A 121,896-nucleotide genomic window follows, 5' to 3' on the forward strand; every position below is an offset into this window, starting at 1 on the left:
TCTGCTGCCACCAGTTTGTTTTGTCGGACACCTGTTTAGTCATTACACACTCAATAACCTTTTACGATACTGAGTAGACTTATAAATGAACTGCTTGAACAAGCGTTTAACACAAACAAATCCAAACAAACTTATGAATAATTCATAAAAAAAGCGGGAAAAATACGCTTTCAAACAAAATGCAAGGGCGGATCCAGGGGGAGGGTCGGGGGGGGGGGGGGGTCGCGACCCCCCTGTCATTCTTGAGGTCAAATGGGCTCCCTGTGGTAAAAATGCGACTGGGATTCCTTTGCCCACAAAATTTACCCCTGATACCCCCTTCAAAAAAACCCTGGATCCGCCCTTGAAATGTATACTTAGCATCAATTTTATTACCATGATATAATGAAAATAATAGATTGTACGAAATAGAAAGAAGTAAGTTTTATCTGGTTTTGAAAAATATCGTTTATTTACAACTACCAGAGTAACCACAACAACAAAAATAATAACAAGATTTATGATCTTTGGGTATCCACGTGCCGGGGTATTTCCAGTAAAGCCTTGCTACAAAAGAATAAATTTAAAAAAAAATTTTTTTTTTCAATATGCTGTTTTCCATGACCGGTTCTAAATTTTAGCTTTCATATTATTATTTCTCATTTTCCCTTCTCTAGGCTAGGAATATTCTTTGATAAGAAATCGCGCGTGTTGCCTCCAGTAATATGGTGCGCAACGGTTTGGTTCAGTGTGTCAGTCTACGCTTCAAATGATTTAAATCAATTTGTGAATCCGAGAACAATGTCAGAACGTTTTAGTGACCGTAACACAATCCAACACCATTCATACCTCGTGACGGCTAGCGCCGAAAAGGTGAATTAACGAAAGCATGCCATCTTGACGCAAAGCATCAAAAATAACCACTTCTCAAACTCATCGCGCTGAGTGGTTGGGTGTCATCGGGTGTCTGGTATTTGGCGCGTGTTCGTCATTGCATATCTTCAATACCTTTATCACCTCCGGGGAAAATGATCTGTAGACCATTAATTTCACCGATCTAGACTCAGTTACTCAATGGTTTAGAGCGTTGATTAAGAAAACAGTCAGAGGGGCTATAACGAAACGATGGTGTTGGTTGTTTGTAAGATAGCGTTCTAAAAGGAAGCTAATGTTTACTGATAGTAAGTATCACTGGGCAATCAGCGGTGCTTGGACATCGCATTAAACGACCGAGACACACGTCTCGAGCTAAAACGTCTCATTTGTCACTCATGCTTCGCCAAGTTGAAGATCGGCAACCTCATATCACTTCACTAGTGAGGGCATTATAAAAAACAAAAATGGAACTAAGTCACTGGGGGCGGGGTGAATTTAAAGTGGCAGAGTCGTAAACGAGAAAAATGGCCGCTAAAAAAAGGCGCCAAAAAAAAAAAAAAAAAAAGAAGTAAATCTATTACAAATCAAGAAAGTATTTTCTGTATGAAAGCTATGGTTATCTGCATAAAGACATAATTGTCTGTTATTTTCGCACTTCAGACTCGCTGGCTCCGCTATTGATATTTGTTATTTCGTTTTCAAAAGGGAATTATCGATAGTTGACTAGAGCACTTGAAAGAGCGACTAACGGAACCTCGTCATGAAACGCCCACTCGAACATCCCATCATTTTCATTATCTTTTCTGTCTTCTGATGCTTTGATAGATTGCCAGACGTTTATTACACACTTCTCTTACGTTTCAGTTGTCAATATCGACATCTGATAGTTATATCGACTGGCGACGGCCAGCCCAACCACACGAGGCCTAGGACATTGAGCTCACTGGAACGAAACCGTTTTCGAAACGCGTTTTCCTTTCGAAATCAGAGCTTTTCATAAAACTCATTTTGAAGAGCCAAAGAGTTTCGACACGTTGTTCCGTAACGACAGGTAGTCGCACACGCTAATTAGTTAAATCCTGGGTTTTTGTTTGTTAAGTGCAAAGCTAATTCCCCTAAAGTAGTGCGGGTCATCTAGCTTATTCAGTTCTCCAAGCTAGCGCTATTCAAGTAGCGTTAATTAAAACTCAACCACGACAATTTAAAGTTTCTCCTGCATGTGGTCGAACCTTTCCCAGCTGGCCGTGAACGTTTTAAGACTTCGCAATCAAAGAGTTGGTATAAAGAGTGCACTATATCACTTCCGTTGTTGACCATAAGAGTTCCCGCTTGTTTGTAGGAAAACTTTATGTCTGCGGCTTAAGCCATCTAAAAATACTCCTGTCATTAGCATTTAAAAGGCATTTCAGGAAAGATGGATAACGATTGATACTAAATTAGTTCTATTATTCTGCAGAATTGATTAACGAGTATAATTGGGAACCAAGCAGGATAATATGCGCCAGAGTGGTTGAGTGATAGAGTGATGCTATTTATTTTGACGCCATTTGTCATCTATAGCTTCAATTCATTGAAGGGCGCCTCTTTTTCCGTGGAAACACGGCGATATCAAATACCTCAACAAGGCGTTTTGCAAAACCTTTTGGTCCATGAAAATTCTCTTTTACAAACAGTTTGAGTTTAAGTTTGAGTGTCTAAAGCATAAGATTTACTGGCCCGCCCTTAGCTCTTGAAAACGACCATTATGTCACAGCTTTTATTATGATTCATGAAGAATCCTCAATACCGATAACTTTTAAGTAATTACGATTGTTTTTAGTGGATTTTTCTTATGATTACTGTCTGCATTATGATTCTGATAATTACATAATTTTTATGGGAAAATATCTCAACTGAAGGATGTTTTTCATAAGGTTTTAAAGTCATAATGCATGTGAAAATGATACTACACTTTGGTTTCACCATGTTAGATGTTCGACGCCTGTAAGAAGACATGTCTTGACAAGATGGTCGAACAAGTAGTTTTTTAAAGAAATGACTAATACAGAATAAAGACAGTTACTGAAATTTTTTAATTGAAAATCAATAGTTTTTTTTAATACAGATGTAGGTGTCGTCAGTATGACTGAGCGACGGGAAAACATTCCGGGTGAAAACTAGTTAGAACACATTGAAAATCGAAACGATCATCGTGTGCCATCAACTACAAACGTGCCGCTTACACGCTACAAGACGTACAGCCATAAAGAAAAACTTTATACAAGGACATAACGACCGGTTATTATGGCTCGCGAATCAAGCAATAACCGGTAAACTAATGACATTTATTTTTTCTAGGTGTCAATATTATCTTAGTCGGAGTTTCAGTGTCGGGACTGTTTAACTATATTATACTGGAACACTGCTGAATATGTTTTTTCCATGTTTTCCTAGCGCTTTTCAAGGGATTCAGATTAAAAAAATCTAATAACTTAGAAAAAAAAAACTTTAACATGGTTATGTATATATATACAGAATTTTTCGGCCCTTGTTTTTTGGTTAAAGCTAAAGATAGCCTAAAAATCATTTATGGAAACTCAGTCCAGTAGAAGAAAAAAAAAAAAAAGAGCTTCTACGCATAACTAAGTTTAATCATTTTAACCGCAAAGATTTTCACCACATGAGTCTCACACGATTTATCCGCGCGAAAAGAAAAAAAAAAAAAAGAAAAAAAGAAAAAAAAAAAAGAAAAAAAAGAAAGAAAGAAAGGAGTGCAGTTTTATAAACTAAGAATCGAGTCTTGATAGCTTATGGCAGAACAAGAGAATAAGAAATGAGACTTGCAGGCGCTGTGGTTGATGACTCACTAATCTCAATTCCTCATCGCCTCTTTACGTAATTATATCAAAATGATAGCAAGTCTGCGCGAATACCGGTAAACAGAGGTATCCTTAAAGAACAATAAAACGCTAAAGTCGTCGAAACTCTCTCTTTTATTCTAAAGTAATAAAAACTTCCGATTGTTGCGCAGATAGATCGAAACGAGTTTCTTCGTTTTAACGGGTTACTCAATGGCCAATTGTACTCTTCATTGCCAGTTTTTTTTAAATCAAGAAATAAATAGGAATTTGAGCTAAGGTTGCTTAATAATGAAAAAATTCACATAAAGTCTGTACTTGTCTCTTTTTCATATTGTTATGATTTTTGGAATGAAAGAAATGAATGAGAGGTTGCGCACCACAGCGATCCCATCGATAGAAGACAAAAATATTTAGATCAATGCATTCCTAGCGATACAACATGCGTGTCAATTAAAATTTCCAGATTTTGTATAGGTTACTGATTGACGAACAGAAGAAGAAAACTTTCATTCCAAATGCCATACAGTTAAAAAAATAGGTCATTGATTTGCCCTATAAGCCTCACAATCATGCATTTTTGATTAAGCTTACAGAGTTACTGATGGAAAGATATTGCTATGTTCAGGCAGACATTGTATGATATGTGAAATACAAATAGTGTTGAATGGAAAGATGGATAGATTCGGTGGATGGAGAGAAGCATTGAAAATCCTTCAAGTAGGAGTAAAGATTAATGGTTTCTATCACTAATGGCTTCCCACTTCCATCCACATACAGATATACTGTATACACTCAATACTCCATTTTACAGTTCTGTTCAGTGACCAGGAATGATAGTTCCAAGCTGAGGCTGGAGTTGCTGTGCATGATAAACTGTAAACCTTCACAAGTCTCTATCATTGCAAGCTCACCATTTGTATTGCTTTGATGCAAAGACACAGCTAGCTTTGAAGATTGCGCAGGGAACTGTGAAGGGGATGATTAAGCATAAACAAGCAGGTATATGAACATATGCAATGTACATAACAAGAACATAAACTAGATATTGAATACTGTATTTGATAGTGTTTAGCGAGTATAAGTCACTCATATAAAGACTTTGTACATTAAAAGTGTAAAATACACAATTATAATTATTCTCTAGCCCAAATTCTGTACCATTTTTGCTACGGCGCCAGAAATATATAATATTCTTCACATACATATAAACTCATGTACCCTCGACATGCTTATATAATTTGTCCTACAGATGACTCAAGCAGCAGTGGACACTTAAACCATGAAGAAGAGAGTCACCTTTTTCTTAATTTGGTATCATTAATTTTGTTTTGGATGTGTATGTGACAGCGATTGGAGAATTTTTCCCTCAAAAGTTTTCCTTAATAAATGGTTATCTATAATTTTCAAATATCACAGAAGAGAATGCCAGTATTAATGATTTGAGTGTCCACACTGTTGGGTAAATATTTTAGGACCAAATTTTCAAGATGCATTCAAACTTATCAAATGATTCCATTTTGAGCTACCATTTTGGACTAAAAAGGAATTGTTTTGTTAGCTACACTTGATTTAAATTGTGAAATACAAAGAAATATTTCCATGTCAATCTACCAACACCCTAATCTGCACAGTCATGGATAAATATGGCATAGTATTTTTTAGAGCAGTTGCCACATGAGTGGGGGGGGGTGACTTAGAGGACATACACTGAAATGGCTTCCCATTGCTTTTAGTAAATCGTCCAATCGTGAGACACTTAATGCTATCTTAAGCAATGTATCTCAACAACTACAGCATGATTACAAATTCCCACTCACAGTAAAACTACTGTAGCTAGATGTTAATTTAAAGAAGCACTGGAATGCCATTTCAATGCCATGGTACATGGTTTTGTGTATCTGTTGTAAGCCAGTACCACAGGTTTCCCATTCATACGAAAACTCCTCTACTTTATCTACCAATATAGCATGACAAACATGAATAAATTGCATCAAAATGAGGCTAAGTGGGCAATCAATAAAATATGTAGAAATCAATGGAAGTTGTAGTGCCAGTGACTAAAAGGGTATTTAAATATCAAAATACATTCTTCTTCTCAAAAATGTACTCTGCAGCATGAATCATTCATTTTATAACCAATTAAGGCGGCAATGTTAAGAAATCAGACATGTTTGCCATGCTTTTTAAGATGAGACTTTTAACCTCGACTTAATCCATGAAAATCACATTATTGTATCGGAATTGGCATATAAGAAAATAATAACAAAAATGACAACAAAATAGCTCTTGGAATGTGAATGTCTAAGAAACAAAATTCTAATAAAATCAATGCTAGAGGCAGATCCATAGTTGATGGGGTACACCTTTGTTCAGAGACATACCAATCATCAAGAAAATGCAAAAATACCAAACAAAATTTTCTCTACTTTAATCTTCGTAGAATGGGTTCCTATTGTTACTCACTGGCATAAAATTTGAGGTGCAATTTGAATGGGTACATTCTTAAGATTTTCAATTCACGTGACAATTTCATGTGCAGTCAGAGATGACCAACTACTGTTTTTTTATGTAGCATGCCCCTCAAAGTTGAGAATAAGAAACCATTTATGATGCTTCTCAATAATATAATGGCATGCGCAGAATAGTACGACTTGCCGTCAAAATGAAATAAGGTTTTGGTGGATGTCAATCAAAGGGTTACCATGACAATGTCAGAAATCACGAAGTTTTCAAGGACCAATGCCTATGGTATGACATGGAAACACCTTGATGTCTACCAAAACTTAATTAGTTGTGACAATGATTTTACACATGCTATTGAAAAGAAGCACTGTTATAGACATAAAACCCCATTTAAAATCCCTTGATCTGCCTCTGCACTAGCTTTGATAATTAATTCATGATGATTTAAAATTCAATAAGCTGATTTTAGACGGAATTTAAATTTTTCTTAGTTAGACAAATAAACTGTTGAAATATCTGTAAAAAATTTAGCCACTGTGCAGTATTCTCGCAGCTATATACTTGTCTTCTTATCATTAAGAATCGATATTAACTAATAAATAATAATATATCTCAGAGTATCAATTCTTGAGGATTCCTAAAATTTGTGTCTTTTCAATAAAGCTGAAATTACCATCAAAAATACTGTGCTTATCTATCGATTCCAGCTTTTGTAAATACTGCTATAGGATTTTGACATCTTGTTCAAAGAGCACAAGTCTAAGCAGATGTGTCGGAAGAGGTAGTTTCAAAGCATTTTTTGTCTTGTCTGGTTGCAGTAAAGTTCTAACTTTTGCAGAACATTGAAGCTGTAATGATCGCGGTTGCTTTTGGACATTTTCAAGCCATTCTCGCAACCGTAAGTCTCTGGTGATAAATCTCTCTGGTGTTAAACCAAGACAATTCTTTGTCCATAAATTGGCATTTGCCTGGACTAGTCTCTTAATACAATAAAAATGGTGATGCCATGCCGCTAGGTGCAGAGGTGTGTCATCATATGAAGTTCCTTGTGTTAAGCATATTGTTTTAGCATTTACGTTAGCACCATATCTGAAAAATAAGGATGTCACAAGATTGGAAATAATGAACAGAAAATAAGGAATGGTTGAATGAATTAATAGATGGAAAGAATTACGTTGATGGATGGATAGGATAAACGGAGGACTGGAAATCGCATGAGAGGATGGTAGAAGAATGTTTGGATGGATGAATAAAAAATAATTACTGTAATCAGCTTTGCTTATTTGTTGCCTTAGTTTGAATGAACTCACAGGTTGAATTGTAATTTAGCTAGTTAGGTTTTGCAGAGTTAGGAAAACCAGAGAAATCCCCACCAATCAAGGGAAAGACCTAAAAAACTCTGCTTACATGTGATGCCAAGTCAAGGAAAGAAACCTGAGACCCCAGAGGTTAGAGAGGAGTATACTACCACTACATTTATTAAATACCAACTCAGTGTTAATGACCAAAAGACGTTATCCCGAAGAGGGTTTGATGAAATGGAATGAAAATAAAGATGTTTTGCTTACCGTATTAAAGCTTCTACGCAAGATGTATGTCCATATACAGCTGCAGAGTGTAAGGCTGTCCACCCTTCAGAAGTAGCAGAGTTTACATCTGCACCTTGTCTCAACAGAGCCTCTAGACAAGCCAAGTGACCATACTCTGCCGCATGATGTAATGGTACTTGAAGGACCTAAAATAACAACAACATGTGAGGGCTACATTAGGATAATGATGAATTGCGTAGCACTTTATGTAGAGTATATATATGAAAAACATAATTCATATATATGTGGTTTAAGTGCCTAAAAATATGTTTAGGAAATCAAACGATCTCGAGTACAAATCCGAATTCATAGGTACGAGTGATGTTTTGAAAGTTTTCAATATTGGACAAGGCATTAGACAAGTCCAATTTGAGAACTTTCAAAACATCACAAGTATCTATAAATTCAGAATTGTACGAGAAGATCATGTGATATTTTGTTCATAATATGCTCAACAAAATTGAGCAACTTAATTGGGACTCTACAGAGTACAATTTGGGATTTAATTGTATTCCTCTTGTCCAATCAGAATCGAGTAATTTTGTTGAAGGCCCACCTACAACAACAGGATTTGCTGAATTAGGTTTGCATATAAATACTATCTAATTTACTTGTGCATTATATTTTAGCTTACCTATGAAATTATGAACTTTCAGCACTGTATGTCTACTGTCAGTTTATAGATCAATAATTGCAATTATTATGCAATTAATGCATTACTCAGGTATAAATACAGTTTTTTTCTGTTTGATAAAGTCCATCTACCCTTGGGGTGCAACCGCACGACTCAAAACCCCTTGAGATATAAATAACAACGAAACAGCCGCTATATTGGTTGATCTAACAAGGGAAGCTAATGAGGAATGTTTCGGTATTGTCAACCAACATGGTGGCTATGAGGTGACATGCACCCCAAGAATATTGATTTCTACTGTATATTGATGCTGATACATGAGTAGTTGTGAAATAATGCTTTCCCAATGTTTGTAAATAGACTCAACACTACAACAGATGTTTTTATATTAATATTACCAAAGACAATAAGAGCAGACAGTGAGACAAGATTGGTGTGAACTATGGCTAGATTTAATAATTCATATCCATCATTAATAAGACATGAATTTCTTTCTCTAAAACAAGTTTTGGGGTACTAGTCTCATGTCCAAAGGATAATGACCAAGCTTTTGTTCTTATAACTTGCGGTGCATGCATGGAATATTTAATGCAGATATTTATATTTTTAATTTATTTATAAGTAATATCTTTATAAACATCTTTATTTATTTATGATAATTAAATTTTATGAAGCTTAACATCACTAGCAAACAAAAAATGAACAATGTTTGAATCTGTTTGCTCTAATGTCTAATGGTAGATGGTGATAGTCTTCATCAGTATTCTAAGATAGATTCCTAGTGTGCTGTAGGTAAGCAGATTTAATATCTAAGATAAAGTCCTAGTGTGCTGTGGGTAAGCAGATTTAGCATCTTTAGAAAACTTCCGACAAAAAGCATCCTAGACTACTAGCTAAGTAAAAACAGTTGTGGCATCATGAAACCGGCATCACTTTTTTCACATATAAAATAATTAACAGAACATGAAATATCTTTGAAAGCTATAAACAAATAGCATCCCAGACTACTAGCCGAATAAAACAGTTACGGCTTCACTATTTTCACAGGTAAAATAATTAACAGAGCATGATAACCAAAATAAATGAAAAAGAAATAAGTAATGTTTATAGATAAGACAATACACTGAACACGAACTAAGAAAAATCAGCCAATGGCAGCATTCATAAATCTTAGACATAATACATTATATATCTTTTCCATTATCATATAGAAAAAATCAAATCTTTTGTGGCTTTTATTGATGCCTTATGGCTCTTTATGCAACCAAAAAATACATTAAAAACCATCGTCTTTCTTTCTTATTTTGATCAAATTAATTGTTGTTGAGATATCTTGCCTGAAGCATATTAACTATAATATTCATCGACAAAGCCTTGTATTATTCATTGATTTTCTTTAGACACAACATCATATTTATATCATTCAGACATGTGCAAAATGGACAGCATTTGTTCAATATAGTTTTTGACTGATAAAAAATTCAAGAAATCCTCTTGCCTGCACGCCTTGCATTCACAAGAAACCCTAATTCTTTCATATTTGAATTTGAAAAAAATGAATTTTTAAGACAACATTACACTCTTTTTTTAAGAGTTTATGAATTCAATTTTCATATGTCAAAACATTCATCACTTTAATTTGTAAGCAAGCAAAAAAATATTTCTTAGAGACATGAAATTTAGTTTTTTTTGGTACAAAGAATGTTAAATACGTGTGCAGTTTTAATATGTTTTGAAAGATGTTTATATGAGTCAAAACTTAAGTCAATAATTGAGGATTGAACAGAGCTGAAACTCAACAGTCTATAGATGTCCTTATTAAACAATGTGGACCATGAATAAATTGGCATGGGTAATGCCTTTATAGTAAGACCATGAATCTAAGAACCAACGAGGAAACAAATGATTAAGATTTCCTTGGAAATAAACTATCTATACCTATTTTTTAGGTTGTGAGCAACGAAGGAAGAAATTCAATATATGAACCAAGCTATGTTTAGGAGGGGTACGGTTCTAGAAAGTTGTTCTCACATTGCATGCAGTCTGAACAAGAAGCACTTAAAGACTAATGCCCTATGATTATATCAAGCCAGACTGGAAACAAAACGCGATCACGCAACCAAACCATAATTAACAAAAGATGAAAAAAATATTGTTGCTTTTCAGTTCAGTTTTAACGTCTTAAATGAAAAAATAAATCTTTATATTATTTAAAGTTCTTATTTTTGCCTTGGTGTTGTGTCTATTTATGAAGGAAAAAATGAGAAACTAAGTTGAATAATAATTATTGTGTCCTTTTTGAAAATTAGAATAAGTCTAAGCCGATTACTATAAAAAAGTGTTTAGAAATCTACTAAACCACATGCAAACATTTAAAAATTCTTAAAGAAACCGAGTTCAAAGACACATTTAATGTTCCATTAATACACCATCCATCAATTATACACCAGGGTGTCTGTTTGTTCTACATGTTAAATGGCAAGAATACACATAGTCGATTTGGAAAAGAATAATGCTGTCTCCATGATATATTATTAAATAGAATACATGGCATTAATATCTTCTTTCATCCATTCTTTAATAATACATTAATAAGAAGTCTTTTAGGTTCATTGTATAAAAACAATCTGAAGAGTAGTCTAGTGGTTCCTGAAATTGTAAGATGTTCAACAATATTTTTGAAATTTCAAAAATGAAAATTAATTTCTTTGAAAATATGATTGTATTTCTTGGTGTCATTTTGTTTTTCAACAAAATCGGTGAAAAACCTCAGAAAATAGAAATTGTCTCATTTAATCTAAGTTCTTGCTATCAAATTTACCAAAAGATTATCTAGTTATATCATGTACTTTTTTTTTAACTGTAAGTCTTCATTTAATGACTATTAAACAATAATAAGACAAAAACTTTGATCAGCGTAAGTTAAAAAAGCAAGCAAATTATGTAACTTAGGTTGAGGAGAAGGTTGTTTAAACAAAATGGTAAATAACATAGTAATATAATTTCTGTTTCATATTGCTTTACTATAGGTATTTTTGTAAACATTATTTGGCATACAAAAGAGATTGAATTGTATGGTCTTGTTTCAATTAAAACAGTACCCTCTATAACAAGATATAACTAGCTAAAAACTAGTGTGAGCTGCGTTGGTGTTTCTAATGAAACAGTAATGATGAAAAGGTAAATTATACACCGTGAAAAGATGAAAAAACTTAAGTTTTTTCATCTTTTCACGGTGTATAATTTACCTTTTCATCATTACCCTCTATAACACATTCTTTGTTCTGGATATTAAGGTTTTGATTAAAAAAGATGTGTTTTCAATAAGTATTTTTAAGACAGGAAGGAATGAGTAGAATATTTTGACAACAGAATTAAAAACAAGTTATACTGTTCACTGTTCCTGGATGGAAATGATTAAACATTGGAAAAAAAAATAGACAAAAACATAATTTTTGTATATAAAAATATATGTAATAAATATAATATTTGTGAATTCAGAATCACTACATTGACAAGTCATCATAACTATAGTGAAAAAAATAAAAAGCAATCTCAGAGTTTAATGCAAATTTGGACAGATAAATGATCAACTTTGGATATTAGCTCTTCGGGTTTGACAGTATTGGTGTAGTAGTACAACTGGTTTTTTTTAGTTCAAATCTTTACAAAGTCAGCATTGAAGTTTGATTTTTAGTATTCTACGACCTTATCTGCAATCAAATAATCATTTACTATAATAACAACCTTATAAGCATGTCTTTACTACTGCTGAGAATGTCAAGGATCTAACGGTCCTAGCTGAGAGGTTGAACAACTAACCTCAGCATGAAATCAACCTACAGAATATGTTCTATAGAATGACTGTGCAGGTAATTGTAACATACGGGATGCGATTAAACATACTGATGGTTTGTTGGCAAGTCATAATTATTAACTATCAAAGTAGTGGACTATAAGAATGATTTAAGATGAGGTTAGTATTGACATCACAGTGTGAAAGTCTTGCTCAACAGCTATTCTATTTTAAATGTACAAAGGCTTTACCAGCAGGAGGCTTAGTTAGCTGGTTACTAAGAATATTTTGAGACTTGAAGAGTACCAAAAAGAATGATAATAATAACTAATAGAATTCTACAGTTTTAGTTATTGAATAATAAACATTTATATAGAAATGTGTCTTAGGTTTGATGATTAAGAGTAAGGGAAATAGACAAACTGTATATCATTCAAGAGTTTTATCTATTAAATAGTATACATTTGTATAGAAAAGGGTCTTAGGTTTGATGATTAACGATAGGGGAAATAGACAAACTGTATATCATTCAAGAGTTTTATCTATTAAATATTATACATTTGTATAGAAAAGGGTCTTAGGTCTGATGATTAACAGTAGGGGAAATAGTCAAACTGTATAGGAATTAACAGTTCTATCCACTTAATTATCTTAGTTTTTATTTTATAAGGCCTAAGGAATAAAGTGATAGCACATTTAAAAGCTCTCTCTGTTTTGAAAACAAAGTATATGCATATCGATCTAGACAAAATAGTAAAACTCATAGCATTTCTGCCAGATGGTTACCAAATCAGACCACCTTGTCTCAAAATGTAAATTATAAACACATGTTTTTGAAACAGGAAAGGATAAAAAGAGGATGTTAGGGTTAAAAAACAATTGCAATTAATTCCTAAAATGTATAGATATTATGGGACATAGAGGAAAGAGTGTTAGCCAGCAAGGTTATGCATAGCTCATATAAGAGCAGAAGAAATACTCAAGTTCATGAGCATAATTTATATCCCGAGGGCAGCATATAGAGTTACCCAAGCATAACCCATAGCTTTTGGACTCGTATAATATGGATCCTGCTCTATTCTGAGTCATGTCAACCATGCTTGAAGTGACACGGAATGAAGGCACACAGAACAAGCAGTTTATTAAAAAATCCCTCCTTTTTTTGTTCAGTATATTGGTATGATTTGCAGTAAGGGGCAAAAGCATGCCAAGTTATTAAATAGCTGGGATAGCGTGAGGGCTCTCCTTGGTAGATAAGCTTCGACTCATTTGATATGGAGGTCCCAATGACTTTACAATAGTTAGACAAGATAATAATCTAACGCTGCTTTAGTGATACCACCCAAATTCTTTTTGCTTTACTAACAAGAGAGCATTAGGCCCTAAACCTCTCGCCACGAGTAAGCCATGGTTAAATTCCCTAATTCGATTTGGTCTTTGAGGTGTTGACAAAATTTCGCGCAAAAAAGCTTAGGAATTGTTTGGAATAATAATAGATCGACTTGAAGAATTGATGACAGAAACGAACCAAAGTAATTTCGATTTGGTTTCTCATTTGTGAATTCTGATGATACGATATTGAAAAACGACTTAGCTTAATCGAGTTCACATATAAAAACACTAAATCAGAAAGCACTGTCTAAAAGCTCAGCTCTCTGGATTCTTTTCGAGTCATTAATTATTTCATGACAGCTGAGATGAAGAGAACCAGGAGAATGGGCCTCCTCGAACCTACGAAAACCTCCAAAGAGAATAAAAAGTTACTTGGCAAACACTAAATATTGAGCTCTGGTTTTGTTTTGATAGTGTTATCGCCATGTCTAAAGTCTCTACAGACATGGCACGAAATGAAATGTGCTGGAGCCGAAAACATTACTTGTCTCGATAATTCAGCTCTAAGCTTTTCCTCGGCCATGGAATAAAGTTATGAAATTGTTAACTTGTTAGGCTGGCCGGGTTGATAGCTCGAATAGATTATATGAGAATCTTGTCATATGATCGAGCAAATATCCGTCGGATTTTCGATAGCTCTTGATTTCAGATTTCGAGTTCTGAATTAGAGCGCGAGATCGGACCAATTTAGACAGGAAAAAAAAAATTAGGAAGATTTTTAAATTGAAAGACGACGAGGGGTATAGTATCCCTATAATGAAACGCATGTATAAGATCAAGCATTAATCATAAGACTCGGTAGGGAAACTAAGTTGTAAAATTTATTTATAATCTTGCTTCGATCTTTATATACTTAGCCGCGTGTGCTTTCTTGCCACGACTTGCTATAATAATCGATCAGACCAAGATCTCCGACATTCCAGTTGGGAAACAACCTTTTAAAACATAAACACCACTTGGGAAAAACTAAAATTAATATTACGGGATTACTAGATTAACAGAGGAAGATACAGTTCCCATGCTTTGAATCATGTTTCGTGATGATCTTGGCCGAAGGAGTTCGTCTTTCGCCAAAACAAACTAAGTCTGGTGTATGACTGACTTGTGACATATGCGAGAGACAAAGATTTGTTTTCGTTGGGTTTTAGTGAATCGTGTATTTTCACGGCAAGTAGCGATGTAGTCTTTTAGATTTCGGCTCTTACAGTTCCCACCAACTGTGCTACTACCACATACAAAAGTCAGCATGCCAATACTAAACAAATATACACACAGAATCGGCCAAAACACAGCACTCGATTGCGTTCTACATGCTTCGCTCCTCGCACGCTTTCAAAGAGAGAAAAATTATAGGTTTTCTAACGACTGGTAGAGAAAATATAGCCATCAACTTACCCGCCATGCAGGGACTGGAGGTGGATCAACTTCAGCGTTGTATTGTAAGAGTAGTTTTACGCAGTCAGTATGTCCATGACGAACTGCAACATGAAGAGGCCTCCAACCGCCATTTGCAGTAGCATTAACGTTGGCTCCGTGTTTTGAGAGTAATTCTAAACATTGTATATGGCCATTACGAGCGGCATAGTGTAAAGCAGTCCAGTTGCTTCGTGTGGCCGCGTTGACGTGTGCTCCTTGTTCGAGCAAAGCAGCTAAACAATCAACGTATCCTTGTTCAGAAGCTTCGTGAATCGGAGTCAAGCCATCATAGGTGGCAATATTAACATTAGCATTGTGCTTTAACAGTATTTCCACACATCTGTACTGTCCGTGTCGAACTGCTTCGTGCAAAGCAGTCTTGCCGTATTTATGACAACCATCTATCGGAGCGCCCGCTTTCAACAACTCACGTAAGTCTTTCTTCGAACCTTTGTAAGCAGCTCGTTTTAGTCGACACAGAAGCATTTCTGGGCTAACTTCTACTTGCTCTCGCTTCGTTCCCGGATAATTTCCCATGCTTAAGCAGCAGAGTTCTGGCCGAAATGTAGAGATTTCATCCTCACTCAAACGCCATCGCAGGGCGCTCTGTCTAGACTGACGGGCCACAGAGCCGATCGTGTTGGCGTTCCTCCTGTTTTCCAATCTCCCCAGGGGGGTAGGGTTACGAGACGTGCATTACCTTGACAATAAAAACCACAAAAAAAATCCATCAATAGGGTCTCAACACTAAATAAAGGCTGAAATCTTTCAAGAGCTGGAAAAGTATGCCATTAAATTTTATTTTATTGAGAATACTTGAAATGAATAAAAGATATCGGTGTTTAAAAGATAGGGTGAAAATCTCCTAAGGGTCCTCTCCCTCGGCTGTTTTTCAGCTTCTTTGTTCGCTTCGACCCAGCTTCCCGTTGATTCGCTCATTGAAAATGTTGTTAAAACATGGCACCCGAGGTTATACGATAGGCAAGCAAACAAAAGGTCCTACCAGGATTTATCTATAACTTGTTGACTTGACGGTCTACCTAAAATATGAACAAAATGAAAGATGCAATTTGCGATAAGCTGAAGTTGTTTGATCGAGTGCCACGGAGCATAACGTATAAATGTTCTGTAATTGGTGGTAATTTTTTGCTTCCTAGCCCCTGCTTCTGGCTCACGAAATGATCGCTCGAAGCATTCAACACTTTAAGTCTTTTGTATACGTCACTTCTTAGTTTACCTTTCCAAAGTAAACTCACTTAGAGAGGTAAATAATTCAGCGGAGAGAAAGGATCTCTCATAGGAAGCCGAACGTCGGACTTATGTGTGTTCCTCTTTTAGATAGAGGTCAATTATCTATTCTTTGACTGGCGCCAGTCTTTCTGAGCTCTTCAAATACTCTAGTTGTCGTTTCACCGAATTCATCGAGTTTTTATTTCCTTTAGCGTCTTGTTTCCTCATGCTTTGAACAGGATGTTCGTCGGTAAGTTTAATATAGGACATGCTGCCCTTTGCGGCTTGCTGGGGAACGAAACTCCAAAGTCAAATGCTAACCTCTTACACATATACATTAAAAATGTTAATAAAGTGTTATCAGTTCTTTAATGGTATATAAAATAGACCTTTACAAGCAATATGAGATTGCTAGCGTGGTGTTTTGAGACTTGCTGTGTTTATAACCGGATTAGTATATACTCTGTTTTTGCCGGTTGCTTATATATGTTCTTTTTTTTAATTTAGTTTTTTGTTGTTGTTGCTTCAAAAATATCTAAAACATATCCTTTTTCTATTCAGCGATGAAATGATTGGCATTAAGTTTGTTTACAAGTGAGATTATTAGCCAAAGCTGACTATCTATCTATAAGACTCGCTACAACGTCACCTAAAAAGAGTGGAAAATTTCTTGCAAGCATAGCCACAAGTCTGCCAGTGTGGTAAGCATCGAAATTGTTTCCTCACGAGATCAAATTTTGTTGTTAGTTTTGATAGCCCTCGATACCTTTGTGTGGTATTGATATATCATTAAGTATCAGATGTGAAATTTTCGAGTTTTCTAGATAGGCTAATATTTTAGCGATTAAACAGAAATAAGATAAGATATACAATTCGGAGATTTCTTCCTATCGCTTTTGTGCGAATCAACGTCAGTATTTGTCAAGATCTTTTTTTTATTATTTTGGACTTTAAGAAATGGCTCCGTTCTTCCGTTGTGAACAGTTTTTGTGATGCATAATTTTTCAAGATAAGATACTGGGCTACAGCCGGCAAGTTTCACCCGAGTACAGTTCATTGGTTGTTCTAATTCGAGGAGGTCTCTTGGAGCCTGTTTTCCTGGCTCTCAGGCACTGGGATACCACTGTTCCTTTTTACTTCGGCACCAAAAACAGTGTGATAGCCTGAGTACCACGCTGGGACACCTTATTTTTGAAGCTGAAACACTCAGTTTAAAAGTCTCTACAAGTTGCTTCATATTCATAAAGATAAACTTATCGAAAAGTATTTTCTCGATGAGCAAAGTAACGTAGTTTCCAGCTGTCTGGGTAAAGCTTTTGATGACTGACTCAATGTCTTATTCATAGCACGAGACTTCGGATTTTGTCCGCCACTTCTTCACTCCGGGAGTTTGTTCACACCGGCTTTTTAATCGCTTGACATCTTTAGATATAAACTTATATTTTTCATAGTGATTTACGAACTAATACCGAACATTAAGGGAATTAACATCAAACGGGTGCCCTTTAAGTTCGGGCTTTTGACCGAATGGATTATCTCAGCGTGCTTGATAAACACACCTGTCTAGATTTCTCAACAGCGACATTTTGTTCTACCACTGCTGACGAGAACTTATCCTAAACAAAAAAACATTAAAAAAATAATAATCCTTACGAACTTAAAAGACGGAAACTTCAGTTCACTAGTTGAAATTACTCTAAGTAGCCAAAAAAATTCGTCACTCATTCTGCAGTCTTTGAAAAGACTTTGAACTGAATCAGTTGTATTGTTTTCAAAACACTTTTCTATTATTTGTATAATACCACAGTGATAAAATAAGTTATTATACGACCTGAACAAGTATAGCTGATATCGATACAAGTGCAGTGAAACTGCAGCTAAGTGGTGTTTTGCGAAGCGTTTTTTTTTAAAAACAGAGTTTAACTCATGTCCTCCCTAGCCAACCGTGGATAGAAAAAACCCTAGGATATTAAAGCTTCAAAGTCCTTTAAAACTTTTGGTTTTAGGCATCCTTATGAGTCACAGTCGTCAGACATCTTGGAACTGAAAGGGAATTCGCCCAAAATGGCGCCCATAGCTTGACTGATTAGTTTCGAAATGAAAACGAAATGGAACCATCCAGCATTTTCTCGTTATTATGAATGACAAGTTTCGGAAAGTTTCAAGTAGACTATATTTCTTTTTTTTTTTTTTTTTCAATGAGTTTGGCGTAAAGTGGCCTATCTCTGCATGATGGAGGTTTAGTAGTTTGCTAGTGAGTTCAGACAACTGTCTCTTCTTTTGCTTCACACCTCACTCCCGGAAGTAGAATATAAAAGAAATATTTGTTTCTTTTTGTGTTTTCTTTTATTATTCGAGAAAGCAAAACAAAGGAAAAGAAATTTGCATGTTTGGTCAAATTGTTTTTCTTACGAAACCACGACTTTCTGATTTACTTTTCATTAAGATTTACTCAGTAAATTTACCAGAATATCTTTGAGGAATGAAATGCAGGTTTTTGAAGGACTAGGAAACCTTTCAAATGTAAGAAACCTTTTCAGTGTTACGTACCTTGGTAACTGTTAATCAATATTTCACTCAATCAATTTTTCACAAAATAAATAAGACAACTTAGTAGCTTTAGTTCTTAAAACAATCACAAAATCAAGTTCCATTTTCAATTATCTTTTCGTTTATCTTGACAAGTTTAATAGTGAAACGAAAATAAGTAACAAAAATTATGAACACTTTGCTAACAAGTTAAAGCCACTTTTTGTGATAAATATCCCAAAGATAATAATTTTCCCGCATAGATATATTGATCATATGAAGTAAGATAGTAGGGGTTTGAAGAGGTGGGGATTAGAAACTGTGACACCAATGAAGTTTTCTTTGATAACAATGACAGCCCTTTTTCATTTCAGACAAAAATGTTTTTAAATATAGTGCACAACTGAATGAAACTACTGGACCATTGACAATATATTGAGAGTTTTTTAAAAGTATTCTTTGTTTAACTATATTGTCAGCTAATATCAGTAGAGACACAGTTCTGAAAGTGAATGAATACAGCATCATCCACTCTGCGATAAAGATCGATGCTTAGGTAATTAGTAAAAAAAAACTTCAAATGGGGAAACGAAGGCGACACGATTGGCGTCAACTGAGAGGTTGAGCGTATTGAGTTTCTGAAGAGCTTAATTCCGTCCTCGTTTTAGATGTTCGACAACACAGGTTTCTAGAGCAGTTTAAACTATGAAATAACAGCGAAGATAAATGACATGGCAAAAGTACTCACGGGTTTTTATCTCTTGTCAAGCAGGTAAAAAGTTTTTTTTTGACAGGATATTGAGGTTGTCCTTTCCCGTACTTAGTTTCCACGTACACGTTCCCATTCAGTAGTCAAGACAAGTTGTATTTATAACGGCCCAAAGGAAGCCTCATTAATTATAATAGTTTTGTCATATGACATTTACCAGTCAGCTTATGTTCAGATAAAATAACGATTAATGGCCGCGATACGAAGATTGAATGCCTTTTTCCAGTTTTCAATTAGTAATTTATCTTATTGAGAAGCCATCGTGAAATAAAATTACAGAAGAAAGAGCAAAACTAAGAGGCTGATGGAAAGAATTCTTGCTTCTTGAGTAATCTGGTTTGCGATTTTAAAAAGCTAATGTAAAACTGATAAATGCATTAATATAGAGTATTGGAAAAAGATTACTAAAATAGAAACGAAAGAGAATTGGAAATAGAAACGGAATTGAAAGGAATTGAAAGGGAAATAATAGAGAAGAGAAGAGAACTGAAGAAAGGAGGAGAAAACGAAAGACGGATAAACAAAAAACACCCCCTCCCCCCAAAATAAAATATAAATAAATAAACAAATAAAAAAGGATAGCAAAAATGATAAAAAATTAAAAGCGAGAAAAAGGCTTTAATAATTTCTTCTACTGGGTACCCTGTGTTAAAGATGTTCAACGAGTCCTGGTCCTAATCTTGTTGTTCTTTGATCAATGGCGGCTGGTCGACAAAAGTCTTGTTGTTGTTGTTTGTGTTGCTTCGATCTCGCTTGTTTCTTCTCCGATGTTGGGTCTCGAAGCTGATAACCATGTCCAGGCACGTATAACTTGACGCTAGCACTACTGGCAGGTCAATCAAAGCTTTATGTCACTTTGAACGTCTCTAAAAAAATTGGTCGTTCTGATATATAAATTGTCAGAACACATCTTGTCTTATCAACTTATATCTATGTAGACAACAAAAGGCTTGATTCCTAGCTAGAATCTGCTTCTAATGGCATATTCAAAATCGTCCGCGACTAGTCAAAAGTGTAGTAAAAATTTATAAATGAAAATTGTTGACATTATTAAACCCGGGTTAAACACACGAGTTTACTAGTTCCATTCTGAGAGTCAAAACTAGAGTTCAAAGGACAAGGGTCACTAACGAGTTAACTGGAGCAAGTTCTCTAGATCATCATTCGAGTGCTCTAGATAATCATTCAAATTGAGAATAGTTTTTGTACTATCTAAGAAAAATATAATGGCTAAGCGGCTTTAGTGATATTTGCATTTTTGCTTGAAAATATTACGAGTTGATAAAAGAATGACTAGGAATCATATATTTTTAGAAGTGAGGTTTATATGAGTGCATTAATTATAGTTGGTCATTCCTTTGAATCAATGAAAACGTAGAGAAATTCAGGCCCACAAAGCCATAACCTTTGTATGTTAATACAATACGACACAGTATACATATGTATATACAGTATATGTACAGGCAATATATATAATATATGTACCCTTCATTTATTATCGTAACCAGTAAACCTACAATATGATGAACCATAACGTACGTATAGTAGTTGTGAGATAAGTTGAAATCAATGATTTATTAGTAGAAATCATACTTTGTTTCCAATTGATAGGATGTTATTAATCTAGCCTGTAAAAAAGCATTGAAAAGGAAAAGGCCAAGTAGTGGAAAATGGTTAGTATATGATTTACATTATACAATTTCCCATGCAATTTAGCAATAGTTTTTTTGAATTCTTTGTAGATAATGATTTATGTATTTGATTTTGTACTGGTATCCCTTTCATTTGATAATGGTATTTCTTTAAGTCTGGATCATTATTGTTATACAATACTTTCGTCCCTTCAAGGTAGCCAGGATTCTGACACCAAATTTAAATGCATTATAATTGTGTTTAAGGCAATCACTTGAAGATAGACTTCTTGACTGCTACATTGAGTCTTGCGAGGGAGCACCTAAGGACAAGGTAGGTAAAATCCTTGCTTAATCTGAAGTACTTCAGAAGACAGTCCACAGGACCTAGCCACATTTCTCAATAGGATTATTCACTTTCATTTGTCTTGGTTTTTGCTGATAATTCATTGGGTTAAATGCTTGAAGATGAGGATTTAGAGGCCAAGTGTCTCAGACTATTCATCTACCTGTGATTGTATTTCAGAGGTTTTGTCATGGTGTCAATTTGCTGGAGAAAGTTGTCCATCAAGACAATCTCTCGACTCTTGTAGTCAATTTGTATCCAAACCACGAGGGCTATTCTTTGATGCTGAAAGGGAAAAATGGAACGGGTATGAACATTTCATTTTTTCTTTCATTATTTCAAATTTTCTTAATTTTCAACTTTATACAAAATGGTTTTTGATTGCACTTTAAATGGTACAAAATAAATAATATTTTATGTCTCTTATTAAAAGCCACCAACAATTTCAATACTATACCCCTTTTACAACTGCAATATTGTATAAACTTTATGTATATTTAGATATTGAATGGAGGAATGAATTCAAACTCTTATAAATATATAATTATGCATTTTTATTCACAGAATCTGAAACTGTAAAACTCCCATACGAGGTACAGTACAAAATTTGTCAACTTTATATGACACATCTAAAATATTTACAAGAAAAGTATAACTGAATATATATCAATATTTACACTTGGATATTAAGATCAAGAAGAAACACAAATGAAGAGCAAAGTACCTGTTGAGTACATCTTTTTTTTTAATTTAAACATATTGACTCTCTGTGTTCTCTCCAAGAGCTAGGCTCATTGTGAGAGATTACACAGTTAACAGTAATCACAAGGCTTCTGGAGTTTAAGGAAAAAGAAAAAAAAAGTTTGATATATTAACAAAAAAAAACCACATGTATGTAGAAAAGTACATCGATTTTGCTTACTCTAGTTTTTGAAATAAGACCAAATAAAAGAGGTAATATTGACATCAATGAAAAATTAAGTTTTTGACAAAATAAACCCTTGAAATTTTTGAAAACAAGAGCCAATGATCCTTTATTGTGCATAATCTAAAGCTAATCATCTAGGAAGTTACTGTGCCAGGAGGCCTCTTCACTCGGTAGTCTTATCTTATCATTATTTTCCTCATGTTCATTTAATAAACTATCAAATTATTGCTTATATTTCCTAGGAGTCAGAATTTCTAGATTATCTGGATGCTCAGGAGGTAATCCCACTATTACTGCCCTAATATCATTTATTAATTGATTGATTAAGTACTATTTTGCAGGTTTATTATGACTATAGGTAGTATATAAATGATTGTCTCATAATAGCAGGAGGAGTCCTTGAATGGTTATATTGAATATTGAATATTTTATCTTTTCAGCTTCCTCCTATTCTTATAGACTTGTTGGAAAAATCTCAAGTAAGGGTGTATTTTATCCTCAAGGACATGGGAGAAAACGAGAACCATTACATATGTCAGTAATTTTTTGGGGAATGAGAAACTTTGACTTCCTTTCTTTGGGTGTTGCTATCATTCGTTTTGATTATATACACATTAAATTGGTATTTAGAAACTAGACAGGAAATACATCTAACTCCATTTCCATGAAAGTAGGAGTTCTTATTGCTATGGAAAAAGTTTTTTCACTTCTATATTTTTAGGGCAAAACAAAAGCAATTATTAAACAGATTGGTTATTATAAGCACTGATGTTACCCAATATTTTAGTTTAAAAAAAACCATTTCCTCTAGCAGCCAATGTTTGGAAATAAATTTGAAATATAAAATCATAGTACACGTGTAGTTAACTGATAATAAATGGTTGAGGAAATTGTATATTAGTGAATTCTAAATTTGGTTTCAATTTCCTGGGTTCGGTCTAAAAATATGGTTTCAATTTCCTGAGTTAATTGTAGAATTTGTCTCCAAGACAAAGAATACAATAACAAATGTACAGATAGTCAGGGTTTGATTTGAAAGGTCAAAGATATCTTCTTTTGTGTTGTAGGTAAATGTCTTTTATAGTGGCTGTGTAATAGTTGAGGTCAGAGACTACAGACAAACCCTGTCAGAGTCGAACTATGAAAGCAGTTATGTGTTACTAAAGCCAACATTTCAGGTAAAGTATATTATTAAGTAGATGTACAGTAACCCTAATGTTGGGGCTGGGGAGATGCAAGCTCTGTCAGAATTGATGATCCTATGAAAACAGTTATGTGATACTGAAAACCACATTTCAGGTAAATTGTATGTAGGGGTTCTGATGTTCATGCCGATCATAAATACCCTGATTTATGGGCGAGGTAGGGGGTGGAATGGAGGGAGGATATGTACTAGGTATATTTCATATATAATGTGAAATTATTTGGGGGTAGGGAAGGGCTACGACATGTATGTCTTAGGGGGAGGACTGATATGAGGTATGTTATGCTAGGGGAGGATAGGGTAGAGGAAAACTATTTGCTAAGAGGTATGATATCATAGGAGACAGAAGAGCTACAAAGTATTTGTCATAGTTACTATAAAATTGCAGGGGGAGGGGAGGGGAGGGGGAAATTAGTGAAGAGACACTAAGAATATAGAGAAAAGGGAGAGTCATAAGGGATATGGCACAGACTTTTGAATGTGGGAGGGGAGAGTAAAACTATGAATTGTCACAGTAGCCTGCTCTGTGCGAGGTGGCCAAGGGATCCTGGGGAGGAGAGGAAGGGAGGTGTCCTCCCCAGTCCTGCTTGTCCACCTACACAGAGGGACACCACACAACCTACTCTCAATGTAAATTAATCTAATTTTTATCAAACTGGTACCAACAGACACTGGTTTGTGATGTGAATGCATTAGCTGATTCCCACTGGACACAAGAAGATAAGCTGGCTCTTGAGGCACATCTACTCTTGGCAACAGAAGGCCCACTATGCCTTGATCCTTCACCTGACGTCGGCTTGGTTACCAACCAGCTGCAATTCAACCAGAAAAAATTTAACTGTCATGCTCTTAAAAGGTTTCTACTTCACTTAAATTTAAAAATCCTCAATAGCTATTGATAATGTGATCCTAATATCTCCAACATATTTAGGGAGAAATCCAAAAAAGTCCAAAAGGGAGGCCCAGGCAGTCTTGACAAAATAACTTTATAGATCTAACTACTTAGGGTAGAGCAAAGGCATTTTTCTTTGGAAAGGGATCTTTCATGAAATTATGATAGCATGTTTTTTGGCCTTCAACTAATTGTTGTTAGAGTGTTGATCATCACAGTGAATAAGCGATTTAAGTGAACGCTGTAAAGAAAGACCTGAAAAAATTATTTCAGGCTTCAACGGGAATCGAACATATGACCTCCACAATGCCAGTGCGATGCTCTATCAAATGAGCTATAAAGCCAATCCTGTTGGTGAGCGGTCATTTTTGTTAGTCTTCAGCTAATTCTATCCCAGGACATAAAGAATATGATTACCATTTATTCCTAATTTGTTTTTCATTGTAGTAGTCTAAGGAACTATGGCCAAGCCTTCCTCAAGAGAGCATCTGTAGCCTCTACAAACCCATCTCCTTCAAATCTCAAGTTGATAGACTTCCTTGGTCACTACAAGAAACCACAGCCACCAGTGAACCTTCGACTTGCCAAGACACCACAAATTACAGATACATGGAGACAGAAACCTATGCATCTTGCAGTGCCTTCAAGACTTGATGTTAGTCTCTGTAATTCAAAGATATCAGAAACATGCAGGGTTTCCATCAACAAAACACGGAACCCAGGGAGGGGGGTTCAGATACATGGAGACAGAAACCTATTCATCTTGCAGTGCCTTCAAGATTTGATGTTAGTCTCTGTAATTCAAAGATATCAGAAACATGCAGGGTTTCCATCCACAAAACACAGAACTCTGAGGGGGAGGGGGGTTCAGATACATGGAGACAAAAATCTATGCATCTTGCAGTGGCTCTGTAATCCAAAGATATTAGAAACATGCATTTTGCCAGGGTTTTCAGCCATAAAACCCAGAGCCCTAGGGAGGGGGGATATAGGACTGGTGGCCCCCACTAACCTCCCCTCCCCCATTGCTTTCAGTTCCATCCCATTGAGGTGCACCATTTCTTGCGGTGGTGAATTATTGATAAAAAGTATTTCAAGGCAATTGCAATATGATTCCCTGCCACTAATCAGTGCATTTAAACACTGCTTCCTCCTATCTAAAAATGTCCTCCATCATCTTTGAAAGGAGCTAATGAAAGAATGATGACAAGGCTGAACCCAGAGCTTGATGTTACAAGAATGGAGGATAAAGCAAAGGGGAGAGAAAGGTTGGGAAGAAGAGAGAAGGGAATGGAAGAAGAAGGGGAACTCAGTGCTTGTGAGCTTTGTAGAAATAGGAACCAGGACTGGACATGAAGGATAACAGGAAAGAAAGGAAAGGAAAGGGATACCACAGAGGAGCATGGCCTCTAGACCTAAAGTTTTTATTCTAAAACTCAAGAAACTGAGATGATAGAAAAATATTATCCTAATTTGATGTTCAAAATCGTATTTCAGGTTGATTTATACGCCAAAATGATAGAGAGACCCAAACTAAGCAGTGATAACAGCCCAGACACAGTCCAAGAGATAACTCTAGAAGGAGAAAAGACCAACAATAGGAACTATTACTGTAAGGTGACGATACAACGAAGACCAACTGACCTGCAGTACCTAGGGGAGTTGTATCTTGAAGAAGATACCTCTGGTAATGGAGCAAGTATGCAAGGTGGAAGTGGCAATAGGGGCAAAGGAACTGGAAAAGCTTGTCAGTTTTTCTTAGGAAGCAAATTAAGCGCACAAAAGTAAGATTTATAGATATTTTAGAAGTGGTTAAGTTGTGTATTACTTGTCATTTGATTTACTAACTAACAATGTATTTGAACCTTTTTTCATTCTCAGGTATCTTCAACAATTCAAAGATCTGTACACTGAAGAAGGTCGCAAGTCAGTCAAGATATGCAACTTTATACCTGGCCAACACACCAATCAGTCTACCAGTCATCACAATGTTATAGCCAATCAGGGTCCACCACAGGCAACCCAGAATGCTCTTCAAATTGAAACCAGCACATCAGAAAGTAGTGAACATGATACTAGCGGCACCACTACAAACCCTACACTTCCTATTACTACTTCTATTAATCTCCCTTCTCAAGCTTCTGTGTTGCCAAGTTCAAACCTGTCGAGCTTACAGACTTATGGACAGAAGTTGGCAGCCTTCCAGCAACAGCAGCAACAACAATCACATAGTTCTGTAGTATCATTGTCTCAGACCGTGACAGGGTCTTCTGTGGCTGTTGGTACTAAATCTACACAGTCAGGAGGCAAGAAAGGTATCGTAATACAAGATAATTATTGGTAATTATTTACTTAAATATATACAATTTACCTACTGTCAGGTGATAAATCGGCAGTCATTGATGATCGGCCAGGAGTTGGCTGATTGTTGATTGATGCATCTTGTTTGCTTATAAAGAGATGATCCTCAAAAGTTTTAGCCATGAGTTTCCTTGATCTTTTGATAAATACAGCTTACATATAGGTTTCCATAGTTACAGGATCAATCGCCAAGTCATCTATAAACAACCCTATTTCAACCAAGACACAGCACACTACCCTGCCCAGGCGTCACTCACAGCAAACAGATATTAACAGCCAACAGTCGCCTACTACAGTAACAGGAGGATATACTGGAGTCATGGGTACATATATACAGGTATGTACCAGGAAACATACTCTCACTGGTATTTAACTGACTGAAAAGGGCCTTTACCGAGATAGTGATTAAATGGATATTTTTAGTCTAGCTTTGCTTCAAGCATCTTTATAAAATAACTATAATTAATCTTGATTTTTTATTGCTTGAAGGGGCATACATTAAGAGAGCACACAGTATCCATAAACACATGTTCTATTTTATCATTCTTTTCAAAAATAACAACTACTTTACCACTCTTTTCAATGCTACACACTGATCGAGACAACAGTCGCGGCAGGGAAATAGGGCAATACGCTTCTGTCAATCAAATAAATTGGTCGGCACCTTTATATTCTCTGATTGGCGGCAGCGTATTGCCCTATTTCCCTGTTGCGACTGTTGTCTCGATCAGCATGTAGCAGTGAAAAGAGTGGTAATTCATATCTTATAAAATATTGAAATAAGAACTTGCTTGCTGTGCTTTGTAAGAATTATAAAGCACTTTTATTTTAATTTTTTTTAAGCAGGAATGTTTCAATCTTGATTGTAATGTTTTATCTGTTCAACAGCCTGTAGGGAGTGGAGGAGTAAATGTGACACTACCATCAGGCGTGACTGTAGCAGTAGCAAGTGGTACTCCCATTGTCTCTGTTAATAACAGTGTTGCTTCTATCACACCTGGTAATATACAAGGCCAGTTTATTGCAACAGGAATCAAGTCTACAGGACAGCCTATCCAGCCTGCACCACCTACACCAATGACTTTATTGCAGGTATGTAGCCATTGTGGATGTAAAGTCCCATTTGATAAAGCATGGTAATAAATGCTGATTAAGATGGCTATTGAGAGCAATTGGCACTGTATGTAAGTATTAGTTATGTGGAGAACAAGTTGTTGGTAAGTCCTTGGTGTGTATTCCTAAAGTTGTCTCAGTACACGAGGGCATAAAGTGTGGTGATGTAATCTTAAGAAGTGATGGTTGAGGGTATGAGGTAAGTTATTGACATAAAAGTAAGTGGTTGATTAACCATGTTGCTTTATGGTATTGATTGTTTTTGGATGCCAATATCAACATTTACTGGTATTCAACTGTACAATACTTATTACTTAAGCCCACTGTCCCCATGCAAGCATACCCCATCCATCACTCACAGTATATTGGTGTGCGAAAGAGTGGCTAATGCTTATTTTAGTCAATTTTTTGTCTGTTTTGATTAGACTTTTATTTGAGTTGTTGTATATCTCACCAGGGAACAACCACATTACAACCTCAACAAGGACAGCTAACTCAAGCAAGACAAGTAACCACCACATTCACGGTAAGACAAAGGTTGAGCAAAATGCAGATCCTTCATTTGAATATTTTTTGGGGAAAGGAAGAAAAGTGTGGAACTATAAAAATCCAAAGTTTTATGAGGATACTGGATTGTGCCAAAGGCTGGTTAAACATGAGGAGAATCCTGGTAATTTGTTGGTGTGCTAGCATCCAAACCATCCAGGGGGGGGGGGGGGGGGGAGTATTGTTAGTGATACTCCTGGTTGCTTCATGTTGCTGCTATAGGAAATAATAATGAATAGAACATGCCTTACATTTTAACCTGTACATACATGTACCCTACATTATAGCTGATACTATTGTATTTATTCCAGTTACCTGGTAATCTAGTACCAATATCCCAGATAGCACCTGTAGGTGGTGTGGCTAGTATGAATGCTCAACTCCAGGCAAAAACATCATCACAGACCACAGCCACAGGACAGCCAACGCCTATCTTACCCAACAAACCCATGTCACCCCCATCAGGTCTGGCTAATGTTGCTATCAATGCTAGGCCGATATTGCCACAACATCCACAGGGGCAGCAACAGAGAAAGATATCTGTGGGGAGAACACTAGGTGAGAGAAATATAGATATGATTTCGATGGTGACAACAGTGATGACGATAAGAATGGTGTAGGTTAGGTGCACTCTAATGAAGTGTCTGTCTAGTCATGATGATAATGATGATTGTGGTGCTGATGATGGAGGTGATGATGGTGATGATGATGATGGTAAAGATGGCAATAGACCCCTTCACGGTTCCCTACGCCATCTTGAAAGGTAGCCGGGCCTTTGCATCAAAGGGAGACAAACGGTGAGCTTGCAATGATAGGGACCTGTGAATAATTGTCCAATGTGTTAAAAAAAGGTCTCTTTCATTGCAAGCTCACCATTCGTCTCGCTTTGATGCAAAGGCCCGGCTACCTTTCAAGATGGCGCAGGGAACCGTGAAGGGGACTATTGTAATGATGATGCTGATGATGGTGATGATGATGATGATGGTCTTTTTTGATGCTAATGATGATGGTTTAATGAACTCTACAAAGTAATTCAAAACCACAGATAATTTTATCATAATTTCTCAATGCATTCCTTTTCCCTCCATAGTGAATCGCTCCACCCAAAACATCCAACCACTCGTTCCAATAGGGAGTCAGCTTCCCCCTGGCTCCCAGATTTCCCAGCAACAGTTTCAGGTGCGCTTCCCTGTTCAGTTCTCACAACAAGCCACTCAGTTGCAACAAGCAGGTAAATAAAAGTTAGTAGTACCTGTCAGATCAAAGCCTTGGCATTTTATACATATCTTCATGTAATAGTCAGTTGTTTGTCGTTAAGAGGAAAGACTTACAATTAATGGGGAAAATGAGAAGTGTTGATTTTTGCAGAGGGAGGACCCAAAACTGGATCGATAACCCAGGAAAACACCTTTAAAGTACAAGAGATAAGGAACAAACGATTCTACCTACATATGATTATGAGTGCAGGCATCATCGCCTTCAATCATTCCCATGCAAACTATGCTTTGTCAACAAAGTGTATAACTTTCTTGCTTTTCACAGGTCAAACCCAAAAAAAGGGTTCCCAACAGACCATTGTACAATCACAGTTAGCCGGTCAAACCATCCAGGTTCAGTCACAGCCTGTCGCTACGCAGGCACAACTAATACAACAAGTAAAGCAAGGATCCACAAATGTACAAGGAACACAGTCAGTCGGCAAGACACCCAGTAAGTCTCCTGCACAGCGACGACGGTCACAAAATAAGTGATTTTTAGAACAGAATTTTATTTCATCTTATAGAGTACGATAACCTTGAAGGAAATAGATACTATGTATATACTTTTTTTCCTACTGCCGTGCTGCCCAGGGGAATATGAGAATAGAGTGGATAGCTTATTTAAAAGGAATATATACTTACCTAATCCTCAATAAATATATTAAGAATTTTTTTCCCATGGGAGGGGAAGGTGAGTAGAGATTTGTCAGGAAAAAATACTTTAGTTTTTAATCAAAAGATGATATTCTACAATTAGCATTATTAATATATGGTAATGTAGATAAACTAAGAATAATATAGGAACATCTCGACATAACTTATTGAGCTAGTTAGAATATTTTAGAAAAGGAATGTATATTCTGTAATTTGTTTTTATAAGGAAAAGGTGTACAAAGGAATTTAATTGAGGAAATATTAATTATTAAAGTATTTCCCTGTGCCATATGTAGTATCCTGACTATTTTATACTACCTGTCTACCTCTGTACATGCCGATGTTATCAGCTTGTCGACCTCTCTTGATCTTAGAATAGCATGCTGAAAACTTTCTTGGACTTTTTCTTCTGTTATTGAGGAACCACCTGAAAAAGAATGAAAGCATGAGAAATGAAGGAATGGAAAAGAGAAAAAATTGTAAGCATGAGAACTGAAGAAATATGGAAGAGACAAATAAAAGGATGAAAATTGAAGAAATGGACAAAAATAAAGCTTGACTATTAAAGAAATGGGAGAGAAAAATGAAAGCACGAGAACTGGAGGGATGGGAGAGAGAAAAGAATGAAACATAAATGGAGGAGAACTTCTTGACCCCCTCATCCTAGTTGAAAACTTTAAAAAAATACAAGATAAAAAAATAATTTTTAAAAAAATACCAAAAGTATGTAAACAGTAAAGTACCCTTTCTTTCTAGATGACTGGTCTCCCTGTGGATTATTTTCCACAGGTAACCCACCACTCTAACTCTTTAATTTTTTTGTTTTTGTTTTCAAAAACATCCTTTTTTATAAACATGTATATTTATTCCTATTCTTCTCACCTGGTTTATGTACAGATACCAGTTTTTCATCCATTGTTATCACAACAGTCAATGAACCAGTAGAGAGAGAGTCTTCTTCATCGGTTGGGTCAATATACAATTGTGCACTAGTTGAAAATGAAAATATCAGTACTAGCATTTTTTGGAAACACTACAATTTAATACATAATTCAATGCAGCAAGTGTTGTGTGCAAAAGAAAAATAAGTTTACAAAATGTGGGCTTCCTGTTTCCTCCTTAACACAGGAAGCCCAACAGGCAGCTACCAGCCCCAAACATGGACTGACAAACCAGTGAGGGATAACATGAGTTAAAGGGAGGGTCTTGTTTCTCACTTCTGAGATATCAGGTGAAATTTCTGGACTCAACATTATATAAAAGTAGGGTTTCTTAGGTCTCTTCCTCGATTTGTAGGTTTTTCTCTGGGTTTTGGAAACTGGATACTCCAGTTTTCTTCTCTGTGTGAAACCTAACAAGCTAAGTTCCAATTATTCAATCTATGAGTTAGCCATGCACTGACTTAGATTAGCCCAGAGGTTGTTTCAGGGTTCAGTTTGTGAGTTAGCCATGCTCTGACTTCAATTAGCCCAGAGGTTGCTTCAGGGTTTGATCTGTGAGTTAGCTATGCTCTGACTTTGATCAGCCCAGAGACAGTTCAGGTTCAAAATACAATTTAAAGTTTGAAATTTTACTCACTCATCAAATATTCCAAAGGTAACAGCTACTGGAGTACAGGTTAAGTTAAGGTGAATATCTCTTGTTTTTGATGGTTCAGGGGTTTGTGTTTCTTCATTGATAGTTATTTTGTGTAGTCTTGCTGTAAATGGACAAGTGAGGTTTGTCAAACACATTGGATATCTTGTCTAAATTGAAGTGAATTTAAATCTTGTTTTTTTTTGTGTGTGTAAAAGTGCAGCATATAAAAAACTGAAAATTACAGAACAAAAACTGCAAATTTAGCATCCAAGATCAACTTAATCTAAGCCCAGTCCAATCCAATCATACAATTTTCAGGATTTTCCAAAATAATAATAATAATTTTTTAAATACAGAATTAAAAGCACAAATCAAAGTTTAGAGGTTGGGCATGCTTTTGTTACACGTTAAGATTTTTCATACCCTTTCAAAACCTTAAAATTCAACGAAAATTTGTTTTTTTCGATCCAAAATCCGACGTCCAGTCCAGTCCAGTCTACACAATTCCTGGTTTTCCAAAAATAAAAATCTCTCAAAATGTAGAATTTAAAAGCAAAAATCAAGTTTAGAGCTTTAGTATGCTTTTACTTCAGGTGAAAACTGATTATACTCCCCTAAAACGAAATATTCATCAACCTATTAAAATACTCCATTTACCTTGGTTACACATGACATTCTCAAAAGTACTTATTTGTTTGACTGTTGTCAGATGGCCAGACAAGAAGCAAGGCAATATTGTAATATTTGGACTAATTTCTAACTTACTATTTAAGTGATAATGAATATAATGATGACCATGATAATGGTTGGTGATGGTGGTTCTGACGATATTACTGTTGCTGCTGCTAATATTGGTGATGATTATGACTATGATAATAATGATGATGGTCCAGATGATAATGCTGGTAATGATGATGATGATGACGGTGGTGATGATGATGATGGTCCTCATAATGTGTAGCTTCTGATGATGGTTATAATGATGATGGTGATGACTATAATGATGATGATGATGATGGTGATAATGATGATAGTTGGGATAATGATGACAGTGGTGATGTTTAAAGACACCCAAGGAAGGGAAGTGACCCATCTGAAATGGGAAGGAATGACACCCAAACAACAAACAACGACAACAACAAATATTTTACGAGAAGGCCTCTGTCATCTATGTAAGTGATTTTAGGAGGGTCCTCTATAATATAAAGAGTAAAACACTTACTATTTTTGAGTGCAGCCACCATGGCAATCATACATGTGTCAGTGATATTACCATCATAGTCTAGGCACATCATGTCAACATACAACACCCAAACCAGCTGGGGAAAAAAACAAACAGTTGAAACTGTTACAGATATTATGTTGCTGCTGTACTCAGGGTATTCGCTCCTCTGCTTCAAGGTTTTTTATTGGGTTCTCTCTGCTTACATCCTTTTGCAAAAATCAACACTTCTAATAACCAATTTCATCATGGAATAAAAGCCATTGGTTTGTTAGCTACAGTGCTATTATCAAAGTGTTGCCCATATAAAAATAGATACTAATAATACACAAGTAGTGCATGACATACCTTGCCTTCTGCGATGCAAAGTTCTGTTAGATCAAGCAACTTGGAACTATTGTATCAAAATAAAAATAATCAGTCATTCTGTATCCAAGAAAATTAAGAGAATTGACTCCCATTCTATTTCTAGGTCTCTCCCATTATTTCAGTATTTTTTTAACCAATTTCTAAAGTTTTTCTCCCTTTTAAAATATAACACTCTAATTTATATAGTTGTTTTAAATGAAGGAGTATGATTACTGGCAGCATACTTTTTGATAACATCAGCAAAAAACTGACTGAGAGCTTGTGCTTGTTCACTGGGTGGTCCTGGACGAAAACGAGGTGAACACAGAGGTGGCAGGTCCACATTAGGAACTGAAAAGAAAAAGGGAATAAATAATAATCTGCAACTTATTTGCTACTGCATTGTAATCCCACAGTTTTATTGCGACAAGCTCTTTATTTTTATGCTAAAAGAAACTCCGAAGAAACTCAAATATAAAGTAAAAAAAAAAATTCTTTTAGTGAAATTTGTAAGCCAATATTTAAATGCAATTCCTATCTCATTCCCATTTCATTCCAATTGTTTCCTATTTCACAAATCACTAGCATATTTTTCAAATCTCTATAATCCTACACTTAGTAGCAGTATAACGGGGAATAGTTTACAAATACAAACTGCTTGGCCAGAGTGTGTCAAAAAAGTTTCAAAACCTTTACCTATATATCCATGTCTGGGGAATTCAGGTTTTGGTTCTGCTAGTTCCTACAAGAGCAAATTGATTCCTGTTATATTCTCATATAAATCACTAAAATACTAAAACATAAGAGAGTGAAAAACACAACATAATGCACATCCAAACAAATTTGTGAGTAACAGGGTCCTGAAGTGGTAAAATGGGAGGTGGGATTCGCATTTTTTTGGCTGGGAAAATGGGATTTTATGCACTAGGAGTGGATATCACAAACAAAAACAATCAAAAAAGGAATGGGATTGAGATTTGAGCAAAACATAGGCCGGGACTATGGTATATGGTTGAAATGGGGGCTGGAAATGAGATTAGTACTCCCTGCAGGACTCTCAAGTAAGGATGTAGATATGTGAGAACTTACAGCTTTAACTCCACATACAACAGTTGTATTTCCAAGCTTAACAAGAGCAGATCCTTCTGCAGTAGATATGGAACCTTAGACATAATTGAAAAATCTATTTATAATCTATATCCTCTATACCTGTGGAGGTAGGGGGGGGGGGGTAAAATTTTCTAGGGGTGGGGAAGGTATTAATATTTCCCCAGAAATTATCCAATGTCTCACCTCCACTCCTGAACTGAAAAAAGGTACGATCAATCATCCACCCCTGTGATAGTTGTTTCATACAAATTCTAATAGTTAAGCTTAATATTATACAAGTTTATCATAAGTAATTTAACCCCATGTACATCATTATAAGGGTTTACAGCTACCTTACCAGCATTTAGCGTGGTTTCCCTGAACTCCAGGAGTCCTCTACCATCAGGTCTGATATTTTCTTTCTATTAAATAACGTTAGTAGTATATGAAAGATAAATAGCTCACACTAACAGACACACGAGGGAGCTTCAGACAGTAACGAACGCACACATTGATAATCTATATATAATTGTCTTACCAGGAATTTTCTGTAATATTCTAAGGGCTCAGCTGTCCTAAAATGGGCAATGTACTTAGTATGTAGTTGATGTTTAAACGCTTCAAAACTTTGCAAAGAAAAGATACTCACTTGAAGTCAGCCATATTGAATTTTAGCGGGTTGAGCAAAGCAACCACGCGACATGTTCAACAATAAAATTTCTAATGCTTTATATATCAAAACAAGAAAAGCTTAAGCTAACGCTTCCTCGGTAGTATAGTGGTGAGTATCCCCGCCTGTCACGCGGGAGACCGGGGTTCGATTCCCCGCCGGGGAGAGGAAGTATTTTTTTTTACTTTTCACAAGTAAAGGATAATTCAAAAATCTTTTACAAACTACAAAACAGTAAATTTATTGAAATTTTACTACCCTTTAGAAACAAATACTTTTAATTTCAAATTCATTTTTTACTTGACCCCTCTTATTCATAACCCTACTACCCACCCCTGTGGCTGTTTAAGGTGGCTGCCTACTTTTGAACGTTCGAATTGAGCCCACGATGAGCGCGCGCTCAAAAACCGCTGAAAAATCTACAAGATTTTATTGAAGAACCATACGCGTTTTGAGCTTCAACAGGGCAAAACCCTCACATTTTGCACGGGACTCTATATTTTTTGATAGCTCATTCGAAGAAACTCCTAAAAATCTAGGTTATATCAACATTTTAGGAAAAGTTTAAATCAGGAACACGTGAAAAAATAGATTTTTGTAGGGATTTTTGTTCGACTTTATGAGATTTTCTAAGAGCACCGAAACTACAAAATATGACAAATCAATGTATCTCTCTGTCTTTTTGTCGAAAATATCCATGTATTATTGTAGAATGATTGACTAGCCTTCATTTATGCAATCATATAGTCTGCAAATAACTATTATCTTATTCATCTTAATTTTTTTCTAATCACTTCTAGTGGCGCAATTTTTACTCCAAAAGCTCGTGCGTAGGCTTCCATTAAATGCTGATTATCTCGAAAACGAGCTCGGGACACCCTATTTTTCTTTCCAGATTTGGAATCAGCATTAAATTTCAATTCGGAAAATCGAAGTTTTAAAAAAAGCTTAAATCAATTTCCAAAAGTAGGCAGTCACCTTAAAGCTGATTTGATTAAAAGATCCTATCTGGTGACCAAGGGCGGATCCAGAATTTTTTGAAGGGGGGGTCTCAGGGGTAAATTTTGTGGGCAAAGGAATCCCAGTCACATTTTTACCACAGGAAGCCCATTTTATCCAGGAATCCAAGGTAGAATGCTTTAAAAATGTTTTTTTGAAATATACACAAATGAAATATCATACATAATTTAAAATTTATTAGTAATGGTTAATGTATCAAGGTACAGAACAATGTATTGATATATTCATGGGTTGCATTCTACTAAAATATAATTGCTTTTGTTCTGTGTAGCTGCACTCTAGATATGTACAAAGGAAACATTTATAGACTTGGCTATTATCATCATTGAAGTGCGTCAGAAAATCACAAGATGAAATGTCATACCCTACCACAGCATGATATTGATCTATACAATAAGAGTGTGTTTTTCCTTATTAGTCAGGAATGGAGCTAGAGCAAATATCATGACATTGAAAGTTGAATCATCACATTATATATGGAATGGACAACATCCTATGGCCTATGGCTAATCAAAAGCCCATACACGGCACCTTCAAACTCACATACCAAATTCACTCTGATTACATGCATAATGTGATGGCACTGCATGTGTTTTTATTTTTCTTGTTTATAACACTTCATCCCATTTCACATTCATGTCTTCTCTATCTCTATGGCAACTGGCATCAAGTGTGCAACGTCATATTCATTCTTTTTAATTTCATTTAAAAACGACATTTCAAAAGAATAAATTTGACATAAAATCCAGAAAGTAAGGCATTTTGGGAATTATTAAAAGGGTCTATTGGCCATTTACATAAAGACATAGGGTGGGTCTAATCTGCCCTGTGGCCCTCTGGTGTTGGGGTAGGGCTAGTGGCCCTTCCACTTGTGTTCCACAAAGTAGAAAGAATTCCAACAGTAGGATCACCCTACCTTCATGCAAAAAAACTATGTAAGCCTCAATTTCACAATTAAATCTTGATGGCAATCAATCAGTCAAACTAAGCGAAGCTAGTCAATGCTTTTGTATTTGCAATTTCAACATAAGAATTTTTTTGCCATTATTTGTTAGGCACACAACGATGGTAATTACTACTGCTAGAAGTAAACCTTGTCAAATGGAAGTAACATGTTATCAAATTTGTAAATAACTTAATTGTGAAGCTGATACAACATTAACACCTTGTTTTTGCCAATCAGTATTCACTCCAGGTAGAGTGAGCCCAAGTATGGCTTTAAAACGAAATTTACCTTGCCCAAAATAAACCCAAAATATTATTTTTTTAAATCACTTAAATTTAAAGCACTCTTCCATATTTATCAAGACTACTTCAAACAGTTAAATAAAGCATTATATTAAGAACTCAACAGGAACAAAACTCAACAACGCATGTCCACCTTAAAATTATCATGTAATGATCAATAGGCTGTTAGCATTTTACCACCAAGTTTTGGCCACCTCATTTGACCGTTGGTACTGCTAATCATTCATACATGACAAAGTGTATATGAAAGGGATTACTGTATTGGTAGTATATGGCAATACAATGGGCCTATTCCAAGCTCTTTCCTTTCTCAAGGGTTGTGCAGGTTATTTACAATTTTGGGCCTAATTTTTAATGCTTTCTTTTTTTGGGGGGGGGGGGGGGGGGAAGGGGATGGCATGTTTGACTGGTTTGAGTTAATGAGATTACCTTCTTAAAGTTTGCCTTATTGGCCATTGCATGAAAATCTACAAAACTAGTTCTTCTTACATACAGGTACAATTATTGCTAACTATGTACTAACAAAATGTTTGTAAATAAAAATACCTTATAAGGTTTTGTTATCTATATGCACTATGCAGAAGTGACATCACACCAACGTTGATCTCTCAATATAACATCTTTTCAAGGTATAACAGGATTAACATTTACAGTATGGCAGTACATATCTTATAAAAATTAGACCGGCAAAATACTATGCAATATTTATGATGAGATGGAAACCAATTAATGCAATTCATGGTGAGAATTTTTCACCAATTCTTCGCTTAACCTAACAAGTATGGTTCAGATATCATACTCAGTTCCATAAAAGAAAATATTGAACACAAATAACGAGAAAAATGAGTAACGACTAACTACAATAAAAGTGGTATATATTTGAAATGTCTTTTTAAGAGACAGATGAGATAGGGATTTCGTGGTGAGCCCATTTGGCTTAGAACCTTATCAAGCCACTGCAGAGGGCCATGCAAGTGAACTTCAATCCAACATGGAGTACTTGTAACATCTTGTCGATGGTATTCTGCACCCCAGCCCTTGACAAAGCTCATTCTAATTGAGCACATTTTTGTAAGCTCATACACGGCTTCAAACCCGTAATTGACAGACTGTGACAGAAGTTGTGCGAATTCTTGGTTGTTGAATATTTTCAGTGTGCACCCACTGGGTATTTTACAAACTGTAGTTGGGTGGAATCCATGACTGTGGTTACAATTTCTACTTTGAACAAAAATTGCCGAGTCACTCAGGCATTCTGCGTACACCTCTCCTCCAACGTAGTATAGATGCACACCTTTTCCAATGTGTCTTCTTGTGTTCTCTATTGTGGAATTTCTGTTTACATTTGATAATAACCCTAAGCAGAATCTTTCAGAGTTAGAGGTGTTTGGGTCTGTGAAGCCGTCTACTATTAAGCTTGTGCTTTTAGCATGAAAAAGTTCACCAACTCTGTTATTCAGCTCATAATAGGCAATAGAGCACCAGGAGAGAGGTTCTTGGTAATTGACGGCTGTAACATGGGACATAACATCTGCTGAAAAATTCAAGAAAGAGAATCCAGTTTTTTTTGGAATAAAACAGTAGCAAATGATGATGAGCTGAAGCTAAAAATGTTTTGGTTTTCATGTTTTTCCTAAAGCTCTTATTAGCCTTGTATTTACCAGTAACCAGGAAAAATATACATCATTAAACATTCCCCTGCACCTCCCTCCCCCCGTAAAAAAATTCAGCCTTATCAATATTGACTGCTACTAAGCTATTAGCCATCAAATCTCTGAAGGGGAATAATCCTTTGTTCTAGTAATAATTCAGTTGAATTGGCCATAAAACAGATGGGCTGGTTAATTCCCCCACATCCCATGCAAAGAAGAGGGAGCTTTTAGCTTTTTAGAAGTTATAATCTTAATACTTATGTATTACAATTTTTTATTTTACTTCCCAAAGCCAATACAGCCAAAATAATAAGTGGCTCAGCAAAGTAATTTGAAAGCAATACTTATTTTTAGTGCTGGTCTGACAGCAATTTATATTAAATAAAATAATGAATAATAAATTTGTAGACAACTGAGCTACATTTACATGTCTCAAAAATTTTATATAATTCCTTGATATGAACTTTATCCTTAATGAGAATGTTGATTGATAAGAAATAGCAAGATTGCCGTTGACCAGCTGTGAATTTACTTAACAAGTGCAGCTATTAGTTCTTCAGGGTTTTTTTTTTTTTTTGAGCTTTAAAATAATGATTTATGGAGACCTTATTTCAAAAAGTGTGATTCAATAATTTGTTGGCTGTCTAGACTGGGACATAATTTATTGAGACATTCGTAATTTAATCCATGGGTAGTACTAGTTTGGGTAAATTGACTTGTTTTCCAGTTGCTGTGTTTAAACAGCAGATTTCTAAAACTTCAGTGTTTTTTTCAATGAAACAAAGTATGAAAGATTCAAATTAGAAAAAAAGTATTAAAAGATAATGAACAAACTGGTTTACTGTATGTGTAACAGATGATAACCAATACTGTGAAACATATGTTGTTTTACAAGATAAAAAGTGCATTAAATTGTACACAGGCCACAGGGTAAATGATCTATAGATATTACTTAAGTGTCCAATATGAAATACATTTGGTATAATTAACACGTAGAAATGTATTAGTGGAACAGACATCCTTTGAGGAGAAATTAGTCTAGCGTATATTTTAATCCTCTGGTTATCAGCATAGACACCACAATAAAATTACTAAAATAAAATAAAAAAATTCTAAAGCCACACTGAAATTGAAAATTATTAAAAGTTAGACTAGTAATATAAGAGCAATTCACGAGTGAAAACCCTGGGAAATTATGATTTTAATGACTTTTTGGCATGATTCTTATCTCAATCATCATTTCTATTTGTGTTTCCTGTAAGGTAGTCTCTTTGTCTTCAAGGAAAACCACAGTAATAATTATCCATTACTTTCTGTCTTGTTAGTTGTATATCAATGAGTAGATTAAATAACACTAAGCCTTATCTGTCATGAAGATTAATCCTAATAACAACCTGACAAACCTTCATTTAGTCTTCAAACTTTTGAGATAAGTCATATTCAAAAAGGAATCTTTGACATAGGAGCTAGTTCATTCTTTTGCTTTAAACTTTTAAGTTAAAACAACATAAAAAGGAATCTTCGATGTAGGAATTACAATTTCTTTGGCAATCATATATATATTTTTTCAAAAAATATCTATGTTCTGAGGGGAAGGAAAGTTTCTATCAAATCCTAAGATTTTCTCTTTCTCTTTGACTCAATCTTGTGTTGTCTTTGAATAGATTGGGGGCTGGATATAATTCATTTTTTTCTGTTTTACACAGTGCTAATTAAAAATATTATCGAAAAAAATTTTTCTTAATAATTGTACTATGTAATAATACTATGTTTGAGAAGTATGAAATACTCTGGAGCTAGTAATTATTAAAATCTAATGGTTCGACAATTTAGAGTTTTGATGTTAATTACTGTGAGCTAAAAGTGTGTTAGATAGCTCCTCGAAAGATTTTAGCTTAGAATCTAGATTCAAAGCTGTAAATATTTCCTTTAAAATAAAATAAAACATTAAAATGGAAAATATTTCTACAGCAATACTTGAGAGCTTGAAGTTTTTGGCCCTTCGAAAAAAATATTGAAGGAAAATGAATAAGAATTGGTCTTATTTCATTGTAAGATATATGTTGTAGATTATAATGATTAGGCTAGAGATAGTGTATTTGAGATAAAAAGCAGTTGGTTATATGGAGTATATTTTTGAACCTTTATGCCATTATACAAAAAATATTCCCTTGTAATTTTAACTCATGGATCAGTTTTTGCTCTTACTGAAACTGAGACAACGACCAAGCTCACTTTCTGTCCTGTTAATTAACACTACTCCTTTTTAGGAAGTGAATTTAGGGATGGAAACCCCATGGAGTAAAAAAAAAACTAAAATTAATTTGAGTTGAATTAGAAGTGAAGATAAATATGATGGAAAAATGAAGTAGAAATCCATTGAAAAAGTATTCTTAATTTTCAAAGAAATGATGACCTTTTTAAATGCTTGAAAAGTTTTTTATTTTCATTTGAATGATAATAATTTTGTCATCTTCTGATGGTGAATCAAGGCATGAGCTAACATGAATGAGTCTAGATTATTTTATTACCTGCTGAGGGATTCATTGGAAGAGTAGGAGAATCCACGTCCATGGTGTCTGGTCTAGGCGAGCCTCCATCTTCTGACATATATCCTGTACCCGACTCTGTAAACCAAACACAACTTTATTTAATGATTCACCTCTGATATGTTAGAAACATTCATATAGCAATAAAAAATACATTGAAACAAAATATGGGAAGTTGGATAAATATTCTGAAAGAGCGCAAAAATAAGAGGAAATTAATTAGTAATTCTTGTTTGTTCTTTTGATCTTCCAAAATTGTAAAATTAGGTAAAACGTGTTAAAAGAAAATATAATTATGGTTCTTCATAAAAATGTTTTATGATGCTACAACAGTAGACTTTAAAATAGAAGACACAGAAACTCCTTTCTTTTCTTTGTATCACTTGTAGAGGTCTTTCATTGGAATCAACACATATATCAATTCAATTAGCCCTCTAAGACAAAACTTTGGACTGACTCGAAGGCACTCTCGAAAGACAAAGGTTTTAAGTGTTTGCCTGTCACCTGTTATGCCTTTAGGCAATGTCTTAGGTGTTTTATTTTGACAACAAGTTGGTTGAAAAAGGATAGAGAAGACATGAATAGCTATGGAAAATGATAGACACCACTGGTGAACTCTGTGAAGGATTTACATTTTGAATACGAAAAGAATCTTCAAGCAAAGATGTAGTAAAATATACATCTTGTAGTTCCTATATCCTATACTAAGTATAGTAAAATATGTAAAATGTTCTTATACCACAACCTTGACATCAAAATAGTTTGCTTACAAATTCCAAAAAAAAAAGCATTTTTTCTATAGCTGCAATTCCAAAATCCTTTGTAACTATAAAGATGAGATTTCTAATAAGTTATCATTTTTTGTACTAGGATTTCAAATGCCAACTTGTTTGTTTCTACAATAATGATGATACTATTTCCAACTGCTGACTACATGTACCACAAGTCAACATCAATGCAGACACAGGATTCAAAATAATGGCCTGTCAATGACCAAATTGCTGGCTAAAATTCACATTTGGCAGGCAAAAATAATGATGAACTTTCAAATGGCAGGCAAACATTGTTTTGCCTGTCAAAAAAATGGCAGCCTACATTTTTTTCTATTTTGAACCCCCAAGACAAGATCTTGATCTCTTTAAAAAGTTCTCCAGGAAACAAAGAGTTAATGCTATACACAGAATAGTACACTTTTGATATATTTAGACAATCATTGGTATGAATGAACACCATTTTGGAAACAACGAAACATTATTGTATTAGCCCAAAATAAATGGACTGAACTGATAAGAAAAAGTGTTAAGTGATCAAAGATTGGGTGAAAACCTGATTTTTCCTTAAGAGGTGTATTGAAACTGTGTTTTTATTCGTCAGCATGAATATATTGGTATTTCGTCCTGATTTCCTGGATTGGAGAATATAATCTATGCACCCCAAGGACACACCCAACCAAACAACAAAGCATAAAAGTATTTGAAAAGTGACTAAAACATTAGCTCACATCCCATCAACATGCATGTACATGTCAATGACAGTAAACCAATGTCAAGCCATTTATAGCTGTAGGTAACTCTTAAGCCATATCGAATGCAAAACTACTCAGTATTATATTTGGTCCTACGAGTTAAATTAACATTATGAGGACTACTTTTGATCTCCTTGAAATTGAAATTATGTTTTCCTCAAGTTATAAAGAAAAATCTCATCTCACAAGGACTACTGGAAAGTCTTGAATAGTTAGAAAGGACAGAAAAAATTTGAAATATTCCAGAGGGAAAGTTTGTTTTCATCAAGTCAGATTTACTATTATTCAACTGGTTTCCGGTCTAAGTAGACATTCATCTTATTGCAAAGGAATTCAATCCTGTAAGGAACGTCTTAGAATAAATATCGATTCTAAAGACGCGTGAAAATTATGCTCGGAAGTCACAAAGTTCTCAAAGACTGAAATCATGGACTTGCAAGGAGACTATAAAAAACTGAAATAAAAAACTTTAACTTTAATTTTTTTTTTTTGATTCCCAAATTCATGACCTCAAAAGAAAGATTTTTAAGTAAGAAATTTGTTGGAGATTTGGTGGTTCTGCAGTTGTTTGTTTTAATATCGGTGTTTTTTTTACCTGATATTTCAAAAGAATTTTGAGGAGATTGCTCAGCAGTGCTTGGTCTTGGTCGATTCACGAAAGGAAAGGAAGCATTGTATGGCATCGGAGGGTCTTCTGCCGCACGGAATGGAGGTGGAAGAGGAGGAGGAGGTCTTGGATATTCGCTTTGTCGAGGCACCAAAACTGGTGGAAGAACTAGAGAAAATACAAGTTTAGAATGATGGGTCTCAATTTACACTTATAATGTACTAAGCAATCAGAGGTATTTATTGATACCAAAAGCGTGAGTGAGCGATAGTAGGTGAGAGTGAGCGTATAATAATGCCAAGCCAAACATACCTGGACTTTCGACGCGCCGGTAGTGGTATGGATTTATGCATACTTCTTTCTGTTTTAATCCAAAAGCGTATTCACAGCACTCTAGAGGTTTAAGTTCGTGATGGCTCTGTAAATCAGGCCACCGCCAAACACGGCAGTAGATGACGTGCGGAAGGCCTTTGCGATGCGATACCTGAAGTCGACCGTCCAAGCTACGTGCTATCGTCACACATTTAGAAGGCTGATTAGGGTTTGAAAGTGCCTTTTCCAGATCTTCCAAGGCACCCTTCTTCTTTTTTAGCTTCTTAACTAAAGATTCGATAGCTTTTTCAGCCCACTTTTCCTCTTCGTCTCCTTGTTTCCAACCTAAAAGACGCTTGACCGCGGGTGGCGTGAAAGAAAATAGCGAAGCCATAGTAGCCATAATGGATTCACTTTCTCTGCTTCTAGTTCGTCTCAAACCACAGTTATTCTATAACTGCTTTAATAAATGAAAGAGAATAGATTCTTGTTCTTGTAACGTCAGAAATTCAAGCTGTTCAATGCGAATATGGGTCGAACAATCTAAGCAAAAGAGTCCTCTGGCGCCAAACTGGCTGTGAGCACGTTTAAATAAACAAAATACCACAAGATGTCTCTCAGGCAAGCCGAAACGCTTCTTCGACACTGCAGCTATTCCAGCAATCAAAACCAGCTGAATATCTGGCGAAAATAAGGTCGAATTTACGAAGCCTTCAGCTCTGTTAGGGAAGCAAGCCTTTCAGCTTTCTGTGATGGCTGAGTTTTGAAGCGTGTGACGTCACATGGCCGGCGACGAAGAGTCTGAGGGGCTGACAGCTCGTCCAATGGCTGGCGGCCAAAGTTCAAACCGCTCAGTGGGCCCCTCCGAGAAGGGAGGGATTACGGGCTATCGATTGGAACTAAAGACATAGTCGAGTCCGCTACTACTTCGAAGAAAATTGCGAACCACGGCTGTTTATTTCATTTCTAGCGGCAACGGATCACGCCATTTCTCTAGTGGCAAAATAAAAAACTTTTGAATTCGTCTGTTTTGTCTAGAAATACTGAAACGAAAAAATCAGAATATTCAATTTATGCGTATAATAATAGAAATTTATCGAAATTTAACTTTGTTTACTTTGTAATAGATTGAATGTCGATAGCGTTGATGTGCAATATTTTGGTCAGGTTGCAATAACGCCAGAAGGATCGAACATTTTCAACGAGCTTGATGATAGGCACACTTTCCAAGTTTTCCTCTTTCTTGACTTTCTCGATTTCGTTTCCCCTTTAGGGTTATATCTGTCAAAAACCATTTCCTTTTGATAGGAAACGTGACTACACAAGAACAATTAGCATTTCTGTGTGATTAACTTCAGCATAACGGCAAGAGATTCAGACTGTATGAGGAATGAAAGCTGGAACGAAACTTCAGCGTTGGCCATTCCGTGGCTTCGAGTTTTGTCGTCGAAAGACATTTGACCAATTCTTTACATTATGGGATATAAAGTTCTTTTAATTAAGAGAAATTCAAAAGATACTTTTGAGTTAGCTGTGTCGTTTCACTTTGGTGTGTGGGCTGGACAAATCGGCCTAAACTATCAGTATGTTCTTTTAGAAGTCTGAAAAGCATTTAAAAAGATAGCTAGATTACACTATACACGCTTCTCTCTTCTCGTTGAATCAGTAAAAAAAATAGCTATTCACGAGAGTTAATCCTAATTATCAAAGTGTTTGTATTTGTAATTTGTAAAAAAAGAACGCCTGAAAAACCAAAGCGAATTATGGCAAAAAGAGGAGAGAAATATAAAAGGAAAATCATTTCCGGTAGTTGTATTTCCTCGCACAATAACCCATTTTCGGACTCCCTGGGTGTTTGCGAGACGTTCGTACTAAACAAAATTGAAATAGCCATTTCTCTCTAGCTAATACTTCCCGCTGTAAACAATGCGTTCTTTTCTTGTCTGTAACCTGTACTTCATTAATATCCCAGACAAAGACATTTATGCAAAAGTAGAAAAGTGGATTATTTTTCTAGGATTTCAGTCCAGCCCTAAGTGAATATTAGTTATAATAAACCCATGCCAAAAGATGTGACAAGAACATAGATTTGGAAATGATTATTATCGAACTTAAATTGAATTAGTTTTTTTTATTAGTGGTGAAATACTGTCTAAATAATGGAATCAGTAAAAAATAAAAAATAAACGCTTTTCCCATAACATACATAGTATATTCAAACAGATTAGGACTGGTTCTTCCTTAATAATAGCAAAATTTTCATTTTTAGAAATCTGGAATTTCTACTTTGTACGTTCTACTTTTGTACTGAACAGCCATTTAAAGTTCAGGGCCAGCTCACAAGGCAAACTAATTTTTTAAATAAGGCTTTCAACTATTCCTTCTCCTTCTTGTTCCTTTTGGTGGACTGCCTTAAAGAGTCGTGCACAATTTTTTCAAAATGCTGCAATTTTTTAATGTGTTTTCAGTTTCGCTGGTAAAATAACCCCACGAATTTAAACCTTTTACTATCATGGTAATTTAGGTCATTGCAATAATTTAGAAACTCAGAAAGTCTCTGGAATGAAACGATTTGAAAGTCGAAAAGTCATATAGGCTAAGCCATGTCTTATCGTTGTTTATGTGGTGCTGGGCGTGGCGCTCCTTTTCTTTTAAATCTAACTCTAGATCGTTAGTATAATCGTAGCTTTTTCGACGAGTTCTTGGGCCTAAAACTGTAGTCAACTAATATTTCAGTTGACTGACATATTTTAAAATGGTCGAAGACGCCGGAATAGGGAAAAGAAAAGAGTGAAATACGAAGATTTTTTCATTGTTTTTCGTTACACTAAATATCAGGAAAATTGGATGCATTCTTAAATGAAATCGACCTTTTTCCGACCATTTGCATCTCTTTTTTTCATTCAGTGATGTTTGGTCTTCTGAGCCGATAAGAAAAGGTCGATCTTAGCGCTTGTGTATGATTTCCAAGGAGACTAGTGTCTTTGCTAGATAAATGCAATGTGTTGTTATCAATGAAATCAGTAAATGTGGCGCCCTCCGTCCCTTCACTTCTACACTACATTGACCACAACTTACATCTACAAATTGGTTAGTTGTAAAGTCCGTTGGAAACTGCAAGTAAATTCACCTTGCAGCTTCCAATACCATTTTCATGAAAACTGTGTAAAATAATTTGTTTGTTCACTGATATAACTAAAATGGTCGCTATTGCGGATGGGAGTGAAAGACCGCCATTTGCTTTCCACAACAAAAAGTGCGTATGAATGCAACGAACGTATAATGAGCTACACGCTTTATATTTCTGTATATAAAAGTACGTTTTTGTGGTCGAATGATGCGATAATTTATAGCAAACACAGATAAAACCCATTTCAACAGAAGAGATAAACAAACTGGCGCCAACCACGTGAAAAAGAGGGGTTCAGGTCGGTGATAAGATCTTTTTTGACAGTCTTATGCATGCTTCTGTACGTTGTATCAGTGAGACTAGCGTGATGGTATTAAGGACCACTCTTATTCGTTTCGTCCTAACTAATGACAAAGTGTGCCTAGATGGATGCTTACTGACAGAATGTAGTAAGTACACTAGAACTGCTTTCTACGGTTCATAGTTGATCTGGCTCATTTTTTACGCGACTTGAAGTTGTGAAAGGCCCATTGGTCCTCTTCTTCAGTCGTTTCGTACAAGGCTCGTAATTTACCTATTACACATCTTCTTATAGAACTGTATTGTCCAAGAACATGATGACAAAATTAAATATGAGGTATGAGGTAGGCTAAAACAGCGTGAAACTTTTTAATGCTGCTAAATTTTTTATCAGTTGCATCAGCAGGCATCGGACTATTATAAAGTCACAATGAAAATATCTTGGAATTTCGTAATGAACAAGAAATAGGAATTCCTGTGTTTAAGATGTACGTCTGACTGCGTCAACCTAGGTTTTATTCATATGATGTAGTCCACTCATTTTCCCGTAAAAAAAACTGAAAATCTGCTACTGTTCTTCGGATCACGAGATTTCACTGTCCTATTTCTGCTTCCTAAGTTCGCCCACTTTCCCCAAAGCTGATTAATCCTGTCGGTTCATCAATAATATTGTCATTTGCATGCTATTTACTTCTGTGTACTAAGTCATGTACTTCCAATACAGATAGCCATTATAAAAACTAGACACTCTATTGTATCTCATGTCATGCCCAGTGGATCTATAAGTTGAAAGCAATTTTACTAAAAAAATACCCCAAGACCGCCTTTCCTATATCGAGTCCCCGTCTACAAACAATTATGCGTGTGCAAAGCAAAGCAAACACCACAAGCTTTGTGAAAATTGAATTACGTTCACACTTCAATTCTCTTCTTCATGTCATCGTTTCTCGTTTAATCTATAAAACTGAACCTGAAAACGTGTAGCATCAGCACCAATTTCAAAATTATTTTTACTGTCATGCCGAAATGAGTGTTATTTTCAAGCCCTGGTGTGTTTGCTGTTTTTGAATGAGAGATAGGGCTGAACAAGTGAATTTTTCATCCACACAAGCATCTTTTATATCACCAGGATTTGCGACTACACGAAATAGCGTTTTGTACTTCAAAATCTTCCATTCTCGTTTTTCACCAAAAATACGAATTTAAAGTGTCAATGCTCGCATCCCTGTTACCTGTCTAATAAAACTAGTACAACCTCCGTGATTTTAAAGCCGTCTTTTTTCACTAAATCGAAGCAATGAAGTCTATCGTTCACACAAGCGTCTAGATACACAGAAGGGACCGAAGCATTCTCCATTCCATTTCTCCGTCCGCAGAAGAAGAAGAAAATGATCATGCCTTTTTAAAGTGAAGTTTTAAAAAACTTCAGTAAAAATGCTTACCAAACACACTGAATACAAACTCGTATAATGCTTCTTAAAAAAAGAACAATTTTTCACTGATTTTTGATGTGTATGTCAAAAAATCATGGACTGCAAAAAAAGAAAAGAATCATCCATGGATAAACGCAGGTATCTTAGAGAGGCGTAAAATGAATGAAAAACAAAAATACGTCTATAAAAAGTACAGTTTTATGAAACGAAAATGCAACAACACTAAAAACAATAATCGAAACAAAAATTATAAGGCAAAAATTTGTCCACAAAAAATAAATAAACAAACAAAAAAATATACCATTGAAGTGCGATTTTTACTTTTTTTGTTGTTGTCAAATTCGTGTTTATTTATCGAATTCATCGCGTTGAAATATCATTCTTTTTTACAATTATAGCCTCCATCGGAGATTATGCTGAATAACAGCGTTAAAAACATGCAAATAAACTATTAAACAAATAGAATAGTTATAGAGATAATACTAATAATTTTTGTCAGTGACAATTCCATCCATAGTTCACTAGAAAACTGACTTTGAATTCCTTTCCTTTCTCTCGTTTTTGACTTCACTCAAATTGGTCGAGAAGTGATGCTCATGGAGTTACGATGGTTGCTCTTCACTGGGTTTTCAGTTTAACTGGGTCGATTTTCCAAGCGTTTAAGACGTAGCGAAGACGAATTAGCAGCAAATCCTTGCCCATTTGAAGCCAACTCCAGAAAGGAATCATTTTGGAACCTTTAGAAAAATAGAAGAAATTACATTTAGAAGTCCCTTAGGTAAACGTTGAATATGGTGCTCATAATTGTACCGAGAAGAGAGTGGCTATTGTCCATATAGTACGTTTTTAAGAAAGTGAGTTTGTTTCGGGTGTTTGTCATTAAGTGATAAAGGGAAAACGACTTCGAAACGAAATGACATTGAATTCCTCAAAATTGTACTGAGAAGAGAGTCAAGGGATGGCTTTTATCTATATATATATAGTACGTTTTTAAGAAATTGAGTTTGTTTCGGGTTTTTTTCATAAAGGGAAAACGACACCGAAACGAGGAGTTTAAACTAAAAGGTATTTCTATACGAGAAGAACAAAAAAACACAAGGATTCAAAAAAATTTTTTACACTGAGTTCTTTTTTGACATCTTACGCCGATGAAGTCGTATGAGAGTAGAGCTATTTGTTAGTACTCTACTGTGCTTTGCTGAGTTTTTCTCCGGCTTCTCCGGTTTTCCTCTCTCCGTAAAAACCAATTTATTTAAATTTCATTTGGATTCAGTGGAAAAAGAAACAGTAAGTGAAACTGATACTAAATTGACATTTTTACTGTTTTAGAGACGAAATTTTATCGACAATTTTGTTACATTTCGGTATGAATACTTCATTCGGTACGTTCTACAAAAATAAAAATAAAGCTCCTAGTTTTTACGAGGTTGGCACTTAATAGTCAGTAGCTAGCAAACTTGTGGCCCTCATTCAATGATTTCAATTGGAATTTAGAAATTGATTTTTGCGAAGGGAGATAGGGAAACCAGAGAACCCGGAGAAAAACCCTCGAAACGAAGGAGAACCGACAAGTAGCTTTACTCAAATACGACACCGAGTGACAGAAATTGAAAATATGAGCTCAATACTGCCAGTGCTTTGGTGTTCTTGAGTCCAGCATTAGTTTTTAGCCCAACAACAAGCAATTTCCACATATATTTTAGTTACAAGTCCTGTGTTGTGAGGGTCTATATTTCTCACAAACCTCTAAAATTATCTAGTAATTTTTTGCAATAGCGATCGCTTCTCTAATTGTATCCAGAATTTCCCCCCTTTTCCCCATTTTGCTTAATTTTAAGCCTTGATTTTTTAGCGTTTGTCTAACAGGGAAACAGTTGATGAAGTATAGGGTGTGGCAGCGGTAGGGCAAGACAATCACATTTGCTTTTTATGCTTAATTAGGTCATAAAAGGCCTATTTCTATACTCAGTACAACGTATACAACGCAAAAAAAACCCTGCTAAATTCCAATTGGAATTCAGTGGAAGAAAAGCCTACTCTGTGGAAATGCCACTGTTAACCATTTTTATTTAACAAAAACACTGATTAATTTTAAAAAACTGTGGTTTTTCCGAGGTGCGGGTTCGAGTTGAGATCATTCTATAAGCCACTCTTAGTTCTTGAAACACAATAGGGAATGATAATAAGGAAATATAAACAAACAAAAAAAACAACACCAATTCAATTTATACTCCTTCTTAGATGGTTGGGACGGGTCAAGAGAAGATCTTTCTCAATTGAAAGTAGCATATCCAGTAGGACTCACTAGAACTGGGACTTCTACTCTGGTATCTGTAGTATCATTGTTGGATCCCTCCAACCTACATTAGCCCTTGCCAATGCCTTGCTAATATCCTTCAAATGTTGTAGTCTCAGCCCTCCAACTTATGCTTTATGCATTCTAGTCTACTATTTTTTCAAATCCAAGCCCCCTCGAAGACACTTATAGGGGTGGTCCATGGTTCTTATACCTAATGTTCCATAAAGAATAGAAATTACATTGAGCACTCCCCAAACCCTTCCCCTACTCACACACACACTCCTCATCTCCTGTCCATTACCCTTAAACACTCCATCTACCCTCGGCACTACCCTTTGTATGCTCCTCTGGCCCTCAACACTAGCCTCACACACTCTGAAAGCCCCATACCTCCCTATCACAATCGTTAGACCCTCCATACTACTCTTGCACACTGCTCAGGCCCCCCTCAGTTCCAATCTTCCTCCCCCCTTCCTAGGAGGAAGGATTGAAGTATCATCACATACACATGATTCCTACCATCTATTTCTGTCCAATTCACAGCTACTTCATCTATATGGATGCCAAGTTGCTGAGCAATGTAAAGAAGTTCTACATCAAATGCCCTGTGAACATCACAACAAAAGCATAAAATTACTGGAATGAACTTGATCCAATCATTCATAGATGTTTTTTTTCCTCAAAGCCATGCACTCAAAAAAAGAGTGGAGGACTATGAAAACAGAACAGGAGATGACGATCATCAAAGAAAATTTATTTCATTTTTACCAAAAACTTATAAGAATAATAAAGCAATTGTTTTGAAAATTCACAAGTTGAAACTTCCTTCAACCAGCCAGGGGGGGTAGGTTGGGTGGCTAGCCACCCCCCTTTGGAGAAGAATAAAGAAGAAGGTATTGTAAAACCTAAGAGGAATGTAGCATAGGAGCCCTCCTTAAGATCATTCTGGATACACCACCGTTATAGCTACAAAGGCTTTATATTGTAGGGAAGTTTCACGCTGTTCCTAGACTGATATACTGCATCGTCTTTTATCCATGTGAATATTGGTGCTATCGGCAAAACAATGGGATACCGGAATATACTTTCTCACCATGGAAATGATAAAATGTGTAAGTCAAAAAGAAGTCAATATGTCATGAATAAAGTCAGCATTGAAAGATGCCTTTTTATTGTGAAGTAGGAAATTTTGGGTCATATTCCAAAACTTGTGTTCTCCTTCTGCTACCTGATAATTGTGTACACGTAGATGAATATTGGTGCTGTCGGCAACAAAGTTGAAAAGTGCAATTAACGAAAACAAGTCGTGGTCCTAATGGTGTGGTAAACTAACCATGGAAATATCTAGATCCTATTTCACCAAACACCCAGTCTAGACTCGCTCTTGTGTGATAATATCTAATGGTGTAGATAGAGACACGAGCAGCTATAAAAGCTCTATAAATTAGTCTTAAGATATAACAAATGGATCTCTACGCCCCTCAGTATCAAGACAAAGGTCAAGGGTAGGAAATTATTTCATGGATAACTCTTCATTGAGGCATGAATAGAACAGGAAAAGATCTTGAAAGCAATATACTATTCCAGTCTGTCTGCCCAAATGGAAAATGCCTTCAAGCAGCAGGGCAATATTGATATCCACTCTATTCAAAATTAAGACCCCGTGGGAATTGTAGTTTATAATATTTCTTTTGTTTCTTCAATGGAAAAATGTGTATCTAAAAAATATAATTTTACCCTATTATTTCAATTTCCCATGATAGAATCTACTTCAAAGTTGTTCACATATTTCTAACTGTGGGAAAGAAGGGTGTATCAAATGGTTTGGGAGCTAGCCCCATTTTGAAAATCCCACATGGATAGTACCGGTGAGAAAACAACAACCAGTCAAAAATGTATTTCAGCTTATTGATTACAAAAAAATGTCCCTTACCATCTTTCCACATGTAGAGCTGTAAATGTTAGAAATGCCGCTGGTCTTGAGAACAGTTTAAACCCACACTGCATATACAGGATAATGAAGTTAGGCAATTAGCAATAAAAGGATTTATCCCTAATGAAAATTGTATCAACATTTATAAAGTAGACCAACGTGAAGTCCTGGAAATCAACTACCCCATATGGTTGATTTTCTTTTAAGTATTAGATTTCAAATTACGAAGAAAGTAAGAAAAGACCAGTGGGATGCTGTATTCATAGCTAGTCTGTTTGACAGATACTCAAGGTTAAATTACCAAAAGATTCACATGGAGTAAAAATTAACCAGAATATGATTTTTTATTTTGCGTCTGGGAAGGTCAATATCAGGAAAATTATTCAAAGGCTTTTGGACAATAAAGTTGAACAGATGGACTGATGCGAAACAAGATTCCATTTATAGCGGGTTTTGATATATCATATAACAGTATAGGATTTGATTAGCAAATGGATTTTAAGTGTTATATTCTCCCCGTTTTTGATGATTAAACAGTTACTATGGAGAGGAAGTAGCTAATTAAGGAGGGCTATAGCCTCACACTTTTTTTCAAAATTACGACCACTAACTTTTCATTTTTCAATCGCCAACTTTTCGTTCTGTACGTTCTATTCTGCTATATTTTCAAATTGAAGCCCATTTTTATTGGTCATGAATTCATTACTAAGTAAAAGGAGAATGACAATTTAAAACAGTTTACAGCAAATCCAACCCTCCCCCCCCCCCCCCCCAATAAAATATATATCTTGCCTTGAGGGAACTAGGGCTGCAGATATTTAATAAATAAATTACCTGAGTATCTTTGACTCCTTTCACACACAGAAACCAAACCAGGAAATGGAATGCATACATTAAAAAGTTCCTAAGCAATGATCGCTACAATAGAAAAAAAATGTTAATTTAAGCAAACCATATGCAAAAACATAATGAATCATTAATAATAATAATAATAATAATAATAATAATGGTTTAATCAATAGAATCCACGAGGTGGCTCTTCTCCTATTGATGAAACTATCTAATTTACAATAACATACACACAAGATAAATTTACGAAGTAAACTTACATGAGCTACAGCCTCTTCTTGTAAATGAGCTCTTGATCCAACTATTATGGCTGATTTAACTCCCTAATGTAAAATAATGACAACAAATGTGTATATGTTAGTGAACTGTATTGGAGTCAATGTCTTTGGAATACCTGTGGACACTGTACCACAGGAAGCCCACCATTATTAACACAACAAAGTTAAATAAATTTGATTTTTGTATCTATGACATTTGTCAATGTGATGTACCAGTTGCTGCATACAACAAGTACAGTAGGGAGAATGAAAGAAATGAACTGGTATTGCCTTTGGATACTCTTTTGGGGAAGTGGGGTGCTCCTTTTTGAGGGGGAGTGGGTTGAGGGGTGACTTTGAAAGAGGTAAAAACATATTTATAAAAGTTAAGACTATTATTATGGTGGGCATAGAGTCTATGAATAAATTGCTTCACAAACACACCTTTGTCTTGACCACTTCATTCAGTTTATCATCTAATCTGGTTAAATCAGAAAATTTTGTTGCACCATCAGCATCAACCATCAAGATCTTTCGACCTCTGCTACTAAGAACACCCTAAAATATTTCAGAAATTCAATTTCAGCATAAATTTCAAATTTCAATTTCCAAACTGAATGTAGAGAAATTCCAGGTCTTGTTTCAAGGTTCAATAACTTCACTAACAGTGGTATCATGTACAACCTGATAATGACTAGCGGTAATATTAGCTTGGGACTGTGTAGGTATGTAAAATACAACAAGTGAAGATGGTAAGTACAGTATGTGCCACTTACCAGTCTAACAGCTCCACCTTTTCCTTTATTCTTAGCTAACGTCAAAACTCTAATATTGCTAATGCCATATTTTTTCACATACTGAAGACCAATCTGATGATAGAAATTGAATAAGTTTTAAAATGACGAGCCACAGAGAAAGCTCATTGCAACATTCCACAATGTTTGTTCTTTTCATGAGACAAGACATAAAAACAGTTTGCTCGTGTTGTGCACATCATCCTAGTAAATAATTTCACTTATAGCATCTTAGTTATTACCTCAGTTGTTTTGTCTTTACTCCCATCATCAACAATAATGATCTCATATGTAAATGAAGGATTGGATTTCTGGAATAATAAATGCATTTTACATGAAAATTTTCATAATTTTTGTTTTCCCATGACCTTGACATTAGTTTTTTTTAAACACTACTAAACTAAATAATCTACCTTTTTTGATTTGAGATAACCCAGAGCTTCATCCAGCATAGTCGGCACTATTAATGAATAAATTAGAGTATTCATTTTACTATTTTTACTTCCAATACACAATTTCTATTATTGAAATAAGCTATGGATATAAGGAGATTAATAAAAAATTGTTGGTAGAGGATTTTGATGTAAGACTCAAAGGTGCATCCAGGGGGGGCAAAGGGGGGACTGAAGCCCCCCCTTCAGCACGAAAAAACAATGCTTTTTTATATTGTTTTCTGTTGTGTTGACTGGAAGAAACTCAATTAGCCCCCGTAAACTCAATTAGCCCCCCCTAAAATTTTGGCTGGATCCACCCTTGAGACTATTCAACAAAAAATTAGGGCTATAGTGATGGTACATTAGCCTCATTGAACTCAGGCTACTGAATAGAAACAGGCCCGTAGGCTACGGGGCGTGCAGACGCACCCCACTAAACAGACAGTTTTTGCATTTTTTTAAGTTTAAAAACATGCAATAAAAGCTATCATCATTTCAGCTGCTGTTCTGAAATGTTTGTTTTTGATGTATATTTAATTTTGAACAACGTCAATAAACTTTTCTATTATTCGTTCAAAATTAATTTAAAAAAAAAAAGATAGTTTTAAATATGAATAAAACAATTACATAACATATGAACAAATCGCACAGGAGGTATTTTGGCACTAAACATTTTCGAACATTGAAGAAGAGGTTTTTCAGAATTTTTTTTTAAAAGTACTATGATGTCTTTTCTCATGTGTATCCATTTGTGTCTAAAATAAAAGATTCATTTAATGGATGTGTACTCCACCAATCTCAAGATTGATCTAACATTATGGTAATGTAACCAAGAATACAAAAGCCCTACTTGACTATAATCACATCCCTTGAAAACACATTAGTCAAGAGCCATAACTAATGGAGATATCCCGATAAAAGGGGGAGAAGCTATATACTTAGATATCTTATAAAATTATGCTTTTTAGCAAATATACTTACAGGTAGTCAATAAACAATTCTTAAATAAAAAAATGAATGAATTTTGCTAAAAATTGAATTCATTCTTAAAATTTGGATGTAAGGAGGTGTAAATATTAAAATCAAAGTAGTTATTTTTTTGATGGTTAGATCGATCATGTGATGAGCTTACTTCTCTCCTCTTCGTTGTATGCTGGAACCACTATAGACAAGTCAACAGAACCTTCTTCCTCCATGAACGGAAAGGAATACGTGGCATTATTCTTGTTGGGGTCCTTGTACGTCTTTTCACTCTCAAACCGCCGTATTTCTGGTACTTTATTTGTTGTAGTTAAACGAATCATTAGAAGTCCCTGGAATATGGAATGATTTATGAGATATTTTCATAGTCAAAGCAAGGTCCAAGAAGTCGTATTTAGACGGCTAGTTTTATTATTATTATGAAGAAAGCTGAAGTTTATTATGCACTACAATTTTAGTTAATACTTACCAAGAATATTAGGCCTATAAGTAAAAGAATTGCAGAAGAAATTAGGGTCGATAGTGAGACACCAAATAAACTCACCACGAGCGCCATTATTCGATCTACAGTTACTGCTTGGTCGCCAAGCGATTGTTGTGTGACTGTCTTGTTACCTTTCTCTGATTTGATTGCGTGACAAAATAAAAGAAAGAAAAAGAAAGAAAAAATAAAAAAATAAAAAAAAGGCGAAAGAAAAAATAAAAGAAGTCTTTAAACTCTGTTTAAGTTTAATCTCTTTTACTTACAAATAAAAGTCTAAAATTGTTCCTCGTTGAAATTTCATTTATTTTCATTTTATGGTCTTCCTGTGGTTTGACTCTAAAAGTTAAAGTGGCGAAGTGGCTCCTAAACAATTTTTTTCCCAGGCTCACTTTTGATTAGGAAATATAGGAAATATATTTGCCCTATCTTAGCTGGCTTTATTTCGAAACATGGGTGTAATGTGTTGCTAATATGGCATCTCTTAACAATGCAACCCAGGTGTGAGTCCTAACCTGTCTTGGTTTTGTATGTGAGTCAGTGACATAACCAGGGATCTTGCAGGGGGGGTGCAAAGCCAATGATATGCAGAATCAAAAAAAAAAAAAGGTAAACAAAAAATAAGCAGAACCAAAATAAAATAATGGATGAGTAATTCTTAAAAATGCTACAACGTGCAGATGGAAAGTGGTCTTCATTTAATCAAAAAACATTTACATTCAATTTTAAAGCAAAAGGAGATAGATGAGCAGACCTTAAGCTTTTATGGGGGGTGCACTTGCACCCTGTGCTCCCCCTGGTTTACGGCCCTGTGAGTAGAGTTGTTTAACAACTAACAAATATTCATAAAATGTGTTTTAGCTCAATTAGCATAACCATAGCAACCATAATCAAATGCCCTTGAATTCCATTATCTTTTTGTGATTATACATGCACCCTACCCACTCGGCTAGCCCAAAGTTGCACATTGATCTGAAAACTCTGTGATAAAAAGCACATATATAAAAAGCACATACTAGGACACTATTAAAAAGATTTTTTTATTTACTTGATAATACTTTATAATGTATTTATAAAACTAATTTATACAAATGGGGTCAATGGGCCTTATCACACCGCGGCCATGTTTATTCTCATGAGAATAAAAACCTTTGTTTAACCTACATTAATTTATTTTCACACCCTTGTATGTGAGGCTAGCGTGGTAGAATCTATTGTTCCAACCAATATGGCTGTCACGTGAAAAAGGCCCATAAGATATAAGCTTAATATTTTTCCATATCAGACCATGTTCCTCCCTTGAGTAATGGATAGTCAGATATGAAAAATACGTTTTCTAAACTAAAAGCTTTAAGAAATATTTCATCCCATATTCAAACAGCTCAAAGTTGATTAAAAATAGCTGGTTACACTCTTTTTTTCAGCCCACTTCTTGTAGTACAGAAGTAATCTTCTTCACACTTGAATTATTCCATAAAACTTCCAAGGAGTCACCATGACAAATACTTAAAACTAGAAGACATGGTAATCTAGGCTTTTTAAAGTTCAGTAATAATTATATCAAGTACAATAAATCTCCCTAGTTCTGCATAAAACTGTACAACAGTTTTCATGGTTTTATATTACAATGTCTGCTAGTATTTATACATGTTTGTTAAAAACATGTAATTGAAATTCATCAGCAAAGCATCAATAGTAATATATCCTTGTAAAATGAATATGTTAATATCGTTTTCGCTTCAATATTTCAGGCTTCCAGTTGATAGGATGTGTTTCTTCACTCTGTACAAAAGCAAAAATGGTTGACATTAATTTAAATTTCTGCATTTTAGAATTTTCCATGATACAAAGTGTACATATAAAAACCTATTTATACTCTAACCAGCTTTACAGTAAATAACGTTGGTGTTAGGTTATAACATAGCGGGTCTGCAGTGAACTAAATAGTACGATACAGACACAACACCAGCACACGATACCAATGCTTTCCATTATATATACACGATATCCAACTACTTACAGCACTGTCATCTTCCTTGTAAATCTTAATAGTCTTGTCGACTTCACAAGTAATGAGTCTGCTACCACTCTGGTCGAATATCATATCATAGATGCCTGCCTCGCTGTCTAGAGATCCAGGTTGTGCAGTTCCCTGCACTCTCTGGAAATTATATCCAGTTTTCCAGTCCCAGAAGTGCATTGTGCCATTATCACCTTTAGATCAAAAGATAAAAACTCTATAGTCGTTGTTGTTGTTAGTGGGGGTGGCAATGTTGACTGTGCGTGTGTGGGGGTGTGTGTGTGTGTGGGGGTGTGTGTGTGTGTGTGGGGGGGTGGGGGTGTGTGTGTGTGTTTGTGGGGGGGGGTGTGTGTGTGTGTGTGTGAGAGGTTGGTATGAGAGATGAGAGGGGTTGTCAACATTTCCTACAACCTACTTCCATTCTAACAGACTTATGGACATTCCAACCTAAACATGCTGAAGCTGTGATTGATGATCAGTGTTGTGATTCTATAGTAAGTTTTTATGACAAAATTGGTACATGTGGGTTTAACTGATTCTAGTGCAGAATTCACAACATCCACTGATTTAATAAAAGATTACTACTGCTTCCCCTGGATGTGATGCTAACCCATCCAAGTGAGAACTACAGTACCATAGTCAACCCACTGCACACTGGCCTAGTGACTGGAGCTAGCCTAGTTATTAAATTAACAGTGACGTACCTCCTGAGACCAAAACATTGTCAGAGTTGACTGCCAAACAGTTGATAATAGCATTGTGTCCTTGAAGATTCTGTAAGAAATTACCATCTGGAAATTGCCATATTTTTATATTGTCAGGTGACGCACTTGCAAATGTGAACCTAGTGAATAAAAGGATTATTCAATTATCTTCCTCTTATTTCCTAATAATACAAGCAATGTAGAAAAAATAAGGAAAAAACAAGACTTACGAGTTTGGATTGAGAACAACAGCCCTAACACTCTTTTTATGATTTGTTAATGTTACTTTTGTCTTTCCTGCTGCTAAATCCCACAGCTTGATAGTGCAGTCATGACTTCCAGTGATAATCTAGAACACATCACGAAATATTACATGATAGGTCTTTTCTGAGTTGCATAAACAGGATGCATTCTGGTCTAGCTTGGGTAAAAACAACACCATAAAAGGTATGATGAAGATAAGATGTTTGTACCATAGGTATACCACTAGCAACATGTTTGCTATCTCAGAAAAAGTCTATGAAAACAGTGTTTTTTATATTTAATAGATTTATGACATAAACACCATCTTGATATCCTATAGAAACCAAGAAGCTTAATAATTTTGTGGGATGAACTGTTTCAGAGCTACAATCATTAACAAGCCATTTTATCAGCAAGCCAAAAACCCCTTATCTCTGACAGACTGATGTAGCACAATATATACGAGAGAATTCAGATGTGTACTAAACACCCTCCTGCCTACTGTGCAAGTAAGAATTATTGAGGGCTTCCTTAATATTGATTGGCCGTCACGACACAACATGGCTGTCTTCGTGTAATAGTGCAGAACCTTTATTAGCAACAACAGTATTTTTTCATATACTGTATTAACACAAAAAAACCCCTAGGAATCAAATTTAACAAGTCATGTGGTTCTCAGGACCTGAATAGTAAAATCCAACAACGATGGACTTATCTCACTTTTTTCTCATTCCTTGGCATGTGCCATTCCCTAGAGTATCATTTCATTGTTTGATAGTTACACAACAGAGTACACATGAATATGGATACAACTCAAACAAAGAATTTTCCCATCAAAAAAAGTAACACATGATCTGAATTGGAAAGAATTATGCTTACTACTCAGATTAGGTCCATCTTTACATTTAACTGAAACCAGATCTACATTTGTTGAAAGGGTTCAAAAGACTGTTTCTATGAAAAGTTGTACTAACCTGTGGTTCAACACTCTGTGTCTTAACCGTGGCTACAGTATTGGTATGTCCTGATAATGTATGGATACATGCTTTGGTTCTAATGTCCCAAACCTGATCAAAAATAAGAATAACAATGAGAAACTTTTAAAAAAATATTTTTGCACCAATAAATTAAGATCTTAAAAACTTTCCGATACAAACCCTTGCTGTTGCATCTCTTCCACAAGAAACAAGAACATCTATTGTAGGGTGCAAATCAAGAGCATGGACTGCACTCAAGTGGCCATGGTAATGACGAATAACCTAATTAAAAAATGACAGAAAAATTATACATTATACATTCAGCTTATGGTGATTTCTTAAATATTCCAAATTGTGATACCAAAAACAACATACGACAGCCATACAGACAATAGAATAATAAGATTAACAAATTTGATTTAAAATGTTTAAGAGTCAACAACTGGTAAGCCAACTTTAACAGCAAACCAATAACCTAACTCTCATGAATCACTGTAACACAATATATACGAGAGAATATAGATAAGTTCTAAACTCCCTCCTGCCTACTGTGCACCTATGCCAACAAAATAATGGGAAAATCCATGGACAATGAAAACATTTATAAAAATTAAAACACAATTAACAGATGCATCAAATACCTTATTATATTCTAAATCCCAGCATTTTACTTGCTTGTCTTCACCACAAGAGAATAAATAGGGGTGTCTAGGACTGACAACTAAACCACGCACTGTACTTATGTGTCCTGTTAGTGATAGCTTTAACTTTCCACTACCAAGTTCCCAAATCTACATGATCAGACAAAAATTGGTTAGCCTTGAAAATAACAGTGTACAGAAGTATTTATGGTATTATCGTATTCAAGGAGGAGCTGTATCAGAGCTACAATCATTGACAGGCCATTTTATCAGCAAGCCAAAAACCTTATCTCTGACAGACTGATGTAGCACAATATATACGAGAGAATTCAGATGTGTACTAAACACCCTCCTGCCTACTGTGCAGTTTACTACTTGGGGATACTTAACTGATATAAGACCAATGGCCTCTTTTCAGTCTAGTCATTTTAGACCATTTCTCATCTCTTGGGAATAAACTTGGGTACTTGCATCAGGGTTTAAAATAACAGCCAGTCATCTGACATCTAGCATTGAAACTTCTCCAGTCAAATCTTTGATTTTGCCTGGTCGTCATGACCAGCGACTAGCTGGTGATTATTTTAAGCCCTGGGTATAATTATTAATTACTGCATGCCACTCACTTTTATAGTTCTATCTGCAGATCCTGTAGCAAACCATTGATTACCAGGCTCAACAGAGACAGACCTCACCCATCCTGTATGACCACTAATGACCTAGCAATAAGTCACGTAAAAATTAAAAATCATTATTATTGGTGGTCATGATCAGCTGCTGGCAGCCATGTTAACTTTGGGGTGCAACCACATGACTCAAAATCCCTTACGATATGAATAACAATGAAACAGCTACCATCTTGATTGTGAGTGATATAACATGCACCCCAAGAATATGGCAGGACAAAAGAATCCCTATACTCTGGTGAAATAAATTCTTTCTTATCTGCTGTCCAACATTGCTGCCATCATGTGACTGTGCAAAGCTTCTATTGCCATGGCAATAACAGGTTTCTTATACACCATGTATTGTTACCCGAGTTTACCAGACACTCACCCTCATCAGCTTCCATGGTGGGTGCCACTGTGGTTTTGGTAACGATGAAGCCTTGCGTTGCTGCATTATTGCTGTTGATGGCTGCTGTTTAGTCCCGCCACCCACAGACACTAAAGCCCTGGATATTTTTTCATCTCCCTGACTTGATGGGGGGATTTTGTGTAATGCAGTTACCAAATCAGTTGATTTCTTTTCTGGATGTGGTTTTAGATGTTCTGTTGTGTCTTTGGCTTGAACCATGTTTTTTACAGCTTCATATTCGTCACGAACTTTGCAGGCAATCTTTGCTTTCTCACTAAGAAAGATTACCAACACGTTCAGCATGCAAAAAATCCTTAAAATCCTCAAGTCTCAAGTCCAATTTTTGGCTTTTCAAAAATTGTTTTAAACTAAGAATACAGACCTTAGGCTTTCGAAATGATTGTGGTATTTTATAGAATTAGATCGAACAAATAAAACAGAGAAATTCTCAATTTTAGATTGATTTAAGCTAAACTTACCATTCTTCATGCTTGTCGACTGGCAACGCGTGGTCATTAAGAAAGAAGTCATGGGTTCGCTTTAACGAGCGAAAAACAAGCGTATGAACGGAATGCTTTACAATATCCTGTAGAAAGATCAAGAAAATATCCAGTTTAACCCTTAATTTAAGAGAAAAGACAGTAATTCAGACGTTTAAAGTTGTTTTTTGGACATCAACTCGTACGTACCTCGTTTGCTCCAGTCGCCATATTGGAATCTTGAAGCTTGTTGCGCAGGCGTCAACCACAGGGAGCCCAATTTGGATAAAAGTTCTTTAAACAATGAAACGCAAATATTCCGAAATGAAGACCCTTTATTGAACTTTTTGTTCTTGAGTGAGGACAAGAAAGTGCGCTAATATTTCTTTTTATGCGATTTATTTTTAAATACAGTCTTTCTACATAGGAATGACATAGAACAATATGGGGGAGTCATAACGGAAAACAAAAGCGCGCGAAAAAATATTACTGTTATTTTGCTTGATTCTTTCATTCACTATCAAGCTATCTTCAAATCAAATGCAAAAAGTTCAATAAAAGTTATTTCCCCCGGATTTTATTAGAGTTGAACATTTTAATCTAAATTGGGTTCCCTGTGTGTCAACTAGCCGCAAGATTTCCTGGGAAGAGAATCTCACTTTCCCGCCATAACAAAACACCAAACAATTTGGATTTTACAGTATTTTGTTTTATATTTGGATAATAATCAATCGCTAATCCATATTCCCTTTAAAATTTATCCTGCCGATAAAAGAATCTGGTGAGATTTTTAGTGAAAATTTTTCTAAACTACTTGTGGTATTAATAAGGTATATGCGTTCGATCGTCTCGATCCTCGTGTGTCAAACCTGAATAATATAAAAGGATGGATGAAAAGGAGGTGGAACGGTTTTTGTACCAGATATTTTCACAAAGCGACGATGCAGGGTAAGAAATCCAATGATACCGTGTTAGAATACACATAAAAACACGCGAATTCCTTGTTCTATGCCTATTAAGTAAAGAGTTATGCACAAGTTATTTGAATCTACTTCTCCTCATATCTGAGTCCAGCAAAGTGCAGCTTTCTCAGCCAGATACAAGGGAGCTTACCCCTAACATTCTGTCCGATACTGCAAGGCAATCAGTATCACTAACCTGGGTTTCAAATGACTGATGCATAAAAACATGAGAATATTTGAACATGCTTGGATAAATCGTTAAAAATCAATGGTGCCAGTGTGGTAGTACACTCGCATCTCACTTCTGGGGTCTTTGGTTTTATTCGTAGTCTCATAACATGTACTTAGAGTTTTTTGTGTCTCTCCCTTCATTGGAGAGGGTTTTTCTCCAGGTTCTCTCAACAGGAGCATTCCAGCCCCCTTCTATATATAGGAGATCCCCCCTCCCCCCGAGCAAGACCAACACACTAAATTCCAATCAATTAGCTTTGCCCTGACATTGATCAATCATGAGTTTGTTTAAGGTTAACAGAAATTTTTAATTATAATTACTTATCAACGCAGGACTCATACTGTGAAATCTCTTCGCAAGAAGTATTTAGAGCACATTGACCAGGACAGCTTGGAACCAGAAGACAACAAGAGGTTTAAAGCTGTTGTGCAGAAGGTTTTCTTAGTATATACCAATAATCTTGAACATGAGGCTAGCTGTAGTCAGAGTCAAGGTATACATATCCAAGACAATAGACACAGGGCTGTAACCAGAACTTTTACAGGGAGGGTGCACATCAAATGAAATCGGACCATTGATCGTTTTTTATTACCAACTCAGTGGCTGTAACCATAACCAGGGATCTTGCAGGGAGGTGCACAGGCAATGATTGGCAGACCCAAAAAAAAGAAGAAAAAAAGGAGATAAATGAGTGGACCTTAAGCTTTTATGGGGGGTGCATGTGCACCCTAGTGCTCCCCCTGGGTTACGACCCTAAGACAATAGTTTATTTAAACACATATCATAGTGGAAGCTATCAGCTCATTAAAACATGAACATGTAAAGAATAAGAAAAGCAACAGAAGAATAAGTAAAAACAACAGTATAGGGGGTCAATCTAATGTGGGAGGAGGGGGGAGGGGGAGGTGGTCAAGAGTGACATGTGTTGGCTCTCACATCTGGAGTCTTTAGTTTGATTCCTGGACTGAGCAGCATATATTTTCTACTTATAATTATTTGGTTTTCAGACTCAGGACAGTATGACGGGTACGACCAGTGAATCTCCTAGAAAATCACCAAGAAAGATTAAGACCAGAGACAGAGAAAAAGTAAATGATAATGACCACAGGGTTGAAGACACTTCTACTTCTTCACCGTCAAAGGACAGACAGGGAAAGAAAATGAAGGATGAAGGTAGCCCAAAGAGAAGAGATGAAGTAGAGTCTGAAAGTGAGGAAGAAAAACAACATTCACAAGGGAAGAAAAAAGCTAAAAATCCTGAGAAGGATGAGAAGGATGAGAAAGAGATTCAAGATAGTCATGATGAAGAAAAAGAAAAAAGAAAATTGATAAGTAAAAGAAAAGCAAAAAAGGGCAAATTTGGAAAAGATGATGATGAATCTCCAGTATCATCCGGTGATGAAACAACGACAATTTCAAAGAAAAAAAGGAAGTCAGTCTTAAAGAAAAAATCGAAGGACAAAAAGCATGATATTTCAATATCATCTTCCAGTGAGGATGAATCCATGCCAAAGAGGAAATCATCAGCCAAGAAGGCAGCAAAAAAATACAGAGACTCTGATGATGATGATGATGATGATGACAATGATGATGATGATGATGGTGTTGAAAAGAAAAAAGGAGCAGAATCTGTCAATATTTCCTCCTCAGATGATGAAAGAAATAATCAAAAAAGTAATCAAGCAGTTGAAATCAAGTCAGATTCCGACAATGATGATGATTTGCAAGTGACGAAAGTTGAGAAAAGCCAAGCAGCTGATTCAGATATTTCATCAGATGAAGATGACAGCCCTGATAACAAAGGCAAGGAGTCAAGGAAGAAAATTGAAAAGAAACAAATACAAGAACTAGAAGAATCATCAATAGATAGTGAGAGCTCTGATGAGGAAGATAATAAGCATGAACATGAAGGAAAAGGAGGGTTTGCAGAAGAAAATAAAGAAGCAAACACGAGACTCAAATGAATCATCAACAGAAAACTCTGACAAGGAAGAAGAAACAGAAAGCAAGAAACATGAAAAGAAAAAGAAAAGAAATAAGAAAGATGAAAACAGAAAGAAGAGAGTGAGTATAATGTAAAGTACTCCAATATGGGTGGCGTACATGCTTTTCATGTACCCTCTTGTCAGTCTTCAGTTTCCCCCACCCATAAGATCTTCCCTTTTTATAAATATATTTTTATAAATTCTCTTAGTATCTCTTTATTAGCCGGTACTCTCTTTCTCTCCTGGATCTCTTCCTTTCTGTCCTTTTTACAAAGATATTTTCAAATGTCTTTCTCCATACTCACTATTGCCACATTTATTTTACTTACAGGAGAAAGAAAACCAAAGTGGTCCTTCTGAAGAAGACAGCCATAAGTTAAAGAGTCTAAAGAGATACGTCAGAGCCTGTAAAATTTTTAAGAATTACAAAAAGCTGTTTGCTGATTGTAATTCGATGAAGGCTAAGGAAAGGATTCTTGAACAGTCTTTACGTGATGATACCGGGATAGAAGGTAAATCCACACCAACAAAGTCAATATTGAATTTCTCTCTAAGGAAGAAATATGCAAGTACATTTTGTATTTACAAAAAGTAAAAGAGTGCAAACAATATATCCGTGACAAAGTTCACTAACAAAATTGTACGAATTAGTGAGAAGTTTTGTAGGGCTAAGGTCTACTGAGGTCTACTGAACTTACTAACTTGTGCAAATTTGTGAAATTTCTTACAACGTTTTAAGCGGATATATGGTATACACGCTATCATTATCACTCTCTTTTGGCTCAAATCGGAGCTCAAAATTGCCACCCAAAGATCTTCCACACAGCGAATGTGGATGCCAACTTGAATTGGCTTTTTCTCTGAAAGGGCAAATCACGACCTTATGCACTCTATGTGCTTTCTTTAAAAGGAAGGATGAACTATTGATATTTTTTCTTACGTTGAAATACTTCGATTCTGATTTTAAAAAAATTACGATAGGGAGAATAACGTTGGAAAAATGCAAAAAGTTTTCACAAGCGAAGGAAGAAGCCGATGAAATAGCAGCTCTGGACACCTCCAACATCCTTACACATGGTAAGTAAGGTTTCTTATTATTATCCTACTTTTGACAAACAAGGCCTTAACGGTTTGGTCACAAGAACTTAAAAAATCCGAGTTCTAAAATTCACGAACAGCATACCTTCAAATTTTATCAAACTTAAAAACAACCTCTTGCTTGATTAAAGTAAACTCACAAATGGAATTAGAATTTAGCGTGTTAGGTTTTGCTGAGGAAGAAAAACAGGAGAACCCGGATAAAATCATTAGAATCAAGGAAGAGGTTTTTAACTCTTCTCACATGTTATGCACAGCCTTGGCCACTAAACCATGTATACGTAATTGCAAAATATGAATTTTTGTCTCTGCTGTTTTCAATAGAAGGCGGAGGCCGAACAAGACGAAGTACCAGACAACCAGTCACCAAAGCCGCACCAGTGACAATACCATCCCCGCGTACTTACAGGAAAAAACTGTTTGGAAATCTGAAGGGGGTCGTAGACAGTGAAGAAAGCGAAGAAGAAACAAAAAGACAAACTATATCCGATGACGACGACGATGATAATTCTGTGAAGGTAATTTCCGATGAAGAAGTGACCAAAACAAAGAAAAGAAAAACTGCCGATGACTCAGACTCTGAAAGAGAAGTAAATACAGCCAAAAACAGACTGAGGCTTGTGGTCGATGAAGACGATAGCGAAAATTCAAGTTAGTCAATATTGAACGAGAACAATTGACCAGATAAGTAAACCCAAGACATTAAAGATATAAATCTTAATTTAGTGGCATTATATTATCGGACAAATTTTAAGAAAACAAAGGGAGTTTATTGCTAAAATATTTTTAAAAAAGCCATTCCCATGCGTTTTCAATCAATTTATGATTTTTTCAGTTTTTAAAGATTTAGGAAATTGAGTGTGATATTATTTGGAAATCAATACTTTTTCAAACCGTTGTAAATAATAAAACCGACCTTTAAGTAAAGGGTCTTTTCTTTTGATTTTTTTTGCTGAGTGGGAAATTGGTCTTGGAACATTAGAGAGTTTTAGATTTACGTTCACGGCAAACGTGAAACGTCAGTTGACCAGTAAGAAATTCTTTTAAATTACTGAAAAAGAATCGCAAAAAAGTTCAAGTAGTAGAAAAACAAAAGAGTATTTGCGCTTGGTAAGAAGGTTTGCAAATGTAAAGTAAAATACAGGAAAACTATGAAAACGTGGTCACGTTTGCCGTTTGCGGGGATGACTAAAAAAGTCAATCTAAAACAATCTATTATTGAACCGGTAACATCTATTCTTGCATGAAACAATCTCCGGTTCAGTTTGCTCTGCCAAAAGAGTGCTCTTTGTTTTATTCAGTCCGGCACAGGCGGTTTTTTAAAACAAAATGGACAGAAAAAGTAGCTTTGAATACTCTATCCTAATGATGCTCCAATTTATTTTTTCCGTTTGTTACGACCATTCTTTTTTCAAGCTGCAATATTCAATAGCCAGTTTTAAGCTCATTCAGTGTAAACCTAGAGAACAGTTTTATAAATTTTTGAACGAAAATTCTTAAATGTTGACTAGCACTCGAATGGTTTTCTAACTTGGTATAAAGCCAAGCAAATTCGATGAAGCTGAACGTCAGAATTAGGGTTTTACAGAAATACGAATGCGCCAAGGAACAACTAAACTTCTTTGTTTAACTGAGCCATGTATATCGAATTTGAAACACGACTTCATTTTTCATCCCATTTTGATCATTCTTTACTGCGTATTCCATAAAATCTTAGTAAATAATCGTAATAAAAAAAATAGAGAACAAAGAATTAAAATGAAAAGTTTAGAAATTGAATCACCAAAAATCAAAAGGCCTTGTTTTTTTCTGCAACCAACTTCCTGAATTTGATCAGCCAAGAAATTGTTTGAGGCGCGGTTCGATGTATGAGTTAGGTGTGTCCTGACTTTGATTTGCCCAGGAGTTGTTTCAGGGTTCGATCTGTGAGTTAAATTTGCCCTGACTTTGATCAGCTCAAAAGGTTTCAGGTTCATATAAAATTTTAAGGTTGAATCGAGTTGCGAGATCAATCCAAAATTTGCTCTTTCTCACTATTCAACACATATCCAAAACTAAAAGAACAAAATACATGTTAAGCTTTGCTTCAAGCATCTTTTATTTTCTTTCAGAAGATTTACAATCATTGTACTGCCATTTTTTCATTCGTATCATAACTGCTCCTCTTTCATAAGAGAGAAAGGAAGCAGAAGCAACCCCATTAGTAAATGATTTAAGTTTTCCTTCATTTTTTTTATAGAAATAAGAATCATCATCAATCAATCTTGTTTCTTCGGTTCTTGATTCCGCAATTGCCAAAGCGTTTTTCCACAGATCGATTGTTCTAATAAAAATATCTTTGATTCAAGACCGTACGTTTTTCAGAAATGTTTTACTCTTACTTTCAATGGCTAGAAATCGTTTATCTGTGGAATAAAAGAAAAACAATAGCATTAGCAATCAGCTATACACTATCGGAGTAATCTTCTTAATCACCAGGTCCATTTTACCAACTGTTTTAGTTCCGCAAATTAATGTATGGCCATTTTGTTTGGGTTTAATTATTTCTGGGTACGCTGAAAGAATTGCATTGGCCGGCCGGAAAGGACTCTAAGTCGGTTTTCGATTGTGAGGTACAGAACAGAAGACCGGTGAACGTAATGGCTTATCCTCAGTAATTACTCATATAATCTTTTTTTCACGAGGGGGAGGGGGAAGACATTTGCCACACTGTAGAGTTATGTAACCTTTACCTAAACATTGAAACGCGGCGAAGTCCTTTGCGAAACCTTCAAATTTTATCAATACCTTAAAATGAACTGATCTAGGTCAGGGCACGGATAATTCCGCGGTTTTACGGAAGGATCAAAATCGGAGAACCCGGAGAAAAATTCTCAAATCGAAAGTGAGAGATATCTAAAAAACCTTACTCCGGTTCAGGAATCAACCCCAAGACCAGAGAAGTGAGGGGCGAGTTCACTATTCCCTTCCTCCGTCTTCTATTTCAGTCTAGTTTTGCTCATCCATAGAAGAACGTATTTTGCATGCACGAACATTTCATTCGCAAGTACTATTTACAGGAAAAAAAACTGTTCTTGACTTACCTAAATATTGTAAATCTCGTAAGGTCCTTCCATATGTCGCCATCTTATTCGTTGGGATATCGGGTTGGTCGGTCGAATATACTTTGCGGGTCGTCGACCGCGAAACGAACGTCCCAGTCGCCTTCCTTCCCGCCTTTTTTGGCTTCTGCACTTTGGGTCTGTTCACTGTGAGAGTGGAAATTACTCCATCAACGTCTTGGACTATAGTTGATACCACTATGATACTAAGGACTAAAAGAAATGCGATTTTTCCACTATTCATCCTGAACTAAGCTAATAAGAGTCTTTTCGCTGCTTGAAAGAGTTGTTCGTGCTTGAATAGCTATCGGGTGGTCTGTTCGTAGGTCTCCGTAACAGCCTTATTTATGGAGTTTAGAACACAGTACCTTCCCACACAAGCTTAGCAGTCCGGAAGAAAATACGTTTCCAATCAGCGGATTGTCGGATTAATTGTGTCCTGAACACTACAATTATAGACTGACAAATAAACACAATGAACAAAACTACAAAAGCTTGGACACGACTCTAGCAAAATCTAAGGTATGGTTGGTAGAGTTGATTGTTTTACTGGAATCTGCTTAAACTTGGGATGCGCGAGTCGGATTGCTTATATACGAAGTTAAAGAAATGACTATATGTTTTTCCTATATGATATTAACAGCCATATAAGACATTTTTATTATTTTGAATTATACTATCATGTAGAAATCTCTAGTACTTGTTTTTAATTTGTTGCACTTGTAAACTACAAAAACAACGTTATTGTTTCTCGGTTTATCGTCACGAACAAAGGCGAGATGCAAAGAAAAAATAGTTGGCGTCCAGGGTCTGTTGATTCTAATTAAAATCGTTGCTTTAATTAACCAGTGAGATCAATGAGGAAATGAGTGTTGGAGCGGTGAAAAACTTAACGCTTTTGGGGTTGTATTGTGACTTTTAGTAGGTCGGTGAGTTCCCTCAAGGCAATCTATAGGACCTCCCACGGCAAAGTTGACGGGATACTAACTTTCATTGTTAATATATGAAAATTTAAAAATGAAAAACTATGTGCGGTGGCTGGTTGATGGACTCAAGATTGAAAATAAACTATCCATGACTATGATAGTGGGAGAACTGTTCTCAGTTCAAACTTCATTATGTTAAACACGAACATCTGCACGTAACGAATGACCGCCTTTCTTGACGTAAGGCACCAAGAGTTGACTGAGACTCTAAGAACAATTTCTTGTTACAGAAGAACGCAGCTCTAAAAAGTGCGATGACAAAGGATGTTAGTCGAGGTATCGTGGAAGCATGCCTCATTTTGGCTACGCAGTTTTTGGTCACTGAAAGGATGAGATAAGAGATAAGAAGAAAGGAAAGGGGAAACAAGAGAAAAGGGGAGAAGGGAAGGAATAGAAGATAGGATATAGGAAATGAGAGATAGGAAATGAAAGGATGAGAAGAATGGAAAAGAAAGAGTGGAGAATTGAAGGGAACGAGAAAAACAGAGACAAACGATAAAACTAGAAGGAATGAAATCGAAAAGAAAAGAGAGGAAAGACGAAAAAGGAGAGCAAGGATTACACTGAGATATAGTTATGAAACGAAAGACTTCGCAAGAAAATTAACGACCGACAGAAACAACTGAGTAGGGGTAATCAGTGATCGATATTTAACGTACAAAAAATATATGACGCAGAACTCGAGAGAAAATCTTCCATCTTCGGCAGGTTCTTAGGATGTAGTATCCGGTACGTCGAGTTACGGAATTGCCATGTCTCCTTACATTTAAGTAACACATGAGAGCTTGTTTATAAAACTACAAACGCTACCGAAATTTTCAACAAGTTCCATAACGGAATGATTGAAATGGCGGGTTTCAAAACTTGACATGTTTGTCAAAAAGTCGCATTAGAGAGAAAACCTAATATTAAAATGTTAATGCAAGTTAAAAATGTGATAATTGACACTAAATCCTGAGTTATATTTCTTAAAATATAACTAAGCATTAAAAATAGCATTTCCGATTTGTCGTTTAGTTTTAGGTCTAATCAGGCACACCTGACTGCGCCGCGAAGCGGACAGTGCTGTTCTTTAAACGACTTTTTTCTTGATCAATGGCAATCGAAAGCTATTAGGGTTTATGTGCGAGATAACATTCCTCGTAGTATTACGTAACTTAAAAATCTCACGGCTCGTGACAATGCTTATTTTAAAACGTATTGAATTTTAACGGAAAAGCCTAAAACGCACCGATGGACGTTCCCATAGATCTATTTTATGGCTTTATTTGATCATTCAAAGTCGTGTCGCTGAACGAAAATTCTTAAAAAAAACAAATTATCTTATTTTTTTTCCTTTTGTCGAAGATAAAATATACGGATAAATGGATTAGCGACTGAAACGCAAGATAAACTTTTTTTTTTTGACAACGCTTACTTCGGATTATGGTGTTACCAGTAGATCTTTGCTGGGACCCCCAACAAATTCTATTGTTATATGTAATAGCATTTCTATTGTCAGAAAATAATAGTGTAACAAGAGCGGGGGAAATTAAGTAAATATCTTGGGCCATATCAAAACCGCCATTTGAATTGTTTCATGATTTTGGAGCTTTCCAGAAAGCTGGCATTTGTATGCTTCAAGCTGAGTAAATTAACGATCGCGTTTTGTTTGGCGTACTGATCCTGAATCAAAAGGAAAGATAGCTAAGGTTTTAAAAGCCCATTTGAATTCTTTAGATAACCAAGTTATTTTAAAAGGAACTGATTTTACATATTTTTTTAGCGGTTTTTACTGAAAAAATGTATTAACGTCATCGGGGGGAAATTTCCCCCAGACGTCGCACATTACCTGTTCTTTTGACATTGTGCTATGAATCACTGACGCAAACACGTTCTAAGAATCAAATTTACCGAGGATAAACAAGTGCTAGCATGTTTACATCACCAGTGAAAAGCGTAAAATAAAACAGTTTTACATTTTTCATGATGTGCGGGATCCCTTTGTCAAACTCTGTCTGGGTGGACTGGGTAGTAAAAAGTAGGTCAGCGGTTACATCAGTGAGAAGAAAACTCGATATTCGAAGGAAAAATTCTCTTTTCTGTAGGAATCCTTTTTTCTTCGCTAAAATGTGGACAATTCCTGAGATAACAGCCAGTAGCGTTGCTTTATTCCTTGGGTACGTGATTCTACTCCTGATTGCGCTCAGTATTGTGTTTTACTTGCTCATCGTTATGCTTGGTGTCTACGTTCGTCATGCCACTAGGAAGGCAATGCCACATCTACGAAAATTTGAACCAGGTCAAATACACGTTAAACCTGTTGTCGTAGGATTCTTTCACCCCTATTGCAATGCTGGTGGTGGCGGAGAACGTGTTTTGTGGGTAGGAATACGAGCCATACAGCAGAGGTACAATTTTGTCAAGTGTGTAGTGTACACTGGTGACCAGGATGTTACTGGTGCGCAGATCCTCGAGAAAGCACGGACAAGGTTTAACATTTCACTTCCAAAGCCAGTCGAGTTCGTGTGTTTGAAGAAAAGACGCTGGGTTGAGGCTGCTATGTATCCCTATTTCACCCTACTGGGTCAAAGCTTTGGATCAGTTATTCTTGGATGGGAGGCCTTAACCAGCTATATACCAGATATCTACATTGATACAATGGGATATGCCTTTACATTGCCTTTATTTAAGTATGTTGGTGGTTGTCAGGTTGGTTGCTATGTACATTACCCAACCATCAGCACAGATATGCTTGCGCGTGTGAGCAGTAAGGCTTCAAGCTATAACAATGCTTCATTCATCAGCAACAGTCGCATTCTCAGTTTCGTAAAGCTTGCTTATTATCACCTGTTTGCAAAGGCTTATGGGATAGCAGGGAGGTGCGCTGATGAGGTGATGGTCAACTCTACTTGGACTTACGACCATATTGTTTCTCTCTGGAGGAAGGAGCTCAAAACATCTGTCGTGTATCCACCATGCGACACCAAATCTTTCCAGGAAATCCCAATCAACCTAAACAAGGGTGATCCACAGCACCTATTTATCTCCATTGCTCAGTTCAGACCAGAAAAGGACCATCCACTACAAATCAAGGCCTTTGCAGAGTTTCTCAAGCGCAAGCCAAAGAAAGAGCAGAGTAAATACAAACTTATTCTGATTGGAAGCTGCAGAAATGAAGAAGATGCTAAGCGTGTTGATACCTTGCGGCAGTTGGCAATAGATATGAAAGTAAGAGCCAATGTTGAGTTTGCTTTAAATGTTTCATTTGAAGAGCTTCTAAACTACATTGCCAATGCAACCATTGGGCTTCATACGATGTGGAATGAACACTTTGGTATTGGTGTCGTCGAGTGCATGGCAGGAGGGTGCATTATACTTGCTCATAATTCTGGTGGGCCCAAGATGGATATCGTAATAGAGTGGAATGGAAAAGTGACAGGGTTTTTAGCCAGTGACGTAAAGAGCTATGCTGATGCCATGGAGACAATTATTGCATTGAGTCCTGAGGAAAGAACGGCAATATGTCACAACGCTCGTCAAAGTGTGGGTAGATTCTCTGAGAGTTCCTTTGAGATTGGCTTTCTAAGACATACCGAATCATTATTCATGAGTGCATAAGAAAAATCCTCAAATTTATATATATTTTAGATTATTAGACATTTCCTGTAATTCTATCACTAAGCCCTTCTTAGCAAAATTTTTCCTAATTCTAGATTAGAATCAACAAACGTTTTGAATATTTTTCAATGACTGTAAGTTTCAGTGGAACTTTACTAACAATTGGTAATGAGTAAGTTGCTTAGAGTGCATTCAGTCAAACTGTTGAATAGTGTACGTCACCTAAATTAGATAAGTTAGTTACTATTTTAGGTGACATCAACTAAATTTGAAACTACAAGTAAACAGCTAATGAGATCAGGGGGAGAAACGATGATACAAATGAATGTCTATTTACTCATTCTCTGGTAAAACAACCCCCCGGATTAGCATGACCGTTATTTTGCGCGTTTTTACTATTTTAGTTGATGTAAACTAAATAGTTATCTAAGTTAGATACATTTATCTAACTATTCAACAGTTTGACTGAATGCACTCTACCTTTGATTAAATATAAATGTAGTTACTAGTTATATTGTAATTATGATAAAGATATCGGAATGTGTACTAATTAAGAATACAGAAATATAAAAGTTTGTCTTCCATTTATGTCTTCAAGTGTGATAAGGTACTATCAACTTTGTCAGATTGATAATGAAAATGCAAAGTTTTGTAAAGGTATGCAATCATATATCGTTTATATATCAAAAATTCATATCTTTGTCAATAGACCTATCCTGAATTCTCTTGACTGACCAGGAAACAATGGTTTGAAGTCGAGATTGAACTGGACTCTTTTATTCATCAAGTTCAACCTCGACTTGAAACCATTGTTTCGTGGCCAGTCAAGTGAATTCAGGATAGGTCTATTTTCACTGAATGTCCAGAAGATAGTTCTGAAGTTGGGATACCTGTGTTTATATTAAGATGTCTATAGGGGTAGGGGGGCTAGGCTAGAAATGTTTTTTAAATTAAAAATTGTTATCTTTTAAAAAGAAAATATCCTACACCTTGAAACAACCTCTGGGCTGATCAAAGTCATGACCCTGCTAATCAGAGTCTTAGATTTTGCAAGGGAGGAAAACTAGCCAGAGAACCTGGAGAAAAACCTTTGAATCAAGGGAGAGACCTAACAAACTCTACTCACATGTGATGCTGAGTCCATGAATCAAACCTAATTTAGACCCAGGAGAAAAAACCCTTGAATCAAGGGAGAGACCTAACAAACTCTACTCACATGTGATGCCGAGTCCAGGAATCAAACCCAATTTAGACCCAGGAGAAAAACCCTTGAATCAAGGGAGAGACCTAACAATCTCCTCACTCACATGGGATGCCAAGTCCAGAAATCGTACCCGAGACCCCAGAGGTGAGCATACTACCACTACGCCATGCTGGATTTCCCATCAACCAATCACATTGACTAAAATTCTCAAACAGACTCATTATTTTAATTTTCAATAATTTTTTTATCAAGTTATAATTAAATGCTAAGACAATAGGTTATACAAATTTTATCTTAGCCTGTTATTGCATCAAGACTAGACTCTCTGGAAATGAGATATCTTATAATCATTGGCTAGTTTTCAACAGCATTGTTTTTCCAAAGGCAATTAATGAGTGTCTGGACAAATTATAATAACATGCTTTCCTCTATTGCTCTTATATACAATATATATATATTTCTTTCCATCTACTATTGATTAATATGTTAAGATACTATTGTCATATATATATATATAATAGACATTAACATTAATAAATTATTTTTATCCACTAGCTTTAAGTTATGAGGTATGCCTTAAAATAACACTGCCAATCAGTCACCATTCATGATGACTGGCCAAATTTGTCCTAGCCTGTCATACCTCGTTTCTGGCTCAACGTTACTGGTCAAATTGACTGGCAAAGCCAAGCTTTGACTGGAAAATTTCCAAATCTAGGCAGACATGACCAGGCATTATTTCAAGTATTTTGTAGTTTTGGATGAGGTGTAGTGTAAGGTGTGGTATAGTGCAAGGTATGAGATGTAGTGGTGAGGTGTGTTGTTGTCAGTAGTTGAGGTTTTGTAACGGTTGCTAAATCTAGTGTTGTAGCTTGAAATGTACATTAGTGTTTTATTGCACTACGATGCATCAGGTTGATGCATTAAGGTGAGGATGTGATTACATAAGTTAAGTTACGTGAAAAAATCTTTGGGGATAAGATAAATTGAGGTAAAAAGTAATGGCTTACAACAAAGTAATGATATCAAAATTATAACACTCACTAAGCCAGTCACGGCACAAGAATGCAGAATAAAATGCTCATTCATTGAAAATGTCTTTTTCAACACAAGCTCCATGCCCCCAGGCACAGCTTTTCAAAGCAACAACTAATATAGGTGTGCCAATTAACTCAACAAATTTTACCATCTACACCTGTCATGTATCAAAAAATAAACACCTAGTTCTAAATATTAAATTATTCTAAACTGTTGTTTGGCTGACCTTCCAACCAAGCCCTAAATAAAATACAAGAAAATGTTTGACCATCCTTTTTGGAACGTAATTAATATTCTTCCTATGAAAGTTCTTCCTTTTTCATAATTGCTTTTACTAATACAGCCAAGCTAATATTAGAAGTAGCTCCCCTTAGGGAATTGTCAAGTGGCCACTAAATAGAGTTTCTACTGTGAAAAAGAAAATCATAACCACTTTCAAAATTAATTTAATTTAAGGCAAGGCTAACTGGGAAAAAAACTCAAGCAGAAATTTTTGTTCTAAAAATTAACCTATTATTAAGGCTTGATATTGCAATGTCGTCACTGCACTTCCCAAGCAAACTTTTCTCTATCTGTGAAAAAAAAGATAAAAATATTTACTGTTAAATTTATTATCAGAAATAAGAGAGGTAATACTACTGCAAAAATGATAATAGATATTTTTTTCATTCTTTTATTCCTCTAATAATAATTCACTCATTCATCCATTTATCAATCCTTTAAAGCATTGATCTGTCCATTCATTTATATATCCATCCATTCATTCATTTATACATCCATCCATACATCCATCCATTTATCCATTCATTCATTCATCTATTCATTTATATGACCATTCATTAGTTCATTCACCCATTCATCCATCCATTTATCCATCCAACCATTTATCCATTTATCCATTTATGGGTCTACCCACCAACCCAAAAATCTATCCTTAAATCCATACTTCCCCCATGCACTCATTGATCATCCATCCCATTCATAAACCTATATATAAACTACATACCACAAGTGGACAGATATTCAGCAACTTTCTGCTGCGCATTTGACTTTGCAATATTCATAGGAGTATTTCCTTTGTTTGACTTGACTCTGAAGTCAGCACCTTGTTCTACAAGAAACTTCACACAGGAAATATGTCCATTCCTTGCCGAAGCATGCAAGGAAGTACAGCCAGTAATATCAGTTTTATTGATATCCCCACCATGGTCAACTAACATTTTCAATACTTCAAGGTGGCCGTTTGCTGCAGCTTTATGAACTGCTGTTGTACCGGTTTCATCTGGTTCTGCAGGACTCTGAGAATGAATATATATATAGGCATATTTATCACAATGTTACACCTTAAGCACAGAACTTATTTCATATCCCTCTCCTTAAAACCCACCCTACCCCCCATCTCCCATTGCACCACGGCCAGGGACTGACTGTCGAAGGGAGTGGCTGGGGGCTTCAGCCTCTCCTTTTCCTAAGTACTAAATTTTCAAGTCTAAGCCAATTCACTTTCAGTCTTTAACATACAAGTCTTTTTTTTTTGCATGGAAATTCAATTCGACCTCCCTGGCAAAGATCTAGATATCTTCTATGACTAAACGAATTATTTATACTTTGCTAATTGAATGTTAATTTTCTATATGCTTCTGCTAAAGAGTCCTTTTCTTTCTCTCTTATTAGTACGATTAACTATACAAAAGCCTCTGGCTTTTTCTCAAATAATTTTTTCAATTAAAATCACCACTTATTGTCCTCATCATCAATTTTATCCTTTGTGGGGGTATTTACTTGATGTTGTTAGCTCTTTTCCAAATAGAGATCTATTTGCTGATGTCACGATGCAACTTGGCAAAGTTTACTATTGTAATAATGGTCAGCAAATTAACATCACAATGCTAATGTTTGTAAACCTATAGCAAGAACTAAGTGCAGTCACCATATATAATGGAATCACCTACCCTTGGGCATGGTATCTGATTTCACGTTCCTGCATGCATCTACACTTAAAACTCTGTGTTTTTCCCAAATGGCTTATTTGAAAAGAAGAATAGACCATTTTCCTATTACAACATTTTCTATGCAAAGTTTTCCAATTACAGACCATGTTTGATTCTCAACAGCACAATCCCCCTTAACCCATGTTCAAGGTAAAATTCATGTTGGCTGCTCCAACATGAATTTTTAGTTTAATGGTTGTGTATGGATATGACTCAAACGAAGAATCTACTTCTCAAGGGTATAACTAGATTTTCTCCAAGCTTCCTTTGTCACTCACTGCAACCTCTCATATTACAAGTAGTAGAGGTCTTAACCCTAAAAAAATTATTAACTTTTTGACAAAGCCAAATCTCAAACAAGAAAAAAAGTAGTCGACTTGTGGCAAGTCTAGGGAATGATATGTTGTCTGAAATAAGAAAACAAAACATTTCAACACAACGCATAAGGTGTATTGACTATGATTTTGTTATAGAGGAATTAAAATATTTCAAGTGAATTTTTCCCCAAAGGTGGGACATCACTAAGGAGACCAACAAAAAATGGAGGGGAATGAAAATGAATCATAAAAAATACCAGAATTGATAAATAAATTATAGCTTACATTAGTCAATAAAATATCTGCTAAGAGAGTGACCTTGAAAATTGAGAGTTGATGATCTTTTCACAGGATTTCACAGCAAATCCTACATTGTATTTGCAATGGATAAATAACCGGAATGCACCAACGGATATTGAAAAGTGGAAGAAATTAGCATATGCAATGAGAACTTAAAGAAAAAATCCTGTTAAGAATCCTTCAAGTATTTATGGATATTAATGGTTGTGTGGCATATATCTGATGGGATATTCAAGTCAAATATCAAGTGTTAGCTTTATGTTTTTGCTTCGCGTTTAAATACGAAATTGTCTGTAATACAAATTTGTCTCAGGCTTTCTAAAAGCTTATGACTTTTTTTAACAAGGCGAACATAATAATATTTAGAATTTATAGAAGAATAAAAACGATTGATCGTTAGTTGTCTACACACCTGGCCGCTCTCAAGCGCTTGAGTAACTTCCCTTATATCACCAATAAAAGCTGAGAGAGGAAAAAAGAGAATTAAATCTAGTAAGCTCCAAATTATTTACAAAAATCTGACTTCCACAACAACAGAAACGTAACATGCAACTTTTTCCCTCCCAAACTAGCTTAATTTTTATGTATTTTTTTCTTTTTTTCTTTTTGGGTAAAAATCATGTCGAAAAGTATGTGGTTTACTTCGTTCTCTTAATAATAATCTCTAGCGCGAACGATTTCGTTTTAAATTAATATATAAATCGGTAGCCAAGGCGTTCTTGCTTGTTTTGTAAACATTACAGATCACATTTCTCATTGTTTAGTCAGTCGTAGACCAAAGCATTTTTCTAATTTCCTACCTCCCTTCGTGTATATTTGGCATGGCTCTGATAGGAACACCGTTCTTGCAGATCATTTCTTGTACGTCACCAGTGAAAACACTTGAATTGACTGTCGTCTCCAATACAAGTCAGTCATGTTCATATCGAGTCGGCCATATTTGATGCCCTCGCTCTGGAGTTGGAACCAATCATGGTCAACTCGAATCGAGAGACAGGTGTTACTCTCAATCAAATGGCGCCAATCCGATTCGGTCTCTTAATTATCTCACTCTTCCATCTTTTACTCCATCCATTTCTGTGCTAATTCCTCCATTAAGCCATGTCTTTGATTATATCAATCTTTTTATCGCCAAAAGTGCCATTTTTTTAGACAAGTGTCAAATATTGCAAATTGTTTAATGCAAGTATCGAAATTATTATTTTCTACTCATAAAAATTATTCTTATTTATAGGCCATAATTTCTAATCAAAAAACCACGAAGCGTTTTATAGATTGTATCATTAAGCATTTAATTATTTTTTTCGTTCATTGTAATCATAAGACATAACTAAGACCTTAGATGAACATGCCAAATCCACTCGCCGGTATTTTACAGCATTTTCAAATCTCAATAATCTTAAGAACCTTTCAAGTCCATATTGTATAATACTTTATATCATTTTATCTCAAATATATAAAATAACTTGTTCTTCTTAACTATTTTTTCGCGTTCAGCTTTCTACCTAACAATCATATATTTTTTTGACATTTTTTGAAATAGAACTTAACTTTACAAACTGTAACTGAATAAAAACTCCGGCATTTCAAGCCGTCGTGAGAAGAAACGGTGTTTTTATTTTTCATATTTCCGCTTCCGACACATTTAGAAATGAAAGTACCATCGTTTTTTCTAATGGTTCAGAAGGCTTTCAGCACATCATTACCGAGTTCCTTTTTTCCTAACCGTCGTATTTCTACTTTCGCTAATTTCCCCCGCATTTTGGATACCAAATGTAAGAAAGATACGCTATCTATCTATGAAAGTGATAATATGCAAGATATGAGAAGGCTCCCTCTAGCGAGCCTCAAGAGCCGGTCACTTTTGATATACACTATATGAAAGCACGTTACGTAGCAGTCATCAAGGTTCATCAACAAGTATTTTTCTTATAATATCCTTCTATGTACTCCCTGTGGTCTCACAGTCGAAACTGGTGTTGTCAAACTGTGATAATAATATCTTGCTCATTATCGCTCAATATGCCATTCTGGTCCATGAAATTTATTTATATTTCCTCAGTAAGATATTTTCTCATAATGAGCATCCTGTGGTGCTGTCTATTTTCATTGTGGAATCCCTGTGGTAAGCCTCCTAGGCCTTTTAAAATCTCTTCTTACACTGTCAGACACACTGACATTTATCGAAGGCGCGGCAGGTGGCTCAGGCATGTTTTCCAACAGCTTTCGCTTGCATTGACCCGATAATGGCCTGGAAACAGGTGTCGGTATCAGGTCCTTTTCTCGTACGTTCTGTGCGTGACCTGGTGCAGAGTCACATTGCTTAGGTGATGTACCTTGGAAGTTGCTAGTGTTCTCTTTTTCTGTCCTCGACCCCTAAAAAGCACAACAGTATGAATAGTCAGAAATGATGGAAGAATAGCAACAGTGTATTATCTTGTTACCATAGAAACTGTCAATGGAAGACGTGTTCGCTAAAGAAACACTCGTACTGAAGACAGGCTCCTTCAGTTACTTCCGATTATATATCAATTTTGTTATCGCAAAAAATGATTTTTTTCGAAACAAGTGTCAAAAATGATGAATTATTATCGCGAGTACCGAAAAGAAAAAAAACGGAGAAGCGTTTTATAATTTTTTTTGATGATTTAATTACTTTTGATTCATCGATGATAATATGTCGTAGTTATCATTGGCACAAAGTGACCAAAAGAAAAAAAAATGTCAACTTCGTCCAACATGGCGGCACTGGCGTTTCACCCACCAATAATTTACCTCGATATTTTAGGTTTTCGTTTTTGTATGAAAAACAAACTACTTCAAGTTCTCGCCATTTTAAAGGAGCCTTGTGATATCAAGAGGTTCTTAAAATGTCTAAGTTAAATAAGCAATAACGATTATAAAATAGCGCACTCTGATTGGTCGAGTGGAGGTTGATAAGTACCGATAAATCAAAATGTGACGAAAGCGCTAGATTGGTCCCGTTTCTTCTCTTGGCAACGCTGTATCTTGGAAGTAGTAATACCTTTTGGATGAACTAAATACATATGGTGGCCTAGAAGTCTAGACACAGGGCTCATCATAGATAAGGCAAAGAAATTGCGGTTCAAGTTAAAAATACGAGTTATAAGTAAACAGCTATTTTTAGGGATTTTTAAAGACCCGACTGGAACAGGGTATGATAATGACAGCGCCCCGGGCCACTTCCCGGTCGTTTATCATTATTACCTTGATTGTCTTGTCTTCCAAAGGTGAACTTCTGTCAGAAACACGAGAACAATTCATATTATGAGTATTATCTGGTCGACGTATCTTGTCCAGTGACCCTTGTGCGATATCCATAAACATATCCATGTCCTGAAAATACAGATACAATGTAAACTCTCGTATTCGACCACCATCACGCATTTGGTCGCATAACAGAGTTGGCTATGTCCGCCTAACCAAAACTGCCATTCTCAGTCTCGCACACAATGGTCGCCTTTCAGAGGTTTATGGTTTTGCGCCTCCAGGCGACCACCCTTAGCCTGTTACACAGAGTGGTAACTGGTCGTTTACCAAAGGTTTATGTGCTTGTAGACCGCAAGAAGAGATCGCATTTTAGCTAGAGGTTTTAAATTGTATGCCTCTTCCAGGCGACCATTCTTGGTTTGTTTGATCATCGCCGCAACTTAGTCGGTGACATTTCTCGATAGGAATATCAAAATATACACCATCCGAGCCCCCATTTTCTAAGGTCGTAAATTACAAGGGTTAAAGTCACGACCAAGTATCTAACCTGTATATTATCGTTCATGTGGTCTAATGCTGTTCGTAGATATAGTTCTCTTGGTTTGAGCGTCAGTGTTGATAGCTCATTGAAGGCTAAGGTAGGACAGCTGACATGTTCAGTAGATCTTACAACAAGGTTACTGCAGGCTACAAGACTTCTTGGTTTGACGAGGTCATCTAGTGCATATGTCTGAATGAAAAAACCATAAATAAAAACGAATCATTTTCACTGGATGAACAGAGATCTCGCGTGCTGTGATTGGTTTAAAGGTTGTCATCACTTTTGTACCGTGACCGTGTCTTGTTGGTTTGACAAGGTCATCTAGCGCATATGTGTGAATGAAGAAACCATAATAAAAACAATGAACAGATGAACAGTGATCCCGCGTGCTGTGATTGGTTCAAAGTGTATTTGATTGGATAAACAGAGTTCTCGCGTGCTGTGATTGGTTCAAAGGTTGTCATCACTTGTGTGCCGTGACCGTGTCGTGTTATCAGGTGTCAGCCATGACGAATTTGCGTTATCTTTTTGAATCCGCCACGTGCGAAATAAACTCTGATACCCATTTTATTCGGCAAGCAGTAACAAAAAGGGAATAAAATTACGTAAAGCAGAAGAACGATTACGCACCTTGAGGCCACCCCAGAACTTGATAGACACAAGGTAATGATCCTCGTCTGAGATATACACCGTCTGTAACGAAGAGCTGTATAAAAATACGAAAACGATTAACATCTTTTAAGACTGGGAGCCAACTCGTGCCGCATAGGATTAAGAGATTGATCGAGGATTATGCGCTCCGCCATCTTACGTGGGATAAGTTCGTTACCAGGCGTTGTTTGAGCTTCAGGAAGCAGAATTCATCCATGAAATGATTAAAACGCGAGTTGCATTCTGAATACCGCAGTCTTAGAGTGCAACCTCCAAATGCTACACCACCCCTACCTTTAACCCTACCCTTAATAACTATTAACTATGCCCTACCTCTATACTCTCAAGAGTGTACCCAGGAACTTTTCTCATAGTTGTAATGTAGGACACGAGAGAATAGAGATTCAGATTCTTACCGAAGGCTAGTGATTTATGATTCTTACCTGTTGTGTGAAGTGACAGATACTATAACTCCAACTAAATCTACTTCAGAGTACAAGGCTGGTGGATTCGTTTGGAGCTCATCAAGCGAGGTTGTCTGGGTATAAAGGAAATAAAAATTGTACCCTAAAACACAGATCAGTCGTAATGACAAAAATCAGGCAACATGCCATGAATTGACCCATAATTCATCGCGCGCGAATCTTTGTTGCACGAATGCAAAGCATAATGGCATGTTTTAAATCCTGAAAATCGTGTACGTACATGGGAATTTTTCTTTAGGTACCCAGAAGAAATCCAAAAATCGACCTGTTAGTATTTAGTTACCTTTCGTTCAGAGTAGAGATCTTCTGTAATGTCGTGGTCAATGCTCATGGTCTTATAGCGGGTACTCCGGGTACTTGAAAACTGAAACAAATGATGCAATGATTGTTGGTATAGGTTATCCATTCCTCGTCTATGCATGCGCGGATAGTCTCTTCTCGCAATCTCTTCTCGATTTAGTTGCGCTAAAAAAATGAATAGGCAGTGAATGACGTTTACCTGTAAGGATGGTAATCCCTGGCGGTACCTGTTTGGGGAAATATTAAAAAACAACTTGCATGATGAAAAATTCCTTCACTAAAGAGAAAGGGGGGTAATGGAAGGCGTATTATTTATTTATTTTTTGATTTCATCTCTTTGTATACTAAATCTATTACCCTTCGCCTGCGCGATTGAGTGGGGGATTAGAAGTGTGGGGAGGGGAGAGAGAGGAGATTCTATTGGTCAACTAGTCCTCTTCAAGTTTACCTTGATCCTGATGCCATCAGGTGATATATCCTCAGGCGCGATCCTTCGGCCAGAAGTTGAACCACGTCTTCGTTTGGCCGCCACACGCTGAGGATAGCCTCTACATAGAAAAGAGATACATAGATAAATTAGTAAGTGAGATTACATGCAATGGATAATGAGTGGATGGGATGTGCGAGATGAATGAAATGGGTAAATAAATGGTTGGGATGGGAATAAGTGTATAATATGATATTTACAGTGTGGATGTGTACTAACCTGTCTTATCCTCGTTACACTTTGAATAATTTATAAGACGTACTTTTAGCAAGGGAACAACTGTTCTTTTAGATATATTCTGGGGGAAAAAGACCACATAAATTTAAAACTAACTGACATCCGTGTAAAAACCATGATAATGGTGATGAATGAAAGTGATGGTGGTGGTGCGAATAAAAAGAATGAGCACGTAGACCTTTAAAAAAACATGTCGGTTTTTTTTTTCGGCCTGTCACATTCAAATGCAGCTATATCTGGTTCTGGAACTCTTCGATTCGAGTATAAGAGGACAAAAATCAACGTGGCCGAACCCCACTACGTCAGGCAACCCATGCAGCTATTCCCTACCTGATCATTCTCGTCCCAGGCTCTTTGAAACATGTTTTCCAGCTCGGCTCGTTTGCTGTCTAGTGATGTCCTTCTGTAGTCCTCAAGAGATGCTTTCTGATTATTATCAAGGCATTCCTATAATCAACCAGAATTGATTTTAGCTTACTCGAATGCCAGACCTTATGAGATCAATGTAACACTTACCTCGAAAAAACTTGGGTCAGAAGCGGACGTATAAGCATCGTAAAGTTCTTTGGCGTTGCGCAGCTTTGAGATGTCCTTGGGCGAAAATGAGCGCGCTTTCTTGGACGAACGTGCATCTGGCGATCAAAACGAAGGCATGATTTCTCGTTGATAAGCTGTGTATTTTAGTATTTTAGAGTGAAGGCATTTAACCCGTGAAAAAGATATTAGACTTATTCACTTAATTCCATAGTTTTTTTGTGTGTGTCTATTTGACTGTTACAAGTTAGTTAGTATTTTTTATTTCACGGGTTAAATGCCTTCACTCTACTATCTCAAAGAAATATTCTGGGCCGGGTTGTTTAAAGCTGGATTAGCGCTAATCCAGTATTAACTCTATAGGTCTTAATAAGAGTTAACCCAGGATTAGCACTAATCGGGCTTTGAACAACTGGGCCCTGATGGAAAGTACAATATTTCTACACTGACCTGATTTGTTGGCTACTTCTTCAAACTCTCGCTGGACTTTAGTAAATACATCCTCCCGCGCACGATCTAGATCGCGTCCAAACCTCTTGGCTTCTCGTTCCTCTGTGCGAGAATTTCTGAACACTGTTGTACCAGTTGGTAGCTTTTCCATGTACTAAATATTAGATATTGTGGGGGAAAATGCATTAAAAAATAATGACGGTCTTTGTCAGAAATAATACTGATTTATGGAGTTTTTACTTGAGGTGCCTCGCCAGCTTAGTTATTAATGATCTCACAGTCTTTTTTCTGACTCTTAGCTTTAAATCTATAGATTTTGACATCCAAATATCCCAGCTTATGGCAAGGCACTGACGTAGAGCCAGGGATTCAAGTGCGCACCTCTAGTTTCCTATAAGAGTAGATTTAAGAGCAAATACCTGATCCCATCCTAGGATGGAACACTGATGGAGAGCGAGGGATCAAAGGAGCACGGATGGAGAGCGAGGGATTAAAGCGCGCACATCTAGCTTCAAGTGAAAGTAGGATTTATTGAAGAAGCTAGTAACAAGCCATATAATAAGATCATTTTTTTCTGACTTCTTACCATGCGCTATTTATACCATTTACTCACCTCTACTGGGTATTGCCTCAACACGACAACATCCACGCAACCAACCACACCTCCATCGGGGTAGAGAGAACACAAGGGTAAAGGAAAAGCATGGGAGTAGCTATGGAAACCGAGACGGGTATTCCAACGTGCACGGCGAGTTGAATTTGCAGATATACGTAACATTAGCGACGATGGAGCCTAAAATGAACACAGAATTGATTTAAATACGAATACTTCACGAATAGTAAAAAAACAACAGCAACAGCAGCGTCAACAGCGGCAGGACACTGCCACAGCAATAACGCCTAAAGCGTTGTGGTGAATCGCAGCGGCGACAACAACACTAACACCAACGACTACAGCAATAACAAATGGTGAAAAATTAGGTAAAATTGATCAGACGAGAAAAAAAAAGCCGAGAGCAAAAACGAAAATGACAAGATGAAATGAGAAACAATCCTATATCTATAAATCAAGCTGAAGCAGACGAATTACCTTTTAGATCCTTTTGAAATCAAAATATATTACCTCTAATGGAGAAACCGCTTGATCAGATCCAATTAGTTCAGCTCCATTGATACATAACTTCAGGCCCTCGAATATTTTGCCTTTTGACAACAGATTTGTTAGAGGCGCATCTAGAACAGTATTGACGCTGTACCAGCCGTCTGTGAGCTCGATCACAGTAGACGCCTATGTGTTGGGGGAATAATACGAATTGATGATACTAATACTGATATATAATGATGATGATGGTGTTAATGATGTTGATGACAATATTGTTGATGGTGTTGATGACAATATTGTTGATGGTGTTGATGACAATGTTTTTCAGTGATGGTGTTGTAGTTGATGATGATGATGATGATGGTGACCTACTGATGACTGATAATAATAATACTAAGGCGCTGGTGGTGATGATGTTGACGGATACCAATACCGACGTTAATGGTGATGATGTCGTTAATGATGACAGTGTTGATTATGATAGTACTAATGATGATAAAGGTGTTGATGATAAAGATTATGCCATACCTCATGAGCACCTACACTACTAGAATGTCTACTGGTTTTTTCTTCATTCCCGTCATCTGTGTCACGTTTTGTGAGTGTCACGCTAGACACACATAAGACTATGGTACGAGAAGACAGGTCATCACGTTCTAATATCTTCTTCAATGCAGATCTGGTATAAAATAGAGAAGTATGAGAAACATCTATATGGACACATCTCGTGAAGCCACGTCACCATAGAAATATCATCATAGTAATGTAGTAACCATCACCATGGAAACACCCCCTTGAAACAATAACCTATGGAAACATCCTCGTGAAACAGCATCACCATAGAAACATCATGAGGCATAAAAGACATCACCATGGAGACATAGCAGCGAAAACACGAAGACAAATTACAATGAAGACATTACCATAGAAACATGTAATGACGTTCTTCATCAGTCAGATTCATTTTAGATGGTATTCATTTATTGCTGTGTTGAGCACTACTAACCTGTGTGAGCGATCAATCTCTCTGTCATATCGATATTTGAGTTGACAAAGAACCGAGTCTGGAGTCAGACATCTGTGCGGAATGAATAGACAGACAGACAGACCATAAATAATAAATAGGATCTATATTCACTGAAGGCTGGTTTTCACTCGTGACGGTATCGGAAAATTGAAAGCAGCGCATGGCAAAGTGAAAGAAACGACATCGCAAGCAAAAGCAACTAATGACTTCAGTTGCAGAGAAAATCAAAATGCGTCAGTAAAATCTATATCCAAGTGAAAAGTAATACCTTCCAGCGAAGTGACGTGGGAAGGCTGTCTCCATAGCAGCAAGTTTCCATACTATCCATCTATAATGATTGGCTATCCATCCGTGTGGGATTAGTGTGACATCTACACCAGGTGTCGTCAATAATCCTCTGTAATGACAACGAGTATGTTAAACGTGCGGACACATGGTGCGATGTTGCGTGACAACGAAGAAATAATTTCTATTTTTGCGTCACATGCAAGTCGCTTGCAACATCACGCTATGTAACACCCCAAAACAGTCTTTTTCATGCAACGTTGCATACGATGTCACATCGTGTACCGCATCCTAAATGACAAGTATGGAAAAAGCTTTGATGTTGTAAAACAGTAGTTACTGTAATTGTAAATGAATTTTTGTAAGCCAGTAACAGTTAGTTACTGTAATTTTTAATAATCTTTCAATTGGACAATGAACTTTGATTTTCCTTTATTACAGTCACGACTGAAGAACATCGAGTTGGCGTGAGCGAGTTTGTCCGTGGGCGAGTTGACTGTAAACCGTACGGCCTTTAAACGGGTGGCAGCGTGATACCTGTGGTTCGAGTAAAAACTATGCTGGGTTCCATGTGGTGCGCATGCCTTTTGAAAAGTTAGATTAGCACTTACTTTTCGATTTCCTCCACTCCCATCCGTCCATCTTCACCTATGTAGAGCAGCCCTCCATCTTCTGTTCGTACGCCCTGGTTTGATGCGCATGTCTCATTACTGAAGAACCTCAACGCAACAAACCGATAGGATTCCGCGTTATGAGACGTTACTGCCATTGCGTCATCCATGACGTACAAGTCACGAAGCTATAATAAAGAGTAATGGTTACTTCAAGTAGAAACAGGATCCACTTCGCTTGGGGGTCCCTTAGGAAGCCAGTTTCCATAGCAATTTTTCAAACTGCTCTTTGATTTTCAGTTTTTTAGGTTGAGATAAAAACTGGGTGGGAGTTGGCATTGCAGTGCATTGTTGGAATGCTTTATTGACATATTTCCAAGATGGCAGTCTATTTCGTCCCCTAAAGCAGTCTCACAATGCAGCGCAATGCCAATGCGAACCAGTTTTTTCCTCACCCTCGGAATGGCTAATTAATGACTAACAGTTTAATTTCAATGCATAGAAAAAATGGTATTACATAAGTCGATATTTGAATTAATTACTGAGGCGAGTATTAATCCACTTACCTCCTGTTCAGTATACCGTCTAGGTAATGCGCCATCCACATATTTCTTCATATTTATTCTTGTTGAGTTTTGACGTAATTTGAAGAGGTATCCCATTTTAGGTTTCACACTCTCGCGGCCAAGGTTTTCTGGCTTGGCAGCAGACCTCTTATTATCCCCTGGACCAAGAATTCTAGCTCTCTTTCTCTCCGGAGAACCATTTCCTTCCTCCTTATGAGTTGAAGGCGTCGGTTTACTGAGAGGTGAGGTTGACCTATATGGTGTTGTAAATTGTCGCTTTGGGATACCTGTGTGTGCAGTGGTTGGAGCTCTTTGATTGACAGATGGACGACCTTCGGCAGTCAGGGGGGAGGGTTGAGTAGGAGATGTCACTGATGGATTTAGTGAGTTTCCTTGCTTCACGAATAGTCGCTTGGCTTCTTTTCTTGCAGGGGGAAAGCTTGTTAAACAAAAGGGTTAACATTAATGAAACGGATACTTCCACAATACAGAGCACGCCAATTATAATACTGTCGACACCTTTCAAACGGACACCCCTGTAATGTGGACGCCTCTACGATACGGAAGCGCTGAAAAACATAAGTAATACTTACCTAGACATAGGTGTGGAGACGTTGGGACTAACGATTAGCGGTTTGAGAGGTGGCGAAAACATTTTGGATCGACGATCATGCAAAACCGCTACAAGGGAAAGAATATATTTGTCTTTAGAATCTAGTAATTTATAGATTCTAACATTTTCGAATCTTTTAAGACTTGAAAAAAAATTAAAAAGTAGTTTTAGATAAAACAGATAGGACACTTACCAGAAGGAGTGGACCTCAAGGGCATGATATTTGATCTCGTCTGTAATGATGGATTGGTTCTGTCCTCGTTACTTAAAAACTGGTAGATTAAATCGGAATTATGATCAATAGTACATTCTGATAATTTCAAATACAATGACCTTCATTTTCATCGCGGCATCATGTTCAGTAACATAACCATCAACATCAATAACGTCACCACTACTACCTGACCATCAACATCATCATCCCCTTCATCTTTTTATTGCAATCTTCAACGCTACTAATATCATCATCACAACCATTTAGTACCATCGATATTATCACCATCATCACCAATAACATCGCCACTACTACCACCACTACACCCCACACCAACTAGCATCATCACTATAATCATGACCAATCAGACTGAGTGAGGGATACAGTCACATAGGTCATTGGTTTTTCATCTCTTTAAATCAAAGACCACCTTCTTGTCAAAATCAACATAACCATCTATAGTGGCACCAAGACACTAATGGGCTGCTTACCGGTGCAGAGCGTCTTCTTGCATTTGCCAATAGAGCTTCTCCTACAAAACAAATCCAAACAAAATATTTTCACCCTACATTTTCACTATATTCATTGCTCAGTATAGGAAACACAAGCAAATTAGATCAAGACCATACTTTTTGAAAGTCGTGGTTCTGATTGACACATCTCTGGATTTCCAGTTTTCCCATTCTTGGTAGAACCGTTAGGTACGAGAAATCTTTCATCTTGAATTCCACCACATTCAGAAAAGTTCGTAAAGGACTCATCTGCAATCAATGCCGCAGAACTCTCCAGTATTTCCCTAGAAAGGTTCTCATCGACATCTTGTATTGGAGTGCTGTGAACAATGGAAGTACTATGAACAGAAATAGGACTTGGGCAAGTCTCATTGAACAAGGTAACTGAGTCGGTTGATCTTTTAGATGGTGTTAAAACCTTGAACAATGGAACCTCTTGCTCGGACTGGCTTTCTTTTGTTTTATTCGAAGATACTCTATTATCGCCTGTAAGTACTACTTCTTGACGTGTACAACTAGGTACGTTTACTTCAACTTTTCCTGCATTGAAATCAAGTTCACATTTCACACTGTTGTTTTTGTTTTTCTCAGTTTCTGTGCTTTCTATTTCAAACATTGCTTTTGCCTTCTTCATAGCTTCTTCAGAGATGCTCACATCTTTCCCACCAGCTGTCTTGAACCCTGTCATAGATGGCTTGCTATTTCCATCCGCTTCTCTGTTTTCCATTTCAAACATTGCTTTAGCCTTCTTTATGGCTTCTTCAGAGATGCTCACATCTTTCCCACCAGCTGTCTTGAAACCTGTCATAGATGGCTTGCTATTTCCATCAGTTTCTCTGTTTTCCATTTCAAACATTGCTTTAGCCTTCTTCATGGCTTCTTCAGAGATGCTCACATCTTTTCCTCCAGCTGTCTTGAAACCTGTCATAGATGGCTTGGTATTTCCATCAGCTTCTCTGTTTTCCATTTCAAACATTGCTTTAGCCTTCTTCATGGCTTCTTCAGAGATGCTCACATCTTTCCCACCAGCTGTCTTGAACCCTGTCATCATGGATGACTTGGCATTTCCATCAGCTTCTCTGTTTTCTATTTCAAACATTGTTTTAGCCTTCTTAATAGCTTCTTCAGAGATGCTCACATCTTTCCCACCAGCTGTCTTGAACCCTGTCATAGATGTCTTGCTATTTCCATCAGCTTCTCTGTTTTCCATTTCAAACATTGCTTTAGCCTTCTTAATAGCTTCTTCAGAGATGGTCACATCTTTTCCACCAGCTGTCTTGAAACCTGTCATAGATGGCTTGCTATTTCCATCAGTTTCTCTGTTTTCCATTTCAAACATTGCTTTAGCCTTCTTTATGGCTTCTTCAGAGATGCTCACATCTTTCCCACCAGCTGTCTTGAAACCTGTCATAGATGGCTTGCTATTTCCATCAGCTTCTCTGTTTTCCATTTCAAACATTGCTTTAGCCTTCTTCATGGCTTCTTCAGAGATGCTCACATCTTTTCCTCCAGCTGTCTTGAAACCTGTCATAGATGGCTTGGTATTTCCATCAGCTTCTCTGTTTTCCATTTCAAACATTGCTTTAGCCTTCTTCATGGCTTCTTCAGAGATGCTCACATCTTTCCCACCAGCTGTCTTGAACCCTGTCATCATGGATGACTTGGCATTTCCATCAGCTTCTCTGTTTTCTATTTCAAACATTGTTTTAGCCTTCTTAATAGCTTCTTCAGAGATGCTCACATCTTTCCCACCAGCTGTCTTGAACCCTGTCATAGATGGCTTGCTATTTCCACAAGTTTCTCTGTTTTCCATTTCAAACATTGCTTTAGCCTTCTTAATAGCTTCTTCAGAGATGCTCACATCTTTTCCACCAGCTGTCTTGAAACCTGTCATAGATGGCTTGCTATTTCCATCAGCTTCTCTGTTTTCCATTTCAAACATTGCTTTAGCCTTCTTAATAGCTTCTTCAGAGATGCTCACATCTTTCCCACCAGCTGTCTTGAACCTTGTCATGGATGACTTGCTATTTCCATCATCTTCTCTGTTTTCCATTTCAAACATTGCTTTAGCCTTCGTAATAGCTTCTTCAGAGATGCTCACATCTTTCCCACCAGCTGTCTTGAAACCTGTCATAGATGGCTTGCTATTTCCATCAGTTTCTCTGTTTTCCATTTCAAACATTGCTTTAGCCTTCTTCATGGCTTCTTCAGAGATGCTCACATCTTTTCCTCCAGCTGTCTTGAAACCTGTCATAGATGGCTTGGTATTTCCATCAGCTTCTCTGTTTTCCATTTCAAACATTGCTTTAGCCTTCTTCATGGCTTCTTCAGAGATGCTCACATCTTTCCCACCAGCTGTCTTGAACCCTGTCATCATGGATGACTTGGCATTTCCATCAGCTTCTCTGTTTTCTATTTCAAACATTGTTTTAGCCTTCTTAATAGCTTCTTCAGAGATGCTCACATCTTTCCCACCAGCTGTCTTGAACCCTGTCATAGATGGCTTGGTATTTCCATCAGCTTCTCTGTTTTCCATTTCAAACATTGCTTTAGCCTTCTTAATAGCTTCTTCAGAGATGGTCACATCTTTTCCACCAGCTGTCTTGAAACCTGTCATAGATGGCTTGCTATTTCCATCCGCTTCTCTGTTTTCCATTTCAAACATTGCTTTAGCCTTCTTTATGGCTTCTTCAGAGATGCTCACATCTTTCCCACCAGCTGTCTTGAAACCTGTCATAGATGGCTTGGTATTTCCATCAGCTTCTCTGTTTTCCATTTCAAACATTGCTTTAGCCTTCTTCATGGCTTCTTCAGAGATGCTCACATCTTTTCCTCCAGCTGTCTTGAAACCTGTCATAGATGGCTTGGTATTTCCATCAGCTTCTCTGTTTTCCATTTCAAACATTGCTTTAGCCTTCTTCATGGCTTCTTCAGAGATGCTCACATCTTTCCCACCAGCTGTCTTGAACCCTGTCATCATGGATGACTTGGCATTTCCATCAGCTTCTCTGTTTTCTATTTCAAACATTGTTTTAGCCTTCTTAATAGCTTCTTCAGAGATGCTCACATCTTTCCCACCAGCTGTCTTGAACCCTGTCATAGATGGCTTGCTATTTCCACAAGTTTCTCTGTTTTCCATTTCAAACATTGCTTTAGCCTTCTTAATAGCTTCTTCAGAGATGCTCACATCTTTTCCACCAGCTGTCTTGAAACCTGTCATAGATGGCTTGGTATTTCCATCAGCTTCTCTGTTTTCCATTTCAAACATTGCTTTAGCCTTCTTAATAGCTTCTTCAGAGATGCTCACATCTTTCCCACCAGCTGTCTTGAACCTTGTCATGGATGACTTGCTATTTCCATCATCTTCTCTGTTTTCCATTTCAAACATTGCTTTAGCCTTCTTAATAGCTTCTTCAGAGATGCTCACATCTTTCCCACCAGCTGTCTTGAACCCTGTCATAGATGGCTTGCTATTTCCATCCGCTTCTCTGTTTTCCATTTCAAACATTGCTTTAGCCTTCTTCATGGCTTCTTCAGAGATGCTCACATCTTTCCCACCAGCTGTCTTGAACCCTGTCATAGATGGCTTGCTATTTCCATCAGTTTCTCTGTTTTCCATTTCAAACATTGCTTTAGCCTTCTTCATGGCTTCTTCAGAGATGCTCACATCTTTTCCTCCAGCTGTCTTGAAACCTGTCATAGATGGCTTGGTATTTCCATCAGCTTCTCTGTTTTCCATTTCAAACATTGCTTTAGCCTTCTTAATAGCTTCTTCAGAGATGCTCACATCTTTCCCACCGGCCGTTTTGAGCCCTGTCATCATGGATGACTTGGCATTTCCATTAGCTTCTCTGTTTTCCATTTCAAACATTTCTTTAGCCTTCTTTATGGCTTCTTCAGAGATGCTCACATCTTTCCCACCAGCTGTCTTGAACCCTGTCATCATGGATGACTTGGCATTTCCATCAGCTTCTCTGTTTTCTATTTCAAACATTGCTTTAGCCTTCTTTATGGCTTCTTCAGAAATGCTCACATCTTTCCCACCAGCTGTCTTGAACCCTGTCATCATGGATGACTTGGCATTTCCACCAGCTTCTCTGTTTTCCATTTCAAACATTGCTTTAGCCTTCTTTATGGCTTCATCAGAGATGCCCACATCTTTCCCACCAGCTGTCTTGAACCCTGTTATGGATGAATTGGCAATTCCATCAGCTTCTCTGTTTTCCATTTCAAACATTGCTTTAGCCTTCTTAATAGCTTCTTCAGAGATGGTCACATCTTTTCCACCAGCTGTCTTGAACCCGGACATTATTGATGGTTTAGTATTGCATTCTCTTTGACCCAAGTCCTTGCAACTTGTTTGAGGTACTGGATCTAGTTGCACAGGTGATAAAAGCTCAACTGGGAACTGACTTAATGCATCCATATCATAAAGCACTTCAGTGCATGTCGCTTTTTTGGGGGTATCAAAGTCCTCTTGAATTGATATCAGAGTGTTATCTGTCATGTCTTCACTGATATAATCTTCACTTCTTGTAGATATATCCTTCTGAATCGACTCTTGATTTTCTGGTGTAGCATTTTTGAGATTAATTGTATCCCTTGACTTTATGTTAGATGCTATAGATGTTGGTTTATTTTTAATGCAGGATATTTGATCTAATCCAGCTCCATAGATACTTAAATGAACTTTTTTCTGGGCCTTGATTTTCTTTTCCAACCATCCCTTTCTTTCAGTTTCCTTGTCAGTTTGATTAATGTCCTCTTGCTTGGCATAAAAGGTATTGGAGTGAGAAGTTTCTTCTCCACATTTCTGAGATTCTCTGCTTTTTCCCACTTGTTCAATGTTCCCGATCTCCTTCTCTCTTTCATACATTTTTTCCATTTTCACTTCTCCAACATCCAAGTTTTCTTTTTTTAATGTATTCTTGGACAAATCACAGCTTGTTGCATCCACTTCTCTCCTTTTCACTTTCAATTCCATAGAGTTTCTGGACACAAGAGGTTTTCTTGATACTGGATAAGAAAACCGCTTTAATCTTGAGGATCTTCTTACTCCCAAGAGTATATGAGGCGATTTCTCATTCCCTTCTGATTTGTTTGTCTCCATATTAAATTGTTTTCGTTTTCCAGAATTCATTGTTTTAAGCTTTGTGGCATTACTGTGCTCATCTGTGTTTGACAATCGATCTGCTGGAATAAAATTAAATTATTATCTCGAAATTATTAACTCGAATTACTGTATATCTAAATTTGATAGACAAAAGGCTGAACACTGAGAACATGGTTGAGTCTCAAAAAATATTAAAACAAAAACTTGTTATCGCTAATAACCACGACAAGTACAGCAGTTATGCAGCTCAACAGGGTGGCTGAAACTGAAAGCATGTGAAGGAGCCTCTGGCAGCTGCTATACAGTCCATGTATGACCCCGGAGCACAGCTTTAATCAGTTTGAAATAATTAGGGTTGATTTTGATAAGTTACCTACCTGTTTTCTTGTCTGGTGCAGACTCTGTTGTTTTGATCAAAACCTTCTCTGTCTCTTCCACCATGGCTTCCTCCAATGAAGTTGAAATTGATCCAAATGAAACATCATGAACCTCATCACCACAATGAGGCTTGGAGGTATCAACCTTAGTAGGAAGTGATGATGATGGCAACTTTGGAGTTAAAGGTATGTCAAACGGCATTAAACTATTATCCTCACAATCCCTATGAGACTCTGTGACCCCAACTTGAGCATTATTCTCTTCAGGAAATGATTCTGCAGCTGATGAAGGTACATAAAGCACTGGAGTTTTGAGTACTTGAAATGACATGGAATCATTAGGGTCACTACCACAATGAGGCTTTAAGTTCACATCTAGAGCCATTGCCTCCCTAAGAGGTAATGATGATGCTGATGTTGAAGATATATCTAATGCACAAGTTATGTCATTGAGTACATCAAAAGACATGGAATCATGCTCCAAAACAAATGAAGATTTTGTAGCCTTACTGTCATTTTCACGAGTTGATGATCTAGAATCCTCATTACCAAGTAAATCACTTGTTCCACTTAATGAAAATGTTTGTGTATCACCTATTATATTATTTTTACTACTATTTTTGTCACATTTTTCTGTTCTTATTTTAGACATCTTTGTTTCAACCATATTCCCAGGTATTTTAGGAGTAGACTGTACCAAATCCAATAACTTTTGCACCTCTTGTGAATATGCAATAGGGCTAGTAGTATTATCAGGAGGTGGCAGCATAGTTGATGACGTGGGTGGAGATAATAATGAGGAGAAGGGCTGAGAATTGCCACTCTGGCATTCTACATCTTCTTCAAACTTATTTTCCAAAACTGGTATTTCATTTCCATCTATAAAACAGGTACATTTTTTCTCTTCACATGAGCAATTTTTTCTCTCTCTAGAGAATCCTATTCTTTCTGTTCGTAAGACATCAGATGAAGCAAGGTCATCCATTTGCGACAAATGTAGAGAACTATCCTCAATTGCATCAATCATCTTTAGCAAAGAGCCATCTTTTAAAGATGTTTCCTGGTGAAATATTCTTCCCAATTCAACAACATCATCAGGTTTACTAAAGGTTTCTTTATCTTCATTCAAAAGTGTTTTAAATAGTGTGTCATTTTGCTCACTACTAGACTCTAGGACAGAAAAACCAGACATTTCTGATGATATATCTTGAATATTTCCTTCAAAAAGTGTCCTGGCAACATGCTGAAAGAAAGAAAAAAGGAATAAAAACTTGCATGAGTGAATGAAGGAATGATACAATAATTTCCACCTCAAAGTTGTATACACTACCTTATCATTAGACTTTTTCTGCTCTCCGACTTCCTCTTTAGGTACTAATAAAATAAATGACATAATTTATTATCACAACCAATTTATCATGATTAAGTATCAATCCATAAAATTCACCATGGGCTCTAAAATCAATGATAACCCATTATTCCACAAAGTTTCTCATCATGCATTGCATTAATGACTTAAGGAATGTTACCAAAAACATTCACACTAAATTTACACCATAAGATGAAACCCCCTGAAGTATACCATATCAATAATTCACCATATATTACTCATGGTTAACAAAAACTAATCATGTTCACCTTCTTGTGATGGACTCCACTGTACTGGTGGTGTTGCCATGGAATCAGACCAGCCATCAATTTCATCATCAGAACTTGCTGCTGAAAGCAATGCTAGACTACTTCTTGGTCTATTATCTGCAATCTGTGGGATGAAAAATATATAATAAAATTTATAAAATAAAAAATTGTGATGATTTACAAAGTTGAATGCAAATGTTGTCCTATGCTTCAAACAAAACCTTGAAAATTAAAGTCTTGTGTTATAACATCTTAATAACCAAATGATTGTATTCAAACGGCACCAATAAAAGGTCCCAACAAATGAAACTTACCATCAGAGCAAGAATATCTGGGCTCTTTTCATAAACATTCTCTTGGCTATTGTGCACACAAGAAAACTGTGACTGAGCTGGAGATGATGAAGGTTGCGACTCCAGTAATCTTGAGATAGTTTCACTTCTACAAGGAGTTGTATTCAACACCTGATTTTTAGGTGTAACATCTGTTTAAGACAAGTAAATGAAAAGATTTTCATTTAGAAAGAAAATAGAAGTACAGGTCCTTTATATATCTAATTATTTTGGTAAATTTTAAGGGATTGATGGAAAGAGAAATAAAATATAGCAAGTTTACTCCCTTACCTTCCATAGAGATGTACATCAACAGATTGTTTTGTGAGCTACACTGCACACAGAGAGATGGTCTTTTGTACTCATAAATTCTATAATCCCTAGTCATTGCCAATTCCAATAATAAATAAATCTAGTCATTAATGCATAGAAAGACTGTACTCTAAGTTTAATACCTTGTGTGGATTGACTTATCAATTCAGGGCTAAAAAGACAGGGTGTAGCAGTAATACTGGACAAGGATGTATTGTGTTTTGGTAGTACAGGAGTCTTGAAACCATGTCGTAATGACCCAATGTTATCTTCTTGTTCCTCAGCAGTGAAGGGAAAGGCATTTTGTTTTACTTCCTCATTTACCACTGATAATCGTCTTGGAGTTCTAGCAAATAAATTGTTTTGTTCATCACATTCAGGGTATTTCACTGCAGCTCCTTTGACAAGGAAGGCATCTTCATCATCCAGGAAATCCTTAGCCACTAGATCTTTGTTGTTTTTCAAATTTTCACTAGTTTTCCCAAGTCCTAAATAAACAAGAATGTTGCATTTGAATCAAATTCTGCATTTTCATTTTCACGCACATTTATGCAAAATTTCTTGAAATTTTATGTTGTTTGCATAGTGCATATGGGATTTTCCATTATAATGTGTTTGGGGGGAGGGGGCTTAGTCTCCATCATGGTTGATATATGTCTCCACTAACCTCAACAAATCATCTCTTCCCTTCCCCCATTAAAAACATGGACATAGCAGCTACATTGACAATGGGAAGAAGACAAGCAACCTAGGACACCCTGGAAATATGTGCATGTAGGTTATGAGTCATAGTTATTGTTATTATCATCATCCAGTTATGTAATAGCTAAGGTGTGACAATTCACGGTTGTATCGTCGTGTACGGGAATTGTCAGGGGAATTCTATTCAAATTCAAATTTCAAGTAATCGGCTAGTAATCGTACCCTACGATAGCATAAATTAAACTATAATAAATATTTATGTGCACGCGCTGATGATACATCGTTTAAATATGACTCAAAAATGAGACCACCCAACCGAATTCACTTCGTGGTCTAGGGGTTAGGTTTAGGGTTAGGGTTGGGGTTGGCATTGTAGTAGTTCTTTGGTGCCGAAGGTACCGAGTTCGATTCTTGGTGTCTTCACTTAATTTTTTTTCTAAGTGAGGAGAACCAAAATTTCTAAGTCCCACTCGTGTGTTCGGAAACCTATGACGTACTTCGTTAATCCGTACACGACGATAGTACCCAATACACCAGGAAATACAAAAACAAGCATATATAAATCTTGAAATAACGTTAGATTTGCAAATATAGATGAAAAGATCTTACATGTCGTAACTTGATAAAAAAAAATCGTTTCATGAATTTCGTTACAGCTCAAGTACAGTTGAGCTTTCGTGTTACAATATTAAAAACCTTTAATTTTTTCAAACAGCCTAAAACTCGTATAGAGCAAAGCTGTGTCAGAGTGTAATGACGTGAAAACAATACCTCACCTGTCATAAGAGGTAAAATTCGTTAAACAATACGTATATCAAAATAATTCATACATGACAATATCACAAACAACACATGCTGTGAGCTGAACGGCAACAATACAACGAAGCTACTCACCTTCTGGGCATTTTTCCCTCAAAATTTCCAACCAAAATCCCTCTGGTGCCTTCCTACTGTCTATCGAGACGGATTTCTTGATGAAGTGAGCGTTTTCTTTACATTGTTCGTTGTATTTTGGCCTAATCCATCTCGACATCTTGTTCACTCTTTCACTCCGCATAACCCGCCATCTTGGATTTGAGATTTCGCGCCACGAGGCACCTCCTCGTCACCAGACTTCCACCTGGAACGCCTTGTTAATATTATACTTCCGCCGGTTTTCTTTCTTTCTTTCTTTCTTTCTTTCTTTCTTTCTTTCTTTCTTTCTTTTTTCTTTCTTCCTTTCCTTTTCTAAGTAAATACTGATAAATATAAATAGTTTAAATAAACCCAATATTTTAACCCAGTGAGTTTATGACCGAGAAAGAATATTCTATTGGAATCATGAGTACTCAAACTCAACTAGAAAAAATATTCTGGATCCATCCTTCATATCTTACAAAAAATATCTAAATATATAATTCTGAATAAACTGATTCGTTAGGTATTAGCTTGAAAAATTTTAGATTGCTGAAAACCGCCTTAGGGAAATATGTGACAATACAATAGTTTGATGTAAGGAAGATTACTGAAGTCTTATTGTCCATATTTCTAGTGTTCATTGTCTTTAATTTATTCCTTTTAAATGTCCTTTCAATATATAGGTGTTAAGAGATCATATCATATTCTCATCTACTCTAGTATCTACTCAAATACTCACTATGCGGCGCAATTGACCGCAATTAACCTACAAAACACGGGGAAATCAGACAGGTACATCCTTGTCATAAATTCATCGAGTAGCTAGTTTTCTGATAGCATTACTAAAACAGCAACTAAGGCTACATCATATTGCTATCCGATCCGCCCGGCTCCACATGCATGGAAGTGTATCTTCCTATGCATTCGAATGCAGCATGATAAATCGAAAATTCCATTTGCATTTTAGTAAGATCCAAGAGATTCAGTAGCTCAAGCATGCAGGCCGGGCATTATTTAAGGCATGACATATCCGCCACAAACTGGTTGAGAGAACGATGAAAATGTTTACTATTGAATGCGGATTGATAAGCTAGCACGAAAAAGGGGTCTCTGGTTACTCCCCCCTCCCCCCACTCAATAACTAGGTAATCTAATGACCTTGGCTGACCTAAGAATTACTCTCTCTTTCTCTCTCTTTCCACTGTGATACCTCATACTGGCATTTTGTCCGAATTTTGCGTTAAATTGCATCTATCACAACAATAATCCACCCACTGAATAAACCAAATATCACGGGAAAAGTTGCATTGCTTTCTGAAATGTTTCACTCTCTCATTCCCTGCAAAAGACAAATCTATTCCTGAATGCTAAGTTGCAACAGAAAGAAATTTCCAAAGAGGGGAAAAAACTACAACCATACGCTTATGCATGAGTCACCAAAACGAAATCAATTAATGACAAATAAAAACATTTTTCAACACATACCTATAAGTACTAACTAATCATAATTTTATAAATAAAACAACTATATAGTTATGAAATAAAAATAAGTCATGATAAATGCATAATTCTTACTAATCGCAAGTAATGTATTTCTTTATTTATTACGACAGTTGCATAAGCATTGTGGCTTTTGTGGGTTTTCTTTTTTAAATGTTTTTCTTGCGTAAAGTGTTCGTCGAATAGTTCCATTCTTTGAGAGGAGTTAATGGATTTTGAACTGCTAACACGCGAGTTCTTTATCCTGTAACCGCTATCGATTCCTTATTCAAAACCTTTTAAAAAAAACAAACGTTTTAGATATTCCTTCATAGACCAAAAACACAGGCTAAGATTCTCATTTGTTTTATATATATATATTTTAAAGTGTTAATTGCGTGTTAACAACACGAATCTCTTGAACGCGTGAATCCATTTTTCTTCAAATTTCTGAGTACTTTTTCGTAATAAAACCATCTTTATCTTAAAACATATTGATTTTCCTTCATGTGTGTATATTTTGCTGTTCAGTAGTTACTAATTTAGTATTTTGGGGGGTTTTAGAGCCGTTTTTTTATATGGACGACTCATCGATGACACATTTGCATGTCCTACACTGGCACAGCAGTAGGAGGGCTCCCTAGGTCTTTGGGCAGGTGCAAAACATTAAAACTTGACCTTCGGATTCAAATCCAAACCGTATAGTTATTTTACCACAGTGAATCATCTTCCTCAGTTACTAGTGTCTTTGTCTTGTAAGAGTACATGAACTAAAACTCCAGTTTACTCAAAGACAAAACTGGCCGCACACTGGCACACTCCTGAGAGGAAAAGATTAATGTTCAGACTCCTTAGGTATGGAATTATTTGTTTATATGTTGTCGTAACTTTAAAAGTCATACAAATCTAACGTTATGACAAAAACATCTCATATAACTACAAAACCTTCAAAAACTATCAAAATACTTCTAAAGATGTAGTTTTCATATCGTTTTTTTTAAAATCACTGGTAACTTGAAGAATATGGCATTTAATATTACGACTAAGAAATCAGAGGCTCGAACGTTATATTTCTTACAATTATACACGAGCAAATTGAAAGACATTTTAAGAGTCATTTTTAACTTGATTCTAGATGCAAATTAAAAGATGTTTTTTGCAATGATTTGCGTGAAAATATCTTTGCCATTATTCTCATATGGATATTTTAACTCGAAATGTTTTCAAAAACAAGAAAGTGAGAAGATATCTCGTCATGACACATGCAAGATATATTCATAAACATATCATGGATAATGGTAAATTTAACCGCTTTTGAATAAAACAAAACCAACATGTTTTAAAATGCAAGAATCAAAGATGTCTTAATTCATATAACATTCGGTCAGTGAATGTTTATTTACGCCAGGATATTGCTAATTCTGAAAAGAATTTTCACTTCCTAATTGAACGAAATAGATTTTTTAATGTCGTCTAAAGACCAAGTTAGAAATTATAAGAATATTTAAAATTAAAACTGATAAACATGTAAAATTGTGATCTTATATTAGCAATGATAATTCATATTCAATTCAAATTCCAGTATTCGTTTGGTTTTGTCCCAGTTTTTGAAGTATTTTGCTAGTATTCTTCTAGCAAAATTGAACTCTGTTGCTGCGCGCGAGCTACCAAGTACTGCTGACAGTGCGTGGCTAAAACGCGCTCAAGATCTAGACCCGCAGGGCACATGGCTCTACTGGCATACTCGTGAATAGCAAAATTGGCTTTTATTTTACCGAGAATAAAGTCATGACTTTTTAGATCCTTTATTGTCATGTAGTGAGGTTCCTCTGAGGTAGGAGTGTTACAGTAACTATGTTTATTGTCTGTGTAGAAGTTGAATAAATTAGGACTGGCGACCAATGCAAGAACCGAGGATATTTTATAACAGTAGCAAAAAATACCGTAACATAGAGAGAGTAGAAAATATTGAAGACCGTAAGTCATGTAATAAACATTTTCTTATTCTATACTGCAGAGGAAGAAACAAATTGGTATTCAAAAGGGATTTCATTTAGATTAACCTCGACATCTTGGGGAAAGAATTACAAATTACTAGAAAATTTCTGGTGGAAAAACGTACCGCACTAAATAGAAAAAAATATCCAACTTGACAAAAACCGAGCTCACTGAGGAAATAAATTAAAAACTCCTTTTTTCCCTCCAAATTTTGTCGAAGCTATAGTTATCAAAGTGACATCTAACTGCTGTTGGACGAGCTGCGCGGAGAATATCAATTGAAAATTATCTCTTGTACCATTGTTAATTTGGATTACAATGATATTACTACAACTATTCATTAAAGTGTTCTCTTAATATCGAGCTATTCTCTCGGCACGAAGCATTTAGTAGATTTAATTATAGAATGTTATTAAGGACGCCTCAAAGACAAATAGCTTCGTCAATTTTTATCCACTTAATTCAGAAAAAAATACCGTTTTTCGTCTTGATACACATCTTTCCAATGAGTCACTTTAACGAATTTGTTTTCGGTAGATTTGTTAGTTTCCTTCTTTGTTTCTTTTTAAGATTTTGAAGACAAAAGAAATATTAAACGGTTTTAATTGTGAAATCATTTACCCGGAAGTCTTATGAATTTTTATGTCCAAACTTTTTCATTTACATATGACTTTACTATTATCCAACTTTTTATTGCATATTTCTTAATTTGGATAGTTCCGTTGCAAAAAAAAAAACAAGACAAAACAAAACAAAAAAACAGTTAAAAAGTCAGTTCGTAAAAGTGGGAGGGTTTAAGATATATATATATATATACAAGGGCGGATCCAGGGGGGGCAAAGAGGGGCCCCCCTTCAGCAGAAAAAAAACAAAACAAAACAAACCTGAAGAATTAGATGCTTTTTTTATTGTTTTCCGTTGTGTTGACGGAAGAAACTTAATTAGCCCCCCCCCCCCCTTAAAATTCTGGCCAGATGCGCTCTTGATATATAAGTTGATGTATGCAACTATGTACAAAACGCCAATACTCCCTTTGCTAGATCGCGTAAGACCGCTGGAAAAAGATATTGGGGCGCGCTTCGATAACTTGGAATCGAGGCTATCCCTGTATACGAACTCATCTCTCTGTGACAGATATAAGAGGTTTTTAGTATTAGTTGCTGTTAAGAAAGCTTTTTGATCGTTTCAACGACTTATGGAGGTAAATAATACTAACAAGAAAAGGCAAAGAAGCCGAGGAAAGCAATGTGCAGCAGCAGCTTGCAATAGCTTTGAATACTTGAACGATGGAAGCCGTTCAAACATTCGGTTTTTCCAGTTCCCAGCGAAGGTATCTTTGCGAACTCGCTGGTGCAACTTGATCAAGAGGCAGCATGGGAGAGATGGATTTTATGTTAAGCCATCTACAGTGGTCTGCGATAAACATTTTCAGCAAGAAGACATTTACAAACCTCCAGGAGGAACGCGACATAGGTTACGGCCAGGTACGTGAGCTAAGTGATTATCGATCAAGCTGGATTTACTTTGTTTGATTGTTTCATTCAAAATGCTTACTGCATGCATGGAGCCTATGTAATGGCTTATAACATGTTCTTTCAGTCAAATGATAAGTAAAAAGTCAGATACATTAAATTCTACTTTCCTTGTGCCCATTATAGACTAGCTCGAACCTAGTAGCTTACTCAAAACTCGTTTCACTGTTTAAAATTACCTATTTATCACTATCGTTTCACTGTTGTTGCAGGTGCAGAGCCATCGATTTTCGAGTGGTCACCTCAACCCAAGAAAAAGACAAGAAGAGTTTTGACAAGAAGAGTGTTAAAAAGTAAAGAAAATGTGTCACCAAAGCCTCAAGAACAAAGCGTTTACATTGACATTGAAGAGAAAAAGGACCTTGAAGAGAGCCCCAGTGAACCTGCAGTAAATGTATGCGAGACTGACGAAACTGATATGCCTCAGGTAGTTACATACAAACTATTATGAATGTTTTTTTTCTTTTGCCCAAAAAATATACCCTTGGTATTATGGGTTTACCTTGCGAGTATAAAACTAATAAGTCTCATTTTATGTTGCACTGATAGCAGCACAGAATGCCATCCAAGTGCTCAAATATAAATGTTTGTAAAACTTATAAATGTGTTGTGCTGTTTTAAATAACTACCCATAATGTTATTGTTGTTCATTGCTATATTTATTATTATATATTTATGAGAGTAAACTTGACAAAAAACTTTCTTGTTGTATTGCAGGTACAAGAAAAATCCACACAGACTGACTGGTCATTTGATTTTCCATCATCTTCAAAGAATAATGACCATGATTATGCCTTCACCTTTACTCAAACACCTAAGTACCCTTGCGAATACCAACAGACTATGCAGGAAAGGCTAGAAGTCAAGTCAGAGATGTTGAACAGTCTTAGGGTTAAAGTGGGAAATTTACAGAAAGAACTTGATGACTACAAAGAAAGGGAATTCAGCCTTCAGAAATTTAAAGATGATGACTCTGCCATTCAGTTTTACACTGGATTCCCCAACTATGATACACTTGTGCACTTTTTTAATTACATTGAACCAAAACTTGAAAAAATGCAGTATTGGGGCAGTGGTGATGTAAAAGATTCCCAGACATATCAAGAACAAGGCAAAAAGAAACCAGGTCCCAAAAGGAACATAACATTTATAAATGAGTTTTTTATGGTATTAGTTAGACTTAAAGTTGGTCTTTTTGTCAGGGATTTAGCTGATAGGTTTAACATCTCTATGGGTCATTTTTCCAAGATTTTTTGTACCTGGATAAATTTTTTATATTTTGAATTAGACCAGTTATTTCCATTTCCTTCTCAAAGTGCAGTGAGAAGAAATATGCCAGAGCAGTTTGCTCTGTATCCAACAACAAGGGTAATAATTGATTGTACAGAGATATTTGTGGAGGTTCCCTCTTCTATGACAGCGCAATCATTAACATGGTCGAATTACAAACACCACAACACTTTTAAAGCTTTAATTGGTATTTCTCCAAATGGTCAAGTAACCTTTGTTTCTAAACTGTGGGGTGGAAGGGTTTCAGATAAGTTTATAACTCAGCAATCAGGCTTAATCCAATTTCTTAATACTGGGGATAATGTCATGGCTGACAGGGGGTTTGATATTGGAGACATCTTACCTCAGGGAGTACATTTAAACATTCCTCCTTACAAAGGTAGTAGAAATCAGCTTACTGCTGAAGAAGTTCAAGAGACAGTGCATATTGCATCTGTACGCATTCATGTGGAGCGAGCAATAGGGAGAATAAAGGGATATCATATTCTTGATGGGACCCTGCCTTTAAGTCTATCTCATGTAGCTAATCAGATATTTACTGTTTGCTCCTATCTAACTAATTTTTTGCCACCTTTACTCCCACCAAAATGTATCTGATTAATAATGAGATTATTATTAAGATAATTACAAAAGTATTTTTCTACTATAAAAGTCTTCGAATGACTATTTAGCTATCAAGTAACCAAGAACTTTTTGTACATTTCATACAAATCATGTATGTAAGATTTAGTAATAAAAATACAGTGACTTGTTTTGTCCAAAAACGTTTTTCTTAAAAACAAACCATATGTTGATAAAAATTTGTGCAAAATTGTTAATAGCCTGCAGTCAGTATACCCACAAAATACATGTACATGTAACTACTGACTGCACTTTAACTATATTTTACAAGGCTAAACACTTCTTTTGGCCTTTTGTGTCTTCTTGAAACTTTTCCAACCACCATGCTTATAAAGTGGGATGCCATGCTGAACTCTTCTTGTAAACACTTCGGGGAGAAATGCCCTTCGATAGAAGTATTCGATCCTTGGTAGAACAAAACTAAACCACCACTGTCTATCAAAGTATACTCTTTCAATGTTCAAGTTTGCTGGACCAAACCAAACTACAAAATCAATCCATTGTAGCTCACAGACAAACATTTGTCCCTGGACTTGATAGTAGTATTGATGACCATGTTTTAGTTTAGGAACTTGACCGTCTCGTATTGATAAACAGAAGTTTTTGTCCTGGCATGCTTCTTCAACAGACATTCCTTTCTTCGAAAAAGGACATTTCACTTCTAATCCACCCTGCTTCTGCCCATTAGCATTCTGGTCGAAAACCATTCTGTCAAGGCTTGCCCCATATCCTGGCCTGACTTTTGAAATAATTGTTCCTACTTCCCAGACTTTCAAATTTGCATTCCCCTCTCTAGCTTTCACTGCAATGTAGTCTTCAACTGCAACAGATTCATGCAACTGTCCATATTCAAGTGCTGGAACAGGCTTTCTGACATCAGGGATATACATCATCCTCTTTAGCAGCTTATCAGGTTCTGACGTCCTGACTGCTGCAGATTTGAAATTTGAAGCAGTCAGTTTAATCCTCTTTAATTCCCGCCAAGATGCATTTGCACTCTGTCCTCTTGTCATCCTCTCAATTGTTTCTATTTCATTGTCATCAGCTTTCTCAGTATAAATGTCAATCATTGACTTAAAATTCATAGTTGAAATGTCATAAAAATCATTGAATGGCAACTCAATATCTTGTTCTATTTCAATATCTGGTGCACTTTCAGGAACTGACTCACAAACATTGTCAATAATCAAATTCTCATCATCAACTTGCAGAGGCTTGATATCATGAAACAAGAAAAATGAAGAGCTTTGCATAGATTGAGCAAGATTGGAACACAGTGTTTCAAGTCTTCCTGTGTTTATTTGTCTGTCATCTGGAGCCCTTGGATCATACAGGCTGTTTTTTGCTTTTTTTCTTGCTTCTTTTCCAAAGCTATACTTTGTAATTACGATGTCATCCACTGGCTTAGGCTGTATCCGAACATTTCGAGGTACATTCCAACTACATAGCCTTGATGTGCATGACACTGGCTCACAGCTTTCCTTCAAACCTCTATGGGAGAAGTCTTCCATGGCAAATAAGACCCCACCAACATGATTACAATGGCCACGACCATGTACACCCCTCCCTGCTGGGCACATACAAGCAGCTTTTAAAACATCTCCAAGATGAGTGAAAGAGATAATGGCCTTGTATTTCTCTTGCTTCATGGAAGCCAACACTTCTGCTTCGACATACGTAACTCTCGTAGAACAACCGACTCGAATGTCTTTGATATGTCCCTCTTTAAAAAACTGATACGCTTTGAGTTTTTTGTAAGCTGATGTCTGAATAGATGTGTGGTTATACTTGGATGTCTTGGTTACAAGGTAATCGTAAAGCTGCACAAGGTTAAACGTGGGTAGGTTTCGTAAGTCCTTGCTCCACTGGCAGTGTGAACATTCACGCGATAGCTTTTCGTAGGTTGTTTCTTCGTTGCTTTTAGTGTTTGATACGATATTTACTAATGCTTGCTCTCTGGCTTGCGGTTTTACATAATGATCCTTGGTCTCAGCATCTCCTTGTAATCTTAAATCTTTCCTTTGGAAAGTTGTGTGACATCGAATCACAAGGTCAGACTTGTTTCCACTCGACGTCTGATTTTCACGACGTAAAATCTCGCGTAATTCCTTGACAGTAAACTTTTTTAGCTCATCAAGCGATGGAATGGTTTCCATTGAATTAGTTCACTTAAAAATTTCAAATAAAATCACCGTATTACTGACTTTTGCTACTACTTGGAATAAAAAACACACTCGTTGATAAGGGATTGTTGTTGTTGTCACGCCAGCAATACAGGGATAGCCTCGTTTTCGCGTTAGAAGCGAACACGCGGCTTAGAGTCCAGCGGTCGCTAACCGAGAACTCGAAACTGGAGTATTAAAATATGTCTGTCTGTCTGTCTGTCTGTCTGTCTGTCTGTCTGTCTGTCTGTCTGTCTGTCTGTCTGTCTGTCTGTCTGTCTGTCTGTCTGTCTGTCTGTCTGTCTGTCTGTCTGTATATCAGTTGGCTGGATCCGCTCTTGATATATCAGTTGGTGTTTCGACCCTGACATTCGGTCATGAGTAAACTACGATATCCCTCTTTAAAATGCTGGGGACATTTGATACAGAATTAATTGGTTTTCTTTTTTAATTCGGGTACCGTATTCATATCGATGCAGTAGTTTCCCGCCTTTATGTTTTTTTTAGAGTATCATAAATATAGGAAGAAAATATCAACTTAGATTGGCTTTATTAACTTTTCTTGGTCTTAATTTTTTTAATTGATAAAGAAGTATGGATAGAAGTAAATGTAAGCTTAGTAATGCCAAGTTTATTTAATAAGGGACTTGGACAGCTCGCGTAGACGATTCAATTCATTTAGAGAAAACCAATTTGGGCTGACTCTCAATTGGCTTTCCTATTAACCAATATACACTTATTTCAATAAATTTAGTCACCTGAAAAGCTACAAAGCTGAGACCGACAAGGATTATGGGTAGATACATTTTACATGTTTTAACCGCTTGATAACTGTTGATGGACTTGAAATCTTCTACCAGTTACAAGTTAACCTCCTCTGAGCATCCTCAACTGCTGCAGTTTGTGTCGAAACCTTTACTTGTTGGATATGAAATATTTCACCATGATTCTCAGCGATCACAGCTTTCTAGGTTTTTGGTGACTAACTTTATTGAAATAAGTATATCAGAATAATACATACACCACATCCAATCAAAATGATGGATTATAATAAAAATTTAAAAGTCTTATGCTGGCGTCGGAAAACCTGTTTTATACTTTTTGAAAAATATTTCTTAACGAAATAAAAATGTTAACCCAAAAACGGGTAACGCGCAATAATATTTTTTACTAAGTTTGTTAGTTTGCCAGCTGTAAAAGGCTTGAAAAAGAAACGTTTTTTTTTTTTGATCGAGTAGCGTACATTTTATTGGCTTTGCCATAAATAAAGAAAGCCATTTAAATGCCATACTCAATGAGTCGCTAATCTTCAATTGAGACCAGTTTGAGAGCTTTGATTGGTAGAAAAATTAAAACTATTTCAACTAGGTTTTCCTTTGAAACAATGAAAGGAATTCTCATATCCAACGTAATGATAAAAAAAGACTAATAGCAAGGATAAACTAGCAAATAGATCATTAAATCCTTGCAGAATCGTATTTATTTAATAAAAGGCAGAACAAGCAATAAGGGTTTAAGACATTCTATAGACTAACGTTCATAAATTAATCAATCCAACACTAATAATAATACAGCGAAAACAAGGAAAACAAAAAGGAGATTTTCAGTATAAAACAACCGGCCGGCGTGGATTCAAAGTCTGCCGAAGTTTACCGGTAAATTAATGGTCAAAAATAACAATAGTAATCAAAGTGGAAGACATTGTAAAATCATTTTGGTTTCGCCACATGAATGAACCATGGCACAAGACCATCAAACGATCAACAATCTTGGGGGGAAAAAATAGTATAAAATAGACAAAATAACAGACATTTGAAAAAAAGGGGAGATAAAATTTTGAAGTCACTTTTAAATGCGTGGTTTATTAAATTCTGGATGAAAAATTAGATTTCTCGAAACTATAGTGAACTCTATTGGAAAACCGGTTGGTTCGTTTGCATTCCGCTATGAACGCAGAGGGGAATTTCAGCATATCTCCGGTTAGATATACACCTCCAACAGCGACCTAATCACTTCGAGTCTTACGCTTCATCAAAATCACAAAAGAAAAAATATATACTCAACACTGGACTTATTTATATCAATATAAACACAAGGCACATTTTTTTCTAGTTAAAACTTCATAAACGTAAACCTTTTTCGAATTCGCTTGAGTTACCGCTAAGCAATACTTCAAAGTCGAGGTTGGCGTACGTATAAAAGATTACTAGTTAGGGATTTATACCTAACGAAAACAACAACGAAATCTTTTCTCGGCTAGGACAATTTCAAGGTCTTGATAAAATATAGTAAATGTATGAACACATCACAAGTCCTACCTCGACATGGAACCATTGTTTCGTGGTAACTCAAACGAATTCGAGACTAAAGGTGAAAATTCTATTTCTTGATTTATGCACCGGCTCTTCCAACCTTTTTGTTGCACCCGTGTAGTTTTCCAGAGCCATTCATTGAAGATTTTCTGTGGCTTTTATTGCCAGAAGTTTATAATCCCAACGGGAGCTCTTCTTTAGCATTCTTTTCATTATTAAATCTACGGTAACCTTTTCTTCACTCCATGCGTAGAATAATACACAAGACCGGCAACATGTCAATCTGAACCACATGTCACGATATATATATATAGTATATTGATTATTATATTATATTCCGTTGAAACGTTTCCGAAGATAACACTCATTAAGACCCCAGACAAGTGCTGAAATCTGCTAGGTCGGCTTCTCGAAAATGAGGTACGTAAGACTGACATACTACACAATGAAATAGTAAATATATAAATATATTTTCTAGTTGCTTACGAGAATTTAACCAAAACATTTCTGCCCAAGACAAAGAATGAAACTCTTTATATATTTTTCAATTTACTATTGTTTGTATGTTTATTAGGATGGATTTATTTCCATGGTGGCAGATTTGGATCTGGCCAGCACTTTTTACTGGGCTACTCGCTTCTAATAACACGACTACAGCCTACAGCACTGAACCTTCGTCCCGCGAGGCCGCCGGTACTAACCGTGTTAGTGACGATGAGAATCAGTCGTGAGTATTGCATGTAGAATATACATTGAAACCCTCAGAGGTTCACAACTATTTTTTATCGTATAAATCCGTCGAGCACTTGAAAAGAGACAGATCCAATAGCTTCCAATTTAAAAATTATTACTTAAAACAAGATTTGCGGAAATCTATAGTGCCAGCGCCGATATATTGGTTGTAATATTAATCTCTGAGTGAGTATGACAATCATTACCATTTATTTATTTAATTTTTTGCACTTTTGGCAACCATTTCAGTGTTAGAAATTTTGATATCAAAATGTCCCATGCACATGCAAACATAATTCCATTTACAATAATATTCAAGTAGTAAAAATACTGAGGCTTAATAAAAACTATGCTGCTTTGGTGCAATATTTGCGCACTTGTATTTGGAAATACTGATTGATAATATAAAGATGTGCCGCGAATGGCCTCATTAATACTGAGTGACTCGAGGGAGTCAGACTCGATATCTGGATTAGCATCACTCGTACTTCATTCTTAATATTCAATTTATAAAAGTGTACCAATAGCCTCGAGGAAAGTTTTTTTGCCTTAAGGGAAAAACGTTGAGAATTGAGAAACGGCTTGGGAATTTTGGTCCTTTGACCGAATATACTTGTGTGTGAACGAACCTATGAAAGTTTAATAAAACGCCTTTTTAATTAATATAATCGAAGCATGGGCCATATGAGATTTGAATTAATTTTTTTTCTTTTTCTTTTTTTTCTTCTTTTTTTCCCTTTTTTTTTTTTCTTGCGGCAATATAGGTTTTCCCATGATTACAGTCGATATCGATCGTTATATAATATATGGTTGTTGTGCAGCTAGTATTAACAGGAATTTCGCTGACGTTCCAGCGCGCATTTTCATGAATAATAATTGCGAGATCCGGTAATGCTAAACGAGTCTATCCATATAAAAAGAGTCTTGACCAGCCACCAAAGCAGTGAAGTAGTAAATAAATATTTCCAAACGGAATGGCGAACGTGCTACGCATGCACACCACTGACTTTCAAAACTCAAAATTTAACGCTTTATTTATTATTTTTAATCAAAATGTAAACGAAACTATGGAGTCAGTTAATTTTTCTCTTCAGCCAAAAACTACCCTAGAAGTTGAGATTCATGTTTCACGCTGACTGCAAGCCGCGCCGAGCCAATTAATGTTACTGAGAGCCTTTCATCACGAGATAGAAGCTTCGCGGCATGTATTCTGAAAAATGATGAATCTTTCCTACTAGCAAACTGTGTATTTTGATAATCCTATTTTGACAGCCATGATAATAGATCATTACAAAAGAACAGATTTTTGCGGGCTAGTAATATTAAGAAAACAGTCCAGGACAGTTTTACTCCCAGATATTAAAAGCCTTGTATGTGTATAAACCTCTCGATTTTAATTTCAAAATGTTGTCATGCTTGTTCTTACCAAGTTTTGCATGGCAGATCATTTATTTATTCATCACTTATGCAGGGAAACTTCACAAAGCAAAGCTCCACTAGTTGGCCTGGGGATTCCCTTTGGCGAGAAACTTGCGGTACCGTGAAACTGAAAAATTTCCACTCTAAACCAATCAAAGAGTAGTTCGTAATTCGCCCAACCAAAATGCTACGATGTGTCCCAGCACGCGAGAATAATAATAATAATAATAATAATAATAATAATAATAATAATAATAATAATATATAGAGTGTCGTTATTCATTTCATTATGTCATAAATTCTTAAAAACGCTTGCATTAATATTACCTTAGCACTTTCACTTGACCTACATAGCAACGATAGCTATATTGTATGTTAGTAAACACTTTTCCCTTTTCTTTCAAACTTTCTCTAAAACACATATTTGTGATTCTGGCGCACGCTAAAAACCGTACGCAAACACAGCGAAAAAAAATCAAATTTATGACCAATATTGATCTTTATCGCTTTGTCAGCGATAGAGTTTGTTTTTCGTTACTTTTCAATAAAAATCTCTCTCTTTTAGTGTTTCTGTAACTCCCTTAAAAACTGAATTTCAATTCCAGACTTGTTTACATTATGGCTCAATAGAGAGCTAAGAATACTCTTATTAAAAACTGTGGGAGTTTCCTAAATTAATAGGATTGATAATGAGCCTTCCATCTATTCATAGACTAGCTAATAAACATGTCGAACCAAAATATTTACGTTTGGTGTTTTGTAAATTTGTGGAAAAAGCTCACATGCATGAAACTGCTTCAACTCTTAGCGGAAATGCAGGCCGCAAATTAAATGAATTAACAGCAGGTCGGTAAAAAAAGGAATTATTTCATTTCTATTCCTTGCTTACAGGAAATCAAGCAAGGCAACCCATGATTTCGATTAACGTTTTTCCATTCTAAAAGTGTTTGATTTTGTTTGATTATTTTTCCAAACTTTTGCTTTTCTTTTCTTTCTTTGTTTATGTTTTATTTTATATTGTTTTTTTTTTGCTTTAATTTATTTTTGATAGTTTATTTCTTTTATGATACCTTGAAAAGAAGAAACGTAACGCACGTGGAAAATTTATTGAAAACGACTAAAATACGATATCAGGAAATCAGACAATTCTTTTTTTTTTTTTTAATAATTTTCCTTTTCTCTGACAGTCCTACTCCATCTTGGAGAGAAATAGCAAGGAACAAATCAAGACTTGTCAAAGATCTTCTCACGGATTACGACAAGAGGATCCGACCTTTTACAGGAGGTAAGCAACTGGGAAAAGTATTTTTAAATGGTTGGCAGCAAATTAAACCACATCCCAATTCAACTTTATATCGTTATTTTTTACGATAACAGTTTCGCCTCTAGAAGTTCGTGTGGACATGTTCATATCAAATATATGGGCAATAGAAGAAGCAAGAATGGTGAGTCTTGCATGATTTCAGCATTTGTCGTCAAATACAGAATAGAGAGAAAATATATTGTGAAGATAAAAATTCTACTAGTCAACCTTTATTTTGGTACGTTTGGTATGACGTCACAGTGTCATGGCCGCCATGTTGCCGGTTAACCTTGGTTATCTTAATTGGTATGGTTTAGGTGTTTTTCCTGTCATCCTGGTAGGCCTAGGGACGGGATAGTTGTTTCCTACCAATGGACTATTTTAACGATACGACGGCCATCTTGCCAGGGGGGAAAACAACGACGTCATTACTGTAATGCCTTGCGATCCAAGATGGCCGCCGTATCGTGGAAGTAGTTGATCCATTGCATGCAACGTGCGCGTAGGGAAATAGATAGGGGAGGGAATTGGAGGCGACAGTATGAGAATGGAGAGGAGTGGAGAGGAAAAGAGAGCAGAGGGGAGAGCAGAGCAGAAGAGAGCAGAAGAGAGCAGAAGAGAGCAGAAGAGAGCAGAAGAGAGCAGAAGAGAGCAGAAGAGAGCAGAAGAGAATAGACGAGAGAAGAGGTGAGGGGAATATATGATCGTTTTCCCTGACAGGGACATTAGTTAAAGCAAAGTTCTTTTTCCTAGGATTTCACGATAGATATGTATTTACGTCAATACTGGACGGACCCTCGACTAAGATTCTACGCTCCATTGGCCAACAAAGAAGCGCTTACATTAAACAGACAAACCATTGATGAAATTTGGATTCCCAGTACTTACTTCTTCAACGCTAAGAAGGCTTATTTTCACGATGTGACGACTGAAAACTACCTTCTTATGATTCAACCAAATGGTGATGTGTTCTACAGTGTAAGGTAAGCACTAACCAATCATGGACTCTAAGATGGATAGAATTAGGAATAACAAACAGAATGGGCGTGTTAATAGAGTATGCATGAAATGGATTGGATGAGAATGGGCGTGTTAATACAGTATACATGAAATGAATTGGATGAAAATGGGTGTGTTAATAGAGTATACATAAAAATGGATTGGACTGAGAAATAACGTAGAGAATGGGTGTGTTAATAGAGTATACATGAAATGGATTGGATGAGAATGGGCGTGTTAATAGAGTATACATGAAATGGATTGGATGAGAATGGGCGTGTTAATAGAGTATACATGAAATGGATTGGATGAGAATGGGTGTGTTAATAGAATACACATGAAATGGATTGGATGAGAATGGGTGTGTTAATGCAGTATACATGAAATGGATTGGATGAGAAATAACAAACAGAATGGGCGTGTTAATAGTAGAGTATACATGAAATGGATTGGATGAGAAATAACGTAGAGAATGGGTGCAAAAGGGTATTCTCTTCCATTTTTTTCCTAAATTTATTTTCCCTCTCGAATTCTGGTTTTGCGGCCGAATTGTTTCCCTGTTTTCCCCCTCATTGATTATTCTATCCACCCACTGTCTTCGTGTGACTTGATACCAATTATCCATTATTACATGGGGTTTTACAATCGATGCTGCGGTTTATGGCTGATGCTATTCGATGCATTAATAGTGAATGTGCTTCTTTTGTTATTTTCAGATTAACTATAACAATGGCATGTAAGCTGACTCTTCAACAGTTCCCACATGACGTTCAAAAATGCGAGATGATAGTCGAATCATGTAAGATTAAAAGTTGAAAGCAGTTCAAAGAGAGTCGAGAGTTAATTCCTTTTTTCTGTTGAAGGTTATTAAGTAGAGGGTACCTCAAGGGTCTTTCTTGGGCCCCTTATTGGCTGTGATACTAGATATCAATGTTGATTCTCTATTTTAAGAGAGAGAGAACGATAAAGATAAAGATCTAGTTTTCCTATTATTTATGATAAAGACAATTAACCCCGTCATTTCTTCTACTAGATGGTTACCAAGCAACGGACGTATTTTACAGATGGAACTCGAGGAATACAACCAACGATGTGGTTTACATTGCGGAAGACTTAGAGATGCCTCAGTTTAAGATAACAAACATTGAGTTAGAAGAAAGGACAAACATTTACAACATAGGTAGATATGCTTCTACATTTAGTGAATTTTATCTTCATCGGTTTTACTGCATTTCTATTAGAAATTTCGAGGTCGAGGAAAAAACTGGTTCAAACTGAAATAACTGATTATGCTAATTAGAGGCTTCTCACGCATGCGTTCTAGTGAGAATACTACAGATATTTTTTTTTTTTTAATTTTTTTCTTTAGGTCCCCATTCAGCACTTGCTGCCAAGTTCACATTTCACCGTCGCCTTGGTTACTACATGATTCAGACTTACATTCCCTCGATGCTAACAGTCATCATATCATGGTTCTCTTTCTGGATTTCACCCGACTCACCACCAGCCCGCGTAGGCCTTGGTATCACCACGGTTCTTACGATGATAACCATATCAAACAGCGCACGCGCGCCTTTGCCAAAGGTTTCTTACACTAAAGCGATCGATTGGTTCCTGCTGATGTGTCTTGTGTACGTGTTTGGAGCTCTCATGGAGTATGCTATCGTGAATTTCCACGCTTGTAAAGTAAGGAAAAAGAAACAAGAAAGGATAAATAGTGTGAGTAGACGAAACCATAGCTTTTAAGTGATGATTTGCTATTCACCGTAGAAAACTTCTTTATCAAACCAAACATTTTCTCTGATTTTCCTTGTAGTTATCAAAAAGAATGAGACGTGAATTTATGAACTTTAATCATGATGACGAATTAAATCCCTGTCTAAACGAAGAAGAAATAACAAATATTCAAGAAGAAGACCAAGAACAAGCCAAGAAAATTACTAATAACAGTGAACAAGCAATTTCCTTTAAACCACTCACTGGTATTGTCATGTAAGTTTCATTTTTCCATTTTTTCTTTCGTTTCCGAAATAATTTTTTGCAGGAGGTATGACAATTTGTTTTTTAAGATCTTATTTTGATGTGTGGTTCTCCATTCATTTTCGGTAGTCTTTTAGTAAAGGAAAGACAAGTAAAGAAAGAAAGGTTATATATTTATTTTTTCATTCACTATGATATTATAACATAACGTTTTCCCATAACTCGTGTCTAACAATGCTTCTCTATAAATGCTTCTGTCGATGATGAGTATTTGTCTTTAAAAAAAGGTGGAAAAAAGAAAAAGAAAAAGAAAAAGAAAAAGAAAAAAAAAAAAGAAGAAAAATCGACTCCACTTTGCCATACCCCCGAGACATCCGCAGAGCTGAGGCGTCGTATGGACTTCGGACCTGACGGCGATTAAATCCTTCTGCCCTTGGGTGTACGAATTACGCAAGAAAATGTTCTAGCCGAAGCATCAGGGGAGAGACCAGCCGGCCCCCAGACCATATCGGCTAATCCCTTGCATCTCTGCCACGCACGGAATCGGTTGATAAGTATAATGTTAAAAAGTTTAGTCTATTCGATGCATTGTTTTAACGGCTATTGTTATGCTGATTTTTTTGGAACCGTGGTCCAGTGGAAAAAACTTTGGCATTCAAGATATGTACTGGGTCAAGCCCGTTCGAGGCGGGTTAGCACCTGGATGGGTCACCAAAATATTATACCCACTCAAGCTTTTGCTCCTATTCTTCTTCTTTATTTTTCTTTTTCGATTTTATGATAATAGAACTTTGATATTCTTTGCTAAAAAGATAACCATTGTGGTTTGGTTCAGTAAGAAAATATTCAACACGCTATTTTTCATATGGTTCAGCATTTTTCATGATGCAAATGGTATCCAGGTGTGGTAGATAATGGCTGAATAAAACGTTTCTCATCAAGCTTTGATTGAAACGTCGGGACAAATTTTGTCTTTTTACGTTGTTTCTACCAAACTGAAACATTTCAATTAAACATATATATAAGTCATGCTATAGACCATTCTCTTACATGCATTCTTAAACACGACTGAGTTATTGTACGACTGTTCTGATAACAGAACTGTGGCGCATTTTAATTTGATAGTGTGCGCATACCTTTCTTTGAAAAGTACTTGCTCGAAATCATAAAAAGATTGCCTAATATCCTGCTTTGAAGGGGACTGAATTCAACATGGCTGCTGTCACGTGACCCGTTCTAATCTTTCAACTTTATATCGACTGAATTTATTTTCTTCGTTTTCAGAGATAGAAAGAATCCGTTTGTTTTGAGGACAGACACTTATAAAAGAAGCGGAAAAACTAAGACACCTGAAACTAGCGTAAGTATTTCTATGTTATTTCAGTAGTTGAGTAGCAGGACTTCATAAGCATTCTCGTACCCAAAGTCTCGCAGCTTTCTAACGAAAAATCGTTTTTTTGGTGAGAGGATTCTGGGTGCGACAACAGTTCATATGCTATTTTTCATATAGTGCAGCTTTCGTATGACTGTGAAAAGCCCAGTGCCGTATGCGTACCTTGCCGTAACCGTGATGGTTTCTAGAATTTTGATTGGCTGATTTTTTTCTCGCGCAATGTGATTGGTCTGACAGTGCCTTGACCTTGGCGTGACCGTGTCCGCGCCGTGTTTATGTCGTGTTCCGGGTATTTGATTGGATGGAGAGTAAGTTTTCGAGCAGTGTGATTGGTCTGGCGTATCCCTTGCCTAGTCACAGCCGTGTTCGTGCCATGAGGTTTTCACAGTCATACGAAAACTGCTCTATGTACCATTCCGTAATCGCGCGCATCTAATATGCACTACCTGTTTCGGCGCGTTTTTATTCATTTTGATTGATTTTTATTTTCTTGTTTACAAATTTAAAGGAACTGAGAAGTAGTACAAGCACTAGTCAAGATGAAACCACTGGTCCTCTTTCAAAGCCCTACTACTTCTGGGATCCTGATCAAAGATCATTCATGACTTCAGAAAGTGCCTATATCGTAGACCGTTTTGCTCGAATATCTTTCCCTGTTACCTTTGCTGTGTTAATTTCAATATACTGGATTGTATACGCACCGGACAGGATTATATTTTAAAACAATTTGGAAACGAGTGCATCAAGCTATGAATTTTGCACAGCTGATTTGTACTCGGTTTTGAAGGCGGAACCAATTACTTTTAACACAAATTGCTGAGCTATGAACTGTAAAAAATGAATGAAGGATGTAACTTTAGACCTCTGCCCAACGACGGATGAGGGTTGGTGGGAGTAAAACTAATGGGGGGGGGGGGGGGATGCGTTTTGAGTAACTTAGTAATATTTAAACAGTTCCGCAATTTAATCTCAATGAACACTTTCCCTCTACCTCTGGTGTTCCATAAATCTAAGGATGCAAGTATTTATAATATTTCAAGAATCTTCGAATAGATTGCTTTTCTGCTGAGCCAGGAATATGTACTTTAGGAAAATATTTGGCTCGAGGTGATGCCGTACAGACCGAGGTCCGTACAAATGACCGATAGCCAAATATCTTCCCGTACGGCCCGACCTAACTCAGTCAATAAGCATTTTATCATATGATCCTCACGAAAAGAAGAAAAAAAATAATAATAATTAAAAAGAAAGCGCGCGGATTCGAGCAGGGCTCACGCCATTTTCCCGAAGGTTTTTCTAAGAGCGCGCGCCCGGGCAGATACGGGTCATATGATAATGGGTCATATTTA

The 121,896-nt window shown here is 36.3% G+C and overlaps 14 protein-coding genes, 2 long non-coding RNA genes and 1 other non-coding gene across 20 annotated transcripts; 8 read left to right on the forward strand and 9 right to left on the reverse strand.

The window, feature by feature from the left end:
* Positions 1-4,734: 4,734 nt before the first annotated feature.
* On the reverse strand, positions 4,735-15,638 carry LOC116288305 (uncharacterized). The gene is made up of 3 exons (XM_031695080.2): positions 14,965-15,638; positions 7,727-7,893; positions 4,735-7,247 (listed from the first exon to the last, which is right to left on the reverse strand). Exons 1-3 carry the CDS (start codon positions 15,520-15,522, stop codon positions 6,881-6,883), a joined length of 1,092 nt encoding a protein of 363 aa, XP_031550940.1. The 5' UTR covers positions 15,523-15,638; the 3' UTR covers positions 4,735-6,880.
* Positions 15,639-20,207: 4,569 nt separating this feature from the next.
* Positions 20,208-30,738, forward strand: LOC116288303 (uncharacterized). The gene is made up of 18 exons (XM_031695076.2): positions 20,208-20,313; positions 21,125-21,186; positions 21,412-21,478; positions 21,671-21,797; positions 22,055-22,083; positions 22,661-22,696; positions 22,859-22,897; positions 23,486-23,596; positions 24,291-24,478; positions 24,962-25,169; positions 26,012-26,298; positions 26,396-26,829; positions 27,049-27,212; positions 27,764-27,967; positions 28,446-28,514; positions 28,846-29,092; positions 29,625-29,765; positions 30,077-30,738. Exons 1-18 carry the CDS (start codon positions 20,281-20,283, stop codon positions 30,283-30,285), a joined length of 2,655 nt encoding a protein of 884 aa, XP_031550936.1. The 5' UTR covers positions 20,208-20,280; the 3' UTR covers positions 30,286-30,738.
* On the reverse strand, positions 30,283-35,377 carry LOC116288307 (exosome complex component RRP43). The gene is made up of 11 exons (XM_031695082.2): positions 35,334-35,377; positions 35,223-35,259; positions 35,043-35,106; positions 34,685-34,758; positions 34,292-34,337; positions 33,841-33,946; positions 33,596-33,641; positions 33,248-33,344; positions 32,026-32,146; positions 31,330-31,436; positions 30,283-30,874 (listed from the first exon to the last, which is right to left on the reverse strand). The coding sequence occupies exons 1-11, from the start codon at positions 35,345-35,347 to the stop codon at positions 30,762-30,764; spliced, it is 825 nt and encodes a 274-aa protein (XP_031550942.1). The 5' UTR covers positions 35,348-35,377; the 3' UTR covers positions 30,283-30,761.
* A 71-nt stretch (positions 35,378-35,448) lies between these two features.
* Trnad-guc (transfer RNA aspartic acid (anticodon GUC)) lies at positions 35,449-35,520 on the forward strand. Its single transcript has one exon. It is a non-coding gene; the product is annotated as a tRNA-Asp (tRNA).
* A 1,847-nt stretch (positions 35,521-37,367) lies between these two features.
* On the reverse strand, positions 37,368-45,535 carry LOC116288304 (SMAD family member 9). Of its 2 annotated transcripts, XM_031695079.2 has the most exons (5): positions 45,385-45,535; positions 44,268-45,310; positions 43,944-44,123; positions 41,806-41,901; positions 37,368-39,153 (listed from the first exon to the last, which is right to left on the reverse strand). In XM_031695079.2, the coding sequence occupies exons 2-5, from the start codon at positions 44,668-44,670 to the stop codon at positions 38,480-38,482; spliced, it is 1,353 nt and encodes a 450-aa protein (XP_031550939.2). In that variant the 5' UTR covers positions 44,671-45,310; positions 45,385-45,535; the 3' UTR covers positions 37,368-38,479. The 2 variants fall into 2 exon arrangements, with proteins under 2 accessions (XP_031550939.2, XP_031550938.2); XM_031695078.2 differs by lacking the exon at positions 45,385-45,535 and having other exon boundaries at positions 37,368-39,156; positions 44,268-45,296.
* Positions 45,536-47,469: 1,934 nt separating this feature from the next.
* On the forward strand, positions 47,470-52,107 carry LOC116288309 (uncharacterized). The gene is made up of 3 exons (XR_004196168.2): positions 47,470-47,846; positions 47,993-48,034; positions 51,973-52,107. It is a non-coding gene; the product is annotated as an uncharacterized LOC116288309 (long non-coding RNA).
* Positions 49,322-57,246, reverse strand: LOC116288306 (dolichyl-phosphate beta-glucosyltransferase). Its single transcript, XM_089039008.1, has 11 exons — positions 57,147-57,246; positions 56,829-57,009; positions 55,676-55,722; positions 55,505-55,573; positions 55,245-55,337; positions 54,913-55,026; positions 54,472-54,534; positions 54,197-54,280; positions 53,363-53,430; positions 51,949-52,034; positions 49,322-49,867 (listed from the first exon to the last, which is right to left on the reverse strand). The coding sequence occupies exons 1-11, from the start codon at positions 57,231-57,233 to the stop codon at positions 49,749-49,751; spliced, it is 1,011 nt and encodes a 336-aa protein (XP_088895134.1). The 5' UTR covers positions 57,234-57,246; the 3' UTR covers positions 49,322-49,748.
* A 933-nt stretch (positions 57,247-58,179) lies between these two features.
* On the reverse strand, positions 58,180-63,539 carry LOC116288321 (pleiotropic regulator 1). Its single transcript, XM_031695096.2, has 11 exons — positions 63,507-63,539; positions 63,297-63,403; positions 62,797-63,091; positions 62,367-62,459; positions 61,744-61,893; positions 61,283-61,384; positions 61,100-61,192; positions 60,113-60,231; positions 59,883-60,022; positions 59,179-59,372; positions 58,180-58,940 (listed from the first exon to the last, which is right to left on the reverse strand). The coding sequence occupies exons 1-11, from the start codon at positions 63,525-63,527 to the stop codon at positions 58,881-58,883; spliced, it is 1,374 nt and encodes a 457-aa protein (XP_031550956.2). The 5' UTR covers positions 63,528-63,539; the 3' UTR covers positions 58,180-58,880.
* A 436-nt stretch (positions 63,540-63,975) lies between these two features.
* Positions 63,976-65,189, forward strand: LOC148906202 (uncharacterized). The gene is made up of 2 exons (XR_016121533.1): positions 63,976-64,244; positions 64,823-65,189. It is a non-coding gene; the product is annotated as an uncharacterized LOC148906202 (long non-coding RNA).
* Positions 65,190-65,508: 319 nt separating this feature from the next.
* Positions 65,509-68,359, forward strand: LOC116288289 (uncharacterized). Its single transcript, XM_031695054.2, is given in 5 exon segments — positions 65,509-66,404; positions 66,406-66,554; positions 66,807-66,987; positions 67,457-67,552; positions 67,898-68,359. Coding segments are annotated over 5 exon segments (1,653 nt in total). The 5' UTR covers position 65,509; the 3' UTR covers positions 68,230-68,359.
* Positions 68,360-69,647: 1,288 nt separating this feature from the next.
* LOC116288291 (uncharacterized) lies at positions 69,648-71,187 on the reverse strand. The gene is made up of 2 exons (XM_089039010.1): positions 70,657-71,187; positions 69,648-69,978 (listed from the first exon to the last, which is right to left on the reverse strand). The coding sequence occupies exons 1-2, from the start codon at positions 70,916-70,918 to the stop codon at positions 69,917-69,919; spliced, it is 324 nt and encodes a 107-aa protein (XP_088895136.1). The 5' UTR covers positions 70,919-71,187; the 3' UTR covers positions 69,648-69,916.
* Positions 71,188-73,713: 2,526 nt separating this feature from the next.
* Positions 73,714-75,842, forward strand: LOC116288323 (GDP-Man:Man(3)GlcNAc(2)-PP-Dol alpha-1,2-mannosyltransferase-like). Its single transcript, XM_031695099.2, has one exon. It carries the CDS (start codon positions 73,770-73,772, stop codon positions 75,258-75,260), a length of 1,491 nt encoding a protein of 496 aa, XP_031550959.1. The 5' UTR covers positions 73,714-73,769; the 3' UTR covers positions 75,261-75,842.
* Positions 75,843-76,668: 826 nt separating this feature from the next.
* LOC116288299 (uncharacterized) lies at positions 76,669-81,076 on the reverse strand. The gene is made up of 4 exons (XM_089039009.1): positions 80,914-81,076; positions 80,523-80,574; positions 78,509-78,800; positions 76,669-78,074 (listed from the first exon to the last, which is right to left on the reverse strand). Exons 1-4 carry the CDS (start codon positions 80,964-80,966, stop codon positions 78,043-78,045), a joined length of 429 nt encoding a protein of 142 aa, XP_088895135.1. The 5' UTR covers positions 80,967-81,076; the 3' UTR covers positions 76,669-78,042.
* A 631-nt stretch (positions 81,077-81,707) lies between these two features.
* LOC116288298 (uncharacterized) lies at positions 81,708-101,522 on the reverse strand. Of its 3 annotated transcripts, none has more exons than XM_089039123.1 (29): positions 101,325-101,522; positions 99,872-100,216; positions 99,399-99,568; positions 99,085-99,208; positions 98,777-98,820; positions 97,447-98,689; positions 92,074-97,146; positions 91,936-91,976; positions 91,424-91,502; positions 91,211-91,298; positions 90,618-91,056; positions 90,052-90,239; positions 89,424-89,552; positions 89,135-89,206; positions 88,657-88,807; positions 88,150-88,314; positions 87,640-87,819; positions 87,027-87,180; positions 86,559-86,674; positions 86,373-86,489; positions 86,025-86,103; positions 85,767-85,866; positions 85,518-85,545; positions 85,302-85,382; positions 84,977-85,071; positions 84,513-84,588; positions 83,889-84,071; positions 83,339-83,467; positions 81,708-82,486 (listed from the first exon to the last, which is right to left on the reverse strand). In XM_089039123.1, the coding sequence occupies exons 1-29, from the start codon at positions 101,485-101,487 to the stop codon at positions 82,217-82,219; spliced, it is 10,122 nt and encodes a 3,373-aa protein (XP_088895249.1). In that variant the 5' UTR covers positions 101,488-101,522; the 3' UTR covers positions 81,708-82,216. The 3 variants fall into 3 exon arrangements, with proteins under 3 accessions (XP_088895249.1, XP_088895248.1, XP_088895250.1); XM_089039122.1 differs by having other exon boundaries at positions 92,074-97,149; XM_089039124.1 differs by lacking the exon at positions 83,889-84,071 and having other exon boundaries at positions 92,074-97,149.
* Positions 101,523-103,602: 2,080 nt separating this feature from the next.
* On the forward strand, positions 103,603-121,436 carry LOC116288314 (glycine receptor subunit alpha-4-like). The gene is made up of 12 exons (XM_031695090.2): positions 103,603-103,661; positions 113,079-113,141; positions 113,296-113,448; positions 116,060-116,157; positions 116,250-116,317; positions 116,929-117,158; positions 117,891-117,973; positions 118,208-118,354; positions 118,544-118,893; positions 118,991-119,166; positions 120,439-120,514; positions 121,056-121,436. The coding sequence occupies exons 2-12, from the start codon at positions 113,137-113,139 to the stop codon at positions 121,266-121,268; spliced, it is 1,599 nt and encodes a 532-aa protein (XP_031550950.2). The 5' UTR covers positions 103,603-103,661; positions 113,079-113,136; the 3' UTR covers positions 121,269-121,436.
* Positions 105,835-108,377, forward strand: LOC148906203 (uncharacterized). The gene is made up of 3 exons (XM_089039016.1): positions 105,835-106,288; positions 106,549-106,763; positions 107,054-108,377. Exons 1-3 carry the CDS (start codon positions 106,000-106,002, stop codon positions 108,221-108,223), a joined length of 1,674 nt encoding a protein of 557 aa, XP_088895142.1. The 5' UTR covers positions 105,835-105,999; the 3' UTR covers positions 108,224-108,377.
* LOC148906204 (uncharacterized) lies at positions 107,792-110,611 on the reverse strand. The gene has a single exon (XM_089039015.1). It carries the CDS (start codon positions 110,401-110,403, stop codon positions 108,520-108,522), a length of 1,884 nt encoding a protein of 627 aa, XP_088895141.1. The 5' UTR covers positions 110,404-110,611; the 3' UTR covers positions 107,792-108,519.
* Positions 121,437-121,896: the final 460 nt, after the last annotated feature.

The sequence above is a fragment of the Actinia tenebrosa genome, unplaced genomic scaffold, assembly GCF_029948245.1.
Source record: "Actinia tenebrosa isolate PJP-AT-01 unplaced genomic scaffold, QUT_ActTen_1.0 PGA_scaffold6__47_contigs__length_16458017, whole genome shotgun sequence".
NCBI classification, from domain to species: Eukaryota; Metazoa; Cnidaria; class Anthozoa; order Actiniaria; family Actiniidae; genus Actinia; species Actinia tenebrosa.

What these genes read in the sequence shown, in the direction of transcription:
- LOC116288307 (XM_031695082.2), bottom strand. An exon ending in AATATTACAGAAAATTCCTG is followed by an intron (nt 35,107 to 35,222) that starts GTAAGACAATTA and finishes GTTATTTAATAG; the next exon opens with AAAGAAAATATCAGACCTGA. An exon ending in CCCCAGACATGGATATATAG is followed by an intron (nt 33,947 to 34,291) that starts GTAAAGGTTTTG and finishes TTTTCTTTTCAG; the next exon opens with TTCCTAATGTGGACCTGCCA.
- LOC116288323 (XM_031695099.2), top strand. Translation starts at nt 73,770, where the DNA reads ATGTGGACAATTCCTGAGATAACAGCCAGTAGCGTTGCTTTATTCCTT.
- LOC116288298 (XM_089039122.1), bottom strand. Translation starts at nt 101,487, where the DNA reads ATGCGGAGTGAAAGAGTGAACAAGATGTCGAGATGGATTAGGCCAAAA. An exon ending in TGCACCAGACAAGAAAACAG is followed by an intron (nt 97,150 to 97,446) that starts GTAGGTAACTTA and finishes ATTTTATTCCAG; the next exon opens with CAGATCGATTGTCAAACACA. An exon ending in GACGGTATACTGAACAGGAG is followed by an intron (nt 90,240 to 90,617) that starts GTAAGTGGATTA and finishes TCTTTATTATAG; the next exon opens with CTTCGTGACTTGTACGTCAT.
- LOC116288303 (XM_031695076.2), top strand. Translation starts at nt 20,281, where the DNA reads ATGTTGGGTCTCGAAGCTGATAACCATGTCCAG. An exon ending in TACTAAAGCCAACATTTCAG is followed by an intron (nt 23,597 to 24,290) that starts GTAAAGTATATT and finishes TGGTACCAACAG; the next exon opens with ACACTGGTTTGTGATGTGAA. An exon ending in ATCTGTGGGGAGAACACTAG is followed by an intron (nt 29,093 to 29,624) that starts GTGAGAGAAATA and finishes TTCCCTCCATAG; the next exon opens with TGAATCGCTCCACCCAAAAC.
- LOC116288314 (XM_031695090.2), top strand. An exon ending in GATCCGACCTTTTACAGGAG is followed by an intron (nt 116,158 to 116,249) that starts GTAAGCAACTGG and finishes TTACGATAACAG; the next exon opens with TTTCGCCTCTAGAAGTTCGT. An exon ending in CGAGATGATAGTCGAATCAT is followed by an intron (nt 117,974 to 118,207) that starts GTAAGATTAAAA and finishes TTCTTCTACTAG; the next exon opens with ATGGTTACCAAGCAACGGAC.
- LOC116288305 (XM_031695080.2), bottom strand. Translation starts at nt 15,522, where the DNA reads ATGGGAAATTATCCGGGAACGAAGCGAGAGCAAGTAGAAGTTAGCCCA. An exon ending in CTCCAGTCCCTGCATGGCGG is followed by an intron (nt 7,894 to 14,964) that starts GTAAGTTGATGG and finishes TTGTTATTTTAG; the next exon opens with GTCCTTCAAGTACCATTACA. An exon ending in TGCGTAGAAGCTTTAATACG is followed by an intron (nt 7,248 to 7,726) that starts GTAAGCAAAACA and finishes CTTATTTTTCAG; the next exon opens with ATATGGTGCTAACGTAAATG.
- LOC116288299 (XM_089039009.1), bottom strand. Translation starts at nt 80,966, where the DNA reads ATGATCTGCAAGAACGGTGTTCCTATCAGAGCCATGCCAAATATACAC. An exon ending in ATGCCAAATATACACGAAGG is followed by an intron (nt 80,575 to 80,913) that starts GAGGTAGGAAAT and finishes TTTTCCTCTCTC; the next exon opens with AGCTTTTATTGGTGATATAA. An exon ending in TGAATATCTGTCCACTTGTG is followed by an intron (nt 78,075 to 78,508) that starts GTATGTAGTTTA and finishes TTTTTTTCACAG; the next exon opens with ATAGAGAAAAGTTTGCTTGG.
- LOC116288306 (XM_089039008.1), bottom strand. Translation starts at nt 57,233, where the DNA reads ATGGCGCTCGTGGTGAGTTTATTTGGTGTCTCACTATCGACCCTAATT. An exon ending in TTATAGGCCTAATATTCTTG is followed by an intron (nt 57,010 to 57,146) that starts GTAAGTATTAAC and finishes TCCATATTCCAG; the next exon opens with GGACTTCTAATGATTCGTTT. An exon ending in AAGGAGTCAAAGATACTCAG is followed by an intron (nt 53,431 to 54,196) that starts GTAATTTATTTA and finishes CTGTATATGCAG; the next exon opens with TGTGGGTTTAAACTGTTCTC.
- LOC148906204 (XM_089039015.1), bottom strand. Translation starts at nt 110,403, where the DNA reads ATGGAAACCATTCCATCGCTTGATGAGCTAAAAAAGTTTACTGTCAAG.
- LOC116288321 (XM_031695096.2), bottom strand. Translation starts at nt 63,527, where the DNA reads ATGGCGACTGGAGCAAACGAG. An exon ending in CTGCAGATAGAACTATAAAA is followed by an intron (nt 61,894 to 62,366) that starts GTGAGTGGCATG and finishes CTGATCATGTAG; the next exon opens with ATTTGGGAACTTGGTAGTGG. An exon ending in CACAGAGTGTTGAACCACAG is followed by an intron (nt 60,232 to 61,099) that starts GTTAGTACAACT and finishes GATGTGTTCTAG; the next exon opens with ATTATCACTGGAAGTCATGA.
- LOC116288291 (XM_089039010.1), bottom strand. Translation starts at nt 70,918, where the DNA reads ATGAATAGTGGAAAAATCGCATTTCTTTTAGTCCTTAGTATCATAGTG. An exon ending in ACGAGATTTACAATATTTAG is followed by an intron (nt 69,979 to 70,656) that starts GTAAGTCAAGAA and finishes TTTATTCCACAG; the next exon opens with ATAAACGATTTCTAGCCATT.
- LOC116288304 (XM_031695078.2), bottom strand. Translation starts at nt 44,670, where the DNA reads ATGGCTACTATGGCTTCGCTATTTTCTTTCACGCCACCCGCGGTCAAG. An exon ending in CCGGCGCGTCGAAAGTCCAG is followed by an intron (nt 44,124 to 44,267) that starts GTATGTTTGGCT and finishes TATTTTCTCTAG; the next exon opens with TTCTTCCACCAGTTTTGGTG. An exon ending in AAATTCTTTTGAAATATCAG is followed by an intron (nt 41,902 to 43,943) that starts GTAAAAAAAACA and finishes TTTGGTTTACAG; the next exon opens with AGTCGGGTACAGGATATATG.
- LOC148906203 (XM_089039016.1), top strand. Translation starts at nt 106,000, where the DNA reads ATGGAGGTAAATAATACTAACAAGAAAAGGCAAAGAAGCCGAGGAAAG. An exon ending in GCGACATAGGTTACGGCCAG is followed by an intron (nt 106,289 to 106,548) that starts GTACGTGAGCTA and finishes CTGTTGTTGCAG; the next exon opens with GTGCAGAGCCATCGATTTTC. An exon ending in ACGAAACTGATATGCCTCAG is followed by an intron (nt 106,764 to 107,053) that starts GTAGTTACATAC and finishes GTTGTATTGCAG; the next exon opens with GTACAAGAAAAATCCACACA.